Source organism: Elephas maximus, chromosome 1 (genome assembly GCF_024166365.1).
Source record: "Elephas maximus indicus isolate mEleMax1 chromosome 1, mEleMax1 primary haplotype, whole genome shotgun sequence".
Classification (NCBI taxonomy): domain Eukaryota; kingdom Metazoa; phylum Chordata; class Mammalia; order Proboscidea; family Elephantidae; genus Elephas; species Elephas maximus.
In genome coordinates, this window is record NC_064819.1 from 85,426,498 (window position 1) to 85,537,874 (window position 111,377).

The following is a 111,377-nucleotide window of genomic DNA, read 5'->3' on the forward strand; positions in this document are numbered from 1 at the left end:
TGTATCTGTTAGCACTTGTGGCTATTGAGCACTTGAAATGAGACTAGCAAGACATTTCCAACCGTTACTAAATAATAATTAATATTTTTAAAAAGCATACAGATTATGTTTTCCACTTGGGAAATATCTTTAGTACTCTTTATAGATAGAGAAATCTACTTTAGAGGTGACATTCTTAAGTTTCTCCAGTTAAAACATACACTTCATTGTCCTTATCATTCCCCAAATTCTGGGAAGGTAGTACAAACTTAGGTTTGTTTTTTAAGTGAAGATTTTCAAATTTTCAGAAGAGCTTTCTTTAGCCTAATGTTCTCTCTACCATTAGTCCCAATGATAATATGATCAGTGCCATGACAGCCTCATAAACCATTACTATATAACTGTACAGAGAAACTTATAAAGTTTTGACTGGCTCTTCCTCTGGCCAACTCTACCTTGATACATTCTTGTTTTTCAGGTATTTTTGAAATCTAATGTCAGGTATATAGTCCTATGTCCAGCAGGTACAAGTTGCATTTCCAAAAGAGACTACCAGACTCACACATACGAGTCAGGAAACTGAGTATTTTGGAAAAGACAACATAGAAGCTTAGCCTTAGAACTACCTTGGAAGGGACCATTTCAGGTATTAGTAAACACAAACAGGCCCTTAAACTCTGAGGGCACACGTCCAGTACCATGCTTAATCCTGGGCAAGAGGTGTTGATGACCTGGGCCCCTCCTGGCCATGTATCTTGCTACGAGCACATTAGGGATTGAATTGTGTCCCCCAAAAATGTGTGTCAACTTGGCTAGGCCACGATTTCCAGTATTCTGTGATTGTCCACCATTTTGTGATCTGATGTGATTTTCTTAGGTGTAAAGCCTACCTCTATAATGTAAAGTAGGATTAAAAGCAGTTATGTTAATGAGGCAGGACTCAATCTACAAGATTAGGTTGAGTCAACCGCTTTTGAGATATAAAAGACAAGCAATCAGAGAGGCACGGGGAGGAAGAAAACAGTGCCAGGATCAGAGTGCGGTCCTTTGGACCCAGGGTCTCTGCATTGAGAATCTCCTAGACCAGGGGAAGACTGATGACAAGGACCTTCCTCCAAAGCCAACAGAGAGAGGAAACCTTCCCCTGGAGCTGGCACCCTGAATTCCGACTTTTTTTTTTTTTTTTACCCTACTAGATGTGACAGAATAAACTTCTGTTTGTAAAAGCCATCCACTTGTGGGAGTTCTGTAATAACAACACTAGAAAACTAAGAGTGGAGTTCATATTCTAGATATCTGGGTTCCCAGAATTCCCTGCCCAAACAGCCCTGAACCTCCTTCCAGAGCCTGCACCAGAAAAGTGTGAAGCAGAACTCAAATTCAGGTAGAAAGACCACACTTAATAGTCTGACAGAGACTGAAGGAACCCCTGAAACTATGGCCCCAGGACGCTCTGATAACCCAGAACTGAAATCTTTCCCGAAGCCCACTCTTCAGACACAGATTAGACAGAAGTATAAACCAAAAAAAAAAAAAAGGAAAAAAACAAAAAAAGAACTTCTATCTGAATCCAATGCTTACATGATATTTAACCTAAGAGTTGCTCTAATTAACAACAGGAACAATAACAATCAATCAAAGAAATGCATTTAAAAAAATAGGAGAGCGAGGGCCAGAGAAAGACAGGGAGGTTGCGACAGTAAGAGAGTGGTAGGAAAATCCATGGAAAAAGTTTTTCTCTCCTCTGGTCTGTTTCTTCACCCAGGAAAACGGAAGGATCTAAAGAGAATTTCCTGTGGACTTCTCATGTTTTCCTTCTTTCTGTGTTTCTTGCTCTTCAGTAATACTGCGAAATGTAACCAAATAAGATCGAGTTTGTTAATTTGGTGCCTCGCTTGTTTGTTAGGGTTCTAGAATCCTGAGCTAGTTGTTGCTTAGCCGCCCCCTTTCAATTTGTCTTTCGCTTGTTGACGCAGCTACTCAGTGTGCTGTCAAAGACCTGGAGTAGAAAGCAGTAAATATGAAAAGCAAAACAGCTGAATTGTTTTCTGTGTAAGTTCAGGACTGAAAGTAGTCGAGCAGCAAACCTGTTTTTGCAAATGAAGCAAAAGTGGAGGTGCCGGGGATTGAACCCGGGGCCTCGTGCATGCTAAGCACGCGCTCTACCACTGAGCTACACCCCCTGGCAGAGACAGGAACTCAAAAATATGTCTATGACCTGTAACAACCTTTTTTTTGATGGGGACCCGAGGATTTCTAGTCTGTCAAGTTCCATTTTTGTACCCTTATACTGAATCCTGTTCCGCGGTTACTCCAGGGAAAGGAAAACTGCATGTTAGACTGAAAGTATCCGTTCTGGTCCTGGGCTCTCCCACTCCGAGTCATCCTCTCGGACGGCCTGTTGGACGCCACCTGCCTGAGGGAGGGGAGGCAGTCCTGTCTGGCCGCCTCCAAGAAGAGGCCCAGGTTAAAACATTTTTTTTTTTTCTCTCATTAGAGTATCTCTCTTTTCTGCATAAAAATGTTGCCAGAAAGCCGCGAGTATAAGGCAAGAGGATAAAGAAAACCAAAGGTAGGAAAAAAAAAAAAAAACCTGCTACCGTCGAGCCTGACTCATAGCGACCCTTTGGACAGAGTAGAACTGCCCCATAAGGTTTCCAAGGAGCGCCCGGTGAATTCAAACTAAAACAAAGTTTAATTGTCAGTAGCGGTAGCTCTTACGCACTACGCTACCAGGATTCCCAGGGGCTGAAGAACAGAATCCTAAATGCGCGGTGGTATTCAGGTGCAGGTAAGAGAGAAGACAAGAAAAGAATTGCAGATCTATTCGTGGTGGTCGCAGCCACCGCTTTTGTGGACCCCAGCGCCCAGCAACCGGGCGGGAAAGCCGGGCAGTACCCAGGTCTCAAAGAGAACCACAGAGGAAGAGAGGAGCTGGGACGCACCAGCGACAATAGCGCCCCCTTCCGGGAAGAATCCTCCCCGGAACGCAAAAGTATGCAGGAGGAAGGCGTTTTGGGTAGTTGGCCTGCGAACTCTTAGTGGCCCTAAATCGGAATCGACTCGACCGCAGTTTTGGTGCGTTTGGTTTGGGCTTTACCAGCGAAGCCAATTAACTCCATGCACCAAGACCGTCCTTAGACCCCTTCGACTCTGAGGTGCAACTGGCAGGCGCTTCCGGCTGTTTTCCGAACGTAAATAAGACAGTCAACCAGAAATTAGTATTTGGGGAAAATCCTAAATCCTCTTCCGTCTAAGTTTTTTTTTTTTTTTCCTATTCTCTCTCATCCCTACCGAGCCTGAGTCTTCTTGCAAACCTAAAAATACCATTTCCCCGCTGGTTCTTCCCCAGCTTCGTGCTTGATTGCCTCCGGCTGGTCACGCCTGGCCGAGGCCCTGCTGGTCTGCAGCATTTGGGTGTGAGAAATGGGAAATGGTGTATTCAATGCATAGGCCACAGGTGACCCCCAACCCAGAGATTAAAGGGAGAATCACCTGGCACGCTCAGTAAAAATTCTAGGGTCCCGTTCTCAGAAAGCCGAGTGCTTTTGGAATCTCTGGAATCTTGTGTTTTTAAAATCTTCCCCCAGTTGAATCTGATAAAACAGGTCGGCTTGGGAACAACTGGGCCTGAGAATCTAGCGACAGAACTGAAATGAACTAGGGTCCTGGGGAAAGTTAAAAAAGGGGGAGAAGAGGAGAAGGGGGGGCGCAGGGTGGGGGAAACCCAGGGGCAGGAAGCAGAAGAAGAGGTGGGAGAAAAAAGGCAGAGGAGTGGGTCCTTAAAGAGGCTTAGGCTTTTAGATGCACAGAGAAGTAGGGTGTGTCCCAAATCCCCATCTCTTCTGTGCTCCCTCTAGGCAGGAGAGAAGACAGAAGGCCCAGCCTGTGTGGTTGTTGGGTAGCAGTGTTGGGTGTCAAAGCAGGATGAATACCTGCTGTGGGATGGATTGCTTTTGCGTGGCTTTCTCCCCGTGGTCTTTGTAACTCCCACCCAAGTGATGGGAGAAAAAAAATTAGGAACTGTGCAAATAGGTAATTGTGACCCACCAAGGGGATTAGTCAATTTTGCCATCCCGTTAGGCTTAAAAAGAGAGCGAATTCCAGAGGAGAGGATGCCGCTGCCACCGCCACCGCCACCGCCACGACCACCGCCACCACCACCGCCACTACCACGACCACCGCCACCACCACCAACACCGCCACCAACACTGCCACCACCACCACCAGGAGCAGAGAGCAAGTCGTTTGGACCTGAATCCCTGTGCTAAGAAGCTCCTGAAACCAGTAGACACGGAGCTCGAATAGCAGTGCAGAGAAATGACAGCACGAGATGGTGTGGTGGGCATCCCAGCCCACGGAGCTAGAAAGCTGAGTGCCTTTGGGTAGGAGGCTTGCTGGCTGGGCACGTATTGATAGGGCTAAAAGAGCTTTCTAACACTTGACCCAGGAGGGCAAAGGCTGAGGGCCAGGGAGGCATGCCTGCCAGCGCAGCTGGGAAGACGCGGTCCTGATGGAAGAGCTGTATCCTGAGCCTGAATTATAACCTATTACTTCCCTAATAAACTCCATAATCTTGAGTATTTTCTGTGAGTTCTGTGTGGCCATTGCAATGAATTACGGAACCCAGCAGAGAAGTAGAGAGCACCATGGGAGGGATGGTTGGCATTAGAACTGGTGAAGATGGCAGAGAGAGCAGGCATGTCTGACTTGCTTCATCCTTGGGCTCTTGATCTTGATTCTTCTTTCCCCCTTGTGAAGTTAGAGGAGGTTGGACACCACCCCCATGCCATTTTTATATTACTTCTGTCAGGCCTGGGTAGCTTCTGCAGCAGTGGGAACCATAGACTATTTGTTCTTAGCATGTCTAGCTGAAAATCCAAGGCAAAGGATGAGAAAGGACAAACTGTAGATCAATGTGTATGTTTTACAAGATGTAAAAACAAAACAAAAAAACTGAGTTTTGGTAAATAAGAGGGCTTTTACTCCGAGGGTCTGAGGTTCAAATTCCTATCTCCTCGCACAAGTTATTTCTACCACCAGGAAGATAGCTATCAACTCTGCTTACTCCTGAAGACACTTGTCCCAACACTTGCAGCTGACTTTTCTGCTATTCACATACTGCTATTGGCCCAAAGGGAGTCTGAAGAGCTGACTGTGAGTGGGAAAGCCAGGGTTGCCATACAATCTGAAATCCCTTCATTCAACATTTCATTAATCATTGACCCTTACCTCTGTCCTACTCCAGGGGTAAAGGCATGTTGCGTGGCTCCCGAAATCTCCAGGGTTACAGTGCTTGAGACCTAAACTAGCAGAAGTCTTAGGATGGAGAGGAAAAGACTTATTTGAGACTAAAGAGGGAGGGTATCCACATACAGGTGGTTTTGAAGAGCGAAAAAGATGGACGGTGCACTCAGAAATGCACAGATACAGGGGTGAATTAACCAGTAAGTACCATATGCACCAGCTTGCACCGAGCAAGGTACATAGGGGGTTAATTGTATTTACTTGCTAATCTGTGGTGAGCAATTTTACATGGGTTTCACCACATCTTTGACGCAGTGTGGGGGGTGGGCAGGTGAAATTGTGCACTGCAATTGGTGGGAAGGCACAATTGGGCCTGTGTTTTTTTATACCTTGCTTATTGGGTAATCAGCTCTGTGCCACATACATTGTCTGGTGTGGATGGTGATGCTTTCATCAAGCTAGTCAGTAGAGGAGGAGAAGCAAGATTTCTGCTTGTTTGTTTGTTTTTATTTGTGAGAAGCGGAGGAGGATCTAGAAGGGGATAAAAATAACTTGTTTTGGACAAGAATTTAAGATGCTTATGGAACAGCCTTGTGAAAATGTCTGACAAACATTCAGATTCATGGATCTGGAACCTTGCAAATAACTCAGATCTAGAGATTTTGACTTTGTATGTGCCTATGGAAGAGAGAGCACCCAATGAACGGATAAAGTGAAGACTGAAAAGTGACCTTGGAATTCGGGGATGGGAACTCATTAGTGAAATTTGAGAAAAACGAAGGAGTGAACTTGCTGTAGGCTCATCTTGTACCCTGGTTTCTGTGTATTCTGGTTACCATTGATTACCACTGTGGCCATAAAACTTCCTTAGAAGACCCATTTCCTCCTAACAGATTCCTAATAAATGTTATTTTCCAGTTTCCCTCTGCCCTTACAGGACTGTTTTCCATGTAAATAGTAATCCCATGGAGTCCTTTCTGAACCTCAGAAGACCTCCATTGGTCAGGAACGACTTCCCAGACTCAGAAGCAAGCCCAGAAAAAGGATCCTCAGACTAGTAGGCTAATTACTGGGGAACAGAAAAGTGACAGGTATCACCAAGGAAAAGCACTAAACAGGTGTTACAACAAAAGGTATATGAAGAGGCGGTAAGGTTGTATAATGAACACTTAAGTGATAAGATACTCCTGAAGATTTAAACATTTAACTTGGGAGACAGAAAACATACATGCCCAATATCTTAGTTTCTTAGTGCTGCTATAACAGAAATACCATAAGTGGGTGGCTTTAACAAACAGAAATCTATTGTCTCACAGTTTATGAGGCTATAAGTATGAATTCAGGACGCCTGCTCTAGGGGACTCATATGAGTTGGAATCGACTCAACGGCACTGGGTTTGGTTTTTTGCTTCGGTTTTTTGCTTCGGCTCTAGGGGAAGGCTCTTTGTCTGCTCTAGGGGAAAATCCTTGTCTTGGCTTCTCTAGTATTCTTCTCAGTGTTCCTTGGAGGTTTCCGTGTGGCATCTATCTTTCCGGCATTCCTGCTTGGTTTCTTCTGTACCCAATCTGCTCTTTTTACATCTCAAAAGTGATTGGTTTAAAACACAACCTACACTGGTATGACCTCATTAACATAACAAAGAAAACCCTATTCCCAAATGGAATTACATTCATAGGTATAAACCAAATCAAACCAGTTGCCATTGAGTAGATTCCGACTCATAGCAACCCAACAGAACAGAGTAGAACTGCCCCATAGGGTTTCCAAGGAATGCCTGGTGGAGTCAAACTGCCAACCTTTTGATTAGCAGCCAAACTCTTAACCAATACACCACCAGGGTTTCCTTCATAGGTACAGGGGTTAGGATTTACACAACACATATTTTGGGGAGACACAGTTCAATCTATAACTCCAAAATATATGAAAGGCATAATTTTACTCATCTGAGTCCTCAGGGAAGATGAAAGCCAACTGGATGTTGGTGGCACAGTGGTTAAAAGCTCAGCTGCTAACCAAAAGGTCAGCAGTTCAAATCCACCAGCTGTTCCTTGGAAACCCTATAGGGCAGTTCTACTCTGTCTTATAGGATTACTATGAGTCAAAATCAACTCAACAGCAAGGGGTTTGGTTTTTTGTTTGCCTTTTAGAAGAAGATCCAAAGCGGTGTGTTGGGAATGTGATTTAAAGGTAAATTGATTAATATCATGTTCTTAAGATTGCAAAGGCATTTTCATGGATAAGCTTCTTTGATCTTTACAAAAAACATTATACAAAAGCATGGCTGGCCTCAGTTTACAGGTATAATGTGACAGGTACAATGATATCCATCAAATTGCTATGTGTCACAAAAACTAACAATGGAGTGGAGATGAGGTATAAGCCTGAATTATCTAAAAGCAATCTTCAGTATCTTCTCTTTACACACTACACACACACACACAGACACACATGCACACACATATAATATACATAAAATACATACATACACATAAAACCCACCCAGTGCCGTCTCGAGTCAATTCTGACTCATAGCAACCCTATAGGACAGAGTAGAACCGTCCCACAGAGTCTCCAAGGAGCTCCTGGCGGATTCCAACTGCCAACCCTTTGGTTAGCAGCCATAGCACTTAACCATTACGCCACCAGGGCTTCTATATACACATGTATACCTTAATTAGTGGATCATTCCTATGTCAGGCCTTGTGTTAGATGGCAATGATGCAAAATTCAAAATAGGGACTCAACAAATCTTGTATAACTTCTTAGTTATACGAATTATGTCAGTCTCTGTCATTTTTCCCAGTGAGAAGTCAGTGAGAAAAGTCACTGTAGTATATCGAATTGTGTCCCCCCAAAATACCGGTCACCTTGGGTAGGTCACCTTTCTTCTTTCTTCCCTGCCCCACTTCCCAGAGTCTGAATTATCTGTGAGTCCTGAGTAGTGTGACAGTAAAGCTTCATCCCTTTCCAGTCTAAACAAGCAGCCCATAGGGCTGTCCTATAGTTAAGGGAAGAATGTCCTACATTTTTCCTATGCAAAGAGGCCCTAAGTCTAAACATCTCTATTGAGCTATAGGATGGCACAGATACTCCATTTTTTCTCCTTTTGCAAATGCAGAGTCCCTAGGTATGGGTGGCCAAGCAGTCCCATCTGTAAAAATATTGTGCAAAAATCTCCCCAGTGTGGAAGGTAGCATAGCCTGTACAAGACAGGGCCATGGTAGTTCCACAGGCATACCTAAAGTCCCTAAGGGACCGAATTGCTGGGCTAAGAGCTGTGGGGACCATGGTCTCAGGAGACATCTAGCTCAATTGGCATAACAGAGTTTATAAAGAAAATGTTCTACATTCTACTGTGGTGAGTAGCATTTGGGGTCTTAAAAGCCTATGAGCGGCCATCTAGGACACTCCACTGGTCTCACCCCTTTGGGAGCAAGGAAGAATGAAGAAAACTAAAGACACAAGGGAAAGATTAGTCCAAAGGACTAATGGACCACATCAACCACAGCCACACCAGACTGAGTCCAGTACAACAAGATGGTGCCCAGCTACCGCCACTGACTGCTCTGACAGGGATCACACACAATAGAGGGTCCCAGACAGAGCTAGAGAAAAATGTAGAACAAAATTCTAACTCAAAAACAAGGACCAAACTTCCTGGCCTGACACAGACTGGAGAAACCCTGAGAGTATGGACCCCAGACACCCTTTCAGCTCAGTAATGAGTCCACTCCTGAGGTTCACCCTTCAGCCAAAGATTGAACAGACCCATGGAAAAAAACAAGACTAATTGGGGGTACCGGCCCTGGGGTGGTGACTGGAAAGTAGGAGGGAACAGGGAAGCTGGTAACGGGGAACCCAGGGTTGAAAAGGAGAGTGTTGACATGTCGTGGGGTTGTTAACCAATGTCAGACAACAATGCGTGTACTAACCACTTGATGAGAAACTAGTTTGTTCTGCAAACCTTCATCTAAAGTTCGATTGAAAAAAAAAAAAATCTTCCCAGTGCACTGAAATTTTGTAATAATGTGTCCTGGTATGGGTGTTTTTTAATTCATTTTGCTTGGCAGTTTTTGGACACTCTTGCGCAGAGACTGGCTAGCTATTCAACAAACTGGTTCATCTTTTTCCCAGGTACCAAGTAGACTACTACATTTCCCAGACTCCCTTGGAGTTGGATGTGACCATGTGACTAAGATTCATACTTCATACATTCCAGGTTCCAATTATTAATGGATGTTTGCAGCTGTTCACATTTTGAGTCGTGCCACATCAGCAAATGAAGGTCCCAAAAGCTTTACTCCATCCACATCATTAAAGTTCACTCTACTTTGAGGAGACTGCTCTTCCCCAGTCATCTTTTGAGTGCCTTTCAACCTGGGGGGCTCATCTTCCAGCACTATATCAGACAATGTCCCACTGCTATTCACAAGGTTTTCACTGCCAGAAATCCAGGCTGGTTTCAGAAGAGGATGTGGAACCAGGGATATCACTGCTGATGTCAGATGGATCCTGGCTGAAAGCAGAGAATACCAGAGGACGTTTACCTGTGTTTTATTGACTATGCAAAGGCATTCGACTGTGTGGATCATAACAAATTGTGGAGAATGGGAATTCCAGAACACTGAATTGTGCTCATGAGGAAACTTTACATAGATCAATAGGCAGTTGTTCAGACAGAACAAGGGGATACTGATTGGTTTAAAGTCAGGAAAGGTATGCGTCAGGGTTGTATCCTTTCATCATACCTATTCAATCTGTATGCTGAGCAAATAATCCGAGAAGCTGGACTATATGAAGAAGAATGGGGCATCAGGATTGGAGGAAGACTCATTAACAACCTGCATTACGCAGATGACACAACCTTGCTTGCTGAAAGGGAAGAGGACTTGAAGCGCTTACTTCTGAAGATCAGAGACCACAGCCTTCAGTACGGATTGCACCTCAACATAAAGAATACAAAAATCCTCACAACTGGACCAATAAGCAACATCATGATAAACGGTGAAAAGATTGAAGTTGTCAAGGGTTTCATTTTACTTGGATCCACAATCAACAGCCATGGAAGCAGCAGTCAAGAAATCAAAAGATGCATTGCATTCTGTAAATCTGCTGCAAAGGACCTCTTTGAAGTGTTAAAAAGCAAAGACATCGTCTTGAAGACTAAGGCATACCTGACCTAAGCCATGGTATTTTCAATTGCATCATGTGCATGTGAAAGCTGGACAATGAATAAGGAAGACTGAAGAAGAATTGACGCCTTTGAACTGTGGTGTTGGCAAAGAATATTCACTATACCCTGGATTGCCAAAAGAGCAAACAAATCTATCTCAGAAGAAGTGCAACCAGAATACTCCTTAGAAGCGAGGATGGCGGGACTGCGTCTTACATACTTTGGACATGCTGTCAGGAGGGATCAGTCCCTGGAGAAGGACACCATGCTCAGCAAAGTACAGGGTCAGTGGAAAAGAGGAAGACTCTCAACGAGGTGGGTTGACACAACGGCTGCAACAATAAGCTCAAGCATAACAACGACTGTAAGGATGGTGCAGGACCGAGCAGTGTTTTGTTTTGTTGTGCATGGGGTCACTATGAGTCGGAACTGACTTGACAGCACCTAATAACAACAACACGTGACTAAGTGCTCAATGGAACGTGAGCAGAAGGGATTTGCATCTCTTTGAGGGCTAAATCATAAAACTTTTTTTTGGCCAGCCCTCCAAGTTCTTTCTCCACCTACTGTCTTAACACAGATAAGAAGGCAAACTTGGAAACCATACATGGAAAATGGTAAGCCACATGTTAAGAGATGCTGGGTCGCTGAACCATTGCTTGAAGGAATGCACCCACTGACCACATATGATCACATAACGGCCCAATCCGTGCTTTATGTGAATAAAAGATAAATTTCTTTTGTACTTAAGTCATTATGTATCTGAGATTTGTTCTTTTTTTTTTTTTTTAATAGCAATTAGCACTACCTTAATTAACCTTTTAATCTGTAAATTCATGGCCCTCAATTCTAGGAAACTAAAAAATCATTTCTTTGATAATTTTACTCATTTTAACATGGCCTCCAATTAACTCCCACCTCATACTATGTTGACTTACCTTCCATGCAGATGAGCAAAATGGTGAAATCACGTTTGAAACGCATGGAACCTGGAATCTTACAACTCATATATGAAGAAACTTCAATGTTGTACCAAATTTAGCAACCATTCGAAAAATACGTTCAGCATTACCAACATTGAGTTATGAGGCTGAAAGAAATTTCTAAACTATTAAAAAAAAATCATTTTAGAAGAAAGCCTGAATCATCTACTTCTCTCTGTGGTGTCGTCGGAATCAATTCATCGGCAACAGATTTTTTTTTGGGGGGGGGGGATTTTGCTCTATAGAAAATATTACACAATTGTTTTCACATGAAAGCTGATCAAAGCCAGTGCAGCGGAGACACAGGAAAGACAGCCATGTGATAACAGAGCTTCACTGCAGCTGCAAGTCAAGGAACACCTGGGGCTCCCAGAGCTGAGATGGGAAAGGATCTTCCTCTAGAGCCTGCAGAAAGAACATGGCTTTGTCAACATTCTGAGATCGGACTACTAGCCTCCAGAACTGAGACAATAAACTTATATTGTTTAAAGCCCTCCCTCCAAAATACAGCCAAATAATGTAGGAGAGAAGTATTATAGAGGTGTATCGGTATGACACAAATTAGTGAAGCGTTCTATATTCGTTTTGGAGCTCTGGTGGCACAGTGGTTAAGAGTTCTAATCCACCAGCCACTCCATGGAAACCCTGTGGGGCAGTTCTACTCTGTCCTATAGGGTTGCTAAGAGTCGGAATCGATTTGACAGCAATGGTTTTTTGGTTTTTATGAGTAATTTAATTTTTAAATTATGCTTGTGGTGTTTGTAATATTAGTCAGCTGTTTAAGATTTGTCATTTGTTTTGCTTTCCATTCTAAATAATCACTTTATATCTAATTTTGTAGTCATACTTTTGTATTTTTGCTTTAAAGATGACCCAAATATTGTACAGTGAAACCTGTGAGAGCCGAAACTGGTCGAGGCTGCCTTGCTTTTCCTGGTCTCGCAAGTTTTCCGCCTTTGACAATGTGCAGTTTTACCACTTTTCTATCGCTCTCGATTAGTGGAGAATATTTCCTTCCCTGGCAGGTTTCCACCTTACACACATTCTGGCTTTCGCAGGTTTTATTGCATAAGTTTTGCTGTTTTTAGCTGCTGTCAATTCCGAGTCATGGTGATCCCCAGTGTACATAGTGGAACGGCTCCATAGAGTTTTCAAGGCTGTGACCTTTTGGCAGCATATCACCAGGCCTGTCTTTGGAGGGCCTCTGGGTGGGTTCAAGCTGCCAACCTTCTGGTTAGTGGTAAAGAGCTTAACCATTTTTGACACCCAGGGACTCCACATGAATAAGCTTTAAAAAAAAAAAAAAAAAAGCTTTAGGCCCCATAAAACCTGGATCTGCCCCTGCCATTAAATTAAAAAAACAAACCCAAAACACCTGTTTCTTGGTGGTATACCCTATGGTTAAAATCCTTCAGTTTGATGAATTACTGAAAAACAAGTAGATTTTCACTTAGACCCCAACACCCACTTTCCCACACAGGAAACAGCCTTTCCTTCACCACCTGAACTCTTTCTTTCCTCCCGGGTATCCCTTTAAAGTGTTTTCTCTAGGGTTAGGAAAAAACACAAGAAATAGTTTATGTTTTAGATTGTATGCTTCAGCATACGGTTACTGACTAACATTTTTTGAGATTGAGAATTTAAAACATGTGAAGGAAACTATATAGAGTCTTCACTGTCTTTAAAAATGCGTGAAGCCCACTCAAGTTTCACTCCTTCAGCTTCCAGGGTCGCATCCCTTTTATTCTTTCACTGTCTTCTCTAGAGGCAGTGCTTTCCCACTCACACTCAGATTTAGGACTCTAGGCGGAAAAAAGAGCTTACTAAACAGGCCGTTTGCTGTCTCGGCTCAGAATAACTTTCCCCATGAATCAGAGACACGCATAACCAAGTAGCCTCTTTTGGGAATAAACGGGCAAGAAAATGAGTTCCAGGTGAAGCCTCTTGGAGAAGGCTCCTGCCAGGTCAGCACAAATCTAGTGCTGAACATCCGATTTTCAATCTTTTAGAATTTGGCAAAGAAAAACTTGAGGAAGCAGGAGAAGAGTTCTGTGGTTTTCCTTTACCTGATAGTCCTCCACCCCAGGACATTTTGTTTTTCAGATCCCGTAGCCTATTAATTTAAAACTTTTTGCAAAACCCAAAGCATTGTGATCTTGAATCAAAACATCATGACTGATATGGTGTATATACAATACAAGCATGTAGAGTCAAGTGCTGTGATGGCCGAGTGGTTAAGGCGTTGGACTTGAAATCCAATGGGGTTTTCCTGCGTAGGTTCGAATCCTACTCACAGCGGCTTAGTTTTCTGGCTTAGACTATTGTTTTTTTTTTTTTTTTTTTAGGGATCATTATTAGTCAGCTGCCACTAATTGTTTGATGTAACAGCAGAGGAAACTCCCAACAGATACCGATCAATTCGTGACTTCCTTAAACTAATCCCCTTAGACAAGACATAACAGCCAATTTGAATTCAGACATTGTGACCTCACTCTTCCCAATTTTGACTTTCTTGCTAAAGAAGAAAACCCCCAAAGCTCATGTACACCAAACTTGAAGTGATTGATTCTCTTCGACAATTCCTTAACCGCAATCCAGGGAGAAAAAAATGTCTGAAATGACTTGTTTTCAGAGAACTTGGGCTGCTCCCAATTATCACCAACTCATCCAGTCGACATTTTTGGAGTGCCTCATCACACATTCTGGGTATAAGAACAATTACCAGAAATCTCTGAGCAGCTGGTGAAGCAAAGCAGCATACTGACCTAAAATGGGGGCAGGATTTGGAATGATACTAGTACACTTCTTAGGTTATTCCAATACCATTTAAACTGTTGTGCAGCATAGAAAAAGATTGAAGTGTCCCTATTTTTATCAGAAGCCCTGGCAGTGCAGTGGTTAAGTGTTTGGCTGCTAACCAAGAGGCTGGCAGTTCAATTTTGGTTTTTATCCAGTATGAGGTGCTAGTATAACCTTGAGGAGCCCTGGCGGTACAGTTATGTTAGCGGTTTGAATCCACCAGACGCTCCGTGGGAGAAGGATGTGGCAGTCCAGTAAAGATGTGCTCACGGTAAAGATCTACAGCCTTGGCAACTTTATGGGGCAGTTCTACTCTGTCCTATAGGGTCACTATGAATCGAGTCTACAGCAATGGGTTTAGTATAACCTTAACTCCAAAATTTTTCAAAGCTGAATAAAAAGGGTACCAAAAACCAATCTCGCTCATGTATATCGTTGCTAAAACTATTAATATAATGTTGGCATGTTATGCAAACAGGATTTTTCCAGGAACACAAGATTCATTATATATAAAAAAAAAATCTATTATAAAAGTGTATCCATAGTTTAGAGGAGAAAACTAAATGATCTCAGTAGATGTCAAAAGATATTTGGAAAAATTCAAAATCCAATCCAGATTTTTTATTTATATACTAGTAGAATCTGGAATGACCCACATTTAACTGACTGGCTGGGTAACACCACCCTCTTCCTACCCTCTGTAAAACATACTACAGCATCTGAAATAGCCACGCTGCGCCTTCACACCCCAATTCCCATTCCCACAAATTTACTTGTATGCTTACCAAGAGTTTGTCATGTTTATTCAAATTCTTACAGAATATAGACTTACGGGACATACTGAGACTGGAGGAATCCCCGCATCTAATGCTCTGAGAAAAACTTCAAACCAAGAACCAAAATTAGCCCTTGAAGTCATCTTTAAACTATTGTTTAGCAAAATTAGTAAGGAATGTTTGCCATGAACATTGCACTCTTTTAAAGAATTATCTATATGAGATCATATTGTCACCAGTAACTCTAAAGCACAGATAAGAAGTTTAGAGGGTAGTGAATCTAAGTCAATGGTGGTGAAACAACATGGGCAGAAATAGCGAGACTGGTGACACAACACGCAGAATGTAACCAATGTTATTGAATTGTACATGTAGAAACTGACGGTGTATGTTCTGCTGTGTATATGTTCACCAAAATAAAAATAATAATCCTTTGGCCAAAGAATGAGTATACAGACAGAAAGAATCAATATCCTCTGGCAAACAAATTTAGAAACTTGAAACTGGGCTTACGGATCCTAGCTGGAATGAGTTTTAAATGATGATTAAAAAGCAAGCCTTGGAAACAGGTGGTTATATTCCAGAGAAGATAGCATTAAACCTTTGAAGTTTAAGCTCTTTAGTGGATCCCCTTGAATTTCCATGGAAGACTTTTACACCATTTGCAAATAAAAACTCGTATCTCCTAACTCGATTTTTGTACTTTTTTCCTCCCTTTCATTGTTCTCATACTTGATTAGGCCAGACTGACTGCATATTCATTCCTCAAGCATACTGTTGGCTTTGGATTTACATAAACAATCTCAATTCTACTAAGGTAACTTTCCTTTTTAGTTTAAGGATATAATAAAGCCTTATTCTCCCACCTGACTAGGATCAGTTTTTGTTTTGTTTTGTTTTAAACTCATTCATAATTGAATTATTTTATGTCTGTAATTTTTTGAGGTAATGTTTTTCACTAATGGAATGCCAAATTCCATTCACTGATGCTGAATCACTGAGTGTTGGTAATTTTTTGTTTGTAAGATGGATTTTTATTCAGTGGTATACATATGTATCCATGGGCTCCATAGGCAGGATAAGTGGAATGAGGCTGGGAAGGAATCATTTTATCTTAGCAATTACATTTTATTGAGTGAAACTTTTAAAACATGGGGTAACACATAATGGCACCCTGCGGTGGCTGCACATAATTGTTGTTCGAGTCTGCTTCTTCAGTGCTGCATTCTCTGCATCGCCTTCTGGTTTCCTCGACAGGTAAATGCTTTCCAACCTGTTCGAGCCATACATCATTTGACACCCTGCTAACTCCTGGCTTGTTCCTGACAAGAAAAGATGGTTTTCCTCCTGTTTTGATTTCCCAGTCCACAGTAAGCCGCTGTTGTGGGAGCATTGCTACTGCAACAAATTACTCTGTATTGCAAAACAACTCCTTACAGCTCATAATCCAGAAGATAGGTCCTTGACAATCGCATGAAACAGGCATGCAGTACGTCAGAGACGCTACAGTGCATGCTTACACTGTATTGCACCTGAAAATAAATTATTCACTTGAAATTATCTATCTAATTCCCAAAACCGCACCTTCCCAATAACACACAGGAAACCGTAAGTATACTTACAAGGCTTATCTTGCTGTTCAGAAGCCCAAGAGGCAAAAAATGTAAGTGGTATTTATATGTACCATTGGTCATACAGTACATCAAGGACACGTGCTTATGCTGTACCGAACCTCAAAATAACTTATTCACTTGAATATTACCTAACCCTGAAAACCGCACCTTCCCAACAATACACAAGGAAGCAGGAAATATACTTATAATCCTTATTTCGATGTATGGAAGCCCAAAGAGAGTAAAGTTTTATGCAGTCACTCCTCCAGGATGCAGCACCTCATACAATAACCTCTCAACCCAGCAATATGCGCCCACGAACTTTCTTCTGTTTTACGCAGTTACAGAAAGTCCCTGGCCCACACCGGCATGTGCTGTAAGTGGTAAAAAAAGCCTCCCCAGAAACCTTAAAAACCTTAGAGGTGGAAAATATAAGTGGTATCTATAAGTACCAGAAGGGGTAAAAGAGTTTAAAAGAGCAAAAATGGGGATCCAAAAATAATATTACTTCAAATATTTTAACTGGAAACATTCACCAATCTTTTGAAAAAGGGAGAGGGGATTCCCACTGACTGGAGTTTTCTGTTGCATTAAACACACTTAGAATGCTTCTTATACAGATTCCAGTTTCCATTTATTCAAATGGAGTTAGAACTTCAAGACGTTTGAATCTGCGTAGAGAATCATTTTACACTTTTACATTTCCCCCTTATTTGTTCATGGTGATATTGAGTTTCGTTAATAATTGCCACATCTTTATGCAATCTTTGCAGATTTCATAGTCAAGGTTAAGTTACCTCCCTAAAATGTATTGGGACATTTTTGTCCTTTTTTGTGTTCTACAACAATTTATTTAGTCCAGTATTGGAATGACAGGGAAGCACACATTATTCCAAAGCTTGTGCTAATTCTGGGACCAGTTGTGGCCTCTTCCTCATCAATGCCTCTGGGTTCCATTCTTCCTGCTGCTGTTGTTGTTAGGTGCCATCAAGCCAATTCCGACTCATAGCAACCCCATTTGACAAAGTAGGACAATCCCATAGGGTTTCCTAGTCTGTAATCTTTGCAGAAGCAGGCAGCCATGTCTTTCTCCTGTGGAGCCACCGGGTGGGTTCGAACCGCCAGTCTTTCATTACCAGCCAAGCACTTCTTTCTAGCCTCCTGAACTGTGAGAAAATAAATTTCCATTTGTTAAAGCCACTCAACTGTGGTATTTCTGTTATAGCAGCACTAGGAAACTAAGACAGTCTTATACAAGAAAACTGTTTAAGTCACATTTCTTCAGATGCTGCTGATGCTGAAACACAGGAGCCTCCAGAAAAGTCAACTGGATCTCAAGGTTGGACAGCAGGCTCTGCCCCAGGGGTTGATTAACCAGTAAGCAAGGTATGCATGGGCTTACAGTAAACAAGGTATGCATGGGCTTAAATGTGTTTACTTACTCATCTGTAGTGCACAATTTCACCTGTTTTTCACCATGTCTGCGGTGAAACCCATGTGAAATTGTGTACTACAGATTAGTAAGTAAGCACAAGTAAGCCCGTGTATACCTGCTTATAGGGAAATCAGTCCCTGTCCTGCCCCTTGGGATGGTCGGGGTGATGCTAGGGTGGGGTGACACTGGGCACTCTCACCTATGTACTGCTGGTGGTGCTGGCTCTGGGTGGCCATGGCCTACTCGGGCATGCTCTGCAGGCTGCTGTTGAAGCCGCTGTCCCCGAGGCTGTCCATCTTCTGGGCTGGTTGGTACCTGGGCAGATGTCACTGTGAGCTCCAGCAGCATGGTGTGGGATGGGCCCAGGGACCAGGGACCTGAGCAGGATTCCTTTTGCGGTGTGTGTGTGTGTATGGTAAAAATACACACTGGAAGTCCCAACTTACAAAAGGGTCCATTCTGATGACTCTGCCATAAGTCAGTTCTGATGTAAGTTGAATACTTTTTTTTTTTTAGTTTTAATTATTATTGTCTTTTATTTTCAGTATCTCTATATATCTGATCTTCATTTGTTTTGGGGGGTTGGCATGAGAATGAAAACATCAGCAAATTATGTGCTGCAACATTGTAGCACATATAACTAACAATAATATGTACAAAAAAATGGACGGTCATTAAGTGTGGTTCGTCATAACTCACATATGTTGTAAGTCGGGGACTGCCTATATAACAAACATTTGCCATTTTAACCATTTTTATGTGTACAACTCAGTGACGTTTTGTTCCCCATGTTGTGCAACCATCACCACTATCTACATCCAAATGTTATTCATCACCCCAAAGAAAAACTCTGTACCCCTTAACCAATAACTCCCCATTTCCCCATCTCCCCCTCCCCTGGTAACCACTAATCTACTTTCTGTCTCTATGCATTTGCCTATTCTAGGTATTTCATATAAGATGACAATATTTGTCCCCTTGTGTCTGGCTTCTTTCACTCAGCATGTTTTCAAGGTTCACACATGTTGTAGCATGTACCAGAACTTCATTTCTCTTTATGGTTCAGTAATAGACCATTGTGTGTATATACCACATCTTGTTTACCCATTCGCCTGTCGATGGACATTTAGGTTGTCTCTGCCTTGTGGCTACTGTGAATAGTGCTGCTATAAACACTGGGGATTTAAAAAAAATTTCTCTCCTAGAAGACCAGTGAAATTCTTTATGTAGAGTCACAAACATCTTTCCATTGTGTGATCTCGAAGGAAATTCTCAGAATTCCATCTTGCCCTGAGCCAGACAGCAGTGCACAGCCTGCACAGATAGAAACTAAGGAAATCTCAGCTGAAGGAGGGCTTCCACAGCTGGCGTGTCCCTGGAGCCCGGGTATACCCTGGGAGATTTCAGGGGGCTGTGTGAGGGGCAGGGCAAGGCCAGTGGGGCCAGGGGGCACTGAGGGTGGGAGGAAGGCCAGGTCAGATGGATAACTGCCGGCTCAGCAGCAGAGACAAGAGCGTCCAACCAAGACCGCCTCAGGCAGTGGCTTTTCAAATGTAAACGACATAAGCCTGTCCCAAGAACATGTGTTGTTGCTGGCTGCTGTGGAGTTACCCCTGACTCATGGCAACCCCATGCACAACAAACAAAACACTGTCCGGTCCTGTGCCATCTCCATGATAGGTTGCGGATCGGACCATTGTGCTCCATAGGGTTTTTTTTGGCTGATTTTCAGAAGTAGATAGCCCATCACCAGGCATTTCTTAGTCCGTCTTAGTCTGGAAGCTCTGCTGAAACCTGTTCGATATCATAGCAACAGGCAAGCCTCCACTGACAGACAGGTGATGGCTACACATGAGTGCACTGGCTGAGATTCAAACCCTGGTCTCCCACGTGGAAGGCGAGAATTCTAAACTGAAGGAGCTTCTCCTAAAACACTACCCTGCCTGGCTTGTAGAATTGTTTGCAAGGACCAAATTTAACAGCAACAACAAGAAGCAGCAGCTATGTTGTCCATGTCTGTGGAAACCAAGGTACAAAATGGACTATTGCTTCCATTCTTATCTGTTGGCTTCTCGAGACCATTCTGGAGACTCTTCTGTGAGCTCCAACTCCCATGATTAACCGTATCGTTAGGAGTCACTGGGATACTTTATAGCAGTGACACTGGGTTTTACAGTCACACAGACTAGTCGAGTGGCCTCTCTGTGCAGCAGGCCAGGCACTAGGCATGAAGGATTCACATGGAGGTGAATGTGATATGGTCTCTGCCCTCAAAGTGCTTACAACCAGAGCAGATTAAACTCTAGAGAGGGAGTTAGTGGGAGAGGGGCTCGGGTAGGGAGAGGGGTATTCTAGAATACAACCAGAGCAGTCTAGACTCTAGAGAGGGAGTCAGGGGGAGAGGGGGTAGGTGGGGAAAGGGATACCCTGGAAGCCTTCCAGGGAGCCGACATTTGAGTAGGGCCTTAAACCAGGGGTCAGCAAACTCCAGCCTGCAGGAAAAATCTGGCCCGCCACCTGTGTTTGTAAATAAAATTTTATTGGCACACAGCCACACCCATTCATTTATATATTGTCTGCGGCTGCTTTTGTGCTACCACTGCAGAGTTGAGTAGTTGCAAAAGAGACTGTCTCTGGTCCTAAAAGCTGAAAATCTTGACTATCTGGCACTTTATAGGAAAAGTTAGCCAACCCCTGCCTAAAAAGATGAGTAGCTTTGTGATGAATGGAGAAGAACAGTCCAGAAAATGACCAGGCCTTCTCGGCCATTGAATCAAAATGTCAGGAAGCAGCAGTGACTTAAATATATAAAGGAGCACAGTGGTTAAGAGCTTGGCTGCTAACCAAAAGATCTGCAGTTCAAACCCACCAGCACCTCCTTGGAAACCCTATGGGGCAGTTCTAGTCTATCCTATATAGTTGCTATGAATTGGAATTGACTCGATGGCAATGGGTTTGGCTTGTTTTTTCTTCCGCTGGCTGGGGTTATTTTGAGTAATTTTCTGGGGTTATTACACTTGGCTTATTTTCATTGTTCTCTCTCTGGATGAGGCTGTATCCACTGTGTGGTGGTGAATTTTACATGTCAACATGGCTCAGCTCTGGTGATGAGCTTTGGGCAAACATTAATCTAACTGCTGTTATGAAGTAGTTGCATTTGATTAAATCAGTCGGCCTCAAATAAAGCAGGTTAGCCTCCAAAATGTGGGTAGGTCTCATCCAATCAGTTGAAGGTCTTACGATCAAAAACAGAGTTTCCCTGTGGTGCGTTCAGCCTCCAGACTACAAACAGACATTTTGCCAGAACAGTCTTACTCTTCCTGTTACCTGACCTATGGATTTTGGGACATAAGCCTACCAGAGTCTCCAGCCTGTCACCTGACCTACAGATTTGGGACTTGCCCCTCCCCCCACCCTAACCATGTAAGCCAATTTCTTGACATAAACCCTGCCCCTCTTGACATATATATATATTTATAAGGAGCCCTGGTGGTACAGCAGTTAAGTGTTCAGCTGCTAACCAAAAGGTTGGCATTTCAAATCTACCAGCCGCTCCTTGGAAACTCTGTGGGGCAGTTCTACTCTGTCCTATAGGGTTGCCATGAGTTAGAATCGACTTGATGGCAATGGGTTTTATATATATATGCCAAACCAGCTGCTGTCAAGTCGACCCTGACTCATGGTGACTTCACGTGTGTCAGAGTGGAACTGTGCTCCATAGGGTTTTAAATGGCTGATTTTGAGGAAGTAGATCGCCAGACCTTTCTTTTGAGGCACCCCTGGGTGGACTTCAACTGTCAACCTTTTGGTTACCAGGTGAGCACTTACCCATTTGTACCACTCAGGGATCTATATATGTATATTATGTATGTATGTATATGGGTACACACACACACACACACACACACACACACACACACACACTCAATCTATCACAGCCTAGAAAATCCTGTAGGAATGTTCCACTCTGTCACGTGGGGTTGCTATGAGTTGGAATCAACAGCACACAACAACAAAAATACACACACACATACATATTATATATATACATATATATGCACACACACACACACACACACTCTCTCTCTCACTAGTTCTGTCTCTCTAGAGAACCCAGCTAGGACGCACAGCCTCCCTTGTCTCTTGCTCTCCTCACGTCCTGCTACATGGGCATGGGTGTCTTGGCTCCCCCTTGACGTTGGAGGCTGGGTATGGATGTGAGTGTTTTTCCCATAAGAAGCTGGGTGATCCCTCTTCCACATGGATTTAGTGTCTGAGAACCCCGTGCACCCACCTGGGCTTCTGCTGCACGGGCTGCTGCTGCATGGCCATGTACTGCGTGTCCTCCTGCAGCTGGTTCAGCAGGGAGTCTGGCTTCAGGCGGATCCCGTGGTAATGACACTTGGAGTTGCCCCTAGAAATCAATGACCAAGGGTCAGCTCTGCGGATGCCCTTCACAACAAGCTAGGGTGCTCACTTGGCCTTTCATCTGGGGCTCTCAGTGAAATGTTCATCAGCTGTTCCTCAGCCAAACAAGTTTGAGGAAATTCTATACCCAACATGCCCCACTTGGAGAGTTCCCTCTTGCATTTCAGTATGATAAAGGCTCTGAGAAATCCTGCAGTGAGGAAACCTATTCGATTTTGTTTGACCTCAAAAAACCCAGTTGCCATTGAGCCGATTCCAACTCATGGCAACCCCATGTTTGTCAAAGCAGAACTGTGCACCACAGAGATTTCAATGGCTGTTTTTTTGGAAGCAGATCACCAGGCCTTATTTCCAAGGCACCTCTGGGTAGACTTGAACCTCCAACCTTTCAGTTAGCAGCTGAGTGTGCACCACCTCAGAGCTCAAATAATCAAAAAAGTACTTTTATAAAAACTAGCTATTAAGAAAAATTTCAAATGAAGAGAGAGAACTGAATTACACCTCCATGTCCCATCATCAGCTTCTAAAGAAGAGAATAGACAGTGGCTACCACCACAGCCAAAAGCCAAAAAACTCAAGTCCATTTCCACTGAGTCGATTCTGACTCATAGCATCCCCATGTGTTACAGAGTAGAACTGTGCTCCATAAGGTTTTCTTGGCTGTCATCTTTACAGAAACAGATCAACAGGCCTTTCTTCTGTGACACCACTGGGTGGGTTCAAATTGCCAACATTTAGGTTAGTTGCTGTTAGTTGCCATCAAGTCGGCCCAACTCCTGGCAGCCCCATGCGTGCAGAGTAGAACTGTGTTCCATAGGGTTTTCAAGGCTGTGACCCTTTGGAAGTAGATTGCCAGGCTTTTCTTCCAAGGCATCTCTGGGTGGGTTTGAACCATCAACATTTTGGCTAGTAGTTGAGCTCAAAGCATTTGCACCCAGGGCATGGTTAACTCATGGTGTCTCCAGGCTCACCCAGGAGGAAGAAGTCCCACATTTCCCCAAAAGTGGACAAGCTCAATTTCTGCTTAAAGGAAGGGAAGAGTCAGGAATATCAGACCTGCAGTCTTACCCACCACCCACCTGGTTCCCAGGCGTCGCGTCCTCAGGCCCGCAAACACAGAACGAATCAGTTTCCCAAAGGAGGCAGCATTCACAGGGTCTAGCTTGTGCTCCTGGCAGTGCTGAAGGTAGTGGTTGTAGAGAGAACTTTTGGGGAGACTCACACCTTCGGCAGTTTCGTAATTATCTAACAGCCATTGGAGCTGGATGGAGAGAGACAGATTTGCATTTGTCAAAACCCCGAAAAATGCTAGAACGGGTAACATGGACCCTTTAACAGAACTATAGGTTTTCCCTCCACTAACAAACAGGATTAGGAAATTCATTTTTACTACCATGGATTTGTGTTTAAAAGATTCTTTAGTTAATAGACCACTTTAACTCATTCATTTATTCCTTCATTTTTCAGCCTGTTTTTTCAGGTTTTTTGGCTTATTTTATAAAAATCTGCATGTGATCATGACATATTAGGTTCTGCTTTCATAATCATTTAAACACACCTGCACACCATGCAGTTTAAATACCAAATATAATACCAAGTATCTCCTAAACCTTGCCATTGTGGTTGTTAGTTGCTGTGGAGTGGATTTCAACTCATGATGACCCCACATGTGCAGAGAACTGTGCTCCAAAGAGTTTTCAAGGCTGTGAACTTTTGGAAGCAGATTGCCAGGCCTGTACTCCAAAGTACCTCTGGGTGGGTTCGAACTGCCAACCTTTCAGCTAGTAGTCAAACACTTAACCATCTGTGCCACCCAAGGACCTACCTAAACCTGGAGGAATGGAAATAAATTCTTAGGCCAAGAGAAAGAGTATTAAAGAAAACTAACAGGATCCATCAGCACCACTCTCTGCATTAAACAAAGCCAGCTGCCGTCAAGCCGACTCCAACTCGTGGCGACCCCATGTATTTCAGGGTAGAACTGTGCTCCATAGGATTTTCAATGCTGATTTTTCAGAAATAGATCTCCAGGGGTTTCTTCCAAGGTACTTCTGGGCAGACTTGAACCTCCGACCTTTTGGTTAGTAGCTGAGACTGTTAACGGTATGTACCATGAACCACATCCTTAATTTCGAAGTTGGTAAATAATTCAGTTTTTGGTGGCTCTGCCCTCTTACCCCTTGGACCTTAGGAGCATATTTTTCCTCCTGCCCTCCACCTAGTCACTCTGAACACACCTGGACTCGGTCCCTTCCCTCCCCTTGACTGGGAGGCTGAGGGACTCGTGTAGCTAGGAAGTCTGGGAGGAGAACATGGGTTAATGAGGTCATAATGGAGTAGGGTGGGTCCTAAATCTAATTTCTTCTGAGTGGTATCTTATAAAAAGGGAAAATAGACATGGAGAGACACACACAGAGGGAAGAGACCATGTGAGGAACGATCCACAAGCCAAAGAACACAAAGGAACACCCAGGGCTACCGACAAGAAGGGCCCCTCTTCTAGAGCCGATGACCTGATTTGGACTTCTAGCCTCCCAAACTGTGTGACAACAAATTTCTGTTCTTAGAGACCGGAGAAACCCCGAGAGTATGGGCCCCGAACACCCTTTTAGCCGAGTAATGAAGTCACTCCTGAGGTTCACCCTTCAGCCAAAGACTGGACAGGCCCATAAAACAAAATGAGATGAAAGGGGCACACCAGCCCAGAAGCAAGGACTAAAAGGCAGGAGGAGACAGGAAAGCTGGTAATAGGGAACCCAAGGTTGACAAAGCTGACATGTCATGGGGTTGGTAGCCAATGTCACAAAACAGTATGTGTACTAATTGTTAAATGAGAAGCTAGTTTGTTCTGCAAACCTTCATCTAAAGTACAATAACAAAATAAATAAATTTCTGTTCTTTCAAGCCACCCACATGTGGTATTTTTGTTCCAGCAGCCCTAAGGAACAAAGACAGAACCTGAGTCCTGATTTTATGGGTGGTGGGCTGCAAGGAGCACTGGATTAGGAGTCTTGTTCCTCCGCCCACTTACTAGGGGTCTTGGGCACAGAATAAGCTGGCTCGTAAGGTAAAAGAAAGGTTCGGAAAAGACGATCTTTGCATCACCTTCCTGTATTATTTAAATTAAAAGTCAAATTCTCTGGGTAACTATATTGACATCAAAAGGATCCATGATTATCTTGGTAAGAAGTTCTTCCCGCTAAGTTGAAAGTAACTACACAGAAAACCGACACCACATCACCACCACCACCACCAGCTGCCATGGAGTCAACTCCGACTCATGGCAACCCCATGTGTATCAGAACAGAGCTGTGTTCCGTACGGTTTTCAATGGCTGATTTTTTAGTAGATAGCCAGGACTTTGTTCTGAGGGACCTCTGGGTGGACTCAAACCTCCAAACTTTCAGTGAGCAGCTGAGCATGTTAACCATTTGCACCACTCCAAACCAGTTGCCGTCCAGTCAACTCCGACTTGTGGCACCCCCATGTACCAGAAGGTTTTCACATGTGGTTTTCCTATGTGCTTCACAGGGTTTTTAATGACTGAGTTTTCAGAAGCAGATCACCAGGTGGGGTCTTAAAGCCCAGGCTTGTGTCCCACCCTGCCTAGCCCCATAGGGAGAATATACCTGATCTTGGTTCCTGACTGGCTGGTGGCGAGCTAGATTCTTGCTATGCCATATTACAGCAACTTCGCAGCTCTGCAGAGTTCCAATATTTGCGTTGCGTCAATATAATCGTACTTTAAGCACCCAGTTTTCCGTTCGTTCATCACACATTTATCGAGAGCTGACTTTATACTGGGCCTTGTTCTAGGTGCCAGGGACACAACAGTAAGGAAGACAAATCAGAGTTCTTGCTCTCGTGAAGCTTCCGTTCTCTTCGGGGAGAGGTCCACCATAAATAAGGAAAATGTACAGAATGTGAGATGGTATTAAGTGCTCTGAGAAAAATTAAGCTGGAAAAGGGGCCTGGGACTACAACGTGGAGGGGGCTGGAGGGAGAACTGTGATTTTAAATTAGGGGGTCACAGAAGCTTCACTGAGAAAGTACTGAGTGGGGAAAGACCTGAAGAAGTGAAGGAAGGTAAAGGGTGTGTGAGTATCCGGGGCAACAGCAATCTAGGCAGAGGGCACAGCCCGTGCAAAGCCCCTGGGGCAGGTCTGTACCTGGCATGTTGGAGGAACAGTGAGGAGGTCCGTGTGGCTGCAAAGGAGTGAGAGGGAGAGAGGATAGGAGGGCAGGGAGCCATGTGAGGAATATCTGAGGAACAGCATTTTGCGGGTGGGGGGGGGAACAGCCAGTGTAAAGGCCCTGGGGCATGGCCATGCCTGGTGAGTTGGAAGACCAGCAAGGAGGTCTGTGTGGCTGGAGCGGGGTGAGCAAAGGGGAAAGAGAGGAGGGAAGGGTAGGAGGGGACAAGGCAAGGTGTGCAGAGCTCTGTGGGCTGTTTTGATGACCCTGGCTTCTACTTGGAGTGAGTGGGGATCCTGGAGGAATTTCAGTAAAGAGTGCCATGACCTGACTTGTCACAGGATGCCCTGTGGCAGTTGCCCTGAGAAGGGGCTGATAGTTGGCCCACGTGGTGGCAGAGGGCGGTAGGTGACCACGGTAACCCACTGGAGGCAATGGTGCTGGACTGCGGAGGTAGAAAGAAGGGATCTGATTCTGGACAAATCTTCAAGGTCAAGTCAGAGGGCACATGCAGATGGACTGGAGGGGGCCAGTGGGAGTAAAAATAATCACCTGCTACTCCCCTGTTATGGGTTGAATTTTTTCCCCTAAAAGATATGTTGAAGTCCTAAGCCCTTCTGACTGGGGTCTTACAAAAGATGAGACAGACATATAAACAGAGTCACATACACAGGGAAGCTACACGTGAGGAGACAGGTCCATCTACAAGCCAAAGGACGCCAAGAAACTCCTGGGGCTACAGAAGCTGAGAGTCAAGGAAGGGTCTTACCCTAGAGCTGACAAAGAGGGAGCATGGCCCTGCCAATGCCCTGAATTTGGGCTTCTAGCCTTCAGACACAAATTTCTGTTCTTTAAAGCCACCCACTTTGTAGTATTCTGTTAGGGCTGCCCTAGGACACTAAGACATACCCCCAGACCTGGTTATCTGTTGTTAGAGAGAATCAGCGGGCCAAAACAAGGGACAGTCCAAACTAATAACCAAAACTATTGCTGTCCAGTCAATTCCAACTCATGGTAACCTCAAGCGTGTTAAAGTAGAACTGTGCTCCATAGGTTTTTGGAAGTAGATCAAGGCGCCACTGTTGGGATTTGAACCACCAACCTTGTGGTTAGTAGCCAAGCACTCAACCATTTGCGCCACCAGGGATTCCCCCCCAAAATAATGGGCTGACATTTACTTCTTGGCCAGCCCATCCCATCCACAAAGCCCTGGCCTACAGGCTTGCCAGCCCCCACAATCACGTGAGCCAGTTCCTTAAAATAAATCTCTCTACACCACATGTGTATATCTCAAATTTGACCTAGGCTTGTTCATCAAGAATGGAAACTTCCAATCTGCTGCACCTCCATCACAACAAGTAAAGAACTACGGGGGAAAGAAACGAATATCAAGTACACATTCTTTCTGGAAACACTGAGGGAAGGCAACGACTGAAAAGTGGGCTGAATGTATATTTCCGGGAAGGAAGCTGAACTGGTTCCCTGGAGCTGAGGTCAAGTATGAGAGTTACTGCTTCTCCTATCCCTCTTGTACCACCATTGTTCTACTTTTTTCTTATTCACTAAACCTGCTAAAAGCTAAAGGGGATGGAAGTGTCACCTTTAAGAAGATCTGGAAGGCTGGTATTAGGGACTGAACTGTGTCCCCCCCCCCGAATATGTGTTGGAGATCTAATCCCTGTGCCTGTGTATATAATGTAATGTAATCACCTTCCATAATGCAATCTAATGTAAATGTTATCAATCAGTTGAGATCACACCAATGTAGTTATTGTTGTCAGTTGCTGTCAAGTCAATTCCAACTCATTATATCCCCATGTGTACAGAGTAGAACTGCTCCACTGGGTTTTCAAGGCTGTAACCTTTAGGAAGCAGGTTGCCAAGCCTATCTTCTGAGGTACCTCTGGGTGGCTTCAAACTGCCAAGCTTTCTGATAGTAGTTGAGTGCTTAACCATTTGCCCCACCCAGTGTAGGGTAGATCCTAAACCTAATAACTTCTGAGTTTTTTATGAAGATCAGCATAGACACAGAGACATACACAGGGGCAAGATAGATACTATCTGATGATGAGGGAGGTAAGTGAATTTATAAACCCAGAAATGCCAAGAGTTGCCACAGCTACTAGAAGCTGAAATAGACCAAGGAAGGACCTTCCCCTATAGCCAGACCCTGAATTTGGACTTCCTGCCTGCAGAACTGAGAGGAAATAAATTTTTATTCTTTAAAGCTACCCACTTGTGGTATTTGTATTTCAGAAGCTGGGGCCAGCCTGAGACACACTGAGGAGAACCTGAGAAATGAGCCTCATTGTCCCTTTAAGTGGGGAAAGTAAAGAAGGTGCCAGGGAGGGTCAAGGGGTCAGGAAGCTTTCCTAACCTGTCAGCCTAGGGCACAGGCCAGTGAGGGGAGGGCAGTCAACACCTCTATACTAAAGAGAAGAAATGCACATATCCCTTCCCCTCTCATAGGCTTTTGATCTGAAGCTCGGCAATCAATTCCGTGTGAACACCCACAGGTATATTGCTCCTGCCACCCCCCACCAAGTAGGGAAGAGCCTAGGCAGACTAATTAGGAATGCCCTGCAGCACTTTCCACCTGGAACACCACCGCCCAACTATGCTGGAATCTACCCAACCCCTGGGTTGTCATTGTTCCTGTTAGCTGCTGTTGAGTTAGGGCCAGCTCATGCTGACCTCACGTGTACAGAGTAGAACCACTCCATAGGGTTTTAAAGGCTGTGACCTTTCAGAAGTAGGTTGCCAGGCCTTTCTTCCGGAGTGCCTCTGGGTGGGTTTGAACCTCCAACCTTTTGGCTAGTAGTTGAACACTTAACCATTTGCACCATCCTAGGGCTCCAAAGGTGGTCTTGTCTAATGCACAGCAGACTGGGAAGAGATGAAATCACCTTCTTCTCCAGCACAGTGGGCCTCAACCTTTTTGGTCAATACATGGAAGGTCAGCTCAATTGGACTGGACCAAAAGCAAAGAAGTTTCCGGGATAAAATGAATGCTTCAAAGGTCAGCGAAGCAGGGGCGGGGGTCTGGGGAAAATGGTTTGAGGGGACTTCTATGTCCATTGGCAAAATAATTCTATTATGAAAACATTCTGCATCCCACTTTGAAATGTGGCGTCTGGGGTCTTAAAGGCTAACAAGCGGCCATCTAAGATGCATCAATTGGTCTCAACCCACCTGGAGCAAAGGAAAATGAAGAACACCAAGGTCACACGACAACTAGGAGCCCAAGAGACGGAAAGGGCCACATGAACCAGAGACCTACATCATCCTGAGACCAGAAGAACTAGTTGGTGCCTGGCCACAATCGATGACTGCCCTGACAGGGAGCACAACAGAGAACTCCTGAGGGAACAGGAGATCAGTGGGATGCAGACCCCAAATTCTCATAAAAAGACCATACTTAATGGTCTGACTGAGACTAGAGGAATCCCGGCGGCCATGCTCCCCAGACCTTCTGTCGGCACAGGACAGGAACCATCCCCGAAGACAACTCATCAGACATGAAAGGGACTGGTCAGCGGGTGGGAGAGAGATGCTGATGAAGAGTGAGTTAATTATATCAGGTGGACCCTTGAGATTGTGTTGGCAACTCTTGTCTGGAGGGGGGTTGGGAGGATAGAGAGAGAGGGAAGCTGGCAAAATTGTCACGAAAGGAGAGACTGAAAGGGCTGACTCAATAGGGGGAGAGCAAGTGGGAGTACGGAGTAAGATGTATGTAAACTTATATGTGACAGACTGATTGGATTTGTAAATGTTCACTTGAAGCTTAATAAAAGTTAATAAAAAAAAAAAACCTCAAGAAACTAGGAATATAAGGGAACCTATAATTAAGAGCTTGGCTGCGAACCAAAAGGGTGGTAGTTCAAATCTACTAGCTGCTCTTTGGAAACCCTATGCGGCAGTTCTATGCTATCCTATAGCTATGAGTCTGAATCAACTCGATGGCAATGGGTTTTTTATTTTAACTAAATCTTATAATGGGCATTTATGAAAAACCCACAGCTAACATCATACCCAGTGGTGACAGACCAAAAACTTTCTACTTAAGGTCAGGAATAAGACAAGAACCTCTGTTCTCGCCACTTCTATTTGAAAATTGTACTGGAGGTTCTAGCCAGGGTAGTTAGTCATGAAAAAGAAATAATAGGTATCTGACTTGGAGAGGAAGAAGTAAAGTTATTTCTATTCACAGATGATATGTTCCTACATACAGAAAATCCTAAAAAATCCAGAAAAAACTAGTAGAGCTAATAAATGAATTCAACAGTTACAGGATACAGGATCAACATACAAAAATCAGTTGAATTTATGTGCACTAGCAATGAACAATCTGAAAATGAAACTAAGAAAACAATTCCATTTGCAATAGCATCCAAAAGAATAAAATACATAAGAATAAATTTAATCAAGAACGTGTAAGATGTGTACACTGAAACTACAAAACATTGTTGAAAGAAATTTTAAAGACCTAGATGAATGGAAAGACATCCCATATTCATGGATTTGAAGATTTAATACTGTTAAGATGGCAAGTGTCTTATCAACTGATGAATTAGATAAACAAATTTTGGTACATCTATGCAATGGAAAATTACTTGGCCATAAACAAGAACAAAGTACTGATTGATACATGTTACAACAAGGATGGACCTTGAAAACATTATGTTAAGTGAAAAAAGCCAGTTACAAAAAGACGACATATTGTATGATTCTATTTATACGAAATGTCCAGAATTGGCAAATTCACAGAAACAGAAAGCAGACTGGTGGTTGCCTAGTGGGAAATGGAGGGTGACTGCTAGTGGGTATAGGGTTCTTTTGGGGATGATGGAAATATTCTGGAAGCCACTGAATTATACACTTTAAAATGGTAAAAATGGATGAATCTAGGGGGCATTATGCTGAGTGAAATAAGACAATCACAAAAGGACAAATATTGTATGAGACCACTACTGTAAAACTCATGTAAAGGTTTTTTACATGTTAGAAAAAGAAACAATATTTAATGGTTTTATGATGGTGGGGAGGGGTGGGGATGGAAAAACACTTAATAGACAATAGATAAGTGATAACTTTGGTGAAAGTAAGACAGTACACAATACTAGGAGAGACAGCACAACTTGTACAAGGCAAGGGTCATGGAAGCTTCATAGATACAGCCAAACTCCCCGAGAGACCGAATTACAGCACTGAGGGCTGTAGGAACTGTGGTGTTGGGGAACATCTAGCTCAACTAGCATAACAGAGTTTATAAAGAAAATGTTCTACATTCTACTGTGGTGAGTAGCATCTGGGGTCTTAAAAGCCTGTGAGCGGCCATCTAGGGTACTCCACTGGTCTCACATCTTTGGGAGCAAGGAAGAATGAGGAAAACTAAAGATACAAGGAAAGATTAGTCCAAAGGACTAATGGACTACATCTACTATAGCCTCCACCAGACTGAGTACAGTACAACTAGATGGTGCCTGGCTACCACTACTGACTACTCTGACAGGGATCACAATAGAGAGTCCTGGACAGAGCTGGAGAAAAATGTAGAACAAAATTCTAACTCAAAAAGAAAGACCAGACTTGCTGACCCGACAGAGATTGGAGAAACTGAGAGTATGGCCCCCAGACACCTTTTTAGCTCAGTAATGAAGTCATTCCTGAGGTTCCCCCTCAGCCAAAGATTGGGCAGGCCCATAAAGCAAAACGAGACTCAAGAGGCATACCCACCCTGGGGCAAGGACTAGAAGGCAGGAGGGAACAGGAAAGCTGGTAATAGGGAAACTAAGGTTGAGAAGGGAAAGTGTTGACATGTCGAGGGGTTGTTAACCAATGTCATAAAACAATATGTGTACTAGCTGTTTAATGAGAAACTAGTTTGTTCTATAAACCTTCGTCTAAAGTACAATAAAAAATTTTAAAAATGGTAAAAACAGTGAATTTTATGTTATGTGAATTTTTTTGTTTTTGTTGTTATGTGCCATTGAGTAGATTTTGACTCAGCAATCCTGTTGGCAGAGTGCAGCTGCCCCATAGGGTTTTCTAGGCACAGATTACCAGGTCTTTCTCCCATGGAGCACTGGTAGGTTCAAACTGTCGACCTTTTGGTTAACAGTCGAGTGCTTAACCATTGAGCCATAAGGGCTCCTTATAAAAAAATTGTTATATAAAAAATATAAAACAAACTTAAAAATCCATTAGTTGGATCTTTTACCCATGTGGATGATTCTGTAACATCATACTTTGGTTGCTCGAAAAATATTGGTTGACTGAGTCTGCAGATCTTTCAAATGCTGGTAGTATTTCATGAAACAGCACTGAAAAATCATATCCGTTAGTATCACCACCAACTTCACCAGAAAAGTCATTAACTATTGGGAAGCTGGTAAAACTCTTGGTGGCAGATACTAGTTTTCCAAGGTTCTAATTTTTGGTTGTTTTTTTTTTTCCTTTTTCATTATCCAGCTTTCACATGCATGTATGAAATGAAATGAAAAAGGAAGACAAAAGAATTGATGCATTTGAACTGTGCTGTTGGCAAAGAATACTGAATATAATGTGGACTGCCAAAAGAATGAACAAATCAGTCTTAGAAGAAATACAACCAGCATGCTCCTTAAAAGCAATGATGGTGAGACTCTGGCTCATTTACTTTGAACACGTCATCAGGAAAGACCAATTGCTAGAAAAGGACATCATGTTTGGTACAGTAGAGCGTCAGTGAAAATGAGGGAAACTCTCAGTAAGAGGGATTGACACAAAGGCTGCAACAATGGACTCAAACTTACCAATGATCATGAAGATGGCACAGTACCAGGCCAATGTTTTGTTCTGTTATACTTAAGCTCACCATGAGTCAGAGCCTACTCAATGGCAACTAATAACAAAAACATCAACATAAAGTTATAGTAGTTAAGACAGTGTGGTGCTGGCAAAAGGATAGACACATAGATTAAAGAACAGAATAGAAAGTCCTCAGATAGACCGATACACATGGGCAATTGATTTTTGACAAAAGTGCAAAAGCAATCCAATGGAGAAAGGACAGTATTTTTAACAAATGATGCTGGAGCAACTGGTTGATTTAAGTGCAAAAAAATACACCTTAACCTAAACCTCACACCTTATACAAAAATTAACTCAAAATAAGACAGATCTAAATGTAAAAATATGAAACATTTAAAACATAGGCTAAAATCTTCATAACCTAGGGAAAGGCAGAGTTCTTAACATGACACCAGAAGCATGATCCAAAGAAGAAATTTGATAAACTGGACTCAATCAAAATTAAAAAAAATTTTTTCTCTCTGCAAAAGGCACTCTTAAGAGAATAAAAAGCCATACTAAAGACTTGGAAGAAATATTTGCAAATCACATATCTGACAGGGGACTTGTATCTAGAATACATAAAGAATTCTCAAAACTCAACAGTAAGAAACAAAAAACCCGGTTAAAAAACAGGCAAATGACTTGAACTTCACCAAAGAATGTATACGAATGGCAAATAAGCAAACAAAAAGCTGCCTGGCATCATTAGCTACAAAGAAAATGGAAATTTAAACCACTATGAGGAACCTCTATGCACCTATTAGAATCGCTAAAAAAAAAAACAATGACGAATTGGAGCAACTGGAACTCTCTTAGACTGCTGGAGTGAAAGCAAGATGGTATAGCCACTTGGGAAAACTGGTGACTTCTTATGAAATTAAACATACATTTACTGTATGAACCAGCAATCTGACTTGTAGATATTTACCCAAGAAAGAAAAACATACATCCATACAAAAACTTGTACATGAATGCTTACAGCAGTTTGATTCATAACTGCCCAAAACTGAAACGACCTGAAAGTCCCTCAACTTGTGAATGAATCAACAAATTGTAGTACAACAGGATACTACTCAGCAACAAAAATGAATAAACTACTGATTCATGCAACAAGTCAGATGAATCTCAATGGCACTATACTGAGTGAAAGACGCCAATATCAAAAGGTTACATTCTGTATGATTCCACTTATACGATGTTCTTGAAAAGACAAAACTATCGTGATGGAGAACAGATGGGTGGTTGCCAGGGATCATGGTGGGGAGGATGGGGGGGTTGCGACTACAAAGAAATACCATGTGGAAGTTTTTGGGTGATGAAATTCTCATTCTTGATTGTGGTGGTGATCACAGAAATCTATAAAACCCATGCCATCTGAAGAGTTCATTTTACTCTGTTATTTAAAAAAAAATAAAAGTAAACGTGGAAAACACAGTTTTCAAAGCAGGGAAGTCATTATTTTGGACAGCAGCATGGTGAGAAGAATTGGTTATAGTTCTTAAGGGGAATTTCCTCTTGCTTAATTCAGCCCAACTTTTTATATATAGATGGATTGATCTGAGTCTCTAAGAGGTTGACAATCACACTGATAACACAAGAGCAGCAGCAGCATCTTCCACTGATGGGGGTGCTTTACTCGTATTCAAAATTTACAATAGCCTGTGATGTACAACTTATCCTTCTCTTTTTACCAAGAGAAAAATTGAGGTTCAAAGAGGTTGAGAGACATGTTGCAGGTCACAAGACCCATCTGAGGCCAGTGGGACTATAGCTTTAAGTTCCCTGGACCCACAGCACACAGCCCTTTCCTCTAGCTGCCTCTTACTTACTGTCCTGGCTGCTGCTGCAAGTCAGTCACGGTCTACCCCTCTGGCTCCTTTTTGGGGCCTCCTACATACCGTGGCTGGTGACCACCGAGACGTGTGGGCCAGGGAGTGCCTCGTGCTGTCTATCCCTCCATGGATGAGATAGGCGCCGGTGCTGGAGACGATGGGGGTCCCTGTGACATCCATGGCGATGCCCACCATGCTGTGGGAGGGGACTGCTGGTGGGGACGAGGCTGCAACAGTCAGCTGGGGGTTGCCTGGGGCCTCGAAGTACGATGTAGCACTGCTGGGGGTGTACCTCTTGGCCTCAGGGTTGTAGGTATAGGCCGTCCGTCTGTCAGAAAGAGAGGTCACCATGGAACCGTAGCTGGTTTAAATTCCTTCGCTTAGTTTTGAAGGAATCCAGCCAAATTTCATGGGAAAACCGGAGCCCCATGAATGACATACGCGACGTAGGATAATGGCATATGAAATTTCCATGCAACACAACGTTCCAAACTATCTTCTCTGGAAGTATTCAGGATCATATGCTGACTAATCGAAAACTAACTCCCTCAAAATTCTAAGAGTGAATAAAAGGGTTACATGTGGGAGTTCCTTTGTGGACATGGGCACTTCTGTATCTTGATCATGGTACTGGTTACACAACTCTATACCTGGGATAAAACTTCAGAGAACTAAACCAGTACCAGTGGCTATCAAGTTGACTCCAACTCATGGTGACCTTCTGTGTGTCAGAGTAGAACTGTGCTCTACAGGGTTTCCAACGGCTGATTTTTTGGAAGTAGACCACCAGGCCTTTCTTCTGAGGCACCTCTGAGTGGACTTGAACCTTCAACCTTTTGGTGAGCAGCTGAGTACATTAACCATTTGCACCACCAGGATGCCCATCAAAACGATAAAGGAGAAGAATTTATTAAACATAGCCCCAAACAGAACGAGGTGAAAGAGTCATAAAAGAACAGGAGAGGGAGAAAGAACACGCACATGGCTCCATCCGTGTAGACGGTGTCTTCGCCCTCCATGTACTGCACCTGGGCCGAGTAGACACGCTGCACAGACGGTACCTGCAACAACATCACACATTCTGTATTACAGACACGAGTTTCCTGACATCTTCCTAGACTATGCAAGCTGAAAATATCTTATGCTGCCCTTTATGTACATTTAGTAAATACTAACTCATAGTTTTTCCACCCATAGTCAGTACTTCTAGAAAGAAACTAGGAGACGCTCTTGCTGTTGTTATCTGTTAGTGAGTCGATTCTGACTCACAGCAACCCTGTATGACAGAGTAGAACTGCTCCATAAGGTTTTCTAGGCTGTAATCTTTACGGGAGCAGATCACCAGGTCTTTCTCCTGTGGAGCCACTGGATGGGCTTGAACTGCTGACTTTTCGATTAGCAGCCAACACAGTAAAGACTACACATTCCACACAGAACAGTGAATGAGCCAAGGTGTTGTTGTTCCTGTTGCCATCCATGTACCATTTCCGTGAGCAAAGGTTCATTTCTGCTGCAGTGGATGGGGGAAGTGAGGTCAGACCCCTCATTTGCACACTGGGGGCAGGAACTAGAATGATGGCTCCTGTCCTAAGTGGGCCTAGTGGTCCAGAGAGCCACAGGGGAAGAGCCAGCTGACAGCTCAGAGCAGTGAAGCTCGCAAGCCTCCGTGGCCTGCCTGTTCTGCATGGACTCCCGATGGTCACATCCCACAGGGCAAAGGGCCTGTAGCCTCTGGGGCAGAAGGGCCAGCCCTACTAGACAGGAAGCCCAGGTTGAGGACAGAAAGAGACCCTCGGAGTGTGAACCAACCCTGCCAGGGCAAGAGGGTCAAACTATTTTCCTATATGTGGCCCACCACCATGCTTCTTTTGGGGGGTCCTGGTGCCCCCTCCCTGGCAGAGGCAAGGATCCTCAGAGTCATATTTGGGGTATGAAGGTCTGAGAGAGGTGTAAGGCAGCCCAGTGCCTGGAGCGGGGAGATGGAAAAAGGAGGGACGGCAAGGAAAAGAATCCCATACCCTCCACTTGACACCGTTGGAAAGTCTGTTCTACATCCCAGCAAATGACTCCAGGAATGCTAGAGCTAGTGGTGGAAGTCCTGCATTCTGTGTGCAGAGCCTCAAAATCTCATAGCAAAGAAAAAAAATTTTTTAAATTATTTATTTTCATTGTTGAGAGTATACACAGCAAAACACACACCAATTCAACATTTCCTACATGTACAATTCAGTGACATTGATCACATTCTTCAAGTCATGCAACCATTCTTGCTCTCCTTTTCCAAATTGTTCCTTCCCCTTTAACATAAACTCACTGCTCTCTAAGCTTCCTGACTAATCTTTCGAGCTGCTGTTGTCGCTTTGATACCATATAGGTAGCTCTTAAAAGAGCATAATGCTCAAGGCAGACACTTTCTACAAGTTAAGCTAAACTACTCATTGGTTTTAAGAAGATGTCAGGGGATATTTTTGGTGTAAGGTTTAAAGATTATGTCAGGACAGTAATTTCAGGGGTTCATCCAACTTTCATGGCTCCAGGACGTCTGGAGTCCACGAGAATTTGAAATTCTGCTCTGCATTTTTCCGCTCTTGATCAGGATTCTTCTATAAAATCTTTGATCAAAATGTTCAGTAATAGTAGCTGGGCACCACGTAGTTCTTCTGGTCTTATGGCAAAGGAGCCAGTTGTTCATGGAAACAATTAGCTACACATTCCATTTCCTCCTCCAATTCCTGACTCTCCTTCCAAGCAGAGGCAATCTTAATGGATACCCAATTCAGCCTAATTTTAGAGTGAGAAAATCTAAGTGTTGACTATGCTCAGGTCTCACCTTGGCCATTCCGGAAAGCCATTACTTGGGGCTGCAGGATGGGGCTGATGCCCACCTGCTAGGATACCCAGTCATGGTTAACATTTGCAAAATGACAATTCTTTGGATCAATAAGCATGCCAGGAGAAAGTTCTAGAAATGTTGGGTGGTGTTTCCCAGTGAGGAAATCAAAGCCCAGGGGGCCAAGTGACATGTGGAGTCACCCAGCAGGTCCGGGACACCTAAACAGAGACAGAGTGCTGCAGCAGGCTCAGCCCCCAAGGCATGGGGAAGCTTCTAGAGTCACATATTGGCCTGTGTCTCCCCTCTCTCAATGATGTCACTTGAATAGATGAGTGAAGAAGTAAGACTTGGGCCCTGGCCTGAAGGCCCGGTTCCCTGCTGGACCTGCCCAAGCCTTTGCTTTCTATAACCCCATACATCTTACCAGTTCTTATCGATGCAGTCACCAGGGAAGTGCCTCTAAACACCCTACCAACCTAGGCAGGAGCCCCTTGAAGAGAGAGACCCATTTTCTGGTCTTAGACCTGTCTGTATGACATTTTTGGTTCCTTTTGGGCAGAAGCCTGGATTAATTTTAATACATCATCTTACTTACATAGCAAGTCCTCCAACTCTGGCCCACAGGCCAATTTGTAAATAAAATTTTATCGGCACACAGCCACATCCATTCGTTACATCATCTGTAGCTGCTTTCACAGTTGCTTTCAGAGTTGTGTGGTTGTCACAGAGACCGTCTGGCCCCAAAGGCCAAACTATTTACTTTCTGGCCTTTCACAGAAAAGGTTTGTGGACCAGTGTTAGGGATCACGCTGACTATATTTAAATTGATGATCAGTGTTATTATTTGGCAAGTTAGCTCAAGCTTTCAAGCTTTATTCTTCAGTAATTTAATTTCAGAGGAGACATTCATCTGAGGGTGCAATACTTGCTTGCATGTGGGTTTGTCTCCCCAGGAGGCTCCTGTTCCTCCAATCAAGAAACCCCTGCTATCTGTCTGTGCTTCTGCCCGGTGCCACTAGGTGTTTAAAAAAAAAAAAAACCTTGCTCATTAAATGCTTGCAGAATTTATGCATAAATGGAAGATCTTCAGCTTTCCTGGCTTCCTGCAAAGCTACCTGCAGTAAAAGCTGTTTTTTGTTTTTTTTTGCATAGCTGCCAGAAGAAACTTCTGGGCAAGGAACTGAAGGTATCAAACAGAAAGGAACAGCAGTGACAAAGAAGGATTGTCCCTAAGAGATTATTCTGGATTACTAAATGCTAGCTGCGTTCCAATAAGAAGCCTAGCTGGCACAATGGTTAAATGCTCAACTGCTAACTGAAAGGCTGGTGGTTCAAACCCACCCAGCAGCTCTACAGGAGAAAGACCTGGCAATCTGCTCTGGTATTACAGCTACTAAAACCCTATGGGGAAGAGTTGATAAGAAAATTTAATGAGTTTATGTCAATGGGGGTGGAAGAATTTGGAAAAGGAGGGTGAGAATGGCTGCACAACTTGAAGAATGCAATCCATGTCACTGAATTATACATGCAGAAATTGTTGAATTGGTGTATGTTCTGCTGTGTATATTCTCAACAAGAAAAGATAAATAAAATATTAAAAAACCCTATGGGGCAGTTCCACTCTGTCACATGGGGTGGCTCTGAGCCAGAATCAACTCCACAGCGCCTAACAACAACTGAGCTCTGAGTCAGCCGTGCTGTCCTTACCGGCTTCGGTACCTGCTGCACTCTGGGGAGGGAAATCAGCTCCATCCGGGCCCCTTTGGTGGCTGAGCCCTCTGCCTGGACCAGTGTCCACTGGAAGGGAAGGGAGAAAAAGGACACTTACACATGTCACAGCTTATTCTGTAAACACAGAGGTTATAACCAGAGGTACTGCTCACCTACCACACTGTTGCTCTGTCAAAGGGCTGACAAACAGGCACGCGCACACTCAAAGACTCACCACACACATAGGCAACATACATGCATGTACACACATATACTCGCTTCATGCACCGTGCACACACAGACTAACACTCAGACTCACACGCTTACATGAACACAGACTCTTGAAGAGATACACACAGAGACACACACACAGACTCTCACACACACAGACTCTCACACACACAGGAGCACATGGGACCCCACCTGGCCCCAGGCAGCTTTTCCTTGATAGTCTAGCCTGTGAGGTATCCCTGGCACAAGGGGAAAGCTGCACGAGGAGAACCATCTGGAAAATTGTCCATACCACTTCCCCCTGGAATAGTGCTCTGTGGCACCCCTAGGTTTTCCAGTCCATATTGGACATGTCCCCATTTTACACACTAGAGAAAATGACACCCAGAGTGGTTAAGTAACACCTTATAGACTCAGAATACCAGCTTCCAGAACTTGGGATCGATCCACGTTTTCTGCCTCCAAGTCCCCTGTTCTTTGGTCCCACCCTGCTCTCTAGTCTCACAAGTCAGGTCCTCACAGGGTGGCTCGGTTAGTTTTCTTGGGATACTGATTGCCCACACAAAGCTATGAAAATGTGAAGGATCGAAATGTATCCCAAAGTCAAGAGCAGAAGGGCTGTTAGTTTACTGAAAGCCAGGGCTTTGGAAGCCACTGACTATGGTCCTGTGATTTTCCGATGTGGACCCTAAATTTCCCTGGTAGTGGTGGCTCTAAGGAGCCCTGGTGGTACAGTGGTTAAGAGCTCAGCTGCCAGCCTGTTCAAACCCACCCAGTGGCTCTGTGGGAGAAAAGACCTGTCGATCTGTTCCTGTAAAGATTACAGCCTAGAAAACCTTATGGGGCAGTTCTACTCTATCACATAGGGTCATTATGTGTCAGAATCGACTCCACCGCACCTAACAACAATAGTGGTGACGCTGCAATGTTCCGTTTTCTAAACAACTAAGTTCACAAACCCTCACTCTTACCACATGCCCACACTGCCCTCTAGCATTCAAGGACTGTAATTAAAACATAAAGGCAGTATTAACACCACCAACAAACGGCCATCTACATACCAGCTGACTGGGCACTGGGCACTGGGCACTAAGAGAATCTAACAGGGATCCTGCCCCCTGTAAGCCACAACCAACAACAACAGAAAAACGATACAAATGATACTAAAATAAATAGGAAGACTGGATTAACAATACTCAGCCTATCCATACAATAGAATATTACTTAGTCATAAAAAGGAATGAAGTCCTGATACATGTTATGACATGGATGAACCTTGAAAACATTACGCTGAAAGAAACCAGATACAAAAGGACAAATATCGTATGATCCCACTTACATTAAATACTAGACTAGGCAAATCCATGGAGGCAGAAAGCAGTTCGGTGGTTGCCAGGGACTGGGGGGAGAGGAGAATGGGGAGTTATTACTTAAAGGACATGAGGGTTTCCTTTTGGGGTGATGAAAATGTTCTGGAACTAGACAGTGGCGATGGCTGCACAACTTTGTGAATGTACTGAATGCCACTGAACTGTGTACTTTAAAAGGGTGAATTTTATGTCATATGAATTTTACTTCGAAAAGAAATAACATATACCTACATAGATAAATGGGAATATTAAGGATTTACATTAGTATATGGTACCTTATGAGGTACCTGGTTACAATATTTGTATATGTATCCAATACTGTACCCACTAGGTGTGTAGCCATTGGCTATTTAAATTTAACTAAATTCAATAAATTTTAAAATTCAGTTCCTCACGCACACTGGCCACATTTCAAGCTTTTCAGAGTCCTGGGTAGCTGGGGCTTTCACGCGGCCCAGAGCAGACACAGATCATTTCCACCACTGCCGTGGAATGTTCTACGGGCGAAGCGGGGCTGAGTGCTTGCGCTGACAACCAAGAGCCCACCATGGGAACTGAGTGAACAAGACCGTTTCTTTCTGGGAAGCAACTGGTCAGCCAGACAGAGCACTCCCTGTGCAGAGAGTTTCGTGGGCCTGTGGGAGAGAGGGCTGGAGCTGGCGGGGAAGGGCCAGTTCCCAGGCAGTTGGGTGAGGACTGGTGGGAAGGAGGCTCAGAGAGGGGAGCAGAGATTGCCTGACTGCGGGAGGAGAAGGAGGAGAGAGAGGAAGGGCTGGCAGGGAGGGTTTCAGCAAGGGTGGGAGCTGGAAGCATCTGTAGCAGGTATGGGAGCCCATAAGGGACTCCTGAGGGGCTGCCTAGTGGGACCTTTGGTGGGTGTGATGGCCTTAGCAGAGACGTTGGGACCAGTCTTGCTGTGGCTGCTGGAGAGGGACACGGAGCTCACTTGGGCCCAGGAGGTGCCCAAGAGAGAGGTTCGGGAGAAGAACCCAGGGAGCAGCAGGTGGGAAGGCTGGCATGGCCAAGTTCAATAAGGCCAGGACTTGCTGGCAGGAAGACTGAGTCTGATCATTCACTCTTGGTGCCCTCAAACAGACCTCCAAGACACCTGCCCCCATATGTGAAAGAAATAAAAGCTAAAGCTGTAAGACTACACATTCTAAATTGAATAAATTGTATCCCATTGCCATCAAGTCAATTCTGACTTATGGTGACCTTATGTGTTACAGAGTAAAACTGCTCCACAGGGTTTTCTTGGCTGTAATCTTTACAGAAGCAGATCACCATGCCTTTCTTCCACAGTGCCGCTGGGTGGGTTTGACCCACCAACCTTGAGGTTAGGTGGTGGTGTTGTCTGCCCTCCAGTCCATTCCAACTCCTAGTGACTATACAGGACAGAGTGGAGCTGCCCCAGAGGGCTTCCTAGGCTGCAATGCTTATGAGAGCAGATGCTGGCTCTTTTCTCCCAAGCAGCCACTGGTGGGTTAGAACTGCCAACCTCTCAGTTAGCAGCCAAGTGCTCTAATCTCTGTGAACCAGGGCTCCTTCTTTAGGTTAGCAGTCACATGCAAACCTTTTTGCGATACCCAGAGACCTAAACTGGTTTCTACGTATGCCTTTTTGCTTTTGCTGAACTATGTTTTTTTCCCTTCATCATTTCTTTTCACTGTGCTACTAATTTTTAGACTGCTGCTTGTGAGTTGAGGGTGATCACACGGTCACAGTGAATTCCTAGGGACTTCTACGAGCTTCTAGTCTGTTCTGCAGGATTCCGTCTCAGGTGGTCTTAAGTCACCTATTTTCTGCTTCTGTCTGTCTACTTTATGTTTTATTGTAATTTACAGTAGAAACCCAGAAGTAGAGATGGCCTGAATGTGAAGACTGTCTATCTGCAAATTTTAAAGAACATATTTATTCTAATGCTAGATTCAATTTCGCACAAACAATAAGAATTCTAACTTATTTCTTGTCTTATCCATAATGTATTTCTGGATTACAGGCCAATTTTCAAGGTACGAGAAAACTTCCATAAAAAGATAAGAACAGATGGAAAAATCTGGAGGCAAATAGTGGCAATGGTTGCACATAATGAACATAATTAATGTCACTGAACTGTACATGTAAAAAATACTGGAATGGCAAATGTTTTGTTATATATGTTTTTATCACAGGCACACACACAAATGCACACAGAAGACCAGCATAAACTAAGTTGGATTCAGGAGAGCAGTTTCTTTTCCAGCTCATATCATCTTTTCCTGGGTGGGACTTATTTAACAAATAATGAGAAAACAAAATAATAAAGGTATGGCTATTTCAATAGCAGCTGTCTGGGGCTGATAAGTCAATTCAGAAAAATGTAGAGTCCTGTCTTCTCCGATTCCAGTATTTTTTAACACTGGAATGAGTCAGTCGGCACTGTGGGCAGACTGGATTTCCCCTGGAAGCACCTGGGTAGCAGGGCTGGGCTGCTCTGTTACCTGTGACGAAGCGGGCACCGGCTGGGCCACGGGTGTCGGGGCTGCCACTGACGGATTCAAGGCCACAGAAGCTGGTGACTCGGATCCACTTTCTGAATTCTGTATGCTCAGCTCTAAAGAAAGGCAGAGAGAGATTGAGTGGGGCAGGGTTGAAATCATGAAGCCCAAAGAGGAAAATTCAAACAAGTACAAAGATAGGCAAGTGCTAAACTAGTTGCCATTGGTTAGATTCCGACTTATGGTGACCCCATGTATGTCAGAGTAGAACTATGCTCCATTTTCAGTGGCTATTTTTTTGGAAGTAGGTCACCAGGCCTTTCTTCCGTGGCACCTCTGGGTGGGTTTGAACATCCAACCTTTCAGTTAGCAGCTGAGAGCTTAACCATTTGCATCACCCAGGCAAGCACAAATTATCAATATTCTTTCTAAAGTTTACATGCAGAAACCCTGGTGATACTGAGTAAGTCAGAAGGGGTGAAAAGGTTGCACAATAGTTCCACAGAAAAAAGAGAGGGGAGAGGAGACAGAGAATGGGCTTCCAAATACAAAACAACAATAAAAAAGGCTCAGGCAGTGATTGTTATCGCACAAATGTTGTCCTTCCTCAAGAGGCCGGGAACACCAGCCTTCCCCTTTTCCAGTCTGACCAGGTTAAACCATTCCGAAGGGCTTGCTTGATCGTTTACTTGTTCAGCAAACTGAAAACTCTTGAAGGATGCCTGCAGTTTGGTGAGCTGTGCTACCCCAAATTATAAGTGCATTCTCTTAGCACAGGGTTTTTCCCACTCAGCACTAATGACATTTGAGGATGGATCCTTCTTTGGGTTGGGGGCATCCTATGCACTGTAGGGTGTTGAGCAGCATCCATGGTCTCTGCCCACTCGATGCCAGTAGCATCCTGACCCCCCGTTGTGACAATCAAAAATGTCTTTGAATACTGTCAAATGTCTCCTGAGGGGCAGACTTGGTCCCGGATAAAAACCACGGCCCTAGGGGGAAAAGATCTGCCATGCGGACACTACACATCTTATCCCTGGCTCCATAGATGTCCTCAGGAGTTTTAAAAGGAAATATGAAATGTGTCTCTTCGTAGAAATCATCGCCTATAAGAAAACAGCAAAATATATTTCTTTGCTGTCAGATACATAAATCTTTCAAGCAGGTAGTTTAAAAAAATTCTATACAAAAAGACTCAATTAGCATCAGCACAAAGTGGCAGACATACAAATTCATTCTATGATAATAGTGAAGATCAAATTGTCTTCACTTTTAAATAAGTAGCTGGTGACCTTGAGCATTCCAGCAACCCAAAATTTTCATATTTTTTCAAATGCACATGGACTATTCACTAAAATGGGCCATATTCTGGGCCACAAAACAAGTCTCAATACATTTCAAAAACTGAGCTTTTACAGAGCTTGTATGTTCTTTGATCAGAGTGAAATAAAAATGGGGATCAATAACATATCTAGAAAAAGCCCAAATATTTAGAAATTTAAAAATATACTTCTAAAAATAACCCATAGGTCAAAGAATAAACAACAAAGGAAATCAGAAGATATCTCAAACTGGTAATGAAGATACCATATATCAAAATTTGTGGGATGTAACTAAAGCAGTACTTAGAGAGAAAAGTATAGCTTTATAGCTTTGTATTACAAAGAAAGGTGTAAAAATTAGTCATCTAAATTTTCCACCTTAAGAGGCTATAAAAAGACAAGCTAATTAAACTTAAGTTGTTTTTACATTGTTATGTGCAGTCGAGTTGTTAGGACTCATAGCGACCCTACTGGACAGAGTAGAACTGCCCCATAGAGTTTCCAAGGAGTGGCTGGTGGATTTAAGCTGTCAACCTTTTAGTAGGCAGCCAAGCTCTTAAGCATTGCAGCACCAGGGCTCCAAATGAAATAGAAGGAAAGAAATAATAAAGAACAAAATGAACGAAATAAAAAATAGAGAAAATGCCAAAAGTTCATTCTTTAAAAAGATTGACAACTCCCTAGAAAGACTGACAAACAGAAAAGAGAAAACACAAATTGCCAATATCACAAATGAAATGAGATACCACTATAGATCACAGACATCAAAAGGATAATAAGGAACCATTATGTACAACTTTAGCCAATAAATTCAGCAACTTAGATCAAATGATCGCTTTTCTGAAAAACACAAAATACTAAAACTCACACAAGATCAAATAGAAAATGTGAACTGCCATATATCTAAGGAAGAAATTGAACATGTTTTCAAAAACTTCCCTACGGAGAAAACTCTAGGCATAGAGAGTTGCACTGGTCAATTCTATTAACCACTGAAAAAGGAATTAATATCACTATTACACAAATCCCATTAGAAAACAGAGAAGAAGGTACACTTCACTGATTTTATGAGGTCAGCAAAACCCTAATATCAAAACTTGATAAAGATATTACTAAAAAAAGTATTAGTTCAATACTCTTTATGAGCACACATTCAAATATCCTCTACAAAATACTAATAAATTAATAAAATATTAATAAATCAAATCCAGCAATATATAACCAATATAACACACACTTACATTGTCAATTGATTTTTTACAATGGTGCCACAAAGGAAAGTCTTCTCAACAAATGGTGCTGGGTCAACAGGGGGTCCATACAGAAAAAATGAACGTTGACCCCTAGCTCATATCATACACAAAAATTACTTCAAGTTAGGTCATAAACCTACACATAAAAGCTAAAAGTATAAAACGTCTAAAAGAAAACATAGCGGGGCAGGCAAAGGTTTGACAAAGTGCAGAAAGCAATAAACATAAAAGAAAAACTTATAAATTAGATTTCATCAAAATTAAAAACTGTTGCTTACCAAAAGACTTCATTAAGAAAATGAATAGGCAAGTCACAGATTGGAAGAATCTGCAAAAAATATATCTGATGAAGGACTTTTATCCAGATTATATAAAGAGCTCCTACAACTCAATAATAAAAAGACGAACAACCTAACAGTGAAAATGAACAAAAAAACTTGACAGGCATTTCACAAAGGAAGATATACAGATGCCCAAAAACGCACATGGCAAGTGCTCAATAACATTAATCGTGAGAGAGATGAAAATTAAAACCACAGTGAGCCACACCTAAACTCTCTCACTGTTGTGTGCCGTCTAGTCAATTCCAACTCATGGTGACCCCATGTGACAGAGTAATCTTTTTGTGTGTGTGCCTTAGGTGAAATTTTACAGAGCAAATTAATCTCATTCACTAGTTTGTACATAGTGTTCCATGACACTGGTTTCATTCCCTACGTGTCAGCACTCTCCCCATTTCCGCCCTAGGTTCCCCATTTCCTTTCACCCTGATTTTCTACCCCTTCCTGCGTTCTCATCTTTCTTTGTCGTTATGAACTATGTTGTGCCAACTGGTATAGATGTCCCAAGTCTACGCTCCTTCACCTCTAAGCTGTAATCTTTACAGGAGCAGATTGCCAGGTCTTTTCTCCCATGGAGACGCTGGTGGGTTCAAACCATAGCAGCCAAGTGCTTAACCATGGTGCCACGAGGACTCCTTGTCAAGGATTTCATTTTGCTTGGATCCACGATCTATACGCATGAAAGCAGCAGTCAAGAAATCAAACGACACACTGCATTGGGCAATCTGCTGCAGAAGACCTCTTTCAAGTGTTAAAAAGCAAAGATGTCATCTTGAAGTCTAAGGCACGCCTGACCTAAGCCACGGTATTTTCAATCACCTCATACGCATGCGAAAGCTGGACAATGAAACAGGAAGACAGAAGAAAAATTGACGCCTTTGAATTATGGTGTTGGAGAAAAATGTTGAATATACCATGGATTGCCAAAAGAACAAATAAATCTGTCTTGGAAGAAGTACAACCAGAAAGCTCCTTAGAAGCAAGGATGGTGAGACTTTGTCTCACATACTTTGGACATACTTTGTCTCACATACTTTGGACATGTTATCAGGGGAAGGAAATCATGCTTGGTCGAGGGTCAGCGAGAAAGAGGAAGACTCTCAACGAGATGGACTGACATAGTGGCTGCAACAATATGCTCAAGCATAACGATTGTGACAATGGCACAGGAGAGGGTAGTATGTCATTCTGTTGTATATGGGGTCGCTATGAGCTGGACTCGACTTGGTGGCACCTAACAACAACTCACTGTCATTGAGTCGATTCTGACTCACAGCAACCCTGTAGGACAGAGAACTGCCCCATAGGTTTTCCAAGGCTGTAATCTTTACAGAAGCAGACTGTCACATCTTTCTCCCATGGAGCGGCTGGTAGGTTCAAACTGCCAACCTTTCAGTTAGCAGCTGACTGCTTAACCACTGCACCACCAGGGCTCCTTAAACACTCACGAGAATGGCTCAAATCAAAACGCCTGGCAACACCATGTTGGTAGGCATGTGGCACAACCGTAACTGACACATTGCTGGTGGGAATGTAAAAGTTGGAAGAAGGTTTGGCAGTTTTCTAGAAAGTAAGACCTACCCTTTAACCTCCACCACCCATCTGTCAGTTTGCAGTACTGTGATGGCTTGTGTGTTGCTCTGATGCTGGAAGCTATACCACTGGTATTGTAAATACCAGCAGGGTCGCCTATGGTAGACAGGTTTCAGCAGAGCTTCCAGATTAAGACAGACTAGGAAAAAAGGCCTGGCAAACTACTTCTGAAAATTAGCCGGTGAAGATCCTTTATCACAACAGAATATTATCCAATATGGTGCTGGAAGATGAAGCTCCTAGGTTGAAAGGCACTCAAAATACACAGTGGCTGCAACAATGGACTTGAGCATACCAGCAATCATGAAGATGGCACAGAACTGGACAACATTTTGTTACGCTGTACATGAATGTCTTAGTTCCCCAGTGCTGCTATAACAGAAATACCACAAGTGGATGGCTTTAACAAACAGAAGTTCATTCTCTCACAGTCTAGAAGGCTACAAGTCTGAATTCAGGACACCAGCTCCAGGGAAATGCTTTCTCTCTGTTGGCTCTGAGGGAAGGTCATTGTCATCAATCTTCCCCTGGCTAGGAGCTTCTCAGCGGAAGCACCTCAGGTCAAAAGGACACGCTCTGCCACTGGCTCTTCTTGCTTGGTGGTAATGAGGTCCCTGTCCTCTCTGATTGCTTCTCTCTTTTATAACTCAAAAGAGATTGACTCAAGATACAACCTAATCCTGTATATTGTGTCCTATCTCATTAACATAACAGCCTCTAAATCCTGCCTCATTAACATCACAGAGTTCAAGATTTAGGACACATAGGATAATCACATCACAGAATGGATAACCACCACTCAGTACTGGGGATCATAGCCTTGCCAAGTTGACACACATTTTGGGGGGTCACAATTCAATCCATAACAATGGAGTTGCCTTTAACCCAGGATTCTTCTCCTAGATATCTGTTGTTGTTAGTTGCCCGTGTTGATTCCAACACATGGTGATCTCACCTCATGGCAACCACATGTGTGCAGAGTAAAGCTGACCGCCACAGGCTTTTCTTGGCTGTGACCTTTCAGAAACAGATTGCCAGGCCTGTCTTCCAAGGCACCTCTGGATGGTTTGGAATGACCAACCTTTCAGCTAGTCAAGTGCTTAACCATTTACACCACCCATGTCTCCTGCTATATATTTACCCAAGAGAAATAAAAACATATATCCTCAAAAAAAACTTCTAGAAGCATATTCATGGCAGCTTTATTCACAATAGCCAAAAAGGTTACTAACCAAAATGATCATCATTAGGAAAATGCATAAGAAATTGTGGTGTATTCATACAATGGAAAGCTGTTGTTTTTGTTAGGTGCCTTTGAGTTGATTCCAACTCATGGTGACCCCATGTGACGAGTAGAATTGCCCTGTAGGGTTTTCTAGGCTGTAATCTTTACAGAAGCAGATCACCACGTCTTTCTCTCTTGGAGCCGTTGGGTGGGTTCAAACTGCCAACCTTTTGGTTAGCAGCCAAGCACTCAACCATTGTGCCAAATACTATTTATTAATAGGAGGAAATGACTACTGCCACACTGAACAACATGGATGAATCTCAGAATCACCATGCTGAGCGAAAGCTGCTGGATTCAAGAGAGTTCATAATGCAGAACAAAGCTACTCTCAGGTTTTAAAGAAAAAAAAAAAAAAATCAGAACCATGGGGGAAAGACAGGGATTGACTAGGAAGGAACATGAAAGACTTTCTAGGGAGATATGCACATTCTCTAGGATGACATGGTATGAGTTCGTGGTGTATCCATTTGTCAAAATGAGACAGCTAAGATTTGCACATTTATTGTATGCAAATTTTACCTCCCAAAACTGTAAAAATATAACAATCGAGTTGGGGTTGGGGAGTGGGTAAGCATAGATAGTACAAGAATGGCAGAACGCTGGTAATTGTTGAGGCTGGGTGATGGCTACACGAGAAGTTCATTAAACTGTTGTGTTTACTTGGTATATGTTTAAAATTTCCATAATAAATAGTTAACTGGAAGCCAGCTACTGTCAACTCCAACTCATGACAATCCCACGCATGTCAGAGTAGAACTGTGCTCCACAGGGCTTTCAATGGCCGAGTTTTCTAAATTAGATCACCAGGCTATTCTTTTGAGGCTCCTCTGAGTGGACTCGAACCATCAACTTTCAATTAGCAGCCAAGTGTGTTAACTGTCTGCACCCCACCAGGGACTCCAAAAAAAAGTTAAATTAAAAAAAAAAAAAAAAAGAACTACCTAGCAATTAGTGTTCAGCCAAAAGAGTAAGCAGGGACACATTTTATCACTGGTCTTCGAGACACACACACGAGCTCGCCACGCTAGCAGCACTTAGAGAGTAGCAGTTCAGGGCAGTTCCTCTAGAAGGCGAGAGGCTGGATCCTGAGTCTACTATTTCATGATGCTAAATATGTTGAACTAAGTACTTTATTCTGTGTTTATATCCTTCATACATATTTGGTACTGAAAATATCCTTTCTTTTATTAAATGATGGTGGTAGTAGATGGTGGTTGTCATCATGTTCTTTCTTAGAAAATAAAGTTGTCAACCCTATAATTGTCATCTAAAATTTCTTTTAAAAATATTTTCTATGTCCTTGAGATCCAGAGTCTGGAAACCACTATTTCAAGTGTGATTATAAAAGGGGCAGCAAAATATTCTTTATAAGAGGCTTTGACACCAACTTAGTGTAAACTCTCAGTGCTTTAATTTCCTCATTTGTAAAACGAATATAATAATAGTACCCACCTTCATCAGCTTACAGTGACAATTATATGAGATGATACACACTCTTAGGAAAATGCCTGACACATAGGAAGTGCTAGCTAGCTATCATTATTTTAACTACTGTTATGCTCACTTTTATTATTTCAAGTTGAGCCACATTCCATCTGTCTATCATTGGTAATAACATGTACAATTCCTTTCAGAGAGGCTCTTTTGGACAAAATCACAAATTAAGGGTGAACCTTAAAGTTAAAACACTGTGTTGTGATTCGAAAACTCAGAGCATGAATAGGACAACTCACATGCCTCCAAGTAAACTCTATAAAAAGTTTGCTGCCATGTGGAGCCAAGTTTATATAACTGAGAACTCAAAAAGGTAAGCACTGATACAGTGAGAGAGGGTTAATGTTGTTTACTTATACGGAGTGAAGAATAAAAGACGGTCAACGGACAAAACAAGACAGAAATTTTGAGAAGAAATATTTCAGGGAGAGAAATGGAAGAACAGGAATTACCAGCATTAACTAGAACCCGGTATCAAATTCTTTCTGCCTATTACAAACAATGACAACAACAAAAAAAAAGGTAGCTGCTGAGGTTGCTTATGTACAACCAAACACCTCATAGGATTTGATTCCTTGGTTTGGAAGTTTAGGGTCATGTTTTCATGGGTCATCCCAGTTAACTGGCCTTAGAACCCTTTCAAGACCCAATTAATTTTTCCTTTAAAAATGTTTTTGATACAATGTGTTTTCAGTAACGGAAGACATGCTGAAACAAGGAGTCTTTCTTATGTTGTGAAATACACATTTTGATACATATTTTGTGGGGCACATATGTCCCAGAGAATACTGGAAGTAGGAAATATTGGCGATATGAGGCAAGCATGAAATCGTTTTATCTTAGCAATTTTATTTTTTTTCGTGAAACTTCTCAAAACATGGGCCAATACACAAAGGCACCTGGCACTGCTTGCACATAACTCTTGTTCTAGTCTCCTTTTTCCTGGTGCTGCATTCTCTGCATCGCCTTCTAGATCCCTTGACAGGAAAATGCTTTCCAACCTGTTGCAGCCGTACCTCGTCTGGCACTCCAGTTACTCCTCGCTTGACCCAGGCCATAAATGAGGGTCTTCCTCTTCTCTTTCTTTTCTGGCCCACAGTAAGCTGCCTACTGAGAGCAAGCCTAAAGGATAGCTGGTTACATCTACCCCCATGGTTGCAGTTCCACATTATAAAACTGTTCACAATGGCAAGGTCAATAAGAAAATGCAGCAACCGATGCCACCATTTTCGAGAGCGTCTTCCAATTGCATACCTTTCACACCTCTGGTCAAAGCGGTCCACTCCTCCCATAATAGCGTTGTATTCTGCAACTGCTCTTGGGCAAGGGATTTGTGAGGAGGAACCGTCTTTGTTCTTTCTTTTGACAACAGTGATATCCTTTGGATTGTGGAACGTTGACAAAACTGTCACAGGTTTATTGTCCTGCCACTTTACTGCCGACACACATCCTTTTGTACGAAACTTAAATTCTCCACGCTGTAAACTATCTTTCCTCCTGAGCATGTCTGGTAGCCCCTTTTGAGTTGCTCGCACTGTGCCAACAGCATAGAGTCCTCTTTCATACATGCTTTTCATCAAGTGATAGGACGTAAAAAAATTGTTGAAGGAAATGAGCCTATGAGAATGGTACCATGAATGACATAGTCCAAGTACAACACTCTCACCAAGGGAGAGAGATGAGTCATGGTCTACACCTTTTTTTCCACAATAGATATCAAACTGAGTCACAAAGCCAGTTTGTGAGTCAGCCAAGCACCAAACTTTGTATCCCCGCTTGACAGGCTTTATGGGCATGTATTGTTTTACTGATGAATGGCCTTTGAATGGTACCATGCTTTCATCCACTGCCATGACACTTGATGGCACATACACCTCCTTTAGGCGGGTATTGAGAGCATTGATAATTGGGCGCAATTTGTGAAGCCAGTCATAGCCAGGTTCTCCTTTGGGCACAGCTTTTGAACTGTCATTGCAGTGTATGTTCTCAGTCAGTTTCTTGAATCTGGCTTTAGTCATAAGTTCTGGAACTGAAGCAACACCCAGGCTGGGGTCACTGGACCAATAATACCTGAGCTCCGGCAAGACATGTATACCCATCACTATGTGCACAGCAATGTACGCCTTTATTTCCTCTACGGTTGTAGGCTGCCAGTTTTGGGTGGGCCTTCTAATCTCCTGCCCTCTAGATCGTGTGGTGCGCTCTTGGGTCGCATAAAGATTCGTTTGGTCCTTTATAGTTTCCAACATCTCTTCCGTAAATACAGACAAAAAATAATCTACTTCTGTGTCTGTATGGGCCAAGTCCGGGTAAACTTGAGCATGTTGCTGAAGGGAGGCAGTTAGATTTTCAAAGTATGAGACATCCTCGCACCATTCCCCTTCACTTCCTTCCCTTTCATCATGGGCATCATCATCTGCTTCATCCCTTTCCTCTGCTACATCGGCTTCCTCCTCATTCTCAACTACCATGTCAGTGTTGTTGCCCCTACCTTCAGAATGTGCTGCAGATTGCTCAAGACTGGTAAGGTCCTCCAAGGCATCCTCATCACTGTCCTCCTCTGAGGCATCCTCATCACTCTCCTCCTCTGAGGCATCTTCATCACTCTCCTCCTCCGAGTCCTCCTCATTGTCGGGTAGAGAAAAGAAATACTCAAGAATTTCTTCGGTGGTTCTAAATCTCTTCGCCATTTCTAAAACAGAGGGATGTTTCATAAAAACATAATTGTTGGTTCTGCAAAACTAGGAGAATACCTATAGCATACCTCCAAACAAACATGAGAATACACAAGGGGAGCAAATTGCCTAATTCGATCAACCTGCACAAGTAGATAAAAACATAGGAATTTGTGCCTGTGGAAAATCATCACTCCAGTGCATCCTTTCTTACTGCTAAAATAGTACTTACAGCTCAGAAACAAGAAGAGCAGTCCTGGAAGATTGCAAGGCAACAATTGACAGCTGACCAGGGATGCCGCAACACGTACGTGCAATCAATGGCGCCTGAGAATGAATAGCGCCTAAGAATAATGTATAGGAATTTGTGTCTGTGGAAAATCACCACTATAATGAATTCTTTCTTACTGCTAAAATAGTACTTACAGCTCAGAAACAAGAAGAGCAGTCCTGGAAGATTGCAAGACAACAACTGACAGCTGATCAGGGATGCCGCGGCACCTGAGAATGAATGGGGCCTAAAAATAACCTATTCTTGTAAGAAGTACATTCTCCCAAGCACACAGGAACCAGTAAATGTACTTATAAGGCTTATTTCCCAGCAAAAAAAAAAAAAAAAATAGACAAAATTTTTGCAAAAGCATTCCTCCAGGATGCAACACCTAAAACAATAAATACCCTTTCAACATAGTAATGCAGTGCCAATACCCATTTCTTTAGTTTCACACAGTTAAACAGGTCCCCCACCTGGTGGCAGCACACACTGAAATTACAAAAGCAATTTCCCAAAAAACCTGAGAACCTGAAAACATTTGTGGGTACATTTTGTCACAAGAATTATGAATAGTGCTTCTGTTCTACCTACTAATTTGTAGTGCAGTGCCTGGGGTTTTAAAAGCTTGCAAGCAGCTAGCCAAGGCATGACAATTGGTCTCTATTCCCTGGAGCAACAGAGAAAGAAGGAGAGTCAGGAATAAGAAGAGGAAATAGAATGTGTGGCTAACTGCCTCCATGAACAACTGCCTCCTTCGCCATGAGACCAGAAGAAGTGGATGGTGTCCGGACACCATTACTAAACATTTTGATCAAAGATTCTATAGACTCCTGATCAAAAGTGGAAAAATACAGAACAGAATTTCAAATTCTCATGGACGCCAGACTTTCTGGAACCATGGAAGCTGGATAATCTTCAAATCGAAAACCAAAAATATCCCCTGAAGTCTTCTTAAAACCAAACAATAGTTTAGCTTAATTAGTAAGGAATGTCTGCCTTGAGCATGTGCTCTTTCAAGATCTACCTATATGGATCAAGTTAGATAGGAAACTTAGGGGGCAGTGAGTTTATATTAACGGGGAAGGAACAGCTCAGAAAAGGAGGCTGAGAATGGCTGCAGAACTTAAAGAATGTAACCACTGTCACTGAATTGCGTGTGTTGAAATGCTTGAAATGGTACATGTTTCGCTGTGTATATTCTCAACAACAAAAAATAATTAAACTATTTAAAAAAATTTTTTTTTTCTGCCTGATTTCCTACTGGGGGCTTGTTGTTATTAGTTGCCATGGGGTAGGCTTCGACTAATGGAGACCTCATGTGTGCAGAGTAAGTGCTCCATAGGGTTTTCAAGGCTGTGACTTTTCAGAAGTAGATTGCCAGGCATGTCTTCTGAGGTGCCTCTGGGTGAGTTCAAACTGAGAACTTTGCTTCTAGTAGTCAAGCGCTTAACCATCTTTGAAACCCAGGGACTCCTACAGGGAGATTAGAATCATGTAACTGAACACCTTCCAGTTAAAGTGAAAACCTCCTACTGTCTTATGAGTGGAAAGGAGGATAGATTCACATACTTTTGTGAAACACCAGAGCAAGAGTCACGAATCCACACTTTCTTTACCCTTTGTAAAATCACATAAACCACAATTGTAAATATCGCTGTGGTTCCCAAGATCAGCTAAAGGAATACCTCTATTCTCCTCCCACTGTATACTAGATTGAATCTTACCATTGTCTTGCAAGGGGTGGTTGGATAGCGAAGATTCATTTTTTAACTGGTTTGCCAAGGGCAACTTTAAACATGGTGACTCCTGTGCTGTTTCCATAGGTTCTGTCTCCTTCAAAGGCATTTCCTGTGAGCTAATAGGAACCTAGTAAAAAATGGGTTCATGAGGGCATTAATATGGGAACTAGAGCTAAAAAAAAATCCATGAAAATACCCAAAAATACTTATCCACATCCAAACATAAAGACAAAATCAGAAGTAGCTCTAGACTTGAGTAGAGAAAACTGCAATTTGCCCACTCTCCAACTGCTGGACAGATGCCTCCCCCCCAGAACAGAGATCAAAATCCCTTTCCCTCAGTATACCCCACATTCTCTCTCCCACCTGCTCTCCTGGCTCATCCAGCTCTCTCTCTAAATCCTCCAGCACTGTCACTGCCTCCTCCCCGCTCTCTGGATGCTGCTCCCGCACCCAGCTCTGCAGCTCTCCAGGCAGGATGGTCAGGAACTGCTCCAGCACCAGCAGCTCCAGGATCTGCTCCTTGCTGTGCATCTCAGGCTGCAGCCATTGTCGGCAGAGCTCCCGGAGCTGGCTCAGCGCCTCTCGGGGCCCAGGTGTCTCTTGATAGCAAAACTGCCTGAACCGCTGGCGAAAGATCTCCCTGGTATGGCTTTCTTTCCTTTGAAAGCTGGATTCTTGTCTCCAGATATGTTCATCTTCCTCCACCTTCACGATCTGAAGCCCTACAGGCTCCTGTGTAACTTGGAGGGACAACTCTGCAGCTTCTCTTGGCTTCATGGTCTGCCGGGTTGAAACAACCGCCTCAAAAAAAGGTATTAAACATTCTCGGTTGAGATATCCCCTTTAAGGTTCTTTTCAGGTGGAAAGGAAATAGGCAACTCTTCTATGATGAGCAGGACAGCCTAGATGGCAGATACATTGTGACTTAGGAAACGGCATAAGGAATCTCTATCAGTAAAGCTGTAAGATACAATAGATCACAAATCCAAATGAATTCCCATAAAGATTTTTGCTTTTCCTACCTCCCAAAGTTGCCCCCTCCTTTTCCAATTCCATACCATTTGTTCATTTCCTTCACGGTACTTAGCAGGTGATGCTGGAATTATTGGCTTTTATGTCTATCTCCACAACAGGAGGTGTTTTCCCCCTTTTTATATTAAAATCTCACCTTCATATAGTGCTTTATAAGTGCAGTTTACCAAGTGCTTTCACAAACATTATTTTCTTTATGTCACAATAAAACAGCAGGATAAGAGCTAAAAAGAGCCAAACAATCCATCATCCCAAATAACTCTGGGGCACTAAAAAACAACAGGAAAATCTTGTTTAAACCTAGAGAGGAGCCGAAGTAACCTTGGTTTTTGGAATCTGGGTTGGCTCAGGGGCTGTGACAGACCGTCCGAGGCCCTGCGGAAAGAACGCAGGCCAGATGAGAAAGCGGGTGGTCCCCATGGACCAGGGTCTGGCTCGCGCCGAGGACCACCTCGGAGTCCACGGTTTGAAACGTCCGGGGGTGCCAGCCGGCAAAAGTGGACGCCAACTCTGGCCACAATCAGCCCTCTTAGCCGCTCCCTCCGCGGAGCCCAGGAACCACCTACCCCCTGACTGGCTAGGTCTCCGACACCGCCACTCCAACCAGCGAATCCGATCTCCTCACCAGGAACTCCAAGTGGGTGAGGGGGAAGTAAAAATTAACTTCTAACTGACCGTAAAGAAGCCGGTCGCCCAGCCAGCACAGCCTACAAAAACCTAGGTTACTTCCGGATCCTCTCTAGGACGCTGGGAGGTCTCGCCTTCTCAGTGGTTCACTAGCCTTTGTTTCCTGCATCAAGAGAGTAGCAAAATCGCGGAAAACTCTCAAACTCACCTCCGGAGTTAACCGGCTGTTTGCTTCTCACGTTGTCAAGATCAAACTCCGCTCTCCAAGGAGTTTCTTCGGGTCAAGAATTATCACTAATCCAAATCTTGGATTCTTTCAAATGGTATGGTATATAGGTATAGATTCTGTGGACAAAATATTGAAGGTCGCAGAAAGCATCAAAAGCAGATGGAATACACAGTCAGGGTACCAAAAGAATAGGTCAATGTCCAATTATTTCAGGAAGTAGCATATGATCAAGAAGAGATAGTACTGAAGGAAAAAGTCCAAGCTGCACTGAAGGCATTGGCGAAAAACAGGACTCCAGGAATTGACAGAATATCAATTGAGATGTTTTAACAAATGGATGCAATCCTGGAATCGCTCACTCCTCTGTGCCTAGAAGATTGGAAGACAGCTACCTGGCCAACTGACGGAAGAGATCCATATTTGTGCCCATTCCAAAGAAAAGTGAACTAACAGAATGCGGAAATTATCGAACAATATCATTAATATCACACGCAAGCAAAATTTTGCTGAAGTTAATTCAAAAACGGTTGCAGCAGTACATTGACAGGGAACTGCCAGAAATTCAAGCCAGATTTAGAAGAGGATGAGGAACAAGGGATATCATTGCTGATGTCAGATGGATCTTGGCTGAAAGCAGAGAATACTGGAGTGTTTTACTGACTATGCAATGATATTTGACGGTGTGGATCATAACAAATTATGGAGAACATTGAAAACAATGGGAATTCCCAAACAACTGTGCTCATGAGGAACCTGTACATAGACCAAGAGGCACTTGTTGAAACAGAACAAGGTGATATTGTGTGGTTTAAAATCAGGAAAGGTGGGTGTCAGGGTTGTATCCTTTCACCATACTTGTTCAATCTGTAGGCTGAGCAAATAATCTGAGAAACTGGACTACATGAAGAAGAACGCCAGCATAGGGATTGGTGGAAGACTCATTAACAACCTGCGTTATGCAGATGACACAACCTTGCTTGCTGCAAGTGAAGAGGACTTGAAGCACTTACCAATGAAGATCAAAGACTACATACAGCCTGCAGTATGGATTACACCTCAACATAAAGAAAACAAAAATCCTCTCAACTGGTCCAATAAGCAACATCATGATAAATGAGAAAAGACTGAAGTTGTCAAGGATTTCATTTTACTTGAATCCACAATCAACAGCCATGGAAGCAGCAGTCAAGAAATCAAACAATATAGTGCATTGGCCAAAGCTGCTGCAAAAGACCCTTTAAAATGTTAAAAAGCAAAGATGTTACCTTGAGGACTAAGGTGTGCCTGACTCAAGCCATAGCGTTTTCTATTGCCTCCTGTGAATTTGAAAGTTGGACAATAAATAAGGAAGACTGAAGCAGAATTGATATCTTTCAATTATGGTGTTGCTATAGAATATTGAATATACCATGGACTTCCTGAAGAACCAACAAATCTGTCTTGGAAGAAGTACAGCCAAAATGCACCTTAGAAGTGAGGATGGCAAGAGGTCATCTCACATACTTTGGACATATTATCAGGAGGGACCAGCCCCTGGAGACGGACTTCATGCTTGATAAAGTAGAGGGTCAGTAAAAAAGAGGAAGACCCTCAACAAGATGATTGACACTGTGGCTGCAACAATAGGCTCAGACATATGAACGATTGTGAGTATAGTGCAGGACCGGGCAGTGTTTCATTAGCTATGAGTTGGAACCTGCTCCATGGCAGTGGGTTCGATTTGGTTTGGAATCTCCTCTAGAACGAGCCCTGGTGGCTCAATGGTTAAGAATTTAGCTGCTAACCACAAAGTTGGCAATTGGAACCCACCAGCCCCTCCATGGGAGAAAGATGTGGCAGTCTGCTTCTGTAAAGATTGCGGCTTTGAAAACCCTATGGGGCAATTGGCAACGGATTTGGTTTGGAATCTTCCCTAGCTTCCTTTCCCACTACATTCTCTTTGCAAAGTCTTCACAAATATCATTTTGAACTACTTTAGGTTCCCACTAGGACTTTGCACATGCTGTTCCTTCTTATTCAGTCTTTCTCCTACCCACACTCCATTTCTGGCTTTCTCTCCCTTATACTGAGGTTTAGCTTAGATAGCACTTCCTCACCAAAATTTTCTCTGCTACCTCTTTTAGCACTTGTCATACTGTATTACAATTGCCTGTTTCTTCTTGTCTGTCTTCTGCCCCAACTGTGTGTCCTGGAGGGCACAGTTTGTCCCGTATTACAACCCCTAGGGCAAGCACAGTACCTGGCACATATTAAGTACTCAAGAAATATTTCTCAATGAGTGAATAAAAGAAATCAACCTGGAAGAATAGGGGTTATTTTACTTCAGTACTGAAAATATCAAAGAATCACTTTTATCTTATGGGATGTGAACAGTGGAAGTTTGTGGTTAGGGAAGTAAAGCTCTAGCTGCAGAGCTAAACCGATTAAGGAAAACGGTGTCAGTAGAGGAAATAAAATCCGTTCATGCCCCTAAAGCGGTGGTTCTCAAGCTGCAGCTGCACAGTAGAATAATCACCTGTGGAGCTTTTACAAAACCAGAGCCACTAGAGAAAAGTTTCAGAGAGTGGCAAAAAAACAAAAACCTTGGTAATGAAGATAACATTTTAAGGCAATGTTTTAAAAAATCAAGTGGGGCCCAGAGGCCAGCTGCCTGTTTTTGTAAATAAAGTTTTATTGGAATCAGGCCAAATAGACAGGAAAAGAGAGAGTGGAGGGAATGAGTGTGCTGTCTCATTAGGGGGTGAGCATCTAGGAGTATATACCCATAAACCCACTGCAGTTGAGTTGATTTCGACTCATAGCGACCCTATAGGACAGAGTAGAACTGATTTGAACTGCTGATGTTTTGATTAACAGCCGTAGCTCTTAACCACTACCACCAGGGCTTCCAAGGAGTGTATAGCAAGGTGTATATAAATTTCTGTATGAGAGACTGGCTTGATTTGTAATCTTTCACTTAAAGCACAATAAAAGAAAGGCTGGAATGAGCAGCCTTCCATCATATATTTGGGGACAAGGGTAAATATTATTATAAGATAGATTCCAAAGAAATTAAGTAGATACATATTGAAAATTTTATTAGATTCTTCTGAATTGGCATCCCCAAAGGCTTCAAAAATTTACAATACCACTGAAAGTACAGGGTGAGAGTCCTCATATTTTCAAACCCTTACCAACATTTTTACCCTAATCAGTGTTGGATATGATCAATTTCTGCTTCTACCTTTGCTACTTCTATCTGCTTACTAGGAGTTTATATAGTTGTTCATTTTCTGGGTTCTTAAGCTGAATATTTAGTTAATTTTGATCTTTCCTATTTTCTAATAAGTACATTTAAGCCTCTACAGTTTCTTCTGAATAGCAATTAAGGTATACCTGACAGATTATTAGGAAGTAGTTTGACATACTGTCATTAATTTTTCTATAGTTTGTAATTTCTGTATTGATTTCCCCTTTAAGATACTTTATATAAAAGTTTTACTTTCTAACTGAATAGATATTCGTGTTCCCTTTTGTTGTTAATTTTGAATCTTCTTGCTCTGCTATGAAAAAATAAGATTTCTAGTTTTGGGAATCTACTGTTCTTTCTGGACCAAATGCATGGTTAATTTCAGTAATTGTTACAAGCATTTTTGAAAAGAATGTGTAATCTCTATTCCTTGGATAATAAAATCAAATTTGTTAGTAAAAGAAAGTTTTATTGGAATCAGGGCTGAGATTGGGGTAAGCTGAGTTGTGCAAGAGCAAGGTCAGGTGCTGTCTGTATTTAAAATTTTGATATTTGTTCATCATGGATTTTTAAAATTAATTTTGGTTATTTTAAATATTATTTTTCTTGATTACTGAGTTTATTTTATGTCCCCTTAAATTTTGAACCCGAGGTGTTCCTGGATCCTGTAAAAAACACCAGTGCTGTACCTGAAGTCCCATAGATTCTGATCTGTGGGTTTGGAGTGATGCCCAAGGGTCAACATGTTTTCTAGAGCCCCCAGGTTTTTTTCTTTAACATGCAGCCAAGATTCAGATCACTAGAACTGACAGACTAGAGATTAATTCAGCACAGTTTTAGATCACTTGGCCAGGGAGCAAAGCAATTTACGTGGCGTGTAGAACATACTAGTTTCCAATTTTTCTTCTTTTTTTCTTACTTTTCTTACAGTTATAAACATAAATACATACATTTAGCTTACTTTTAGCTCATCTATTCACTTATATATCTGCATATAATAGATGCACACTGGAAAACACAGAAGAGTTTTTAAAACTTGCTCATGCCTATGCTGGACCCTATTTCGGACTAATTAAAGTGGGGCACAGACATCTGTGCTTTTAAAAAGTTCTTCAGGTGATTTTAACATACAGCCAAGGTAGACAGCTAATTATTTAGACAAATATTTCTTTGACCAAATGACCTTGAACAATTAACTTCTCTGGAGCTCAACTTTTTTCCGTCTGTAAAATGCGGGTAGTTGTATTACTTTCCATTGGGGAAATGTAACTGAAAACAAAATCTACTCCCAACCCAGAAAACCTCACCACAAAATCAGAAAAGAAAGTTTTATTATTGAACAAACATTAAACCAGAACATGAATGCATCACAGGTAACCTGATAATGAGGTTACAAAAACAGAAAGAAATTTTACTCTTTATATGTATAGTTAAGTAGGTACAATTTATTATATTCACATTTTCAAGATAAAATTGCTAATTTTCTAGCATCTTTCTGGTGGAATACCTGAAGTTGTGGTAATCTCCTCCCAGGAAGCTGGGAGGCGGTAGGGAGCTCTTCCTTGATGATTATATTTCCAAAGAGATAACTTCCAGATCCTTGAGGAAACATCCTTGATTTACATACTCCTAAGAAACAGATTTTTTTTAAGAAACAGAGAAAGACTTCACGAGTTTTCTAAAGTGATTGATCAAAGAAAAGGAGGGGGTGGAATCTCTTATTTTTAATTTGTATTTACCCTTACATCCTGCAGATATGAATCTTCAATAACTGGGATTAGACATTTAGTCTGAAGATGGAAGATTTATCTTCTCCTAAAACATAACGAAATCTTGGAATGTGGTGTTCCTGAGACAGCCAGTCACTTAACTAGGATATGAACTATACAAGAGCAAACTTTTTTTTTTTTTTTTACTGCTATATCTCTGGGGAATGCATTCCTGGTACATAAAGAGCACTCATTAAATTTTTGTTGAATGAGCAATTACTGGAAAGACCCTACATGTTTAGCAAAAAAGTGGTTATAAAGTAGATGTATCCATACGGTGGAATAATCTGCAATATCTCCTTTGTAAGGAAGAAGAATCAGTGTGCACAAGGCAAGATCCCGAAATATAAAGTAAAAAACATGTCAGAGAACGATGCGCATAGACTGCATTTCTGTAAAAAATAAACAAAATATTGTGTGTGTATACGTATGTGTGTGTGTTTGCATGTGTGTGTATATATATATAATGAATGCAATGAAAAAACTGTAAAGAAACTTTTGACAGTGCTTACATTGAGGGGAGATACAGAATTTTCATGTATTTTATTCTATACATTTGTGTGCGATGGGAGTTTAAACTGTACTTAGTTTTGACTGAGACAAAACAATAATTATCAGCGGCCAACGTGTGAATGCGCATAACTTACAAAGGAAATGTTTGTGAGCTAGTTCCATGATTCTGAGAATGGAAAGGATCTGTGTAGGAGTTCTTCAGAAAGAGACAGCATTGTAGTGAGCCAGAGGGGTGAATGGGATTGGACGGAAAGGGCTATAGGAAGTATCCAGACGAGACCCCAGGCGAGCCAGGAGTACATACAGATGATGGTATCCTAGGCGGTCGACCCTTTTCTCCTCTCGTACCTTACAGCGGCGAGCCTCCCAAGCCGCAAGTATCGCGGCTTCCGAATCATCTCGCGATGCAACAGAGCCTAACCGCTCTTTATTATGCGACCTTACCCCCCAAATCTCGCGGCTTCAACAAAGTATCGCGATGCTCCCGCTTTCAAAATCAGGTTAACCCCAGTGAAAACATTTTTTAAATTATAGATTGTCAGTTATTTGTCGGGATTTTCAGTTGTTTGTATATATACAGTTTAGACCATCGTATTTGTTTGAAAATGGCATGAAAAAAAAAAAGCCTCTGTGTCAGAAGTGGGATTCGAACCCACGCCTCCATTCGGAGACCAGAACCCTCCATCCAGAGGAAGTCAAGCTTGAGTCTGGCGCCTTAGACCACTCGGCCATCCTGACACTCATGAAAAACAGCAGATTTTTCTCTAAAATAGGCAATAAGCGAGCGGTGAGACTGACGTTTAGCCAAGGAAGTGGTGACGTCAGGGTTGCTTGGTAACTGCCGGAGAAGGTCACCTGTGGATTGAAAAACAAAAAGACTGCGAGAAGAGAAAAAACTGGACAGTCATGGGGCTTTCAGCTGTTATCCCCATCTTGAGAAGGGCGCGCAAATATATATCCTCTGCACAGCCCACCCAGGTAAAGGAAACAAGGAAGCTAGTTGGTCGGCTTTCCAACCTCTAATCCTCATTGAAATCTTGAGTGTGGGTAGTCTCGACCTAAGGGTTTCTTCCTTCTGAAGATGGTGAGGAACAAAAAACCAAAACCTTAACAAAAGCATTTTCAGCCCCTGTGTTTCGACTTCCTTTGTCCCCAGAATTGCCTTGCCACTCGTTTTTCTCTTGGGCTCCGGCGGTGACAGTCGGAGAATAGCTGGGAAAAGTCCGCGTAGGGTGCGGCGAATCCTGCCGGCGCAGGGGCCGAGAAGCAAGTCTGGTCTCCGCCCGGAGGGACCAGCCAGTCCCAGATCCCGAGAAACTCCAGAAGGGACAGGCTCGCCGCTACCTTCCTGGTCGCTCCCAGGTGCTCCGAATTGCGTCTCCAAGGCGTCCAGTGTCGGGTCGGGGAGCCTCACTGAGATTTTTAAGGGGGTTGGCGGGTGAGAAAAGAGGAATGAGCTACATCGCCTTTCCTAGCTGTTACCCAGCCTCCCTCTATCCAGAATTAGCTTTGCGACAAATTACTTGAGTTTTGGACCTGGAAGGCCAGAGGTCACATATTTTGATGGAGCCCTGAGAATAAGCAATAAGAAGTTATTCCTCCAACTAGACTGAGAACCATTAGGGGTCAGGAGCACTGTACTAAATGAACTTCTGTTTTTTTTTTAAGCCATATGCCTGTACAGGGCCTGGCCTATATAGCGTGGAGTCGATGTGATGGGGTAGTTTTCTAAGTGCTGTATTTTGGGCTTTGAAGTTCTCAGAGTAGAAACATAGGTTTGGGGATTTTAATTAGGTTTTGTCCTGATAGGTTACTTTATTTATTAATGCACTGAAGATTTATTTTGCTCTGTAAACCAAAGTTTGTGTCTTTTCTGCATGAAGAGAGGTGATTTGCGTTTCAGTAGGCCTAATCTTAGATTCCCATCGACTTCCTTGGTTTCATATCCTGTTTTTTATAATTAAAGAGAAAACGGTGAGTGAGAAGTACAGGAAACAGTAGTCTCTAATCTCAAGAGACTTTTAAGTTTTCTTTCATGAGCTATATAGCTCCACTGGAAGGAAATTGTCCAGGAAGGGATTCCCAACATGGCACAGTAACCTCTTCAGTATTGGTAATTATTGTTTTTTGTAATTATGAAGTACACACAGATTGTAGAAAATGCAAATAGAGAATTATACATAATCTCACTATTCAGAGGTAACCACTATTAACATTCTGATAAATCTTCTTCTGGCCCTTTTTTGTGTATGTCATGTGAAATATATTTTTACTAGTATATGTAGTAGTTAACTTGCTCTTAAAATTATTATGAACATCTTTCCACAAAGTTAAATATCCTTTTGTAAGAATTTTGATCACTGCAGATATTCCATATCAAACCTGTATTGATGAACATTAGACTGTTTCTAATTTTTTGTTTTTATGAACAATGCTATGAACAAAATCCTAGTGTATTTTCAAACTTCCAAAATTACTTCCTTAAAATAAATTCTTAGAAATAGAATCATTAGAACAAAGACTATCTAGTTGTAAAGGCTTTTGATAGTGCCAAACTGCCTTCCAAAAAAATTGAAGCAATTTAGATATAAACCTGCCCAAGACAGAATACTATCATTAAAAAACAAACAACAACCAAGTAAACACTTTAATGGTTGAAAAATGGTAAGGCACTGTCATACAGCTTTGATTATTGCTAAGGTTCAACATTCATGTATAAAGGAATTTTGTATTTCTGAACTGAGATGGTCATTTTTCTTTATTGATTTCTAAGACACCCTTTGTGTGAAAGATAAGCTCTGTGATGTGGTTTTGTATTTACCAAGAATACAGACAGAAATGCCTATCTTTTTACTAACAAGAATCCCTTGACTCTCTTAAACATAGGATCTATTTCCATTTTATGGAAACTATAAGCTACAAAATTAACAAGGTTTCTCATGTAAAAGTTTAAAACCAAACTGTGGCCCATTTTGTGTCTTTGTGTTACCATTTACTTTTTTTGTAATTTTGTCTCATTCTTGTTTAATTCCCAAGGCATGTTAAACTTCTTCTACCTTGACTAGGGAATCCCTAGGTGGTGCAAACAATTATGCCCTAGCTGAAAGGTTGGCAGTTTGAACCCACCCCAGAGGCTCTATGGGACAGGCCTGGCAATCATCTTCATAGCCTTGAAAATCCTATGGAGTTGAAATCAACTCCATGGCAAATAACAACCTTGACTGTCTTAGATATTGTTATAAATGGCTTGAAATCCTTTCTGAAATAGCTGAGGTATAATTAAATGTGAATACTTCTACTAAAGATATTATTATTCAATAGGAATTTGGAGTTCCCAGAGGACTTTTGAAAGGCCTGACAATTTCTTGAAGGGGGGTGGGGGGGAGTAGGCAGGATTAAAAGAAAAACAAGACACAAGCTGACAGTAGTAGTCTATGTCAACTTTACAAAAAGGATTTAATTCTCAACATTGCAGAAGAATGTCTTACCTGTTCTTGTTGTGAGGCTCATAAAAATGTCTGATCCTTTGATATTGTGTCTGGAATTTACATAGTAGTAGAAAGTAAAATATGTTCGAAATGGGAAGGACCATAAATTGATGATTGTTAAAAACAGAAGATGGTATGGAGGAATTCACTGAATATTCTCTTCATTCTTGTGTGTGCTTAAAAAGTTTTCATGATGAATGGTAAAAAAAAGAAAAAAAACACTGGGGAAAAAAAAATCATCCATAATCTCATCAACAGCATCTATGTTAATACTTGGTTGCATTTTTTCCAGTTTTCCTTTTCTTGTAATGTATAGGTTGAAAAAGATGCTATCTCTCTACACGAAAAGACGTATTATGTACTATACTGAAAATATGTATTAAATAAAAATATATCACATATATACTTAAGTATATATTTGTTTTTGTTAGTTGCTGTCAAATTGATTCTAACTTATGGTGACTCCATGTGTGCAGAGAACTGCTCCATAGGGTTTTCAAGACTATGAATTTTCAGAGGCAAATAGCCAGGTCTGTCTTCCAAGGTGCCTCTGAGGTCAAACCGACAATCTTTTGGTTAACAGTAGAGAGCTTAACCATTTGTGCCACCCAGGCCTCCTAAGTATATATAAAGTATAAATAATAAACATGTTTATATTTTCTCTTTTTCCCTAGTTACATTCTTCTTGTTAATCACAAACGCCAAAGTAGGTTTGATTAACATTACACACTATTATCCAGACAAACTGTGCATTTGCTCTGAATGAGGAATGTGGGAAAGAGGCATGAGCCTACCTGTGTCCTGTAGGCTAAAAATAACCAAAGTGAATACTTTTACGTTGCATCAGAGGATAACCTGAAAGTTACCTGTGGATGCCCTGCGCACATTTCAAACTTCAAATACAAAATTAAGCCAATAAAGTCAGGCCTAAGAAAGTTACATTTCCTAACCAGTAGGGGAAAAAGAAGCGTAACTAAGGAAATAATGTCAAATGCACCTGCTATTTACACATTCTGAGGTATCTAAGATACCTTCCTTTATGATGTAGCAAAGCTAATTCCCCTACAATAATTCTACCAACAGTAGCTTGGTTGGGCTTTCTCATCAGTCTTCAAAGAGACCTCAGAAAAGGAGGAATCCTGGGTTAAACTAGGTAAAGGGATTTAATTATATAATTGAGTAAAAATATGTTGCAGGACCAAGTCAGTGGGCACAGGCCTCCCAGCCTCTAGAAGAACAGGGTACTTTTGAGCTGCTAAAGAAATGCAGACCTAGGATTTCAGCTTCCTCTCAGACCGCTGAGGTCTCCTGCAGTACATAATGTTTCACTTACCCACAAGTCTTTTTCTGTTCTCCGCTTCTCGTTCATGTTATTTTTTCCCTCTAATTGACTTTGTTAACTTTATCAAGGACAGAGCCATGTTCTCTTGTATTCTCCTCAGGAATCAAGTTCAGTTGGGTCACCCAACACTGGTTAACTATTTCTTTGAATCAAAGAATTATTGTCTTTTGTTTGTGAAAAGGCAGCTCACTCACCATTGGTACACTAAGAACTTTTGAGTTTTGTTTTTTATTTTGCTGGATGATTTATGGTTTCGTCTCACCATCTGACAGCCACTTGCTCTTAATTTCATAGTGCCTTTAATTTTTTTTTTTTTTAAGTGTTAGTTAACTGTCATGTGTATTGTCTCATTTCCTAAATTGTACACCATGGAGGGCAGAAGTCATGTCAGTTTCCCCTTATTTTCCGAACCTCTTAGTGAGCATGTTCTTCTCTGCGTGCTGGGGGCCATCTCAGAAAAAAACAAGAGCGACTTAAGACACACACACAGTATTCTATTTAGGTAGCAAAGGAATTAAGGAAAAAGTGGACATTGAAGCCTTGATGTAGAATTAACATCATATGTTATGAAGGAAGAACCAGAGAGAAGTCACAAGAATCCTAATGGACCCCATATCTGACTTTAGGAGCCTAAATTCTAATTGAATTAATTCAAAAAGGTTGCTTACCTTTTTTCAGATAAATTTGGAATCATTTATAAGTTGCATTTAGCTACATTCAAAATAGCAGGTTTATTTTTTAATTAAAAATTTAAATGTAATAAATACCCAAGAGTCTACCATTCACCACAAAAACCAGAAGATAAAAACTCACATCAACCTATGCCTTTCTTCTCTATCTCATCCTCCCACCTTGCCCCATTGTTGTCCTTAGTAGCCAGCTGAGTCAATTCCAACTCACAGAGACTCCATGTGTGCAGAGTAGAACTGCTCCATAGTGTTTTCAGGGCAGCAGCAGATCCCCAGGCCTGTCTTCTGAGATGCCTCTGGGTGGGTTCAAACCACCAACCTTTCAGCTAGTAATCCAGCACTTAACTGTCTGTGCTACCCAGGGACTCCTTGCCTTGTAGGTGACCACAATCCTTTTGTTTATATAAAAAGGGTATCACATGGTATATAGTTTTCTGAGACTTACTTTTTCCACTCAGCATAGTGTTAGTAAGATTCGCTCTTGTAGATACATCCCCATTCAAATCAGAAATATTTTTGTTGACTCCAACAAGGTTGATTATCACTGCTCCAGCTGCTGCTTGTAATAAAAATGTGTAATACTGTTGCTCCTAAAGCACTAGGTCTACTAAGAATAAAGCAGACCCACCGTGTGATCCTTTAAGTTAGCCTCGAGACAGCTCCATCACTCAGGCAGCAAGGACCTGGAGCCCAGGGCTCCTTTACTTGGACTGGTACAATGTGTCCTTTATTGTAGGCCCTTACTCTTCCTCCCTGCCACAGTGGTCTTAATTAGGAAAAAGGAGAATGCAATTTTTCCAGTTACAGATCCTACAGTCTAGGGTAGACACAGTCACTGCTATAAGACATGCATTCCAAGTCAATGGACTGGCATTCCAAGGCTTCCGGTCTCTGCTCTGCCCTCCTCATGAAGAAAAGCATAATCCATATATACCGTGGGACAGGATTTGATGTATCTGGTTGTTGATTTGTCTGTTCTGCCTCAGTTTGAATCCTGGCTCTGCTCCTTCTTAGCTGTATGCCTTGGACAAGCCATTTACCCTCTCTGTGTTTCAGTTTCTTCATCTGCAAAATAAGGGTAATAGTATCTCCTTCATAGGGTTGATAAAAGGATTAAATAAATTCTTGTGCATAGAGCACTTTGTACTCTGTGCCAAGGACTGCTCTGTGTGTGATAACAGTGTCTTACATTTAAACACATGTTTATATAAGTATACATACATGTATGTATAAATATGTATATATATGTATGTGTACATATATACGTATATAGACACACACATACACATATCAGAGTATTCAGCAAAAGCTAGAGCCCTGGTGGAGCAATGGTTAAGAGCTCAGCTGCTAACCAAGAGGCTGGCAGTTCGAATCCACCAGCCGCTTTTTGGAAACCCTATAGCGCAGTTCTACTCTGTCCTATAGGGTCACTATGAGTCAGAATTGACTGGAAAGCAATGGCTTTCAGCAAAAGATAATCTAGTCTTATGGAAGCTCCTCTCTATAACACCCTGGTTATATTATCTCCCTTAAAACCTGATGAATAAATGAACCAAACAGAACGTACCACCAACTCATGACCTGCAGGCATGAAACTTTGACGCCTGGTACAGGATCAAGTATAGTGTATAGAATTTTGTCTTCTGAGGCTATGTCCAAAAGAGGAAAAGATCCAAACTCGTGGGTTTAGAGCTGTTCTCTCAGCCTAACCTTTCCTTCTGAACACATGGTCAAGTCAGGACCCCCAGGGGCTTGGGCTGGTGGTTCTGGGTTGGGAGGCACAATTTTGGACTTTCTGATCTATGCCAAGCTGTATTACCCCACTGCCAACTACAAAAAACAACCTGAGACAATAGTTTCCTAGTGAAGTTACTGGATATACCAATATAGAGCTATAGGCAGCAGATGTCCAACACTACTTTCTCAGTAGTGAGGTGGTACTGAGAAAACAGTGTTTACTGCCCATTTGGAGGTAAAATGTGGGTCAGAAGGGGATTCTGGATCCATAAGGGAAATTATCACCACTAGCCATTTCCTCTCCCAAGACCCTCTTTCGGAAACGCTGGTGGTGTAGTGGTTAAGTGCTACGGCTGCTAACCAAAAGGTCGGCAGTTCGAATCCGCCAGGCACTCCTTGGAAGCCCTATGGGGCAGTTCTACTCTGTCCCATAAGGTCACTATGAGTTGGAATCCACTCGATGGCAATGGGTTTGGTATTTATGGGTTTGGACCCTCTTTCAACTCAGTCCAACATCTATAAATCCAATCTTATCAAGACCGGGGAAACAACAATGTAAACAACCAGCACACTCACTTTATTTTCAAACAGAGCACGTACCCACAGAGAAGCAGAGCTAAGAAACATCATGGGGGCTTGCTCAAAGTGATCTGTCTTAGCCTTCTGACCCTAGGACACTTTGTGACCCAATGTCCATGAGCATGGAGTTGATCGTTGATGGTACGTACATCAGACGGACCAACTCCCCCATCTCCTAAAGGAGATGGAAAAAAGGAGGCAGGAAGTTGATGAATCCCTGGAATACTACCCAGAATTCTTCCAGGCATGGTGTATGACTGGCCACCAGTCCACAAATGTGACAAGGAGGGGATCTAGAAACAATGAATGATGCTGGGCAGAAAATCATCTTGGATGACATGTACCCCGCAGCAGAACGCATTTTTCATTAGGATGGAGCAGACAAAGTCCTCAGAAAAGATACAGAGGCAAAGATCATGTTAATTAGAATATTATCTCTACAACAGAGGTAGGGCCTTTTCCCACCATTATTGTAAAATAACTGTAACTAACCAAAACACATACACGCCTCTTTAATGGAGTTAATAAAACTACGGCAGATGGGGAATTAGGTATAGAGCCCTAGTCCAAAAATGACAGCAAATACCCATGATCACTGTGGGACGGAACCAGAGGAAGCCAGGCTAAGCCAAGCAGTAACTACCTGGAATAGCCCTCCAAATCCAGTGATTATCCATATTCTTTATTCCCTCCAGTAATTCGTAAAACCAAGAAGTATGAAACACTGGAGGTGAACATCTGGTTTTTATTTCTGGGCAACCTTGATACTTCTCATTACAATTTGCCTGGAAAGGGAAAGGATGGTCAAGAACATGGACATCCCGTCTTCCACTGCAAAGGCATGGAAAGTTGTAAGGATATCCAGCTGTGATGGACAGGAAGTGGCAAGGCAATGAGATGCCATGTGCCTAGGGTAAGAGTATGGCCAATAGTTGTTCTGGCCTGAGTTCATCTCTCAAGGGGAGGTCTCCATGGAATGACCATGATTCCCAACATGGCCAGAAAACCCATCAATCCCGCTCATGGGGCAGATGATCAGAGGGGCTGCGCTCTTCCCTCCCGAGTAACTCAGACTGAAGTAGGGCCGGACAGGCCCACAGAAGGTAGCATGAGAGAAAGTAAAGGTGTGACACCTCTCTGTCACGTTGTAGAAGGAGACCTCGCCAGCATCATAGTCCAAAAAAATCCCCACCCGCTGGAGAGGGGTCCGTAGGGGGAGGGCAGTCATTGGGGAAGTAAGAGCCCAGTATTCTTTCCCATACCACAATGACACTGCCCAGAATCCATTCTGGGGGGCCGAGGTCACTCCACCTTTTCTGCATACAGAGTCTTCACAGACACCTATGGTCCACTTGGCCTTATCTCCCACCTCTACCTCCCAATAATGTCTCCCGGCGATGAAGCACGGAGAGCCCAAGACACAGGGGAAGAGATTGAATCGCTCAGGATTGTCAGGCAGGTCCTGCTGGAGGTAACTGTACCGCACTTGCCGCAGATTATCGGAGAGGATCAGGCTGGGGTAGGCCGTGTCTGGGTCCAGAGTCACGTCCACTGCAGAGACACAGAGGGGAAGGTCAGTCTTGAGGAACAGAAAAGCCCATTCTGGAACTTCCAGCCTTTCTCCTACCTCCCTGAGAAGAGAATAAGAGCTCCCCACCATAAGCTACATTTGTCTTAGGAGGAAATACATCCTGAAGTTGACATTTCAAAGGTTACTGTTTGGTTTAGTTGGTCACCTTTTTCAATCAGGATATTTTGAAAGCATAGAAATTTTATTCACTTTCTTTCACATCTTAAATCCCATAGCCATGATAAGCTTAATTTGAGGTTTTCTTACACGCATGTCCACAATCTCTTAATATGAAAGCCTCAGAGTCAGAAGTTTTACAGAACTCAGAATATTACAAAGTTCAGAAAGCCAATGTGATCTTTACACCAGCAGAGTGTGGTGGAGTACTCTATAATCAAATATTAAAAGATCTACTGTAAACTATATGAGTGTTCACATTATACAGGATAGAGATTCTAAACTGTCCCACAAAGTTCAAGTTTTGATACCATAAAAACCTGCTACCGTGCGACATTTCTTGCTACCATGGAAAAGCTTTTGGCTTCCAGAGTTTTAGAATTTTGAAATTGCGGATAAGGGACTGAGAATCTGTAGTAATCTGCCCACCTCTCAAATTCCTCTTTTATGTCCCCCATGCTGTGGGATCTTTATCTGCACATCTAGATCCTGTTCATCTTCTAATGTCCAGTACAAGACCCACATCTTCCACAAAGCTTTTCTTAATCAGCCCAAACTCTATCACTTTCCTTTTTCTCAAATTCAAAACTGTGTTATCATCTGTGTCATCTGTTCTGGTATTTAAGATTACAGCATTTCACAGTCATGTGGTGCTTTCTTGCTTTAAAAACACTGATATATTCTCTCGTTTGCTCCTCACAACATCCTTTTTCAGGAGAGACTCTCACACATTAACTCTCAGAACCAAAGCTCAGGTAGGCTCAATGACTCCCCAACAAAAGTTTCATGAGAGGCAACTGGTGGAGGTGACCAAGAACCCCAGATGCTCACTTCTGGGTGTCAGTAATCTGTCCACAATGGTCTTTCCTCTGTTGTGGCTATACTTCACAACTCCAAAGGCAGGACAGTGTCTTATGTCCCCCCTGTGGTACCTGGCACAGTGTCAACATGATTTATATTTGCTGAAAGAATTATGTATAGATCGCAGTTGGTGGATACCAGTGAATGAAGACCTATTGTATAGAGAGTCCCTCTAGTCATGAAGAGGATTCTATGCAGCAGAAGGTGGCTGTGTGACTATGAAACCACACACCTCTGGTTTGAGTACCTCTGGGATCATGCATGTTGCCTAGTTTCTCTGAACCTCAGGGTGAAGGTGGTGGCAGGGGTGGAGGAATATCAATTCTTGCCCCAAGTATAGTGAAGGTAGGAAACACAAGATTCCTAGACTCTGTAGCACTCAGAATGAGAGCTGAGCTCAATCCTTCCTTTTGAAAGGATGACTGTTTTTCCCAAACTACAAGTTACCTCTCAGGCTGGGCAGGCACACCAGTGTACCAGCACCCTCTACTTTTTGGGAACTAGTTTCCATTCTGTAATCCTTCATAGCAACTGAGCTTGATATCCCCTGATTTTAAAAGATCTGTGGGTTTCAGCTCTGAGGCATTTCATGAGGCAAAGATATTGTAAACATACAGAAATAACCAGTGGTTTTGTTGATCTTTATCATTTTTACACATGTAACCTAAAACCGTTGAGTCGATTCTGACTCATAGCGACCCCACAGGACAGAGTAGAACTGTTCCTACAGGGTTTCCAAGGCGTAAACCTTTACAGAAGGAGACTGCCACATCCTTCTCCCGAGGAGCAGCTGATGAGTTCGAATCGCCACCTTACAGTTAGCGGCCAAACACTTAACCACTGTACCACTCAGACTCCTATGTAACCTAAAGAATCCAAATTTAGAAATTTCCAAAATTATTTACAATGGTAATGTTCACAAGGATTTTATTTCTTTTCTCTGATGTGGTTTTGTCTGCCATCACCTACCTGAGTATAATTGAGCTTCTCTCAATTCTGAAAGAAAAGAGAAAAGAAGTTTACAGAAGTCATATGAGAATTTCCCAGAAACACAGAAGTTGAGGAAGCTTTGTGCAGAGTTATCATAAAGCAGTTGTCTCCATTAGGAACCCCCAGAACACTCCTTGTCAGTCATGCACTGATTTTTTCATACAAAGTATGACTCCATCATCTAGCCAAGAGCTTCAAGGGAAGTGGGGCTGGAAACCTTGGGTACATGGATAACCACATGTGTGAGAATGGTAGAATATGGTGTCAAGCTGAGCCAAGATCAAGGATTCCAACCCGCAATGGGCCAGCTGGCTCTGCAAGGGGAAACTTGGTTCTGAGTCCATGACATACAGACTCTTAGTTTTTATAAGCCACCTCTGTGTCAGGGGGTGGGTGGCTCCAGTCACACCCACAGGGTCACTCTGGGGCAAACAAAGTCCATTCATTTATAATGTACAGTTGACAAAGCATTTTCACAGATATGTTCTCATTGAGCCTTTCAAGTGGCAAAAGAGTAGAAGAAAATGAGAGCCAGATCAAGGAAAGTCCTGCCTGAACTAACCACTTCTGGTATTACCCATTGTATTAAGGGGAGGTTTTACCCATTTGTCTTGCTGGTGAAGGACATGTGGGTGCCACCTAAATCTATGTTGCTAGATGCCAAAAAAGTGTACATCTGGGGAGATGCAATGCAAATACGGTTTCAGCCCACATGATATGACACAATTAATAGATCCTGGGAAATTATCAGAGACTATGGGGAATTTGTAATACATAAGTAAAGGGTTTACCTACATGTAAGGATTTCAAACTCCACCACACTGCCTAGGAATTTCAGCATTCAGTATATAGCCAACTTCTACCTGTATGTGGTTCTTGAGCAGAAAATTTTAGATCTGGAAAAAGCTTCCCCCAAATGCCTAAACACTTTATTTATTAAACATAAATACAGTGTTTTATTATATGTCAGGCTCCATTCTAAAAAAAAAAAAAAGGCTTTAGAAACTCCAACTAATTTAATCATTACAACTTTATAAGGTAAGAACTATTATTTTCCTCATTTTACAGATGGGAAAATTACAGCGCAGAATCCTTAGTAAGTGGCAGAGCTGGGCCTAGAACCTGGAATCCCTGCTCCTAACCACCTCCTTCCCTTGCCAACTCAGTCTTCCGCTCCTGTGAGCACCTGTGCTCAAAGGCAACAGGAGCTTAGTAAATTAACTTTAAATATCAGCTCAAAGGAAATATATAACTAGGGTAGAGTTTTTCATTCTCTTTCCCAATTTAAAAAAAAAAAAAATTATTAAATTTTGGATTGTCTATTTCTCTGCTCAATCAATGTAGATTAATCCAGAACTAACTGAATATAGTTAACAGATTTTAAGTTGGAACAAGAGGCTGTTAACTGCAAAAAGCTAACAAAACAAAAAGGAAGATGTAGAAAATCTGAGCAGGCTGGCTATGGAATTTATCTGTCCTCTCATTTTTTTCACACCTTTAATGCCGATGCTCTTCTCCCCAGGAAACGTCAACATCGAAATCTCATTAAATAGATGCACTTACCTTGGATTTTCTCCATATCTGACTGCATTTTTTCTAAGGGGAGAAAAAGAGATGATAATCAGTTTGCATCCCACTCCCTGGCTAGAAAGTATATCCTCTCAGGCAATAAATCCATTTCCCCTCATGACCCCTCTCCTCACATTACCTGTGAACTGCTTCAGACTCTCCGTCAAGAACAGACATTTTTGGGCAAAAATATGGATTTTCTCTTGTAGATCTGGAGGTGTGATCCAGGGTTCAGGGATCCTGATTCTTTCAGCCCTAAATTTAAAAAACAACGTGAGCAAATCCCTTCCCCATCTCCACGGGGCCAGGACAGAGTCTGCGCGAAATACGTGGACAGTCTTTAAAATCAGTTACTACACCTTTTCCGACACTTTCCTCCTAGACTGTGATTTTCTAGATCAGAACAGGCATGATATCTGACTCATTTTGGTATTCAAGGAACGTAGCTCACAGCTTTTCAAATAGCAAGTCCTCAAAAAGAGATTTTCAAATTAAATTGATTAGGCTGATATTCACAGGAAGCACTGGATTCCATGACAAAGTCCTTGATATTCATGGTGGGCAACTATCCAGAATCCTCTGGTTCTCAAATATGGATAGAATGACACCTACAGTTAGTTAGGTACTCATTGGAGAATACCTAGTTATCCCATGCCCAAGCATGGCAAAGACTGCTAGTTGCCAACCTAATATCCCTTCTCCCATCTTCAAATTTCACTAGGCTCATGGATGCCCAGTCTCCCTTGTAGCTAGGTGTGACCTTGTGACTGTATTTATGGTAATTTGAGAAGTTTGATTAAAAAGGAAGGTGATGTGACTCTTCTCTCTCTTCTGCTGGCTGACATTCTAGCGGCCATCTTAGATGATGAGAATAAGGACCATGCCTTAGGAATGGCAGAAGGAATCACTGGAGCCACCATATCAGCCCTGGGTTCCTACCTAAATATTTTTTGTATGGTGACAAAAATGTTTATTATATCTAAGCCTTAAGCCAATGAAACTTTGGGTTTCCTCTCATATAGCCAAATCTAATCCTTAGTATCACAAGATGCTAGGGTCTAAGGGGTCTACCTCCATAATGCTGGGTCAGAACTACATTGGCACCAAAAAGTGGCAGATAAAAGCAGTATTTGCTTGGGTCATCTGGCTGACCCTGATATAAGTCCCAACTCATCTCCATCCCAGGAATCCTTAAGAATCTCTATCTTATTTACATAATTCTATCCCTAAGAATCGACTCGATGGCACTGGGGGTTTATCCCTAAGTCCTTCCAGCCAACCTTCCCCATTCTCTACGGCCCTTCTCATTTCCATACAGAGATAATTTTCTCCTCATCACCTCAAATGCCCCCACAGAGTCAAACATTTTCCTCCGGAAGTTCTTCAGCATTTCACGATTCTAATCAACTTAAAAGCCCAGTCCCTCAAAGCCAGTCTCCACTCCTTTAAGTACTCTTGTGCCAAACATTATCTTCCCAGGCCTATCCCATTTACCCTCACCACTTGCCCTGTAATCAACTCAGCCCTGGCATTTGCTCACTCTGAATTCTCCCTGCTCAGTCATGTCCCAACTCCTAGGAAGCTCCTCCTCACTTTCTGTTTGATGGTAGTGCAGAGAAATAATCAGAATAAGAGCCAGAACTCAGGTTGCTCATCACTAATATGTAAGTCTCAACCAGTAATGCCTTCCTTAGGCCTTATTTTCCCCCTTGTAGGAAAAAAAATGACATCATGAAAGGGATAGGATTCTGAAATGCTTAAGGAGCAACAACCATAAGCTTTCCTTGTACTCTGTCCAACCCCCTTAAGTCCTCACAATCTCAGTGGAGGTGGTTCACATTCTGGAAGTGTCCACACACCACTGAACCATGAGCACCATCTGGAACGAGCTCCCCCACCCAACCCCCAACTCCACAATTTGTCAACAATTCCTCGGTTTCAGTGAGAAGAGCTATAGTTCATTCAATTTTTTGTGCAGCAGTGACTCTGTTCAGGGACAGGCAGGATATGTGTCACTCTGGTAATATGTTCATCCCAGGCTCTGGGTTCCTCTCAGGATGAACAAGTATGAGGGGGACAGTCTTCCCGTGTTTGACTTAACACTAGGGAGAGAAGACACTGTACCTGCTCAATGTGTCCCCGATGTCCTACAAGGGAAAGAAAAAAGATAACCATGAGAAGTCAATCAACATTTTAGTTTTCTCTAACAAACATTTGTTGAAAACCCAAATATGGGCTAGTTCTCTGGGGAGAAGTCAGGGAGACAAGGAACAATGGAACAGAACTCATGGCGTCAAGCAGCTAAAAATCAGGCAGAAGACTACACCCCACACTATTGCTATACCAGCATCTACCATGCCCTCCTTTTGCAACCATCACCCACTGGTAGAGGAATTTCATCATTTCAAATTTACTAATTCAAGCATCTTACCCTTGGACCACAACTGCCTACCCGTCCAGCTTACTTTCTTTGACTTTTTATTGTGAAATAATTTCAAACTGACAGAAAAGCTGCTAGTACAAAAAACTCCTATGTACCTTTTGCTCAGATTTACTAGCATTTAATGGCTTACCACATTTCCTTTATCGTTCTCTCTTCCCCACCCCCACCCTCTCTCTATATATTTTAAGCAATATTTTTCTTTAGAACCATTTGAAAGTATATGGTTTACAACATATCCCCTTACTCCTTTATATGTCAGTATTTCCTAGGAACAAGAATTTTTTTTTTTTTTTTAATATAACTACAGTTGTTGTTGTTGTTGCTGTTAGCTGCCATCGAGTTGATTTCAACTCATAGTGACAACATGTGACAGAGCAGAAACTGCCCCATAGGATTTTATATGCTGTAACCTTTATGGGAGCAGCTTGACAAGTCTTTCTTCCCTCACAGATGCTGGGTGGGTTCAAACTGCCAACCTTTCTGTTAGCAGCCAAGTGCTTAACTGTTATACCACCAGGGCTCCTTATAACAAAAGTATAGTTACTAGATTCAGGAAATTTAACATCGATATGTTTATCATATCCACAATCCATATTCTAACTTAATCAATTGTCTTGATAATGTTCTTTACAACAATTCTTCCTTCCCCTTTCCCCACAAGGTAATCCAGGATCACTCATTGCATTTAGTTATCATGACATGTAGCTTTAATCTGAAACAGTTCTTCTACCTTGATTTGTCTTTCAAGACATTGACATGTTAAGAACAGAGGACAGTTATTTTATAAAATGTCCTTAAATTTGGGCTTGGCTGATATTTACCTGATGACTGAATTCATCTTTGACTGGTTTTTATGTTGTGTCCTTCTAAAGGTACATGATATTTGCTTGCCCCTTATGATGATGTTGATTTTGATCACTGTGTAATTACTATTTTTCCTTTTATAATTAATAAGTAATATATAAGTGATGGGGCTCTGGTGGCACAGTGGTTAAAGTGCTTGGCCGCTAACCAAAAGGTTGGCAGTTTGAACCACTGGCCACTCCCTGGAAATCCTACAGGACAGTTCTACTCTGTCCTATAGGGTCGCTGTGAGTCAGAATCGATTCAACACCAGCAAAGAGGATATAAATGATAGACATGTTATCAGGAGGGACCAGTCCCTGGAGAAGGGGATCACACTTCATAGAGGGCTGGTGAAAAAGAGGAAGACTCTCAACGAGATGGACTGACACAGTGGCTGCAACAATGGGCTTAAGCATAATAACGATTGTGAAGATGGCAGAAGACCGGGTAGTGTTTTGTTCTGTTGTTCACAGCATCACTATGAGTTGGAACCAACTCGAAGGCACCTAACAACCATACAACATGTTAAGTGATACTTTGAGATTACAGAAGTACCTCAATCCTAATTAAACTCCCCCCAACCTTAAATTTAGCATTCATTGATAATTCTTGTCTGAATTAATTTTTTACCTGATGGTTGCCAAATGGCGATTTCCTAACTTCAAAATTCCTTCTATATTAATTAGTTGACATTCTACTGGAACCATTCTCCCTCCCTGGGTCATGCAAACTGTTAACATGCTTTGCTGTTAACTGAAAGGTTGGAAGTTTGAGTCCTCCCAGAGGTATCTCTAAAGGCCCGGTGATCTACTGAAAAATCAGCCACTGAAAGCCCAACGGACCACAGTTCTACTCTGACACATATGGGGTCACCGTGAGTTGGAAATGGCTTGACAGCAACTGGTTTTTTATTTATTATTAGTAAGAATACATGTTGTTGTTGTTGTTAGGTGCCGTTGAATTGGTTCTGACTCATAGCAACACTATGCACAAAAGAACAAAACACTGCCCAGTCCTGTGCCATCCTCGTAATCGTTGCTATGTTTGAGCCCACTGTTGCCGCCACTGTGTCAGTCTATCTCATTGAGGGTCTTCCTTTTTTTCACTAACCTTCTGCTTTACCAAACATGATGTCCTCCGAGGATTTATCCCTCCTGACAATATGTCTAAAGTATGTGAGACGTAGTCTTGCCATCCTTGCTTCTAAGGAGCATTCTGGTCATACTTCTTCCAAGACAGATTTGTTTGTTCTTTTGGCAATCCATGGTATGTTCAATATTCTCTGCTAACACCACAATTCCTCTTTGGTCTTCCTTATTCATTGTCCAGCTTTTGCATGCATAGGAAGAGACTGAAAACACCATAGCTTGGGTCAGGCATACCTTAGTCCTCAAGGTGACATCTTTGCTTTTAAACACTTTAAAGAGGTCTTTTGCAGCTGATTTGCCCAATGCAATGCATCTTGATTTCTTGACTGCTGCTTCCATGGTTGTTGACTGTGAATCCAAGTATAATGAAATCCTTGACAACCTCTATCTTTTCTCTGTTTATGATGATGTTGCTCATTGGTCCAGTTGTGAGGATTTTTGTTTTCTTTATGTTGAGGTGTAATCCATACTGAAGGCTGTGGTCTTTGATCTGCATCAGTAAGTGCTTCAATGAATTATAACCCATTATTTTGGTGCTCAAAATGTCTGAGACTTGGTGGGAGTCCTTTCAAATTGGTTTCTATGTCCTATTGATATGCTCCCATCACTTTTCTAATCTAAGGAGTCCTGGTTCCCTTTGGTGGGGAATCGTATCTAAAAAACACAATCTAGGCTCTAGTTGTGATCATTCCTATGGGATGTCATTGTTCTATTCTTTTTCAGTGGACAGAGAGCTAGCAACTCATGAGTTTATGCTATCTCCAATTCTAATCCAATCCTTTTTGCCTTTCCCTATTCCATATTTATATGTCACTAGATTTACTCATTTGCTCAATCCTTTAACACACTAGAAAAACAGTTTCAGAAGTACTATTTGCATACTCAAAAAACCGATTGCCATCAAGTAGATTCCAACTCATAGCGACCCTACAGGGCAGAGTAGAGCTGCGCCATAGGGTTTCCAAGGAGCAGCTGGTAGATTCGAACTGCTGACCTTCTGGTCTGCAGCTGAGCTCCTAACCACTGTGCCATCAGGGCTCCTACTGTATATACTCATACCACTATCCCCAAAAAAGGAAAAAGCATAAGAACTTAAATGCAAACTCTATAGGACAGAGTAGAACTGCCCCGCAGGGTTTCCAAGGATGTAATCTTTATGGAAACAGGTTGTCGTATCTTTCTCCCACAGAACAACTGGTGGGTTTGAACTGCCAACCTTTCAGTTAGCAGCCAAGCGCGTAACCACTGTGCCGCCAAGGCTCCTTAAATATACATATACATCTATACAAACACACACACACACACACACACACACACACGTGACCCTGGGTGGCACAAATGATTAAGTGCTTGGCTATTAACCGAAAATACAGCGGTTCGAATCCAACCAGAGGTACCGTAGAAGAACACCTTGGCAATCTATTTCCAAAACGGGCTGTACTATTTTGCATTCACATCAGATTAGAGTGTCTCTCCCCCACCATGTCTTTGCCAAGAATTTAAACTTAGTTTTTTTGCCATCCTAATTAGAAAAAAAAAAAAAAAATTTTTTTTTTTTTTTTAAATTGGTAAGAAAGGGTATCTCAGTGTGGTTTTAATTTGTACTTCTCCTATTATGGGTGCAGTTGCATATTTTTTCATATGTTCAGAACCATTTTTATATTTCTTCTGCAACTTGTTTTTGTCTTTTGTCCCTTTTTTTATAGAATTTTTGTCTTTCACCTCAATTTTTAAAAGTTCTTTATTCTTATCGATTCTTTCCATGGTGCAAATGGCTAATGTGCTCGGCTGCTAACCAAAAGGTTGTTGGCTTCAGCCCGCCCAGAGGCACTGTGGAAGAAAGGACTGGTGATCTACTTCTGAAAAATCAGTCATTCCAAACCCTGTGGAGCACAGTTCTACTCTGACACATGTGGTCACCATGAGTTGGCATCAACGCAACAGCAATTGGTAGTGGTAGTAATGGTTGCTGGGTGCCGTCAAGGCGATTCCGACTCATAGTGACCCCACATAGTAGGGCTATTACTTCTACCTGTCATATTTGTTGCAAGTATTTCCTTTCAATTTGACACAATTCTTTTGACTAGTTACTATGTGTGTGTTTCCATGATATTACTCACTTTTAATTCCTTAGGCTTTGTAGTATGGTTTAATATTTAGCAAGGCTAGTTCCCCATCATAGCTCTTCTTTGTTCATCAAGTTTCTTAGCTATTTTTATGAGCTTATTTTTCTACCTGAACTTTACTATCAATTGGCTTGCTCTAGAAAAAAAAGCGTACTAGTATTTTGGGGGACTGCATGGATTGCATAAATTAACTTACAGATAACTGCCAATTTGATGATGTTGCGATATCATATCCAAGAACAAGGGATATCTTTTCATTTGTTCAAGCCTATTTGGTGTCTTTCAAGAGTTTTTATAATTTTGTCCTCCTAAGTTTGTTTCTTACACTTTTATTCCTAGGTTTTTTTTTTTTTTTAACCATTAGAAATGGGGTTTTCTCTTCTAATATACCTCCTGATGGTTATTTGTGCATATGAAGGCAGTTGATTTCTGTATGCTAATTTTATATCCTGCCAGCTTGCTGAATTCTTTAGTTTTAGCACGGATTCTCTAATTACAGGTATATAATCACAGCATCTGAAAATAAGACAGTTTTAACTTCTTTTCCAATTCTAGCACCTCTAATTGCTTTCTCTTATCCAACTGCATTGGTTAAAATCTCCAGTTCAATGCTACACAGAGGCAGTAATAGTGGGTGTCTTGCCTTGTTCTTGACCTCAGTGAGAATGCCTTTAGTTTTACCCATTAAGTAATATTCGGCCTGCTTTTCCAATGACTTCCACCATAACCACTCTTTGATATCATCAAGACCTACCCACCCCCCACACATCCATGGAGTCCATTGGCCTATTTCTTTTTCCACTTCCCTTATCATCCAGCTTCAATTTCAATGTACATCTTTTCAAAAATATTCACACAAATACCTTCTGCCTTAAAAGAAAATGTCTTAAAACCTCAAGGCCAACTTGCAAAGCCCCCAAACCTGAATAAGCCAAACTATCTGTTATCCCTGTGCCCGCCCCAGAGACATCAAGGTCTGAGAAAGCAAAGCTGTTGAGAAAATCACACCACAAGGCTGACTGTTCCCACTATAAACTGATGATCACTGACCAAGCAATCCTACAAAGGCTCCCAGACCAACTGGCTTTCCCAGACACTGAAACAATTTCAGAGCTTTACCACATTCTTTAAAACTCCCATTTCCCAAACCTGCTCAATGGTAGATGATCTTGCTTTCTGTATTCAAAAGAAAATTAAAGCTACCAGGCTTCTACTATCAAATGTGCATCTACCTCCTCTTCCACCTATCTTGCTTTATATACAACAGAGGACCTTCCAAAGCTGATTCCTGCACATGAACTTTAGTTCCCGTCCCCTCCTGCCTTCTCAGGAACAGCATATTACTGATTAACTTGTCATTTTTTATATTTTCAATGTCTTTCCTCACCTGATTCCTTATACCATAGGCTTTCCTTCCCACACGTAAAATGTCTAATTAGTTTTTTTAAGTAGCCCTTCCCCATAACATCCCGTAATCCTACCTCTTATCTCTTAAGTATTTTCTTACTTAAATACTTATGACATTCTCTCATAGTCATACTTTCTGAAATAGTCATCTACTCTTACAGCCCCCATTTACCCCACACAGTCACCACTCAGCTCTCTCTAATGTGGCTCCTGCCCAGATTGTTCCACTGTGGCAGCTCTAGATAAGGTCGCCAACAATGACCATGTTTTTAAACCAAAGGTTATCAGCTCTCATATTATTTGACCTCAGCTAACATTACTGTTGTCCACTCTCCTTCCTTCCTGGATATTTCTCTTCTCTTGGTCACATTCTGGCTCTCTGATCAACTGTCTCCTTTGCAAGCTCTTCCTTCTCTCCTTGGCAATTAAATATCGGTGTTCCTTAAGGCTCAAGGTTAGGCTCTCTTCTCTTACTACTCTAGAACAGGGGTCAGTAAAGTTTTCGTTAAAAGGCCAGACAGTAAATATTTCAAGCTTTGAGAGCCATACGGCCTCTGCTGCAATTATTCTACTCTGCTTTTGTAGCAGGAAAGCAATGATAGATAATAAGTAAATAAATGAACACCACTGTGTTCCAATAAAAAAATCTACGGATAAAAAAACAAAACCAAAAAACCTGTGGACGTTAAAATTTGAATTTCATATAATGTTCACGTCATGAAATAGCATTCTTTTGATTTTTTTCAATCAAAAAGGGCAGCTTGTAGAACATGCAAAAACAGGAGGCAGGCCATAGTTAAACTGCTCTATCCCATTATCCATTTTTTAATGGCATTAATCAACACCTATGATAACTGTTTGTTCACTTCTTAATTGTCTTATCTCCACATTAGAACATAAGTTACAGCAAAATGTATTCACCACTTAATCCCGCTCATTAGAATATTGTCTGACCCAGATCAGACACTGAATTAATATGTGTTGAATATATAAATGATGGAGACAGGCACTGGCCATTTCCTGTGGTCTTGCTGGGCCAGGTCGACTGCAGTTACATCACCTGCTTTACCAGGCTTAAGCACAGGACTGCTCAGGCTGACAATTCCTGTGCTCAAGTACTTATTCCGTACCTGTGGTAACACACATGGAACACTTAGCACAGTGCCTGACACACAACAGTTAAGTGTTAGATTTATTATTCAATGGGTTTTTACATACATATGTTAATATATGTTAAAACTACAGGATGTCAGCATGAGAAGGGCGGTTAGGCATGAGAAGCGTCTTTAAAAGTCATACTGCAGTCCAAATCCCCTCACTACAGAGCAAATGAGGCCACCGAGGTCCAGAGAGTTCAAGGCCTAGGCAGGTCTTCCAATTGCCCTTTCAGAGACAATGACTGACCCAAGCTTTGTTAACCCATTTCTAGTGTACAGGTTTTCCCTCTGACATGCTTAATGTAGAGCTTGGCAAGTCCCTGCTGCTCCAGCTGAGTTAAAAAGTGACAGGGGGTTCTGGATACTGCTTGGCAAAGGGAGAGGGAAGACAAATTTTAGTGGAAACCATCATGGCAGAGCACTCCAAGCCTTACCTGCAGGAGCTCCCTGGTAGGCTGCTGCTGCTTCTCTTCCAGCTGGGCAATCAGACCACTGAGGTGGGAGATGTTACAGGAGAACTGGGTGATGGCACCATTGATGCTGTTGTAGATGGCCAAGTCCAGCTCCTCAAGGCGGGCTAGGAGGCGATACTCATGCTCCTTCAATGAGTGATATAGCTGCTCAAACTCCCAGACGATCTTCTCCCTCTCCATCTGGGTCAGGCTCTGCACAGGTGACAGGGAAGGGCAGTGAAGAGAACAAAGACTTCCTTCTAGGGGCTTTCACACACAAATTTTCTCTTGATCACCTACCTCAAGACCTCATCATTTCATCCTAGGACACTAAAACAAGCACCTTGTTCACTCCCTCATTTGTTCTAGTCTTTACTGAATATCTAGAATGGCTGAGGAATGAGTTCAATAAACAACCAATCAGTTGCCACTGAACTGATTCTGACTCATGGCAACCTCATGTGTGTCAGAGTAGAACTGAACCATAGGGTTTTCAGTCGTTGATTTTGCAGAAGTAGATAGCCAGGCCTTTCTTCTGAGGCACCTCTAGGTGGACCCAAATTGTCAACCCTTCGGTTAGCTGTTAAGTGCGTTAAGGGTGCCACCTGGGTCCTCCAGACTGAGTTAACCCAATGATAATTAAGACATACTCCCTGCTCTCAAGGAACCCAGTCAAGTGAGAGTCAGGTTCATGTGATATAAATAATCATGGGTTTATAATTAAAGACAGGGTGACACCCTAGGGTGGGAGAATATGGAAAAATCTTAACAGGGGCAGCGTTCACACAAGCTCTTGGAGAATGAGTAGGAGTTCACCAAGTGGGCAATCAGTGGAAAGGCATTCCAGTAAGAAGAAACAACACAGGCATAGGAGTGTGGAGAGAAGGCAAATGATTCTGTCCGGCTGGAACACATGGGTGCTGAGGGAAGAGACCAGAAAAGGTAAGGAGAGACCAGATTACACCTTTCCTGGCAGACTAAAAAATAAAGACTCATTCCCCCAGCAACTAGGAGCCAAGAAAGGCTATCACACCGGGAAGTGAATGGTTAGATATGTGCTCTGTGGGAAATACTTTGAAAGGGAAGGAAGAATTCTGCTAAACTTGGTTCCAATCTTTCATCCCTCTGTTCAACGTGGTTTAGACCCCCCTGCACAATAACCTTGATCAATTTCCTTAGACCCTCTATCTGGCCTTCAAGGGTGTCCACCAACTGTCCTGTCTCGCTGGTTTTGGGGGTTCCGTGGTTCCTCTTCCAGAGTGGACTTGTTTGTCACAACTTGTCTGTCCTTCCTTCTCCATCCCTACTTCCCACTTCAGGACCTCTATTAAAGTTTTATTCTAAACAAGGGGTCAGAAAACTCAGCTCTTTGGGAGATGAGTAAAATTTTATTGGGACACAGCCACACCCATATATTGTCTACAACAGCAGAGATGAGTAGTTGTGACAAAGTCTTATGGCCAGCAAAGCTCAAAATATTTACTCTCTGGCACTTTACAGAAAGTTACCTGACCCCAAACTTCCTTCAATTAGCCATTCCTCTAGCCACTCCTCTTAGGCATTCACTATGTAACTTAGTAATGTACATACATCTTTGCTTATAAATTCTTTTCATAAGCTCATACCTTCCTCAGCTGGGTTAAGTCTTCCAAAGACATAAATCATATATTACAATTTTAGAAACATAAAATTAAAGACAGAAGAGACCTTAAAGATCAACAAATCCACAGCTTCTCTAAAGGGTGTTACTGGCACCCTGGTAGGGACAATTCTGCCTAGCACAGGACTAGCTCCTTGCATTGCAGGACAGTTAGCATCAGCATCCCTTCCCCACCCGCTGTGACAACCAAAGGCACCCATATACCCTTGGAAGGAATCAAAGGGCAGCAATGGCCTTGGCTGAAAATCACCAGTCTAGTACAACCTACCCATTTCATAGATGAGAAAACTGAGGCCCACAGAAGTGGTATGACTCTCTTCATCTATACAACTCATTAGTGTCAGAGCCAGGAAGTATGTCCAGGCGCTCTGATTCTCAGGGAAGGGCTGTATCTTTCCATCGACAATCCTCCCACAGCAAGCACTGTTGTATGTGTAATCATTTGAATCCATCCAGGCTCACTGAGAAGACTCCCCATCCATCACACCTATTTTCAAGGGGAGCCAAGGTTTCAGTGGATTGTGTGGGGAGAGCAAGTGCTGGAATCAGAGGGTACCATGGGAAAGAGCTTCCTGCCTAAAAGCTTTACCTACCATACCCTGGCCAGGAGTAACCTATCCCATTGCTGTCGAGTCAATTCCGACTCATAGCGACCCTATAGGACAGAGCACAGCTGCCTCATAGGGTTTCCAAGGAACGCCTGGTGGATTTGAACTGCCAACCTTTTGGTTAGCAGCCGTAGTACTTAACCACTGTGCAACCATGGCTAGGAGTAGTTAACAAAAATTCTCACAAGACAGGACTAGACATTACTAGTTTAGGAGTTTGCTTTTCAGATGCAAATATCTCTACTGGAAGAATATTTGTACTATTTTAATTATTGCCCATAAAAAAGTATAAACACATGGGTGGTGGAAATATAAGTGTGTGTTGCAAAAGTTTTTGTACTTTTTGATATATACATGTATATATTTTTTCAAAAACAAAACGCCCAAATACTCCTATCAGAAATAAGCACATGAGCTACTTGGCAAGGCTTTGGAAGGATGGGGGAAGAGAGCAAAATGAAAAGTTCAGAGTTGATAAACTGTCAAGGATAGGAATATTCCAGGCAAGAAGCAACAGCAAGGCTTACTCAAAGTCACTATTAGCTCCTGTCTACAGGATGATATGAAAGGAAGCTAAGTATGCCCCAAATTTCACCTGTTTCAGCTCTGTCAAGGATCAATGCTGATCTATACAAAGCTAGCAGGTTAAATCTTCTTTGAAGGTCAGAATCTCCAGGGATTCCCACCTTGGTTCCTCCATCCTTTCCCCAAAATGTGGAAATAAGCTTAGTTATCTATTAGGTGTCCAGATGAGATCCCAACTGCACCTAACAGCTGTGGGTGACCTGGCTGAACAAAGATAACAGAAGTAGCATCAGCCCAGAGAAGAGGGAATGACTGGCCAGCAGAAGTAATATTATCCATCATTCGTGATGACCCTTACCAAGAGTTCAGCTCGTGCCTGCTCCCCCTGTGCCCGCCGTCTCTTCTTTAAGTCTTTCACTCTTTTTAGGTGGTCCAGCTGGTTCTGGATTTGCTCCTGAGGAAACCATGACAGTTGCCAGTTCAGGATTAGGAAAACTTTAGCATCATCATGGTTATTCTGCATGTCACACATGGAACCCACACACCTCATGCCAAGACCCTGGTTAGAGCCTGTCTTTAGACCACATTGCCACCACGGAGAAAAAGGCCAAGAACCCAGGGGGGCACCAAGGGTCTCCTTTGTCTGTTTGTGTGTATCTTAAACAGTGGATTACCTTCTCCCCAGGAAGGATACTGTAGTTTCGTTGGGAAGGTGACTGCACTAAGAGGCTTAAAGCCAAACTAACTCCTCCACAGAGGTATCCTGAGAAAATGACTTCTCTTATTTTCCCCATGTATAACATTTTTTTTATAACATGGGTGAATGAACACCACCTTCCCAAACTACTCAGTGTTTATCATGAAGGTGAGTGAAATAATTAAGTGAAAGCACTCTAAACATTAAGTGGCAAATTATGTATTAATGTACTCACATTTAAACATGTATAATTGTGTATCCCTGCAGCACTCAAGTATACAGGTATCACAGCATCATGCATTCCCTGAATGTTGCCTTAAAACTTATATTTAATACTTTGTTTCCATGTTAGTGTTTAGCTGTGTCAGTCTGTTGATCCAACAGCTCACAAAGGGCTCCACACATATTTCACTTAATCTTCATAATAATGTGTTGTTACCCTCCTGAGTCTCAGAGAGGTTAAATGACTTGCCCAAGCAGTAAAGTGCTCTGTTCTTTTCCAGGAGCTTGTAGAACAGGCCAGAGCACAGGGAAGTGCTGGTGAAATGCTTATAGGCTTGATTCGATGTATGTACAGCCAGTTAACCTCCGGGTGTGTTCTGTCTGAGATCAGAGCCCACAGGAGTACTTGTGTCTCTGAAGGTGGCTGATGTGTATGTCGCTTTCCTCACACCTTTCAAAATGTCCAGGTGGGGGTGGGGGGTGGGAGCGTGGGGAGGTCTCTACGGGGGGCCGTCTTTATACACTACGTGTCCGTGAGCGGGTAAACACAGGGGTATAACAGGGAAAGCAGAGTGGGGGGTGGGGGAGACTTCTGGCTTCCTCACCAGCTACAGGTTTTTCTCCCAAATCTGAGTGCGAAGGCTCTGAAGCGGACAGAGAGGAAATGACGGCTGTGAACCACACGTCCGGCTCAGCCATTTTCTAGGCGGAAAAAAGGAAACCCCCTTGGCTCTCTCCTCCCTTTGTCCGACTCCGGCTCCCCGCCCCTCCCCGCTCCGCGCGCCGGGCCCTCACCTTGAAGCCCTCCACGGCTTCCTCGAGCGGCAGCACGCTGTGGCCACGGTGCTCGCGGGAGCGGTCGCACACCACGCAGATGGGCATCTGGTCTTCCTCGCAGTACAGCTTCAGGGGCTCGCGGTGTTTTTCGCACACGCCCATTTCGCCGCCGGGCCCCGACGGCCGCTCGGTGCGCAACTGCTTCACCAGCTGGGTCACGTTGGCCAAGTGCCGGTTGGGCCGCATGTGCCGCTGCGGGAAGGTCTCCCGGCACTGCGGGCACGACACGTTGGTCTCGGCCGCGCCCCAGCAGCGGGCGAGGCACGCGCAACAGATGTTGTGGCCGCAGTCGAGCATCATGGGCTCGGCGAAGTACTGCAGGCACACGGGGCAGGTGGTCTCCTGCTGCAGGCACTCGGCCACGCTCCCGGAGGCCATGGCGCTGGCCCGCGGGGGCGCACGGGCATGGGCCCCTTCGCTGAGCTCTGCGCGGAGCCCCACTCTACTGCGCTCCCTACGGGTCTCCACTTCAGGACGCGCGGGGAGGTGAGCGGGGCGGCGCCTTCCGGGCCCAGATGCTGGTCGCAGATCCCGGTCGCGCCCGCGCGCTGGAGACTCGAAGTGGCGGGGCCCCTCTCGGCGCCCCGTTGCGTGGGCGCCGGGACACTCCGGTCCCACGGAGACCCGTACCGAGGCAAGGGGTCCAGGAAGTGGGCGCAGCCGACCGGACTCGCGGGGCCAGGCGCGCTAAGCGCGCAGGACAACGTGGCCTCGTTCTAGCGGATCCCCGAGGCCGTGTAGACCCCACCCCGGCGCTAACGGAAGAGGCGGCTCGGGGGGGCGGGGCTTGGGCCGGGCCTCCCGAGCGCGACAGGGTTTTGTGGCCTCCAGGCCTGGACTGTTTCCTCCCAGAAAGGACTGGGTGGCGGGGCCGCCGGTATTTGGGCGGAACGCGCTGGAGCAGGAGCCTCGGGAGCCTGTGACAGGGGCAGGCGGTGTCCGCCGGGCGCAGCAGTGACAGGGTCACCCCAGCCTTCATGCTCGGGCCCACCTCCGAGCTTCCGCGCTCCTTCCCGGTCTTGGACCCCTAGTCTTTTGTTGGGTTACCTCTTTTGTGCCGAGGCCTCAGCTCCTGAGAGGGAAAGCTGGCTTTGTGTTGGATCTGGGAAGCACAGACATCTGGCCTGCCCCATGGGGCGGAGGGACGGGGGGAACCGACTGCACCCCACCCGATATGTGAGACAGATACACTTTATCGAACAGCTCCATTTACAGGCTCTTGGATTTTTTTTTTTTTTTAAGGCTTAATTATTAGGCAAATTATCGTTTCTGTGGGTTGTAAATGGAGTCAGACAAGCCCAGTTCTGCTACTTTTCCGTCTGTGCCCAAACAAGCTGGTTTACGGTTTTGGGCTTATAGTTCCCCTCCCCGCACCACCCCCCCGCCCGATTGAATGGGAATGATAACTGTACCCCTAGTGAGGAAGGAGACTTTATTATACCTTTATTTTTGAACCATAATGCTATGAGTCGGAATCGACTCGACAGCAATGGGGTTAATTACTATGAAAATAGCAATAAAATAGCTACTGCATGTTGTCGTTGTTGGTTGCAATGGAGTCAATTCCGATTCGTGGTGACCTCACGTGCGTAGAGTAGAACTGCTCCACAGGGTTTTAAAGGTTGTTTTGAGTAGAACTTTTAAAAAATTGCTTGTTCCTTCCCAAAGCATAGGAAGGTTGAGAAACCTGCAGTGACCCAAGCCCTTGGAATTCCACAATGCCCATTCTCTTTTCATCGTCCACCAAAAGAACCAAAACCAAGCCCAGTACGTACCATCGAGTCGATTCCGCCTCATAGCGACCCTATAAGGACAGAGTGGAACTGCCCCATAGAGTTCCCAAGGGGTACCAAGCGGATTCGAACTACCAACCCTTTTGACTAGCAGACGTAGACACTTAACCTCTACACCAGCAGGCCTTTTCTCATCTAGTAGACTTAAAGCTCTTGTGTTGCTCCTTCATCCCTACCTTGCTATTTCCTAGTTTCCTTAGATATTTTCTCAGTATCATCCTTGTACACCAGCAAGAGGGGCCTCTGCTTCCTACTCCTCACTTTAAAAGTTCCACTTTGGTCCTCCTCACTTATGGGGCAAGACATCGACCAGACTAACTGGACTTGCCAACCTCAAGCCCATATCCCCCTTCCAAACCACATTCTTTTGAGTATCCCAGTATGCAATTTCAGTTCCGGATAGCCCCAGCCCACTTCTAAAAAACATCTGGAAAAGCCTTATATTCACTTATGGGATGTGAGAAGTTTGGTGTAACTGAAGTGTAGTGTGTGTGTGTGCGTGTGTGTGTGTGTGTGTGTGTGTGCGAGCAATGGAGACAAGGCTAGAGAAGGCGGTTGGTGCTAGACCATGAAGGGGCCTTGTCTGTCACTCTCTGAAAGTTTGAACTCGGTATTGTAGGAACAAGGAACCAGCAGTTTTTCCACAGGTCAGAATTTGTTTTCTAGGAAAATAACTGAAGGCAACAAAGGATAAACTAGAATGAGGAGAAACTGTGGTAGGGAGATGAGTGGCTTTGTGCCTGTCAGCTGGGAAAATGGTAGTTCCCCCGGTAAAAACTGATACATTGACTATATCTTTCTTCAAATACTTAGATTTGTCCAAAGATTGGGTTCTAGCCAGAAATAATGAGTATTGAATTGCCACTTCAATTGAGACACACTGGAAAGGGAACAGGGTGGGAACAGTAAGAGCTCTCTATGTCTCCAACTCAGAAATGGGTATGACCATCAAGCTCCCTCAGCTTAGTGTTTTCTTCCACACCCACACACCTCTCCCTGAGTCTCAAGCTCCTGGGGCCTCCTAAGGCCCGGCCCATGGTCCAATCTCCGCTATCCTAAAAGAGTTTAAATTCACGGTGCAGGCGGCCACAGTGGCCATTTTTAAGGTGTCACTGGCATTTTGAATATTCAAGAAGGAAATGGGCTGGTAGACATTACTGTTGTTGTGCACCATATGAGTCAATTCCGACCCATAGCGACCATATAGGACAGAGTAGAACTGCCCTAGAGGGTTTCCAAGGCTGTAATCTTTATGGAAGCAGACTGTCACATCTTTCTCCAGCTGAGTGCTGGTGGATTCAAACCCACAACCTTTCATTTAGCAGCTGCGTGCTTAACCACTGCACCGGCAGGGCTCCTTTGGTAGAAACTACCAAGTGCAAGTCTTCCCTTTTCCCCTTTCTCTCACCCATCCCCATTCATCCCCATTCAACCTACCTATTTTACCCCACCTTTCCTTTTTTTTTTTTTTTTTTATCCATAACCCACCTCTGGGGTTGACAAGGAGTTGATAACACCATCAATTCTGAAAAACAAAGCCAAACTACAGGTCTGTATCCCTGAGATAAGAGGGATCAGATGCTCTACTTTAGAATTTGCTGGTTTATCTGCTTATAAAGCCTTTGTCACATACACTTTTTCTGTCTAGGTAACATTTAAGATTCCTCTCAAATGCAGTGAAGCCTTTCTACCTACTCACAGAATTCTTGTGAGAGCTCACTTACTGTTTACCACTACATCCTGCATTCCTTTGTGTGTTCCCCTCACTGAACTGAGAGCTCCTTGGGAGCAAAACTCTACTCTGTCTGACTTTGAATACTGCCTGGCATGTGGCTAATGGTCAATAAAAGTTTGCTGAAAGAATGATTTTATTGTCTTTCCTTTATCTTCTAGACTTATTGGAATTTTGAAAAAAATTTTCTTTTTCTTTTTCTTGCTTTGCTTTTATTGCTCAACTTGGCCTCTATTCATTTTTATTTCAATCACCACACCCTGACTTAAGTTATTACAATAGTCAGTTTACAAATGTTTTTGAAATGAATTAATAACTGGATAAATGCAACCATTTCCTATTAGTGTCCCTATTTCTAGTTTTTTCCTCTAGTCTGTTACTTTTTCCTCTAGTGATTACCACCTCAAGGGAAAGAATCATCCTTAAACATCCCTAACATGCTTCTTTCATTCTGCCACTTCTTACTGAGAAATCTTCAATGCTTCCTTTTTTGTCTCTAGGACATTGTCCAAATCCTTTAAGATGGTGTCCCATCTGAGTACCTCCAGCCTCCAACACAGGCTGATACCTTCACTGTCCTCAAACAACACCTCCAGTCTTGCCACAACCCTCTCTACAAGGCCTGTTCAAGAATCCCACCCCATCCTTAGAGCTTATCTGAAAAAGGCTGGCCTCATTGATTTCTCTTCTTTCCGCTTAGGCTCCTGTGTTCACACAGAACCTCACAAGGCACTTGCTTATTTTCTATCATATGACTTTCTTTGACTTTGCCTTGCATGAAACTCTTGCTTTTCTGTCAAAGCTCTAAATCAGGACATATTTTTAGAGCAGGAAGTGATTTTAGCTTTCACGTAGTCTAATACACTCACTTTATAAATAAGGAAACCAAGCTCACATAATTAAGTCCATGAGGGGAGGGACTCCTCATCAGACCTTCTTGTATGTTCTCTGTTATTTCTCACACGTACCTCTAACCATATCAAAAGCCCATAAATATTTGAACTATTAGACTAGCAGTTTAATGCTTCCACTGTCACGTTTTATGTATATCTCTCATCTTTATAACCCTTACTTTTTTTTTGGATTTTGCCCTCATTTTCTTAGAAAATCGCAGAGGGCGTCTGGCTTTATTGCAGAATAGATGCCCAATTTCTTTACCTGGAATCCTAGCTCTGCAGTTACTAAGGCCTTCTGGCCTTTCTGTGTCCCCATCCCCTGCTTCACACTCTGGCCCAGTCAATTCTCCACCTTTGCCATGCCAACCCCTCAGCCTGTCTGTCCCAAACCCCAGGTCTCCATCATTTAAGGCCCAACTCAAATGCCATGGCATCTCTCTTCTCTGATGGTCCCTAATCTTTTTTCTCTATTCCCTTAGCACAACCTCTGTACCTTCATTGAATACATACAGTTGGCAGATTAATCAGCAGCAGCATTTTATGAAGAATCATACTTAATGTTATCAAGTGTTTTGCTTTCTGTTGTTCTTGAGTCACTTATTCAGTACTATCATCTGGTTGCCCTCTGCATCTCTGTTATCCATTCCAGCCATCTCAAGCTATCGACACACCCAAAATGTAGCTGATTATCTTCTGCCTCACACATGTTCACGGTTGTGCCATTTTCCCACCTTCCAGGTTAGGGGACAATGGGGTAGATGCTATGATACCTCCTGGCCAAGAGTCAGATAGCATTTTCCTTTTCATCAACTTGAGTAATGCACGCATCCATTTTAAACAGAAAAACTATAACTCTTATTATTTGTTTATCTGTAAAATGTCAGAAGCAGCCCTCGTGGTGCAGTGGGTTAAGCTCTTGGGTGTTAACTGAAAGGTTGGCAGTTCAAAATGACAGTAGTGCAAACACAAATACTGACTGGAGGCAAGAAGGTAACTTAAGTGAGCAGACGAGGCCAGAGACACAATAGGGAAAGGTAGAGACGGTGTCCAGTTGGAAGACAGATGTCCCTCCTGAGAGGCTACTTCTCATCACTAGCCTATAATGTCATCTGGGAATGAGGGCCCAGCATATTGCTAATTTTTTAGATTTTTCACAAGAAGGCAGAAATCTGAAGTTTTATGTGAAATTTGCTGACTTTTAAATATTGGCAACTTAATGAAACTTAAAATCATGTCTGCAAGATGAAATTGGCCTTCTGGCCTTTGGTTTGGACTTGTAAAGCTCTTTATTTTAATATGTGCTTTTCTCTTGACACAACATGGAATTGATAAATTCATGAAAGCAATTATACAATATGAAGTCCTGTCTGGTTTGCAAGCATTATGGATGTGCTCAAGAACATCCTCAACTCACCCAGTACTTTGTTCACACTTCAACATGGTCCTGAGTCTGTGGCTGGCCCATGAGATGTAAATGGAAGTTGTTGGATGGGGATTCTAAGAAAACTCCTTAAAGGAAGACTATTCACCTGAGAAGTAAACTTTCTCTTTTCTACTTCTTTCAGACTGGAATGGACACATGACGTAGGAGCTCAAGTAGCCATTTTGGACCATGAAGCAACCTCGAAGATGGAAGCCAGCCCTAAGATGATGCAGCAAAATATAGAATTCTACGGTCAGAATGCCTGCATCTGAACTTAATATACTGTTTATTAGAGAAAATAAAACCACTGTTGTTTAAGTCTAACATATTAGACTACATGAGAGCTTATTTGGATTTTCTGCATATGCAGTGGAAACCGAACATAACTGATAAAATAAAATTTTTATTAAAAATAAGAGTTTTAAAGTAAATAATAAATTCCTACCCACTACCTCTACTCAATTTACCCTACCCACGCTAAGGATAGAAGTGATTTCTACTAGTATTGGCCAAATCTGGGGGACACTGTTCAGTCTTAGCCTTGATGTCTCTGAGGCACTGTACGCTGCTGATCCCTCCTTCCTTAAATCATACTTCTTCGAGGTAGCAAACTGAATGGGACCTGATGACGCCTAAGGTGTTTCTACTTCCTATATCTCTTCTCATCTGCCCATTACTGAGTGGATCCTAAGTTTAGTATGGAAAAATAGAAAAGAATAGTCAGGAAAAACACAAGGCTACAATAAAGTAAGAATAGGCCAACAGATCAGTGGAACATAATACAAACTGAGAAATCCATGTAGCCTACTTTCTTCTGCTCCACTCAGGACTAATTGCCCTCTAGGCCTGCAGCTCAGCAGAGACCCTGGAACTTGTCATTACTTCTCTCTGATGTTGGGTCCCCTATTTCCTGTTATGCCTTTTTTTTTTTTTTTTTAGTTTAATTCCCTGTTTGATGGAACAATTCTCCAGAAACTTCCTGAGAAAGGGTGCATGGGGGTTCTTTTTATGAAACATGCAAGACTGATTAATTCACATCTGATTGATAATTTGGCTGGTTTCAGAAATGTAGTGTGGAAATCATTTTCCTTTATTTCTAAAGGAAAATTATATGGCATTGCTCCACTGTCTTCCAACATTCAGCGTTGCCGTTGAGAAAGATGCCATTCTCATTCTTAATCCTTTCTATGCAGTCTCTTAGTTTTGCTTTCTCTCTGGCAAGATTTAGGATCTTCACTTTATCGCTTGTGTTCTGATACTTCCTGGAGATGTGCTTTGACGTGGTGCTTTTGCCACACATTATGTGGAACATTTGATGAGTCTTTTTAACCTGGATATTTAAGATTTCAATTCAGAAAAATAATTTTAAATCATTTCTTTATTTCCTTTCCTTCATTTTCTCCTTTCTTTTCTTGGAAGCCCCAGTAGCTGGATGGCATACCTTCTACTACACTAAAAAAAAGAACCAAACCCATTGCCTGTGAGTCGATTCAGAGTCATAGTGACTCTATGCGGCCGAGTAGAAGAACTAGAGTTTCCAAGAAATGGCTGGTGGATTCAAACTGCCGACCTTTTGGTTAGCAGCCAAGCTCTTCACCACTGCGCTCCAGGGCTACCTTCTACTATAAACCAAAACCAAAGCCAAACCCGCTGCCATGTATTCCATTCCAACTCATAGCGACCTCACAGGGTTTCCAAAGCTGTAAACCGCTACGGAAGCGGAGCCACTGGAGGTCTGAACCACAGATCTTTCCGTTAGCAGCCAATCGCTTTAACCACAGCGCTACCTTCTAGTATACATCTTTTTATTTTATCTCATTTCTCCTATTTTCTATCCTCCTTTCTGTCCACCCCCCAAAACACCTCCCACTTTCTAGGAGATTTCTACAACTTTATTTTGAATTAAAAAAAAATTATGGCACAATAATTTTTATTTTCGAGAGCTCCCTTTCCCCATTCTCTCTTTGTTTCATAGGTGCAATATCTTTTCTTACCAACTTAAGGATTTAATTATAATTAAAAAAAAAATCTGCATTGTATCTGTTTCCTCTTGGATCGCTTTTCTCCCCTACTGTTTATTTTCTTTTAGTTCTTGTCTTTTATTGTAGAGGTATTTTCACAAACATCTGATCTTTGGTTATAATTAACATTTAAAATAAGGAACTAAAAAGCTGATTGTAGAAGCCCTGAAGGCAGAGCAAGCTTGTAGACTGGAAAGCCTTACTTAGGGAGTCTCATGGCGGCCTGGGCACTTCGTTGGGGGTACCTTCAAATGTCAGTGTCTGTCGTTCTTTATCTCTGGGGCCAGTTTCCTCTGACATATCTGGACCTCTTGCCAGAAGAGGGCGAAGGGGGCTATAAGTCTGATTCTTGAGTTCTGGAGGTCTGGCAGCGGAAGGTATCTAGGAATTCTCGGCTCTGTGCCTACGTTCCATCAGGCCTCTCTGGGTTTTTACCCCGCGTTTCTCCTCTTTCAACTTCTGACTATGCTAACTTCTGCAACTCACCTCAACAGCCAGTCTCAATGTCCAAGGCTCCGAAACCCCACACTCACTTTACCACTTGCTGGTCTACATTAGCTCGCCTGCTTTCTCCCCAGGTCTATACTAGTTCACTCACTTCCACCCGGTTGGGCTCCCGCCGATTCAATTGGTTTGCCAGGCAGCTTCTGGTGTCCCTCCTCGTCACACGGGTAACGGAAGCTCTCTCTTGTCCAATCCGGAGTTGGTGCGGGGTTGATAGGATCCTCGCGCTGTTGCGGCCTGAGAAGGAAAGGGCGGGGCGATAAACACTGAATTGTAGCTGGGACCGGGAGGAAAACCTCCGGCGGAGAATCAAAGTTTCTGATATCACTGAGAAGGAAGGTTCTGTTTTTCATTTACACAGATTTACATCCCCATTTCTTGGAGGAACCCTAAATCAAAGAACGACTAGTAGTTGGCCCACATTCACTAGAATTGAGTATTACGATCATTTAGAATAGTTCGTCTCAGGTGTCAGGATGGCCGAGTGGTCTAAGGCGCCAGACTCAAGTTTCACTTCCTCTGAGTGGGGATTCTGGTCTCCGAATGGAGGCGTGGGTTCGAATCCCACTCCTGACATAGCACTCCGTTTTCTTAGTTTTAACCATTTTCTAAATTTTCATTTTTCCCTCCACCTTCCCGCTCCCCCCCCCATCCTAACTAAAATGACGGACCCTCAGTAAGGTCTGTTTCCTTTGTCTCCCATTTTCGTTGCTACTTAATCATGGGTCACGTTTTGTTCTGTGTCCTGGTCAGTTCATTATCCTGAACGCACACAAATTCGGGGGCATCCTGGGGAAAAGCAGTCTGGTGGGGACAGAAAGAAGCTGCACACAGACACCGTGATAACAGGCTAGTCCTCAGCTCATGGTCCGTCGGCAGTGTCCTTCCACACTGCCGGAGTTCATCACCTCGAGCATGAGCTGAAACTAAAAGAAGCGTGGTTGAAATAGATAGGTGTCGGAAAATTACCGGAAGGTTCCACCGAGATTTGAACTCGGATCGCTGGATTCAGAGTCCAGAGTGCTAACCATTACACCATGGAACCCACATTAACAAGCGCTGGACACACTGTGCATCTGAGGTTTGGTTTCCTCGTGTTTTTTTTTTTTTCTTCCTCTTTAAATTTTTTAATAATTAATAAGAAAGAGACATATAGAGTACAATTCGAAAAAGAAACGCCACCCCAAACAACAGCTCTCCCTCTTTGTTCTAACTGACTCAAAAATTTTTACAGGGACAATTTTTTTCGCTAAATGATGATGATAATACTTTCTCACAGATGGCAGTATCTCTGCACTCCTCATCCCCCCCGGCTCTGGAAAAGCCAAACACAACCCCGGCGGTGTAGGGGTGGCGTTCACGGTTTCCACGCCCCCTCCCCCTTTTTTTTTGTCTCTAATTTTATTCCCTCCTCGATCGTTGGGGCAGAGCAGGGTCCTGATCCACGAATATTGCTCCCTGTGGCGATTTTGATTGCTTTTATTTCCAACCTATACAAGGACAAAGTGGATTTTAGTCTCATCGTTTGTAAGGGAGAAAAGAAAATTACAATATCTCCTTTCTACAGCTTCACTTATTCGTTCTGTGGTACGTGAAGACCACTCTAGATCAATCCCTGAGTATCTTCGCTCTTCAGGTCTGCTGTGACTGTGGGCTTGAATTTTTAAAATCTACCCTTGCCCTCCAAACTGTCTGAAGCGCAGGGACCAGGGCTCATTCCTCTTTGACATCCCTACGTCTGGACGAAGTAAGAACTGAACAATGCTAGTTGCATGAATGCATAGATACAAGGATGAAGGAAAGCTTAGTGGGACAGCACGGCGTTAGAATTTTCTTTATTTGTTTGTTTATTTTTGTGCCTTCAATCCATAGGGCCTAATCTGGCAAATAGAAAGAGGGTATATTATTCCCTTTTTTTTTTTCCTTTCTAGGTCCCAGCTTCCAGATGGGCATCTCAGTGTTCAGATGGCTCCAGGAAGAGGTGTCCTGGAGTGTGGACGACCAAGAGAGGACGGCATAGTGCTGGACATTTCCCCCCCCCAATCTTAACTTTATTAAAATAACATGATTATCTGGTAAATGTAAGAACAGTATATAACACAGAGACCATATGTATAGCGTGGCTGGAAGATACACTCAGGTATAAATTACAATTTTAGTCAATCTAAATACTAATTATTGGCCATCTGTGTTTAATGTGTCTCTGGTAGTCTCCCTAGGCTGAAGTGCTAAAAAAAAAAAAAGGAATCTCTAAATCATTTTCTGGCATTAATCCCTTATTCTATCTCCAATTAAGCAAAGTGCCTGTCACAAAACAGGTACTAAATAAATGTGAGTTGAATTGAATATATCTTTTCTGGAGTGGAGTGGAAGCCAAGGAATTTTAAGACTTCTGGCTAGGTGACTATGCAGTGCTCTTAAATGTCTACCTCCGCCACCTCCCCCCACACATAACCTGTCCAGTCTGTCTTCACCAGTCTCCTGGTCTTGTTAAAAGATTGTATAACCTATCCCAGATCCAGCTGAATAATGGATCTAGTTCTTAGCACAGGCAGCATTCTTTTCATTCCACTAGCCATATCTTATTACTTAAAGAAAAACAAATGTCCCCTAGTCCTAAAATGATACTAGAAGCTCAAAAGCCCGCTCCTCACATGCAGATATTAAACTGTCTACTGAGGACTGGCAAGGGGAAGGATTTAGGTGATCTTTTTTTTTTTTTTTCCAGCTTTGGCACATTTATCCCCAAGGAATAGACAGTAGATAAAGACTTGGGAAATAGGGCAGATGGCCATGGAGGTCTGTTTATTTCTTCTTCTTCTTTTTTTTTAAAAAAACATTTTATTGTGGTTTAGGTGAAAGTATACAGAGCATGTTAATTTCCCATTCAACAATTTATACACCAGTTTATGTATTCTTGAGTCTGGAGTCTAAAAGGATTGCACCTTTTTCTTACAATTGTTCATGGCTGGTTCTTTTTTTGGTTCACAAAAATTGCAAAGCAAATGCAAGCACCTGAAGGCTACTGAGGAGAATAACTCTGGGAAAAGATGCCAGGACCACACAATACACAATCAATTCGTTCCCTGATAATCTGAGCAAAAATGTTTGCTGTCACTTCATAGCAGAAATAAGTGCAGAAAGAGCAAATCAGTGTGGCATAATTAGCAGTCCAGAACCAAGCTTGGCTGGAGCGCCCTGTGGAAAGGAAATGTCAAATGCATGGCTCTACCTAAAACTGAAGATCCCAGGGTCCTCTCGGCTCTTTCTCTCTGTATACCTTACCCATTTCACAAATTAGAAAGTTATTCTTTCATGTATTTATTCATTGAAGCCTACCACAAATATTTATTTAGTTTTCATGAGGTAGGGAATTTTTTAGGGAAGCAAGAGAAGTAAGGTTCTATATCTGACAAAGCTTATGGTTTCTGGGGAAAAGCAGACTATTACACAGAAATGTCCATATGGTGGGAATAATAATGCCCTAAGATAAGTGATGGATTGAGTGATAACAGAGCATACCCAATGCATACCAACCAGAGTGCCCAATTAAGGGACAGGGGGAGATGAGAAAAGCATGCCTGAGGGAGGAATGGCTGAGCTGAGGCCTACTCTATGTTCCTCAGTATATTGCATTTTCCTTTGTGAAGCTTATCAGCATTGGGGTATTTTTTAAATTCAGTTATTCTATTTACGAAATCACTCATTATGACCATACATATAGAAGTGCCTAAAGTAAAATTTATAATCTTCCTATTTCCTCTCCGATCTCCCCCACCGTTAATCATTGGAAACAATTTCATGTGTGTGTTTCTATACATTGTACTGCGTACTACTTGGTAACATTCTGTGTTCTCATTACAATATACCTAAAACATCATTCATAGGTCAATCTCCTTCTTTGCAGTAGAAGTTGTACCATATTGGGGGCATTATGTGTTTAATGCTTTTCCTCCACAGTAGGCATGAGGGCAGGGATCCTCTGTCCTGTTCCCCTTCTTATCCTCAGTGGCTAGTTGTAACTCTGAAGGTGGATGGGGGAAATCAAGGGAAGCTTCCAGGAGGAAGCAACTTCCAAGCTGGGGTCTAGAAGATAAAGAGAAACGACGAGAGCAGAGGGACTGCTTTGAGCAGAGAGAGAGCACGCGCCCTGGAAAACGCAGAGAGGAGGGCATAGCAGCAAGGGTGCCCCACGGGTGGAATCTGCGTGCAGAGGCTTACCTAAACTATGGCAGGTATGGCACATGCTCTGGACGCCACTTGAAGGGGAGGAGGGAAGTCACCCCAGTAATTTCTATTAACTATCGCAGTTCCCATCGCAGCTGTGAGAGATCACTCAGCAAGCTAAAACTAACACTTTCGTATTTGAGAACCTCCATGGGTAAAGGCTGACTGTGTGATCTTGCTCTACTGAGTGTAGAAAGATAAGAAACTAAAAAAAAAAAAAAAAAAGACTTTGAGCACGTGGTAGATCAATTTTCATCAGTGAAAGCAAGGAAGGTGCAGTTGTAATTTTTATGTAGTGTCATAATGTGTTAAGTAAAACATTAATAAGCCTAACTTGTATTTTTGATCTAATATTATGGTAAAATTATCTAAAAGATGGGTGTCAGATGTTTGGACAAGCGAGCAATGTCAGTGCTTTCCAGAGGCACTACTTTCAGTTGACAACGCCTCTGCTGCAGCCAACCAAGTCCCTGCTCCTAATTTAGAGTCACCACAGCTCAGCTCATCACAATTAGAGTTCAAATGTGAAATGAGGAATCTGCAAGGATACTGAGAAGAACAAAGACTGGTTCTGGATAGAATTCACTCCTTCGGTGACATAGGCAGGACCTGTCTCCAGTGGGTTTTCGGGAGGCTCACAGCCATTCATTCATGAATCATTTATTGAATAATGTATTAAGAAAGTACTGCTGTATCTACAGACCCTGGTATTTTAGTTAACTAGTGGTGCTATAACAGAAATACCACAAGTGGGTGGCTTTAACAAACGGGAATTCATTTTCTTACAGTCTAGGAGGCTAGAAGTTCAAATTCAGGGCACCAGCTGCAGGGGAACGCTTCCTCTCTTTGTTGGCTCTGGAGGAAGGTCCTTGTCATGAATCATCCCCTGGTCTAGGATCTTCTCAGCCTGGGACCCCGGATCCAAAGGAATGCGCTCTTGCTCCTGGCACCTCTTTCTTGGTGATATGAAGTCCCTCTTCTTTCCTTTCGGATTCTCTCTTTTATACCTCAAAGGAGATTGACTCAAGATACAACTAATCCTGTAGATTTAGTCCTGCCTCATTAACCTGTTTCTAATCCTGCCTTATTAACGTCATAGAGGTTAGGATTTACAACACAAAGGATAATCACAAAGTGGTGGACAACCACACAATGCTGGGAATCATGGCCTAGCAAGTTGACACATATTTTGGGGGGACACAATTCAATCTATCTCACCTGGTAAGTACCTGCAAGTAGTAGGCACTGAATAAATGTTTTTACAATAAACAAATGAATTAAGGCTTGGTTTTTTGGGGTTTTTTTTTGGTTTTATGTATTATATGGAAACCCTGGTGGCGTAGTGGTTAAGTGCTACGGCTGCTAACCAAAGGGTTAGGCAGTTTGAGTCTGCCAGGCGCCCCTTAGAAACTCAATGGGGTAGTTCTACTCTGTCCTATAGGTTCGCCGTGAGTTGGAATTGACCCTACAGCGCTGGGTTGGGTTTTTTTTTTTTTTTAAATGTGTTATATACTTTTCGGTGTCGAAAATACAATGGTGATCAGGGAGTAAATATCATGCATGTTGTTAGTTGCCCTCCGGTCGGCTCCGACTCATGGAGACCTTATACATAACAGAAGGAAACATCGCCCCACCTTGAGCCATCCTCACAATTTTTGGTATGTTTGAGTCCATTGTTGCAGCTATTGTGCCAATCATACCAGCCCTCTACTTTATCAAGCATGTCCTTTTCTATAGAGAAGGGCTATCATATACAGTAGGTGCTCAATAAGTATTAACTATTGTTGAAATAATTCATAGGAGGCCTTAATGTGTTGGGCACTGTTCGAGGGCGGTGCGTCTGGGCGTTATCACTGGCCCCGTGAAAACAGAAGTTGGGAGACGTTAAGAACCCGCCTGGCCTTAGAGTCTATGAGAACTGGATAAAACCATGAATGCAGAAAGGAAGTCTGTTAGGCCTGAGTCAGGCGGAAAAGCCTTGGCAGCGGTGGGATTCGAACCCACGCCTCCGAAGAGACTGGAGCCTTAATCCAGCGCCTTAGACCGCTCGGCCACGCTACCACCCACGGGGAGCACATTTCTCTGCACTTTCCCGAAAGCAAATAGTGCCCCTTTCTGGTTCTTTTTCATCTCCCCTTCCTGCCGAGCTCAGCGCTCTCCCGGAGGTTTCTTTCCTCAGAACTCCCCGCCATAGCCTGGGAAGCCCCCTGCTCAGCCCGAGCCCCACAGTTCGCTTCCTTGCAGCTATCAGGATGACCCTGGACAGGACGCTGCGGGTGGCCCGAGAAGAGACGCTTGCCTAGTTTGTCGCCAGCACAGGAGGAAGGAGTCACGCGGACCGAGAATTCCCGAGAACTCGGGGGCTTCAGATCCGTTCGGACTCCCGGGAGTACAGAAAGAGCAAGCCTCGGCGTTTGGTTTGAGGCCGGGAGCTGCTGAGGAGAAGCGAGGAGAGAATTCGCCCTGCACTCTCCCCCTCGCCCTCTTTCATTCACCTCAGGGAACCGAGCGCCTCCACGGGACCTCACGAGGGAGGCAAAAGAGTGCAGCCCGTGCTATTTAAATCTTGCTTCCTTTTCAGAAGGTGGCGCATCTACGCAGGCTTCGATCATAAAGGGAAACGCTGATGACCCTGGCCAGGCAGTGAGGCGAGAATCCAGGGACTCGTACAGAATTTCAGCAAAGACTGGACTTAGTTGCCCTCGCGGGCCCTAAAGTCTCCGCAGAAAAGTCTGAAGTGGAAATGGAATCGGTCCTTGTCTTGTTCTGCGTGGCTTCGTCATCTGTGTTTTAAGTGTGAATTAAATCACAGTACCATTTTACTTTAAAAAGGTTGCGACTCAAAGAATTTGAAAGTTTCTTACAGTTAGCATGGTAGATATTTCGAGCAAGCGGGAGGGACAGTTGCCTCCTTAGCGCAGTAGGCAGCGCGTCAGTCTCATAATCTGAAGGTCCTGAGTTCGAACCTCAGAGGGGGCAGCGGGGCTTTTTGTTTTTTAATTTCTTAACCCAAAAGCAGACTGACAAATCCTTATTGTTTCTCTTTTTTTGCCACAAAGTATACAGTATCGTCTTTCTAAAAAAGTCGAAGAAAGTGCTTCGATGAGACTGAACGGGTAATTTGCTGTTTAAAAGCATATAACGTTCCTTATGAAATAGTGATTTTCACTAAAAATTAAACACTTCAAAATTTCTTCCTTTTTCTTTTTTTAAATACTAATTGAAAATGGAGCTAGGTGATGTTTTAAATGCCTTTCAGATAAGCAGATGTCCTTTGCAGTTGTCTTTGCTACAAAAACACCAGGGTCAAGAAACTTACTGGTTCTAAGGGGCCAACTTGGGGCAGGAGGGATTGGATGGTTGTACTAGGAATGTGGACGGTTCAGTATGGTGTGAAATAAAAATTTTTATTAAGTACTGATTGGTTCTCTTACCATTCTTCTGAAACTGCTTATCACTAAGTCACCAATGAAGTTTCACATGAAAAAGGAAAAAAAAAAATACAACCTTAAGTCTCATTCGGTTGGACCTGGTCTCCTGTTTCCAATGCTGTTGACTACACCTTAAAATCAACTAAGATGCAGTAGTGCAGGAGGGGGTAAAAGAAAAAGGAGAAGACAAACTAATATTTAGAGAGGTAAGACAGGCACCTGATTCAAGTAATAAAGAACAAGATTGCTATTTAATACTCTGCTCTTAACATCTCAGTTTACTGAGTGACAAGTTTTCAACAGATATTTATTGAACACCTACTGTGTGCCAGCCACTGCTCAAAGCTGTGTCCCTATTAGTCTATTCTTTCTCAGCTTCAAATCAACTCTGGTCTGTGAGATTGGGGCTGGAAGTCTACAAACTGTATTTCCCACACTCCTTTGCCAGCTGGCTTCCTCTTAGGTTCTGTTAATAACAGGAGCCAGAAGGAGACTGGAAGGCAGGAACACAGAAGGGGCTGTTTTTCTAACTTTTTGTCTTCCTGTCAGGATCACGCCAACTATGGCAGTTGGCTCCAACCTCCATTCTCTTTATGCAATCTCTGAACAATTTCATTGTGCCCTTACAGAGATTCTACCACCACCAGCAGCAGAGCATGCTTTCACCTCGGAGATGTATGAACCCAAGCAATCTGGGAACTGGGCCCCTTAGATAATAGCAACACAGAAGGGCGGTGCCCTCTTCTTAGATCTCGATAGGGCTCTTCCTCAGAGCTCCCAATCTTTTCCCTTTTGTTCCCTCAGCCCTAGAAGGTGATGGCTGCTTCCCACAGTTCTTATCTCTGGGTGTCTGCAGTGTTTCGTGTTGAAATACCTAATGTTATTTCTTAACTAGTGCCTGACTGATACATAGGAGCTGGGGGCTTCACCACTGTACACAACAGAAAAGGCTCCTGCTCCAACGGACTTTACATTTTAGTGGGCAACGATGACAATAAATCTTTAACCAAGTATATAAGATGTCAAGTAATGATACAAACTAGGAAGAAAAAGAAACCAGAGTAAAGGGAATAAAGAATAGAGGGGAGGGAGTTTGCTTTATTATAAAGGGCAGCCAGGGAAGGCATTTCTGCTGAGGGGATATTTGAGCAGAGATCTGAAGGAAGTGCATGAGTGAGCCATGAGGCTTTCAGGATGAGTTCCAGGTCAAAGGAGCACTAGCAACAAAGCCTTGACAGGAGTGTGCTTGGCATGTTCCAGGAATAGCAAGAAGACTAGTGTGGCTGAAGGTCAGTTAGCAAGAGGGAACTTGGTAGGAGTTGAGAGTATAAGTGTATGTATAGATCATGTAGAGTCTTTCAGGTCATGGTAATGATCAGAGAGGAAATTTATTGCATAGGAGAAAGAAAAGACACCAAGAAAGCAAGTTAGGAAATTCAGGAGAAATTGTAGAAGTCAGCTAGACTGTCAGAAAGAGATTCTTAGTAAGGGAACAAAACAAGTACTAGCAACTATAATTCAAGAAAATTTTCCTAATTAGAAAAAAAAAAAAAGAATTGAATCTACATATTGAAAGACTACCTTGTTTTCCTGAGAATATCAGCCAGAAAAGACAACTCCAATGACATATTCTAGTAACTGGATTTTTAAAGAAAAAATAAAAGAATAATTTGGGCATTTAGGCAAAGAGAACACGTGACTTTAAAAACATTTTTTTTTAATGTGCATTAAGCAAAAGTTTAAATAGCAAATTAGTTTCCTATTTGTACATAAAGTGTTCCATAATGCTGGTTTCATTCCCCACAAGGGATCAGCACTCTCCCATTTCCATCCTAGCTTCCCCACTTCCTTTCTTCCTGATTTTCTACCCCTTCCTGCCTTCTCATTTTTACTTTTGGGCAAATATTGCATTTTTGATCTTGTATAATTGATTGTTCTGAGGAGCACTTGGGTGTTAGTGTTTATTCTATGGGCCTGTCTGTGGTTTGGCTGAAAGGTGGTGTCTGGGAATGGTTTAAGTTCCAGTTCAGAAGGGTGTCTTAGGGCCATCATCTTGGGGGTTCCTCCAGTCTTTGTCAGACCAGTAAACCTAATCTTCTTTGTGAATTTGATTTTTTGTTTTACAATTTTTCTCCCTCTCTGTCTAGGACCCTTTGTTGTGATCCCAGTCAAAGTGGTCAGTAGTGGTAGCCGGGCATCATCTAGTTCTTCTGGTCTGTGGATTGTGTATGCTATGGTCATATGGTATTTTTAATTCTAGCTTTTTAGAATAGGAAGCACCATACTATTTTCCGTAGTGGTTGTGCCATTTTATGTTCCTACCAGTAGTAGATAAGAGTCCCAATCTCCCCACAACCTCTCTAACATTTGTTATTTTTTGTTTTTTTAATTAGTGCCAGCAATATTGGAGTGTGATGGTATCTCATTGTAGTTTTTGGGGAAATCTTGGTGGTATAGTCGTTAAGTGCTACAGCTGCTAATCAAAAGGTCAGCAGTTCAAATCCACCAGGAGCTCCTTGGAAACTCTATGGGGCAATTCTACTCTGTTCTATAGGGTCTTTCTGAGTCGTAATTGACTCCATGGCAATGGGTTTTTAAGGTTTTTATTAGCTAATGATCATGAGCATTTCCTCATGTGTTTGTTAACCATTCAAATATCCGTTTTGGTAAAGTAGAACATGTGACTTTAAGGGATGCAAATTAGGTTATAATTAACCTTTCCAACAGCAGTTCTTTGTGCCAGAATATATTGAGGTAGTTTACTTAAGATAGTCAAAGGAAGAAGAAATTGTGAGGCAAGCATTTCATATCCTGTAAACTGATTTACAAATATAAAAAGCACAAAGTGTTATCAACATGCAAGAACACGCATCAGGAATATATTTTGCTTGAAGGCTTTCTAAGTAATCTACTAAAGAGTAAGCTCCCGGTAATACAGCCTGTGATACAGTGAATTACTTAATATGGCCTTTGTAGCCATAATCTTCATAACTCCCCACCAAATGACTGGGTGAAAGCATGCAAAGGAAGTGCTTGTGGCCCACCCAGGGGCTTGAATAGCTTGGTAATAATGTAAATAAGGTGCATGTCACCCTTGTGGGGTTGGTACCACGCAAATAAGGTGTATGGAACCCTAAAGAGAGGATTGGTCCGTTTTGCCATCCTGTTAGGCTGAGGCTCACTGGCCCAGTTGGGTGACTCCTGGCACTTATTGGCATTGTTAATGAACTTTGTAACACTTACCCAAGCAGGGTAGAGGCTGGGTTAACCAAAAGGCCTGCCCACAGGCATGTTTTGAGAAGAGGCTATCCTGATGGAAGAACTGTATCCTGAGTGTTCCCGAGCCTGAGTTGTAACCTGTTATTTCCCTAATAAACCCCATAATCTTGAGTTTTGTCTGTGAGTTCTGTGTGGCCATTGTAATGAATTATCAAATCCAGTAGAGAAGTAGAGTGCACCGTGGGAGGGATGGCTGGTGTCAGAAAAGGTAATAAGGTTGGAGGGTGGAGGCATGTCTGACCTCTGCCTCATAGGAATCAACCTTGGGTGTTGATCTTGATTCTCCTCCTTGCTTGTGAAGTAAGAGGTCAGACACCACCACCATGCCATTTTTACACACACGTGCCACCAAGAAGAGAAAACTTTATTGCACAGCTCCAGAGGGGCACCAGTCACATGCTATTTATATGGACAATATCCTCTGGTATTTTGCAATCCAGAGATTCTTCCAAAAATTCACTCTGGCCACCCTGGCAACAAAACCTCACCCTGTGATAATGAAGAAAGCTGCATGCAAATGTAGGAAAAAATTATTAGAGAATGTAATCATAATACAATACTTGGTTCGAGAGAGAACTACTATTCTTTATTATTAGCCTTGTAGTATAATATGACTTTTAAAAACATGTACAAGTATTAATGTGATAAAAGTAATATAAATGTACTTTGTGTTATAGCCTTTCAGATATTTAAAGACAGCACATCCCCAAGTGTCATCAACCTAAAGGTTTATAATACCTTTAACAGATATTTAGAGTTGATATGTAATTTGCCCAAGCCACACAGCTTCCATCCCATTGTCACTGAGTCCATTCCAACTCATAGTGACCCTGTAGGACAGAGCAGAACTGCCCCATAGGGTTTTCCAAGACTGTAATCTTTACAGAAGCAGGCTGTCACATCTTTCTCCTACAGAGCACGGGTGGATTCAAACCTCCAACTTTTTGGTTTGCAGCCAGGTGCTTAACTACTGCGGCAGCAGGGCTCCTTCTTTAACAGATATCTAGTTGGCAGGTTTTTTTGTTATTGAAGGCCTGTGCTAAGTCAGTTCACCGTGAAAGAAAGAAAGACAGAGAGAGATAGAAACCATTTGCTGTTGAGCTCATTCTGATTCATGGCAAACCCATGTATGTCTGAGTAGAACTGTGCTCCATAGTGTTTTCAAAGGTTGATTTTTCAGAAGTAAATCTCCAGGCCTTTCTTCCAAGGCACATATGGGTGAAATCCAACCTCCAGCCTTTCAGTTAGCAGACAAGTACACCGTTTGCACCACTCAGGGACTCCATACTAGGTATTTTATAGTCAATATCTCATATTTTGGAGCCCTGGTGGCAAAGTGGTTAAGAGCTCAGGCTGCTTCCAAAAGGTCGGCAGTTCGAATCCACTAGCTGCTCCTTGGAAACCCTATGGGGCAGTTCTACTCTGTCCTATAGGGACACTATGTGTTGGAATTGACAGCACATGACAACAACATCTCATATTTTAATCCTCAAAACAATTCTTTGAAGAAGATGGTATAATCCCCATTACGGAGAAAAGGAGCCTGAGAAATGAACATCTTACTTGACCTCTCAATACTGTTTGTCACTGTTGACCACACCCTTCTTGAATCATTCACTCTTTTCCTGAACTGCTGTGGCATTAC

At 42.8% G+C, this 111,377-nt stretch overlaps 2 protein-coding genes and 7 non-coding genes across 24 annotated transcripts; 3 read left to right on the forward strand and 6 right to left on the reverse strand.

The window, feature by feature from the left end:
- Positions 1-2,090: 2,090 nt before the first annotated feature.
- TRNAA-AGC (transfer RNA alanine (anticodon AGC)) lies at positions 2,091-2,162 on the reverse strand. Its single transcript has one exon. It is a non-coding gene; the product is annotated as a tRNA-Ala (tRNA).
- An 11,437-nt stretch (positions 2,163-13,599) lies between these two features.
- On the forward strand, positions 13,600-13,681 carry TRNAS-UGA (transfer RNA serine (anticodon UGA)). Its single transcript has one exon. It is a non-coding gene; the product is annotated as a tRNA-Ser (tRNA).
- Positions 13,682-15,437: 1,756 nt separating this feature from the next.
- On the reverse strand, positions 15,438-63,681 carry LOC126077532 (DNA-binding protein RFX2-like). Of its 16 annotated transcripts, none has more exons than XM_049887121.1 (12): positions 57,496-57,655; positions 56,261-56,857; positions 55,880-56,021; positions 53,698-53,898; positions 43,919-44,031; positions 39,835-39,924; positions 36,276-36,355; positions 35,361-35,622; positions 23,514-23,695; positions 22,301-22,420; positions 18,206-18,321; positions 15,438-17,737 (listed from the first exon to the last, which is right to left on the reverse strand). In XM_049887121.1, exons 2-11 carry the CDS (start codon positions 56,672-56,674, stop codon positions 18,246-18,248), a joined length of 1,680 nt encoding a protein of 559 aa, XP_049743078.1. In that variant the 5' UTR covers positions 56,675-56,857; positions 57,496-57,655; the 3' UTR covers positions 15,438-17,737; positions 18,206-18,245. The 16 variants fall into 16 exon arrangements, with proteins under 16 accessions (XP_049743078.1, XP_049743076.1, XP_049743079.1 ...); XM_049887119.1 differs by having other exon boundaries at positions 18,206-18,383; XM_049887122.1 differs by lacking the exon at positions 53,698-53,898 and having other exon boundaries at positions 18,206-18,383.
- A 246-nt stretch (positions 63,682-63,927) lies between these two features.
- TRNAL-CAA (transfer RNA leucine (anticodon CAA)) lies at positions 63,928-64,034 on the reverse strand. The gene is made up of 2 exons: positions 63,997-64,034; positions 63,928-63,973 (listed from the first exon to the last, which is right to left on the reverse strand). It is a non-coding gene; the product is annotated as a tRNA-Leu (tRNA).
- A 7,074-nt stretch (positions 64,035-71,108) lies between these two features.
- Positions 71,109-91,183, reverse strand: TRIM27 (tripartite motif containing 27). The gene is made up of 8 exons (XM_049887144.1): positions 90,385-91,183; positions 89,029-89,124; positions 85,860-86,090; positions 78,423-78,445; positions 76,438-76,553; positions 76,293-76,325; positions 74,709-74,735; positions 71,109-72,682 (listed from the first exon to the last, which is right to left on the reverse strand). The coding sequence occupies exons 1-8, from the start codon at positions 90,802-90,804 to the stop codon at positions 72,087-72,089; spliced, it is 1,542 nt and encodes a 513-aa protein (XP_049743101.1). The 5' UTR covers positions 90,805-91,183; the 3' UTR covers positions 71,109-72,086.
- An 8,082-nt stretch (positions 91,184-99,265) lies between these two features.
- Positions 99,266-99,371, forward strand: TRNAL-CAA (transfer RNA leucine (anticodon CAA)). Its single transcript has 2 exons — positions 99,266-99,303; positions 99,326-99,371. It is a non-coding gene; the product is annotated as a tRNA-Leu (tRNA).
- Positions 99,372-99,768: 397 nt separating this feature from the next.
- On the reverse strand, positions 99,769-99,840 carry TRNAQ-CUG (transfer RNA glutamine (anticodon CUG)). Its single transcript has one exon. It is a non-coding gene; the product is annotated as a tRNA-Gln (tRNA).
- Positions 99,841-105,001: 5,161 nt separating this feature from the next.
- On the reverse strand, positions 105,002-105,083 carry TRNAL-AAG (transfer RNA leucine (anticodon AAG)). The gene has a single exon. It is a non-coding gene; the product is annotated as a tRNA-Leu (tRNA).
- Positions 105,084-105,928: 845 nt separating this feature from the next.
- On the forward strand, positions 105,929-106,001 carry TRNAM-CAU (transfer RNA methionine (anticodon CAU)). The gene has a single exon. It is a non-coding gene; the product is annotated as a tRNA-Met (tRNA).
- Positions 106,002-111,377: the final 5,376 nt, after the last annotated feature.

Excerpts from the sequence above, each read along its gene's own strand:
- LOC126077532 (XM_049887083.1), bottom strand. The coding sequence starts at position 56,674 with ATGAAGCCAAGAGAAGCTGCAGAGTTGTCCCTCCAAGTTACACAGGAG. Across the intron at positions 56,022-56,260 it reads TGGATGAGCCAGGAGAGCAG|GTTCCTATTAGCTCACAGGA; the intron begins GTGGGAGAGAGA and ends ATTTTTTACTAG. Across the intron at positions 53,899-55,879 it reads CCACCCCTTGCAAGACAATG|AAATGGCGAAGAGATTTAGA; the intron begins GTAAGATTCAAT and ends CCTCTGTTTTAG.
- TRIM27 (XM_049887144.1), bottom strand. The coding sequence starts at position 90,804 with ATGGCCTCCGGGAGCGTGGCCGAGTGCCTGCAGCAGGAGACCACCTGC. Across the intron at positions 89,125-90,384 it reads AAGCCGTGGAGGGCTTCAAG|GAGCAAATCCAGAACCAGCT; the intron begins GTGAGGGCCCGG and ends TGGTTTCCTCAG. Across the intron at positions 72,683-74,708 it reads AGAAGCTCAATTATACTCAG|TGGACGTGACTCTGGACCCA; the intron begins GTAGGTGATGGC and ends GTGTCTCTGCAG.